The sequence below is a fragment of the Phascolarctos cinereus genome, unplaced genomic scaffold (assembly GCF_003287225.1).
Source record: "Phascolarctos cinereus isolate Bilbo 61053 unplaced genomic scaffold, phaCin_HiC Scaffold_1;HRSCAF=81, whole genome shotgun sequence".
Taxonomy (NCBI): domain Eukaryota; kingdom Metazoa; phylum Chordata; class Mammalia; order Diprotodontia; family Phascolarctidae; genus Phascolarctos; species Phascolarctos cinereus.
In genome coordinates this window covers 5,599,805-5,743,018 of record NW_027555514.1, presented here as the reverse complement: position 1 = coordinate 5,743,018, position 143,214 = coordinate 5,599,805, and the positions used below count along the sequence as shown (strand labels likewise).

The following is a 143,214-nucleotide window of genomic DNA, read 5'->3' as shown; positions in this document are numbered from 1 at the left end:
GCCAAGGCAGGCATCTGCTCTGGACGTGGTGCTCAGAATATTATATTCCATTGGTAAAAATGTTAATAGACACCACACAAATAAAAACCAGCCTATTCCAATCAAGTCGATCTGTCTGGCCTCAGAGATGCTCACCCTCGAAGCCCCCTCCCCGCCTCTTGCCAGAAGGTATGAGACAATAAAAGCCAGCTTCCAGCCATTCATTGGGGGCCGAGGGGCTTCCCAAGGGAGCTTGGGAAATTCCTGCTATTGGGCCAGTTCATTCAGCTTCTTATCTGGAGCCTTCTGGAGATGATGCTGGCCATTGTCCCCTTGTCACCCTCCTGCTCAGCAAAAATCCCCTTCCTGATGTCAGTGTCCCCATCATTGGACCTCTTCTTGAACCCTTTCAGCTAGAATTGTCAGAAAATTCATTCCAGAGCAGGAGTTCTTTTCTTTTTAAAAACGTTTTGATAAGAAATATTTCAATATATTTCAATGGAATTGGCTTCCTTTGTGATCTCACCTATTTTCTTTTATACCATTCCAAACATGATTCTGAGAAGGGGGCCAATGGCTTCACCAGAGGGGTCCATGGCATGTCAAAAAGGCAATGACCCCATGTCCTAAACCAAACCACAATTGGCCTTACCTTGAGCACTCAAAGGAGAGTTACTAGGGTGGTGCAGGTTTTAACATTCATGCCATATGAGGGTTACTGGGAGGATCTAAGCATGTTCAGAAGGCAATGGTAGATATATATAAAGACCATCGTGGGTGGTCTCATGTCCAAACTAACCCTCCTTCATTTCGGAGGGTAATGAACAATAGTTACCAAAAGGTGGATTTAGGTTTCTTGTAAAGCAGAACTTCCAGGCAGGGAGAGCTATCCAAAGGGCAATGATCTGCCTGTAGGGATGATTAGCCCTCCCCATCACTGGAGGTCTCCAAGCAGAGGCTGGGTGACCGTGGTCCAGAGATTCTCAGGCAGAGATGGATTGGATTCCATGGCCACTGAAACACCTTTCACCTCAGCCTCAGTGAAGTCCTATAGCTCACACCCATTGATTCTGGTTAGGTAAACCTACTTCCTCCTTCAAAATGGCGGGGTATTCAGACAGCTGAAGAAGGACAGAGCAGCCACCTGGTTTGAGCCATGCAGACTGGACCCAGGACAGGGCAACTAAGCTTCACCTCAAGGTGCTGAGCTTAGTTTAAAGGAAAATGTTCTCTTCAACCACAGGCTTTCGGTCATTTTTTATCAGACAGCTCACAGACACCAACATTGGCATCTGAATTGTATCCATTATCATGGTTTTATGAAGCTTCTTGTAATGTGTTTCAAATCGGATTTAGCTTCTACTTGACTTGTTGGTCCTACTGAACCCACTGAATCAGATTTTATTTAACTTTCCCTCTTTATCAAGAAAGCAGTTCCATGCCGGCTCCCAAGAGAGCTCTGCCCTCCTTTGGGACCTTTCTGGCTGGGCCATGCAGGGTTTCACTCAGATCTGAACTGCTCCTCCTAATGCTGCCAAAGAGCCCAGAAGAGCAATGCATGAGTAGTCCTCAGGCAAGAGGAAAATAGCAGCATGGCTCCCTCACCCTGGGCCAGGCTTTACTGTGCTGGTCTTCACTCAAGAGCCACCATCTCAACTCTTCCAGTGAAGAAGGGTTCTCTTCTGTTGGCTTTGGAAGGGCTCGGCTCTCTAAAATGGAGTGTTAACTTCATGGACAATAAAAGAGAGAGCTGGCTTGCTGTCTCAGTTTATTATAGAGCAGGCTTGCCATCAGCAATAATGTAGCATGGCATCCCTTCCATTTCCTTCCATAGAAAAGCAAACTATGGATAGAATAGAGGTAGACTTTGTGGTTGGCATGAAACAACTACGGGCCAGAGAGAAACCAGCACAAGGGAATCTCCTCCATGCACAGAGGGTGGGAGATGTCGTTCTTCTCTGGGGTCTTTCTCCTTTCTAGAAAGATGCCTAGGCCACGTCCATGGACAGAAAACAGAAAAAGGAAGGCAAAGCACAGGCTCAGAGTTTAAAGATTTCTCTCTTCCCCTGCCTTCCCCTTCTCTTCCAAAAGTATCTTATCAGTTTTCTCTGGGACTGCACCTGAAAGGTGGCGAGAACATCTCCATTCAGAAGAAATAGAACAGACAAACCAAACACAGAATTGTAGCCACGTTAGGAGCCTCTGGAGTACTAGGTCACTGCGTGTTGCTGGTCTTCATCTTTTTGGAAAGCAAAACAAGGGACATCAGAAAATGGGCAGCATCAATGGGGTTTTATTTAGTTTTTGTTTTTGTTTCTCAACTCCTTGCACCCCTGGCTACATTGAACCCACTGCTAAGACTCCCTGGGCAGACCTGAGCCTTGGCAATATTATACTGAAAGCTGTGTGGAGTATGGATTAAAGGCTGGAGGGAGGGGGGAGAATAATCAGGACGAGATTACAATAGTCCTGGTAAGAAATGATGTGAGCCTGAACCAGGTCAGAGGGCAGCCATGGGCACGAAGAAAAAAGAAAAAAGAGCAGCGATGTGGAGTCAACAAAACCTGGCACTGATTGGATGGGGGAGTGAGGGATTTATAGAGCACCTACTGTGTGCCAGGCACTATGCTAAGTGCTTTACAAATAAGATCCTCACGATAATCCTATGAGGTAGGTGAAATTGTTTGTCACTCTTTTTCCAGTTGTGTCCAACTCTTTGTGACCCCATTTGGGGTTTTCCTCGCAAATATACTAGTTTGTCATTTCCTTCTCCAATTCATTTTACAGATGAGGAAACTGAGATAAGTAGGGTGAAGTGGCTTGCCCAGAGTCACATAGGTGGTAAGTGTTTGAGGCCAAAATTGAACTAAGGTCCTCCTAACTCCTCGCACGGAGCCACTGATCTGTAAAACCTTGGTTTCATGGTTTTAGACCTGAGTTACCGAGTTTCAGCTTTTGTTTAACAAAAGAACTATCTCTTCTAGGGACCCAGCCTTGGGTTTGGGTGACCAAAGGTGGGAATTTTTTAGTTTTGAGACACAATCTGGAAGGAGAAAAAGAAGCAGAGGGAAGCAACCGTTTCTAGCAATCTTAACACTTTCCTGTAACCTATGAAAGACGTTGTCACAGAAAGACAAGAACACAATGGAGAGTCCAGTGGATACAGTGTGGAAGGACAGAGAGCTGAGCATGCCACTGATTACCTTCTAAGGCCAACCATGTGACCCGATTTTACATCATTGGGGCAGCATGTGACCAGAACGAAACCTTGAAGAATGGGAGGGGCAGGGATTGTGTCCAGTTTCCTTTACCATTAATCTTAATAAAAGGGAATTTCCATGACATTTCCTTAATCACTAAGATGGAAATAAGGGAATTACTAGACAGGAAAGCCCATCCCAACCCAAATCCCGCCACCCAGCAGATTTCCTCTTTTAGAAATCACTCTTGTCAGATGACGGTGTAAGAACCAAGCTAGGCAATATCACTTCCAGGAGACATGGGGGGGCATGAAAATAGGGGGCCAGGCTTGTGATGTCATCAGCTCTGTGAGGAAATCCCCTCCCCCAACGGAAGAGAGAGCCAACACCTTTGCTCCAACCTACAGTCCTCGAGGGATGCTAGAGTTATCAAGTTAAGTGACTGGCTCAGGGTCACAAAGCAAGGGTCCATCAAAGCCGGACTCGAGGACCTGAGCCCAGGTCGGGTTGTGCTCTCTGTTCACTAGGCAAGACTGCCTCAAATGTCATCTAGAAGACATCGTACGTTATCAAAAGAGGAAAAAATGGCCTGTAGTGTACCAAGCTGGCCTTTAGTTTTATGAGGCTCTGGCAACCTATCTGTAATCCTGGTATAGGATTGTAAAGAGAGGAAGGAGAAGAGAAAGGAGGGGAAGAGGGGAAAAGGAAGAGGGTGGTGTGCACCCTATGTGTAAAAGCCCTAGTTCTAGTGCCAGATTAGAAGATCCCTGGGAAATGTTTAATAGTTTTTTTTAAAATACAGTGCAATATAGATAATATTAATTTGTGGTTTTCTAAGTTTATGTGCTGTCCAGAGGGATCTCTCTTTGATGTTGACACTCCTGGTGAACTCCCCAGAAAGGAAACAGGGTAACATAAGGAGGTAATTTTGTTCTTTTTAGGCAACTGGGGTTAAGTAACTTACCCAGGGTCACACAGCTAGTAAGTGTCAAGTATTTGGTCTGAGGTCGGATTTGAACTCAGGTCCTCCTGACATCAGGGCCAGTACTCTATCCACTGTTCCAACTACCTGCCCCAAAGGAGGCAATCTTTGTCTTGGAAAAGTATAGAATCCAAGTGGAGAGACAGAATAAACTGAAACAGGAGCATTAAACCAAGGTCACGGCTAGCATCCAACGTAGTTCAGCTGAAGATTGGTGTTTTGGTTCAATAGTTTTAGTAAATCTATGCCAAGATTTTACCAGTTCTAATAATTTATTAAAGGCTTAAAACAAAATAAAACAAGACCTTGGGTTTGAATGATTGCCAGACTTGGACCTAGGATAGGGCAGCCAGGGCTGTGCCCCAGGTGCTGGCATTCTGGGGGCAGGCTTGCCTCCCTAGTGGAAGGGAGTCTGGTTCCTCTGCAGTCCCCGTCAGATGCTGTCTCCATGTGCAGGGTGCTAAGCAGCTGCTTCTGAGAGAATCGTGATAACATGTAAGGACATTGCCTTAGAGAGACAAGAACATGTGTGGACATTCTCTAACTGGCTCTAGTGGGAATCACTTGCTGGGAATCATCACTTTCTATTGGCTGTCTAAGCAGAATCACTCCACATCTTCCTCTGCACTTTGGGAGTGCTACAGTGTCCACTGAGAGACCCAGCTTTGCATGGAAGAGCCAGGGGGCCATCCCTCTAAGGCCATATGGCACCCAAGACATGGTCCCTCCTCGGTCTATTCCAGCCTAGATGTAAGGAGTAGAGGCTCTTCCTTTGGGAGGTTTAAAGGCAGGGAGTAAGAGCCACAGGAGTCTAGGAATCTGAGGCTAAGCTGGGCTCCATAGCCAGTGAATACACCCAGGAGCAAGAAGTATGGAGCTGCCTTAGGGAGTGACCACTGGGCCCCAGCCTGGCAAAACGATTCATCTGGCAGCAGTTATGATCTTTGTATGTAAAGCCGGCAGGATTAACTCTACATGGCAACTGTGCCGAGCTCCCAACACTCGTGGTGGGGCAGGTTTGAGAGGAAGTGTTTGTATTTGTTCTTGCCATATCTTTGGAAAAAGGAATGAAGTAACGCAGCTTGGTGGGGATTCAGAAAGACACGAGTTCAAATCCAGCCCCAGACACTAGCTGTGGGACCCCAGGCAAGTCACTGGACCTGCTTGCCCCAGCCTCCTCAGCTATGAAATGTGGATAATAACAATGGCACCCACTTCCCAGGGTTGTGGTGAGGATCACCTTCTTTGAGAAGCACTCAGCACAGTGCCTGGCACGTGGTAGGTGCTTAACAAATGTTTGTTCCCTAAATATCCCTGTATAAAGACCACCCAGTGTGGAGTGAATGGGGCGCTGCTCACAAGGTCACAAATGGGGGATGCAGCAGGGGGACTCGTGCCAACAGCAGAGAAGAGGCACTCCACACACCCCTCAGGGGACCCCCACACTCTGTGGGGACACAAAGGGCACCCGGCCGTAAGACTGGGGCCAGAGTTTCCCTCACACACTGATGCCATCCCACTGGACCCTCACATCCTCCAAGGCAGATCATTTTGAGGTCTGAAATGACTCACCCAAATGTGGGATTAGAAGCCGGATCATCCTGACCCCATTACACGCCCGCCTTTGGCAGGGTGTTTGCTGTATGGACACACATGTATATTGGGGGGTGGGGGTTAAAAGGTTCCCCATCGCTTCGACTGATCCCAGTGGCAATCCCCTGGCTCCTCATTCAATTGTGATCGACTGTCCAAACGCTCCCCAAAGCACCGAGTGACAGAGTCCTGGTCCCCAAGGCTCCCCAGACTGACATCACACACGGCGCAGCCTCTTGGAAACCTGGGTCAAAGGGCTGGGTCTGAGAGGACAGCACGTCCTGCTCCGGTTACACAGGGTGTGGCTTCTGGACTTAGTCAAGCCATCTTGACAAAGGCAGACGGATCCTGTCCCTTCCTGACTGCCCAGCAGGGCTCAGCAGAAAGCAGTGGCAAAGGAAGGAGGCCTGAGGCTTTGAAAGCCACCCAAGCAGCCCCACCCAGCCAGGCCAGCTCCGGCAGAGCTCAGGCAGGGCTCGGCCCGCCTCCCCAATGCACAGGCCCCTGGAGAGGGGGCCGTCTGAGGAGAGGGGAGCGAGGGGCTTGCGGGGAGCAGCGCTCTGACCTTCAGCTGCTGCCGGGTCACAGGCAGAGGAAGGGAGGCCTCTCATTAGTTGGCTAATTATGCTGGGCCACGTTTAGCATCTGGGCTGGAAGAAGAGCAAGGCTTCGATCCCAGGAGCCCTGAGTATAACTGTGGAGCAGAAAGAAATATTCATGGATGCCCTCCTTTACAGACAGACTCCGGCTGGCAAGATTTCTGTTTGGGCAGGAGCAGAGGATTCAGCACACTTCAGAGAGTTCCACATGAGCTGAGCCACGACAGACTGTCAGAAGAAGTGCTTGGGGTCTTCAGACTGAGGCCCCCTGGCACCAAGCTGCCCGGGAGGGTGTGATGCCTGCCTTCGCATCCCCAGACACTGTTTATTACCACTGACCTTCTCCTTCCCGCTCCCCTTGCCCTGGGGGAGGAAAATAGCCCCAGCAGAGTGGGGGCCCATCAATGCTCCCCAGGACTCAGTTTCCTTATCTGGAAAATGAGAGGAGGGGGCTAGACAGCTTCAGAGGGCCTCTCTAGTATTGAAGTAGGAGTTTTTAATTTGGGGTCCACTGACCTCCAAGGGGGTCCATGAATAGTTTTTAGGACAGTCTGTGAATTTGGATAAAAATTACATTATTATCTCAAAATAAAGTTGGGCTTTTCAATCCTTTGTATTTTATTCTATGCATTTAAAACCATTCTTCCAAGAAGGCTTGTCCCACAGTCTCCCCAGCCTCTTTGGTGCCAAAGGGCTCCAAATACCTCTTGAGAGAGGGTCCAATGATCCCTTGCTCTGGCTGAGGACCACCATTACTTTAGTTCTGGATTCCTGAAAAATAAGCCTTGAAGGACAGGAAAGCAGCAGAGAAAAATACTGAATGGAGGCGGTGAATCAGAGACAGCAGAGGCCTCTGCCTTCAGAGGTCTGCCTTCTCCAGACAGATGGGGCCAGGAAGCAGCAGGCATGACTGAAAAGCGACCCAACAGCACCAGCAAATTCACTAACCGAGCCACTAAAAGGATGTGCCCTGAGGGCAGGCGGTCTTTGTTCTGTTGTGTGTATCTCTGTTTCTCTGGCAGCCTAATGCCCAAGCATAGGAGGTGCTTAATAGGTGCGCTGAGGGACACCCGCAGAGGTGAAGAATCATGTATTAAGTGCCTACTGTAAGCCAAGGACTGGGCTTCGTGGTTGCTCAGTCATTTTTTGGTCATGTTCAACTCTTCATGGCCCAACTTGGGGTTTTTTTGGCAAAGATATTGGAGGGGTTTGCCATTTTCTTCTCCAGCCCATTTTATAGATGAGGAAATTCAGGCAAACAGGGTGAAGTGACTTGCCCAGGGCCTGAGGCCAGATTTGAACTCACTGGTGAAGATGAGTCTTCCTGACTCCAGGCCTGGTGCTCTATGTGCTAAATATGGCACCACCTGCCTGCCCCCGGGGCTGGGCATACACATAAAAACAACTAGTTAGTCCCTACTCTCAATGACTCACACTTTGATTAGAGGAAACACATAAAAGAAAGTTTTCTTTCCATCTGCAGGGCAGGTTGAAGAGCCAGCGAATTCTAAGGTTATGTTGGGGGGCATTTAGCAAGGCCCAGAGCCCTTTAAGTTACTTAGGCCCTGGAGATGACAGTCTGGAGGACTTCAGGGCCGAGCGTCAGGGGAGATGGTAAGACCTGGAGGAACTTGGAAAGCACTGGCAGGGCTGAGGGGGAGGTCTGGAGGTCCTTTCTCTGCCTCATCCAAAGGAATGGAGTTGGTGAACACATATCACTCAAATCCCGTGAGCCGTTAATTAGCCCAAACAAGGCAGGGAGGTACCTGGCAGCAGTGGTGGGGAGGGGCTCTTCCTGCCTGGCCATTCCTGGGGGTGCTGGAGCCAGAGGAGGGAGGGCTGGGGTAGGGGGGAAGCAAGATGGATCAGAGACCCCAGGTGGTTTTTCCATGACATGACATGGACATGAGCAGGCTTCAATGTTTTACAAATAAGGAAATGCCCAAAAGGGTTTAAAGAATGTCATCAAGAGAGAAAACTAATGGGGAAGATCCACCAGCCTCCTCTTGCCATCAAGAGAGCATGAGGCTACTGAGTCTGTATCTCAAAGATATTTTCAAAAGGTGAAAAGGACCCATGTGTACAAAAATATTTATAGCAGCTCTTTTTCTGGTGGCAAAGAATTGGAAATTGAGGGGATGCCCATCATTTGAGGAATGGCTGAGCAAAGTGTGGTACATGAATGTAATGGAATTCTATTGTGCTCTAAGAAATGATGAGCAGGATGTTCTCAGAAAAACCTGGAAAGAATTATGTGAACCGATGCAAAGTGAAGTGAGCAGAACCAGAACCGTATACACACAGCAACAGCAATACCATATGATGATCAACTTGGAATGCCTTAGCTCTTCTCAGCAATACAACAATCCAAGATAATTTCAAAGAACTTATGGTGAAAAATGTTATACACCTCCAGAGAAAGAACTGATAGAGTCTGAATGTAGATCAAAACATACTATTTTTTTGGTTTTTTTTTCTTTTGGTCTGTTTCTTCTTTCACAACATGACTAATATGGAAATACGTCTTACATGATTGCACATATATAACCTATATCAAATTGCTTACCCTATTAGGGAGAAAGGAGTGATGAAGAGAGGGAGGGAGAAAATTTGGAATTCAAAATTTAAAAAAATAAAGGTTTAAAAAATTGTCTTTACATGTAATTGGGGAAAAATAAAACACTATTTTTAAAAAAGAGAATGTGAGGAAGGCCCCAAGAATGAAGGGTGTTCCCCTATGGTGTATTTGTGCACAATAGTTGCAGACAAGAGTCTCAGACTGTCCCAGAGACATTTATTTCATTTAGAAAACCAAAGACCTTGATCTGCATTACTAGTGGAAGACCCACATTGATAAGAGATCAGATACATTTGAATACAACTCTGGATACAGTTAACCTGAAGACTGGTTATAGTTTAAAACGACCTGACAGGATATGAAAATTTCATGAAAGTATGTGTATAAAGTTTTTTTGTATAAAAGATACACATGCTAAATACAACATGAAAAGGGCACTTAGATCAAACAATAAGTAGGAGCCAAAAAGAAAGTCAGAGAGGCATATGGGCCATGGGGCTGGGTTCTTGAGTCCTTTGGGAAGGGCTCTAGTCAGCATTGCATGTTCTAGTTACAGAATGCTCTCAAGGAGGACAGAACCCAACTCTCCATCTCCTGCTGGCATTCTGGTACATGGTTGTGCTCTGTGCATGGCAATCACAGCCCACAGGGAGACATAGCCAAGTGTGAGTAGCAGACAGTACCACCCACTGTCTAGGAAACAAGACTTTCACCAAATTTCAGCCAATGAATCTGCAAGGTTAACTTCTGGGTGCCTTCATAACCACGGGGCCATGAACTCGAGGTTTTTCTCCCTACTTCCTGAGAATGTGTGAGTGGGTCACTTGATAGGTCATTAACACCACTTTTTAAAATAAGGGGCAATGCTCTGCTTGCTTACTTCTTTAGTGGGGTCTCACAAGAGATTCCTATGTTTGATCACTCCTTTCCTTTTCTATCATGGGTGACTTAATTTCTGAATGATGCCTTGAATTGCACATTTGGGTTGGTCAATAGATCAGAATTTCACCCACCCCAGAGCTCCAGAATGAAAGGTGGAAGCTGATTCCAATTCATTTGCAATTTAATTCAGGTGTTGATAGAGTGCCCGCTGTATGAAAGTACCCACAAATGCATTGAGTAGAAATTTGTTCCAAAAACCATTTATTAAGCATCTGCTGTGTGCAAGAGACTCAGCTAGATGCTGAGGAAGACAAGGAAGGGACAGTGATTTCTCTACCTCTGGGGAAAGATAAAATGCACTGCCTCTACTCAAATACCACTCTTCTCACGAATGAGGGACTTGCACTCTCATGCCCATAAATGGCTTCAGTACAATATGTGCATGCACATGCACACACACACACGTAATAGATTTGTGACTCTGACCTTTTCCTTTATATTCCATTATATTCCACAGACCAAAGGGATAGTGGGATGAATATTTTACTCAGACTATTTCAAAAGTTCCACCCATGTACAGAATTTGGAAGCAGTAAACTCTAAAGAGACTGCAAATTCCAATCAGGAAAGCCCAGATTTTCCTCAGGGCACTTGGTTCTGTCTGTGATGTGGGAGAGAGACAACCTTCAAAGAAACTGTGTACAATGATGCAACCAGAATTTGGCGTGCAGGTAAGCTTGTGGGTATGAGCCTAGGCTAACCCTCAAACCTTTAAGGTCCAGCAGCCCCGGATGCAGCTTTTTGTTTTGAACCTGTTGTACCCCTAGACTAGCCACATTGAGGGAGAAAGATCTAATTACAATCCAACCCAGCCCCAGATTCCCTGCTGGCTCACCTCTTCTCCTCCGGTGTGATCCAAATCTTAGATGATACCCATCAATGCCTCTTGCAAGCTACACTTAGACAAGTCATATGGCTATCATATCTTACACTGGCAGTGTACACCTTATGTTTTCCCCCACACAAAGATGACATCCTCAAACCCCCATTGCTTTTTTTCTAAAAGGCTATGGAGTCAATAATAGTGTCAACTTTTATGAAACTACAACCTATTATGGATTACAGTCAGATTGCTTAAATCAAGTCAAAATCATAAACTCTAAAATTGGATGTCTCTTTTCTATCATTCTGTGCATTTCACAAATGCAGTATCCATCACTTTTGAAATGCTTCTCAAAACTTTTTTTCTCATGGCTTAGAAATGGCATTTCCTTCCATGGTGGCTTTGGGCATCTGGCCCAGTCTTTCTGCTTTCCTTTCTAAGGCTCTGGATGATAAGGCTATTAGTTACCTCAGCAGGAGGCGGCAAGCATTAATTATCATTGAACGAACCAATAGGTTATTCTCAATATATCTCCTAGACTCATTGGCTGGCAGGGCTGCTGCTCATTTTGGCCTTCAAATTTGGTATTCCAAAGACTCCAAGTTGCCTCACAGGGAACATGTAATTAGAAATTTCAGAAGAGACAGTCACACCATTCTGTTCTCCATTGAGAAAAGAAGAGTGTGGTTTCCAGGAGTATGCTGAGGGCCAATTGAAGGATTTCTACAAATATCCATTAAGTGGCTCATTGGTATAAGGCTCAGAACTACAACTCTGACTCCTTTTCTGCCTTCCTGGGACTCAGTCTTACAAGGAAAACAATTGGAGAATGTAGGTTTTGCAATTTAAAAAAGGCACAACATTCTATGGAAATTCAGGAGCAGGAGAGATTACTCTATTTGAAGGGATTGGGAAATTTTAATAGAGAAAATAGCTTCTGAAGTGGGCTTTAAAGCTTGGGTAGGAACTAGGCAGGTGCCTCTCTAGGTGGAGAGAACAGCATGGGGAGAGGGGCAGGAAAGTGCTGGACATGTTGAGGGAACATGGTGAGCAGTCCAATTCAACTGGCCTGTAAGGTATGTGAAGGTAATGAGTAGGAGAGAAGATGGGAAGGTAGGTTGTGACCACTTCTTAGTCTTTGAATGGCAAGCAAGGAGTTTGGGCTTTATTTGGTAGGTGCCAGGGAACCATTTGATAATTTTAGGATGAGGCTATTGGGGGGTGGGTGGGGATGAAGAAGTGGCCTGAGATGACCTGTGCTTTATGCCTTAAGACCTTAGCACATCCAAGATCCCACAGATATAGATACAACCTCTGATGGCGTCAGTCTCAACTTGTTCCTTTTTCTCTCTATGTGGCAAACATAGAGAGAACTCCAGGTCCCACCCACATGCTGGAGGCTTCCTCTGGCTTTGTTAACATGCCATGGGTCCCTTGCCTCCCATGGGCTGCCCATTGGCCATTGCTTATCATGGCTGGCCTAAGTCCTTTTATGATCATGCATTTCCTCAGTGGTGGTTTTTGGCAGACATTATTGAGGGTGTCCTGTAACTTATGTATGACCATCACCATCTCTCTGAGGGGCAGTGTTCAGGGCCTGGCTTTGAGGCCAACCTCTGACACCTACTGGCTGTATGCACCAAGCAAAGCACTTAACCTCCCAACACTCTGGGCAATAGTTTAAGACTAGAAGCTGCAGAGAAGGGGCTGCTGTGCATGAAGAGAGAGATTCCTCACCTAGCAGTTCTCTGTACCAGTGAAATAAATGACTGGTCTAGCCCCTATCCCTATGCTATACATCTTTCCATTGTCCCAAGGTTCACCTGCAATTTTAATTCTTTAGAGAATGTTGAGTCCCATGATTCACAGACAGGTGTGTGTGTGAGTGAGTGTGAGAGAGAGAGAGAGAGAGAGAGAGAGAGAGAGAGAGAGAGGGAGGGAGGGAGAGGGAGGGGAGAGAGAGAGAGAGAGAGAGAGAGAGGAGGGAGGGAGGGAGGGAGGGAGAGAGAGAGAGAGAGAGAGAGAGAGAGAGAGAGAGAGAGAGAGAGAGAGCGCACAGCTTAGATTTATTGAAAATTTTTCCCAGCAATTTCCCAAATGCAATCCCACTCAATCTATTTTTGTTCAATTCCAGCCCCACCTCCTTGTGAATCTGAAGCATGGGTCCAAGATAGATACAGTGTCAGCATTGATAGGCCAGAACAATGAACTGTTCCGTGCAACCATAATACACACTCTCAAACTAGTCTGTCTGGGTTTGGAGGAGATGTGGATATCACTAAAGAGGCTTCAGAAATAAAACTAAGAGCCCCCTTCCACAAAAAAAAAGAAAAGAAATAACAGATTAGCCATTAACCAATGTGTTTTTTCTAAGGAAATAACAAACTACTAGCATTAAAAATGAAAAAAGATAAATTCACAATCAATGAAGAAATAAAAGCAATTATTAAGAGCAACTTTACGCAATTACACACCAATAAATGAACAACCTAATGACAACCTGAATGAAGTGGATGGATATTTACAAAGATTATAAATTGCCCAGATCAACAGAAAACTTAAGTCATCTTGAATTAGAAAAAGAAGCTGAATACGACACAAATGAATCCCCCCCAAAAAAAGGAGCAAATCTATTTACAAGCAAATTCTACCAAATATTTAAAAAACACTTAATTCTAATACTACATCAAGTTTAGTAAAAAATAGGTAAATAAGGGGTCCTACCAAATTCCTTTCCTGACTCAAATATGGCCTTGGTAACTAAACCTAGGGAGAACAAAACAAAACAAGAAAGCTATATCCATTGTAGTAGAAATGCTAGCTATGGCAATGACAAGGAAAAAAATTGAAGGAATAAGTATAGGCAAAGAGAAAGCAAAACTATTACTTTTTGCAGATGATATGACCGTTTACTAAGAGAACCCTAGGGAATCCACTAAAAAACTTACTGACACTATTAACAACTCTGACAAAGTTGTAGGAGAGCAATTAAACCCGAATCAGTCATCTGCATTTCTGTAGATTACTAATAAAACCCAGCAGGAAGAGATAAAAAGAGACATCCCATTTAAAAGAACTACAGACAGTATTAAATCTTTGGTAGTTTACCTGCCAGTACAGGCAGTAAGACAGACAGTACAGGACCTGTATGAACACAACTACACAACATTCTTTACACAAATAAAGACAGATCTAAATGACTGAAGACATATTAATTGCTCATAGACATGTAAAACTAAAGTTACAATAAAAGTTACAATACTGCCTAAACTAATTTCTTTATTCGATGTCATAACAGACTTCCAAAAGATTACTTTGTAGATCCAGGGAAAACAACAATAAAATTCATCCATAGGAACAAAAGCTTAAGAATATCAAAGGAATTAATGAAAGAAATGGAAAGGAAGGGTGCTATATACTATATGCTCTACTGCAAAGCTATAATTATCAAAACAATCTGGCACTAGATCAGAAATAGATAAGTTAATGAATGGAAAAGGTTAGGTACATTATATATAGAAGCAAATGAGCAAACATTAACAGTATTTGATAAACGCAAAGATCCTAGCTATTGTATCAAGAACACATTATTCAACAAAAGCTGCTGGGAAAACTAGAAAACAGTCTGATGGAAATTCTGTAGAGGCCAACATCTACACCACATACCAAGGTAAGATCCAAATGGGTACATACGATATCATAAGTAAATTAGAGAGGCATGGGAGAAATTACCCATCATATCTATGTATGGGGGAAAAAATTCATGGCCAACAAGAAATAGAGAGGTTCACAGCATTACATAAAATTAAAAAGGTTTCACATAAAGAAAACAAATGCAACTAAATTAGAAAGAAAAGCAGGAAACCAGGAAATCTTTACAGTAAGTATCTCTGATAAAGGATTAATTACTAAAATACATAAGGAACTCAATCAAATGTATAAGATAAAGATCTATTCCCCAATTGATAAATGGTCAAAGGATATGACTGAGCAGTTTTCAGAGGAAGAAAGCCAAATTATCAGTAGCTATATGAAAAAAAAAATGCTGTAAATCACTAATAGAGAAATAGAAATTAAAACAACTCTGAGGTACCACCTCATACCCAACAGATTGACAAAGTTGATTTTGTGTTTGTTTTTTTTTTTAAAAAGGAAAATCACAAATGCTAGAGGGGCTGTGGAAAAACATGTACACTAATTTACTATTGGTAGAGCTGTGAATTGGTCCACCAGTTCTGGAATGCATTTTTGGAAAACTATACCACAAAAGCTACTAACCTGTGCATAACCATTAGACCCAGTGATACCATCACTGGATCTATATCCCAAAGAGAGAGCTGTTTTAAGCAATTGGGGTGAAATTACTTTCCCAGGGTCACATAGATAGTAAGTATCTGAGGTCAAATTTGAACTCGGGTCTTCCTGATTCCAAGCCTGGCACTCTATCCACTGCCCCACCTAGCTGCTCCTATTTTATGGAGAACTCACATAGGACAAATGTTTATATGGTGGTCAGAAAAAAAGTGACACTTTCAGGGTCGCTCTTAACTTTGGAATTTACTGTGTGACATGGGAGACACTGACACAGGATTACCCAGCATGGCATGCCCGCATCAGAGAAGGTGCTGTGCTCTATGAGCAAAGCAGAATTAAAGTAGCTTAAAAGTAACACCAGATGCACAAACTAATAGAATCCACCCCAAATGGGCACATGGACCATTTGTGCCCAACCTGTGCTAGAACATTCCTAGCTCATATTGATCTGATTAGCCACAGTCAGACACACTGTAACTTGACTCTAACATAGAGATGTCATTTTGGTCCCCTTCAAGAACCAAGGACAGCAACCATACCCTAACATCCCAAAGAGATCAGAGAAAGAGAAAAAGGACCAATGCATATATATATATATATATCACTCTTTTTGTGGTGGCAAAGAATTAGAAGCTGAGGAGGAGGTGCGTATGGAGGAGGGGAATGGCTGATTATGTTATGGCATATGAAGATGATGGCATACTATTATGCTGTAAGGGCAGCTAAGTGGCACTGTAGATTAGAGTGCCTGGAATGGAGGGAGGAAGACCTCAGTTCAAATTCAGCTGCAGAAGCTATCTGGACAAGTCACCTAACCCTGTTTGCCTCCGTTTCCTTATTTGTAGAAATGAGCTGGATATGGAAGTAGTAAACCACTCCAATATCTTTGCCAAAGAAAGTCTCAAATGGGATCACAAAGAGTCAGACATGACAGAAATGGCTGAACAAGAACATTACGCTGTAAGAAATGCTAAAGAGGATGGTTTAGAGAAACCTAGAAAGACTTGTATGAACTGAAGCAAAGTGAAGTGAGCAGAACCAGAACACTTTATACAATAGCAACAACAATATTGTAAAGATAATCAACTTTGAAAGACTTGGGAACTCTTCTCAACACAATGGCCTACCACAATGCCAAAGGACTCATGATAAAACATGCTTTCCACCTCTAGAAAAGAGAGCGATTCAAAGTATAGATTGAAGCATATTTTCTTCCCTTTTTTTGTACATAAGCTAATTCGGGGATTTGTTTTGCAATAACTGTCCAAATTTGTGACAAGTTTTATCTTTTTTTGCCTTTTCTTGCTGGGTCAGGGAGCAGGGAAAAGAGAGGGAGATAATTCAGAACTGAAATTAAAAAAGAAGGAAAAAATAACAATAGGCAGTTGGTCTTAGAAGTGAATTTTAGAATGTTGGTGTAATGTGGCTAAAATAAAGAAACTTTGCTGATATCTCCCTGAGATGCCTATTTTATTTTTATCTACCTATATGTCCACTGGAACATTTAGCATTTCCAGAAGGCTTGTGTAGCTTAGTGATTTGTCTGGTGTGATCAAATGAAGATATACGTTTCATAACTACAGGCTCAATAGCAGCTAATAAAAAAAAAAAACAACACCTTGGTAAAAAAAAAAAGGCTCTGAAATGTTGGAGAACTTGAAAAACTTAGCATAATGTTATCCATGCACAGAACACATGGCAAGACCATCTACAGGGAATCTAACTCCCATCCAGTCCCTGAGCTCTGCTCTGTGGTTCCCATTTGGCAATATTATGTTGAGCTAGACTGGAGATAGGGAGACCAGTTAGGGTCCCATATGTAGTAACCCAGGCCTTATACTAGGTTGGTGGCAGTAGAAATGAAGAGGAGAAGATTGGGGAGCCGTAACTTGATAACTGATTGTCTATGAGGGGTAGAAGAGGAGGAGGAGATAGCACAGAAATTCCCAGAGTGGGTGACAAGCAGGATGGTTGGATCATTGACAGAAAGAGGGAAGTCAGAGGGGTTCACTGGATGAAGGCAACTTATTTGGTTTTAGACATGTTGAGTTAGACATACCAATGGGACGCCCAAGGGAACAGAAGCCCAGAAGCAAACCTCTCTGTTATTGACGTTTCATTACACTGGTGATCTTATCCAGGAATGTGGTAGGAGCATTCCATAGACTCTTCATTGCCAGCTCTCAGTCTTTCCTTACTCCAATTCATTTTCCAATCAGCTGCCAAAGAGATCTTCCTAAAGTACATGACCAGGTCACTGCTCTTCTCAACAAACTGCAGCAGCTTCCTATTGACTACAGGATCAATATTATTTCATTTCCTCTGACTTTTAAACTTCTATTTTTGTAAGTTTTATTATGTACTTGTTAGTACAGGTATGTAATTTATAAATAAATAAGTAATTGTATTAATGGGGGTTCATTATCATGATGATTTGGAGGTCACTACATCAAACCTCTCCCTCAAAGCAGGCAGTGTTGGGGCTCCAGGAGATGCTGGACTGACTGAAACATTGTATATTCCTATCACCCTGAGAAGAGCTCAGAGAAGCTAGACCACAGAATTTCAGAACTACCGAATGAAAGAGACCTCTGTGGCTATCTTACCTAACACTCACAAACAGGAATGCCTTCCATGACACAGGCTGCAGGTGGTTAGCTATTCAGTATTTGCCTCAAGACCTCTGATATCACCAAAGGCAGTCTTTTTGGCCTGAGGCCCATCTAACATCTGTTAACTGAAAACTGTCTTAGTCATATGGTGCCTTGAATTCTAGCCAACAGCATTTAACAACTTGTGGAAGTGCATGAGTGACAGGGACAGAGAAATCAGCATTGGCTAAGCACCTACTATATGCCAGGCACTGGGCTAAGAGCTTTACAAATATTACATCATTTGAGCCTGACCACAATGTCCATTTTACAGTTGAGGAAACTGATTTTCCCAGGGTCACTCAAGGAGGAAGTGTCTAAAGCCAACTCTGAACTCCGGTGTTACACCCTGGGGCTCAGCAACCAAGTCTAGAGTGTTAGAGGACCTGACGAACCGAGGTTAGCTCGGCTGTGTCTGCAATCCAGTAATGCACTACTAGATAGAATCTAGCAAGTGCTGCCTGATCCCTGCTGGCACAGAGTGTATGGATGTTTCCTGCCAATCACACACACACACACACACCCTACCCACCACCATCACAGGCACAACTCAATGGTCAACACTCCTACGGCCAATGATTTCCAGACTCAAGACTCTCAGCTCTCATTCCACACGCCTGAAATATATCCTCATCACAATCTCTGCCTCACCTTTCAGAGGGCTGTACACATACCTTCCAACCACCCCAGTGCCACACAGGACAGCCCTGAAAAGGAAGAAGTGGGGAGAAAAGCAGCTTGGCCTTACTCTGTTTTTCTTTCTCAAGCTGGAAAGTCCCAAGCCCTGGCCCTCAGGCTCCTTGCAAGGGCTCCAGTCTTTACACAGCATTCCCAGACTTGTGTGGGAAACACCAGCAGTCCGCCTAACAACCGCCATGATAGAATGGTGCTATGGTGCTACCATTTATCAGCTGCCCCTTGAGTGTCTGGTGAGGGGGCTGGCCAGTGTTAGGAACCTCAGTGGTCAGAAACCACTCACCAAACCCAGGCTGCTGAGCTCAGGCAGCTTCAATGGAATGTGTTGCCCAAGAGTTACAAGTGTTCAGAGGTGAGTCTGCCCTGCTGTACTGGACAACTGTGATTACTATCATTTTTCCTAAGTACCTTTAACAAATGTTTTCTGACTTGGAAAAAAGGCTATGCTTACAAAGTGCTTCCAAGTCCTCGTTTTGGTTAGTTTTACCTTTTCCATCTCTGAACCGGGACTAATAACACTTATTACTAACTTCCTGAGACTTTGTATGTAAATATTAATATTATTACAATTAGGTAATAGTACGTTATAAACATCAGGCCTGGTGAGGTAATTGTAAAAATGTCTTATCATAAGGCAAACTTTTCTCTGACTCAACAAGATAGGGAATCCCCAGAAGCCTGACACAGTCTGAAAGGCCCCAAGATCTTCGGGACTTGGTTTAAATGTGATGCTCCAATACCTGAAGGGACCAGTCATTTTATCCAGGCAGAGATTTCCTTTGCCAGTGCTAAATTCAGGCCCTAGCATCTCCAGCTATAGTCCTGCTGGGCCTGAGCCTGTCTGAGCCGAACCAGGCTGGTCCCCGGGCCACGTCCCAGGCCACGCTGTCTCCCTGAAAAGGCAGAGACAGTCAGGATCTGGGCCAGGAGAAGAATGAAGGCGTTTGGGATCACATCCAAGGCAGAGTCTCCTATCAATCCCAGTGTCGGGGTGGAGTGGGGGGGCATATGATTTCAGTACTGAGCTTCACTCATATAGAAACTAGAAATCAAAAATGAAACAGAAAGCAGCTGGGAGTCATCCCTCTATACGAAAGGGAGAAGGGGACTCGAATTGAACGTAGGGAAAATCGCTCCTCAGCTGGCTCTGGGCACCCCAAGTGATTCAGAGGGAAGGAGGGGAAAGGCCTATTGGTTACGTTGTTGCTGTACTCCCTTTGAGTTTCAAATGTACTCGAATTTTCACTTTCCTGATTAAATGACAATCCCACTGAACTTCTGTACTAGCTAAGGGTAGCATATGACAAACTGGGGCCCCAAGAAAGTAAGCTCCCTGAGGGGGACTGAGCCTGGCTTTGGTTTTGTACCCCCCCACCCCACTTCAAGCACAATTCCGGGTCCACTGAAGGCAGCTGATAAGTCACCATGGACCAGGGTTGGTTAGTGCCCTGGACCCTCGAAGGGCACATGTTCAGCTCCCACAGGCATCTGAGTCCACTTCTCCCCAGCCCGACTGTAGGAGTTTTCCTTTGGGGCTGTATTTATTTGTTCTTCCAAGCCTCAGAGGTAGGAGCTCAGTAACTGGAAGTGAGACAATCAACCTGTGTTTCAGGGATGCTGTGGGGTTCAACTAAGGGGTGGGGTTTAAAAAATGCTACAATAAAGACAACCGTATCAACAGGGAACCAAGAAGGCCTGTTTTGCTATCCAGCCCTGCATCCTTAGACATAAGAGTATAAGCAACAAGCATAACAGAGCCTGCACATGAAGCTAAGACGACTGTGGCAGAAATGTGAGAACAGCATCTCTACCAAGAGTAAAGATAACACCCACATCTGGGACTGGGCATGGAATGTCAATAAACAAGCCCATCTGAGACCCTAAAGCTCACCAGTCAACACCATTGGCAGGGCCCAGGAAGCGAGGCCACACACAACTGACTGTGACGCTGAGCCAGGATAAAGGAGGAGGTAGTCTGTGAAAAGAGCTCACATCTGGTGGTGAGAAAAGTAGCTGCCTGCTGAGGGGCATTCAAGACCCCCCCATCCCAGCCTCCAGGAAGTGGTGAGGAGTCAAAATGAAAGCAAGCAAATCTATCACAGGAGAGGAGAGGAGGGGAGGGGAGGAAGAAGGAAGAGAGAGAAGAAGGAAGGAAGGAAGGAAGGAAGGAAGGAAGGAAGGAAGGAAGGAAGGAAGGAAGGAAGGAAGGAAGGAAGGAAGGAAGGAAGGAAAGAAGGAAAGAAAGAAGGAAGGAAGGAATCTTTTCACTAATTATGTCCCCAGACATTCAAATATTCTTGGGCTGTTTCAATGCTAAGAAACAAATGGATTGCTTTAAAGCACACAATGGCCACAGTTTTGGATTTTGCCCAACTTCTCTTTGCTCAGGGAAAACATCTTCGTCAACTCCATCTCACCTCCTTGTGAGATATTTTCTCTGGGTTTCTTTCACTTTTGCTGTTCTGCTCCAGGGCAGCTGAATGGGGGCAATCTGAGAAAGGTTGGAAAGGGAGGCTGAGCCCAGACTGGGGGAATTTTGAGCCCTGGGCTACAAAGATTCTTGTTTCACAAAACCTCATGGGACCGTGAGTTAGAGTTGGAAGCGACATTGGAAACAACGTTGTTATTCAGTCCCGTTCGACTCTTTGTGACCTCATTTGGGGTTTTCTTGGCAAATACACTGAAGAGGTTTACCATGTCCCTCTCCAGCTCATTTGACAGATGAGGAAACAGAGACAAACAGAGTGAAGTGACTTGTCCAGGGTCACCCAGCTAGTAAGTGTCTGAGGTCAGAATTGAACTTGGGTTCTCCTGACTCCAGGCCCAGCGTTGGAGATGCCTGATCCTATGCCCTCATTTTGATTCCTTAGGAGCACATCTTTCAGTGTCACATGGCAGCTGATTGTGAACAGAATGTCAGCTCTGTGAAGGCAGGGACTGTTTTATTGTTGTCTTTGTAACTCCAAAGTCTGACTGTAAACTTCAGTCAAGGTGATTGACTTGTAAGTAGCTTCTACGTTTCCCTTTCAGGAACACTATAGAAATTAAGTGTAAGACCTGCAGTCCTGATAAATATAACAAAATGATGCCCTGGGCATCCTTTCATCAGGTGAGAATGCCAATTTGATTACAGAATCAAAGGCATGACAAGGCCATGGATATTTCTATTGATCCACCAGTCAAACATGTGAACCAGGTACTAGTGGAATGAAAGACGGCGATTCATTTCATTGCTAAAGAGAAGCTGGCATGGCACCATGGGGAACAGGTGAAACATCGATCCGATTCAAAAGTGTGCATTCCAACAGTAGATCAGATTGGCAGCAAGTTCCTGAGAGGTCATTGCTCCAGAAGGAGAAAGTCTCTGTTGGATTCTCCTATCCCATTGGCCATAGGATGACCATGTGAACTTAAAAAGGTCAGAAGATGAGGATTTCCCACAAGCAGTGGTAGCTGTAGCCTCAGAAAAGCAGCACCTGATGCCACTTCACCTGAGGAGAGGAGGACAAAGGTGAAAAACACACTTGAAAGAAGCAACTTCATGACTCTCCAAGGCTACCAGTCCTTGGAGACCAGCAGAGAGCTACAGATATCTACCCAAGGAAAACTTTATGAGGACTCCCAATGACTAGCACCTGGGAATTACTGCCTTTTTACCAGATGTGGTATTTGATTTTAGCCCATTCTCTCCAAGATCAAGTGTGTTGAGGGGATTCTTTCTACCAACTGTTGTTATACCATCTCAGGAAATACCTTTTTATACATCGTATGGCTATTGATAACGAGGGTGACACACTGTCACTCACACATGAGGGTGATAATAAAGGAGACATACACTGGGGGCTCATGGGACATAGAATTGGAAATTAGTCCCAGTTCCTCAGAGTTACTCCTAACACCCTCAGTGGAGGACCATCCTGCCTACCTCTGGGGACTCAGACCATTAGCGTGGAATTAGAGTGAGAATTGGAAAGTAGTCCAGAAGGAGTGATACATAAAAGCAAGGGTTTAAATTCCACAGTCCTTTTGACCCAGTGATATCACTGAGTTTAAACCCAAAGACATTGAAGAAAGAGGAAAATGACCCATATGTATAAAAATATCGATAGCTATTCTTTGGTTAATGGCCAAGAAGTGGAGACTAATGGAGTGCCTATCAATTGGGGAATAATTAAACAAATTATGGTATATTTATATAATGGAATACAATTTTTCTGTCAGAAATCACAAAAGGGATGGTTGAGAGAAGCCTAGAAGATTCACTCATATGAACTGATGCAAAGCAGTGAGCAGAACCAGGAGAGCAACCTAATAATAACAATATGAAGAAAGACTTGAGAACTTGGTATAATGTAATGACCAACTACCATTCTGATGACAAATGACACCTGGATGGACCCACCTCCTGACTCAAGAAGAAATATTTTTACTTGACTATTCATGTTTGTTACAAAAGTTTTGTTTTTCTTCTCTTCCCTGAAATGAGAGGGAGAGAAAATAAATGATTGTTAATTGAAAAACATAAGATTAAAAAAAACCCCATAGTTATAGAACATGATTGCAAAGACCTACAACTACTTGAAACAGGGGAATTTTCTTCTTTAATTCATTTCTCTGCCTTATACTTTACATGCTGCTATAACTTTCATTTAGGAAACTGCAGTTCCATTAAACGTACTAAATTACCTCCTGACAATTATTCCCAAGACTCTAAAGTCCGAGGTCTGTTTAGCTATGTAAACTATGGCAGCGGCAATGTTGCTTGTAACCTCCCTAAGTAAAGGGGAGGGAAAACCATTTTTAGGCAATCCAGTTTTAATGAATTTTGCTATAAAATCCTCATCAATTTGCTGAACTGCAATCTACCCCGATTCCCTCTGGGAGAAAGGTCACCAAGGGGAAGTGTGGGGAAGTAGAACCCCAAGCCGTAGAGGAAAGGGTGTGTCCCCTTTTGCTCAGCAGACCTCTGACTAAGGAGAGAGTAGCCCTATCCTGCCTAGCAGTCTGGTCAGGGACAAATGTGAGGGGGGAGGGAGAGGAACTACAAGATGTAAAGGCTAGTGAATCAAATCAAGCTGACCAGGAGTTTCGAATACAGTAGATCCACTCCAGTCCTAACAGCATCTTCATCCCAGATTCCAGGTGTGAGTAAACCAGGAAAACACACCATGAGCTCAGAGGCTGAGAAAAAGTAGGACCAAAGCAACAGATTCCCCCCATTTCGTGATGCGACAGAAGCCACAGGTAGTTGAAGAGAGAGTGATAATAACAAGCATTTATTAGTTATTTAAAATTTGCAAAGTGCTTTACAAATATTAAATCTCCTTGTATTCTCACAACTACCCTGGGAGATAGTTGCTATTATCATCCCCATTTGTACAATGAGGAAACTGGGGCAAACAGAGGTTAATTGCCTTGCTGAGGGTCACATAACTAACAAGTAACTGAGGCTGGTTCGAACTCAGGTCTTCCTAACTCCCAGCTGATGCTATGTCCATTGGGCCATCGATCTGCCTCTCAGGAAGGAAGTTTATTTCAATACCCTTGTGATGGCAGTGAAAGGGTTAGGGGAGTCTTGGAAGAAGAGTCAGAACAGAAGAAGGAGGGATAGAAAGAGAATGGAAAGAAAGCCACTGCCAGCCATAACTCATCTCTTCCTATTTCGGAACTTTTCCATGGTTTTTCCAACTTTGGGGATAATCTCTTCTGTTCCATTCTTTAGCCTAGATCTAGTCTCTTTTATTTTGTTATGAAATATAAACTCTAAAAGGCAAATCATAGAATTAGCTTGCCCCACAACCACACTGAGTGTCAATTAAGTAGAGATGCTCTGAAACTCTCACCTTCATCTTGGTTGAGATCTCTCCATTAAAAAGGAAAGTGCTTACAGAGATCCTTTGTATTCCGTACCAGCTAGAAATGGTAAATTAGTACGAACCAAATGAAGTCAAAACTGATATAGAGAGCAAGAAAATAAAAAGATGATGTAAGACCGGGATGGTAAAAGGTTAAATAACCAGCTTCCTTGAGTGAGGCACCAGGAATCCACCTGTCATTGTTGGATAAGACCCAGTGAGTCATTCCAAACTATTCTGGAATTTTAGACATTCCACTGGAAGAGCACACAACTGTTCTGGTTATCCAGCCTCTTTCTGAGGGCTGCCTTACACAGTCAAGCACTGTACTTGTATCCTGCCAGCCCTTTTCCCCATGTAGGCTGTGAGTCCCTCCAACTGCAGGCTTCCCCGTAGGACTCCGCACAGGGCTCAGCCCAACTCCATCTCTCTATTCATGGAAGGCACTCGAGGACAGCATAAAGAGGGAGCACAGCTCAGGTATCAACCCACACAAGCCTTTACATCCTTCCCCCAGCCTCCGTCCTTCCCAAAATCACTTGGTATTTACTTACTTGTGTGAGCACTATATTACTCTGGTGGAATGGAGGCTCTTTGAGGGCAAGAAGAGTTTCATTTACTTCTTTTTCTAGCTGCATCACTAGAACCCAGCCCAGTGCCTTGTAGAGGGCAGGCACTTAAAAAAAAATTTATAGGATTGGAACAGTGACAGTGACATTTTTTTAAAGCTGTATTGATGATTGACTTTGATTTCCAGATGCTTTGAATCTAAGCCAAGACCAGCAGAAAGATTTGCCCTCTTCCCAAGTATGTTTCATCAGCCAGAAACTTACAGGAGGCCTCCCCATCCATTCCCAAGTGTACCCTGCAGACGCCTCCTGGGGCACAATGAGTGAGAACCCACCTGAGATGTCTCCTTGGGATGGTTTTCATGGCAATCGTTATCCAGATTGACACTGATCCTCACCCACAAGGAGGTGACTATTGCAGGTCACACACAACACACAGAGACTTGGCCTTCAGGGAGTTTTGTCCCAAAGAAGAAAATAAACAGAGAGGACACTGTGCACCTAAGTGAAATGTTCAGGAAAGCCTGGAGGCAGCCATAGGTGCCTTTCTCCCTTCAGGTGCTGACGCATTCGTGGGTTACCAAAAGACAACCCCTTGCTCTGTGGTCACTGCCAGATAGGACCCTGCATCTTTGTGAAACCTCATCATCTCCACATGGTCAGGGCCAGCCCTAGAGAAAATGCAAGTGGAGCACTTCCCCACAAGGGGCCTACCACCCCCAAGAGGGCAGGCTGAATGAGGGGCTGGACTTACAATGTTTGGCCGTGCATTGTACCTGTGACCCATGCCAAATCTTCTCTTGTCCTGGATCTCAGTTTCTCATCTGCTGACTGAGGGTGTTGGACCAGAGCCGCGATGTCAGACTCAAACAGAAACAGCATATCAGGGTCCTTGTGGGCTGCATATTGTACTAAAATCTGGTTCTGACCACTCTTGTGAATGTTTCCAGGGCAATGTGGTTGGGGCACCATGTTTGGCATCTGCAGCAGCTTCCTCTAAGTTCCTTTCTAGACCCCAAGATGCATTTACCCACAAAGTTCCCAAACTTACAACTAAATAGTAGTGTCTGGCATTGCTATCGCTAGTAATTCTCTGTAACCCACCCCAGGCCTACAGACCCAAACCCCAGAAGAGGTCACATAGACCAGGCAGAGGTCTGAGTGTTGGTGACAGGTTATAAGGTGGTTTAACTCACACTCTCATCTTAACTCCTACCACCTCCCACCTACCCATTTTTGTTCTCCTCTGGATTTTTGTCCCCCATAAATTGCACCTCCTTTAGTCTGCCCTCAATGGCAGATTCCGGCTGCTTGGCCAGCATGGGAGTCATGTCAGGAAAGCTTCACTGAGTCAGCTCCAAACTTTATCTAGGCCAGGGTCTGTCTCCCAGAGTGGCACCATATGGCAAAATTTCAGGTATGACGGAGAACAGCTACGCAAACCTTGAGATCACTCCTTGTTACAGAAAACACCCTCGGTGGTGTCATGGGAGTCATCACTGCCAGCCCCATCCTTGGCACAGCCCTCCTTATCTGCTCTGGACGCAAGGATAGGCTCCTCCCTTCTTCCTCCAACAGCTTGGAAGACGGATAGTTGACTGCTCAGGCTTGGACGGAAGGGGCATCACTCCTTTGAAGCCCCCAGAGGCCTCTGCAGAGCACGTTCATTAGTGACCTCACCGCCACCAGATGGGGAAAGTGCCAGACTCAGAGAGGGGACTGGGAGGGGTCATGTCCAAGGCAGGAAGACCGGACTCCAACTCGGCACGTCTTCCTATGACACTGAGCTGTGAAGTAAATTCACTTACAAACATGCTCTTTGGTACAGGAGGAAGGTCAAGAGCTGAATTATGGTGAGACTAGAAAAGGAGGGGAGATAGCTTGGCAGGACCCGGGCTGTGCAGTGAAATCCGGAACGGGATTTTAGAGAATAACAATCATCACTGACAAAAGTCATTCCAAACATCGGCGGACGTTTTTCCTTCTCACAAGACTGGGAGGGACACACTAAAGGTATTATTTTACAAATGAGGAAATCAAGACTCAATAACTAAGTGACACACGGGGGTAAGGGGGTGTCGAGCAGGTGTCTGGGTCCGGGGTCCAATTTAATCCCGGGTCCAGCACTCTATCCACCTGGTCATGCAGGCTGCCTCCAAGAACCTTCCACCACAATTACTGAACCCCCCCCCAACAAGTACAATCACCACACACACTCCAATATCTACCTAAAATGCTCAAGAGGAGTGGGGGAGGAGGGGTACTTCTCCCCTCACGCTGCTCTAACCTCACAGAAATACAAGTTGGGAGGTAACCTCCCATCTCCGCCTGTTTCCAGGTTTTACCCCTCTGGTTCACAAAAGGGGTGGGGGAGGTGAGCTTTTTCTCACACCTTCTATTACCCTCTTGGTAAGAAGAAATGACCACCTGAAACACACCGCATTTGGGGTTCCTCCATCATCCCCCCTCAACACACACACACGGATTATGTCATAGGAACTTTGGTGGGGAGCCCCGGGCCTCCACCCCGTTTCTACAGCAAAGAAAACTTGGGACACCTCCAGGGCAGTAGGGGTGAGGCCCCTCTCGGCGGCTGGTTATTGGCCCCACGCCCTCCAGCCTGCTGTCTGGAAAGTGATCAGTAACTCGTGAGAATTCCGGCTGCGGGCAGCGCCGAGCGCCCAGGCGAGGATGGCCCTGCCCTTCACTTTCCATTATCATCCGTTTTCAGCCTCTGCTGCATCCGGTGCAGACAATTCCTAGGCCAGAGGAAAAGAAGCCTCGGAATCCCCTCCTCTGAAAACAGTGCTCAGAACTGCGGCCTCCCACGCAGATTCTTACAGGCTCCTGCAGAGATGCCTCTCACATTCTGATTCTCTAACCAAAAACCTCATAGACAAACTAATACACTTCAATTCCATTCAATGACCATTGAAGAATCCCCTCTGTAAGAAGGAGAAAGCAAGGAGGCACATTTTTTTCCCATTAGCAAGACCTACTCCAGACCAGTAACTGTTCTGAGGGCCATCCGTTCCCTAAATTCCTAAAAAATACTTCGCCAAGGGGCACGACACCTACCTGGTAAAGAAACCACCCCCAGCTGCTTCGCTTTCATTCAGAACTGCCCTGGTCTTCCAAGACAGAGCTGGTACCTTCAGGCCCTACCACACCATCACCCTAAGTTTACACACATATATACGTATATAGTCACCTGTGTAGTCATATCTATATATGGAGGTGGGCATATTTGCTTTTTTAAACACTATAAAGTGGGGAAAGAGCTGCCTCCTGCACACTCACAATGATCATTGACAAAGCCCCTCCCCCCCAGGTTCCTAAGAGTTAGACCACTGCTCTCAAAGATTTCCCTTAGGTGGGAAGTACTTTGGATTGAAAGGGATACTTGTAGCAAAACATTCAAAGCAGCCCTCTTTGGTAGCAAGAAAAACACCTGGAAACAAAATCTCCACTAACTTGAGAATGGCTGAAAAAGAAACTGGGACCATCACGAAAGAGGAGCCTGGCAGAAGCCACGTGGGGGAAGACTTGAAGACTGTGAACCAAGGAGGACAGTGAGAACCACTGAGGACCTTCAGGGTCAGGAGAAGCAGATCTCACCTCGAAGCCTCAGGATGGCGGGAGGGAAGAAAGCCCACGCGGCCAGATCTGTCCAGTCCTGGTTTGCTTGGCTTCATCGTCCTTCTTTGTTAGGAGGAATGGTTGGGGGGGACATGGGAAATAAAAGTGGATTTTCGTCTTAGGATCCAGCAAGAAAGTGCCACAAACAGCCTTTTGGGACGAATCCTGATTGGCCAGCAGCGCTGCAGACATGACGCAGCTGTTGGCGATCAGCACAGTAATATATTAAGATTTAGGCAAGGCAGGCTTTGTGCAAACACTTGACAAATTCCATCCTCACGCAGCCTGTGGCTGTTTTCAGGCTGGGCATCATTTCTCTTCCTTCAACCCTACCCCCCCCAAAAAAGGCGAGCCACATTTGTTTCGGTGATGGTGCCTTGTAAAACTTAACACACCCCATCAATGTATTCATTGTACCCGTAGTGCCAGAGCTCCCCAGGACACCCTGTCCTCACTGCCTCGCCTTCCTGCAAAGTTGTCTAGGGTTGGGTCCCATCCGGTCCTGGCTGCCTCCTCCACGAAGCCTTACTTGATCCTCCCTCAGGAGAGATCTCCCCTCTTCGGGCCCAGAGAGCTACTCTGTTTGTATCTCACGGCACTTCACATAATCGTTGTGAGTGGATTATATTTCCCATAATTGCCTCATCTCTCCTATTAGATTCAAACTTCTTGAAGACAGGCTTTTGTCTCAATGAGTGTCTTTCACACAATGGTCACTCATAAATAATGACTTAAGTGAATAAACGAGTGACCGAATGAAGCAGACCTACCTGACCCCAGCAGAAGTGGTACAGAAGGCGCCTCTTTGGTAAAGGCAGGTGTGAGTACTTACGCCAGCCAAGCCCATGGTCCTGTCTGTAACTTTTTTTTTCAGATTACCTTTTCGAGGGTTGCTGCGGCCTGATCCATCACCCTACCATTCAATTAGGAATGAACCTTTTCCCACCTAGACTGGCTGATCCTCAGACTGACAACAGACCCTCGGACCCTCATCCCACCTGCAGCCCCTGGCATGGCCCCCAAGTTCTGCTCCCACAAGAAAGGTTTTCTTTAGTGCTGAGGAGGAGCTGGAAAGAAAGATGGACAGGCAGCTGGGGCTGAACTTGATCAAGTAAGCAATGGGGAGCCACGGTGGGCTAGTCAGGATGTATGGGAGTGCAGTCATAAGAGCAGTGTTTGTGCTTGTCTGGAAGTGGTACAGGAAAGACTGAAGAGCTTTAAAGACTGAAGCAGACAATCTATAAGTCAAAGGAACTTGAGTATAATAATTTAACTTTTTGTTTGTATTGCTGTTGGGGGGGTGGCCAAGGGGGAAGGGGCAGTACAGACGTGTGATTGATCAGCAGAGGGAACTGATGGTATAGAAACTTCTCCCACAATACAAGAAAAGGAAGGGGAAGGGGGAAAGAGCAACAATAAGACATTAATACTATACTGAGAAGGACACAAACATAGTCCAAAGGAGACACAGACAAACAGGGCATCCATCTTATATTTAATATGTAGCTTCTAAAAACTATAAAACAGAAGTGACAGAAACAATTCTCTTATATTTGCTCTTTGAATGTTCATGTTAACCTTGATCAATACTGGTTAGGTTCCCAATACAAAAGAGAATTTAATTTAAAAAAAGAGAGAAGGGCCAAAAATGAGGCCTCCCTCCCTCCAACTTTGTGGAAATTCACCCGAAGCCTTCAGAAGGTGCCTCAGGGCATGGGAAGCAGCAGTAACTTGCCCCGGGCCATACGCTTTGTTCATGTCGGAGGCTCCCCCCTTACCCCACACTGACTCCAAGCACAGGAAGAAAGCTCCCAGACAGTTAAAACTTCAGATCTCACACAGCAGGGTTTTGTTTTGGTTTTTTTACTTTATACCAAAGGATGCCTACCACACTTGAACTTTATCCACTTGCCCTGGAGCATTGAAAACATGGGAACAAGGGTCTGGACTAATCGGGCCACGGGGATAGGAAACGAACAGGTGAATCTGAGAGGTGCTGAAGGAAGAGATGACAGGATGTGGTGACCCTAAACTTAGAGGATTTTTTAAAAGGGTAAAACCACCCATGCTGACTACAAGGTTTCCATCACGGAGGAGAAATAAACGAAAGATACCCATGGGAAAAAAAAATAGAACATTTGAAAGGGGCCTTAAGTTTCTTCATCCACTGAGCTGACAGAATGAAGGCAAGAATGCCTTAGTGAAGAGAGATTTCCCCTAACTCGGCGTGGAATCACCTGACTTTTTCCTCGGGCCTCTCTATGCCACTCTGAGCTTGGCTCTCTCTTCCCACCTCCACCCTCCTTCCTCTTTTCCTTCTAGCTCTCCCCCCATTTCCTTTTTCCCCTTTATTTACCACGATACAGTATTTTCTCACCCTACTTTCTTTGGCCTGTCCAGGCTCCATCTGTGTCCAGTTAGCTTCCTTTCTCCTCTACGGTTTACCCTGGGTCAGGTGTCTCACACGGCAAAGCATCAGTACTTCACATTTCAAAACAGGCTGCTTCCTAGGGCTGGTCTCACAAGAAATTACTGCCCATAACTCTCCAGGAGAACTTAACCCATTGATGACTGGCTCTGGAATGCTTCAATTTTCCTGGAGAGATTCTCCTAGAGATGTCAGGAGTGGGTGCATCCCTTGAAAAAGTTACTGCTCTAAAAAAGTGCAAGAGTTTCTTTCTTTTCCCCCTTTCTAAATGGGTTATTTAAAATCCTAGATCAGGGAAGGTGGATATAGGAAACAAAGCTGTAGCAAATCGTTTTTTACAAGCATGTTATCAGCCCTGATTTATTACTTCAGAATATGTATATTTAAAAAGTCACACACATTTGTCTGCATCCTTCTCCTTCAACCAATTCTTCGTGGAATGTTAAAATTAAGAATATTTTCTAACTGGACTCACAGGGGAAATTTTCCCCATTTCTTCAAGGAAATTGAATTTGTTAAAGGCGAATTCACTTTCATGAACAAGGAAAACTCGCCAGTCCAGACTCTCAGCCAGTAAGAACTGATATCTAAAAAGTTTGAACTTTGTTTTATTTTGAATGAAATGTTCTTAGAATGATTGGGAAAGCATGTTTTCTCTGCCGGTCCTGGAGTATAATGCCAATTCCCAATCCTCAAGTATTGAGACTAATAGGATTGTAGGAGCCTCCATGACCAAGCGCCCTGGAAGGCTTCCCAGAAGAGATGCCCCCTAGGCCGAGAATTGAAGAAAGCTAGGGATTCCAAGAAGGATGAATGAGGAAGGATGGCCTAGGCTGGATCAGAGGCAGGAAAGGATGCTGAGATCAGGAAACAGCAAGAGCACAGTCCAGCTGCAGACCATGTGAAAGGGAGGGACGCTGGAGCCAGACTGCAGAAGCCTCTAAATGCTGGAGGGAGGCCATATGGGAAAGGACTTCATACTCGGGGTGCTTAGTGATTCCAAGGGTTTGGGGACAACTTTGAGGACAGATAGTTGCTCATTCCATGGTTGGTTTTCCTCCTTTAAACATAGCTTTCCTCTGGGTTGTTGTGAATTGCATGCTTACAAGAGGGAAGCCAATCTCAGTAGCCCACAGACCACCTTGTCTGTTTTATAAGATTTCCTAGATTAGACTGAAAGCCAGGAGAGTCCATAATCCCCCTGTTGTGGCCAGGCAGCACATGATCAACACCATTTCTCACACACCAGTTGTTGGTGAATGACGCAGACTCTCTACGGCTCTTCCCATCACTCTTTGGCTTGTCTACAGGTCATTCTATGCCTTTTTTCATCCAGAGAATTCTCTGTTAAGATGTTCCTTTGTGATAGGGACAACTGAAGAGCCAACTTCTCACCAAAGAGGGAGAGAACTGGCCAAAGAATACCTCTCCCTTGGCTGAGGAGAAAAAGCCTGGCATCTGGGAGCAGGCCATGGGAGCCAGGAGGAGCCCGGGTGGATGCTGCATCTCCCACACTTGGGAGCATGGACAAGTCCTTTCACTTGAATTTGTTACCTTGTCTACAAAAGGAGGACAGCACTTCACTCCAGTATGATCCCCCACCTCAGGGCTACTAGGATGTTCTAATAAGCAAATGTCTGTGAAGGCCTGGCAGACCTTCAAGCCCTTCAGGTAAAGATGAGCCAGGATTATCAGACCCTAGTCCACCCTTCAGGATGGCAAGTTTCTGTTGGAAAAACCAGCACCATACTAGCGAGTGCATCCACTTCACTTACGGAAAAAACAAGAGATGAAGAAGAGAGGGTGGGAAGGAAGACAGTCATTCATATCAAGTACCTACTATATGCCAGGCTCTGGGCTAAGCCAGAACAAGGAGCTGGAAACTAAAAGGAGAAGAAAACAGTCACATCAGAGCTAGAGATGAAAAGTGGGGTGGGGGAGGAGAGGGGAGGTCCAGTGGTGTGGCTTGGGAATTACCCCCCAAGAACACAGTGGTCTCTGAGAGCAGGCTGGGTGGGCTTAAAGTTCACCAGGGTCCAGGGCCCCAAGAGTGGGAGAGCAGAACAGAGGATATCTGCGAAGTACAGAGAAAGGTGGTTAGTTTGCTTTAGTGATATCTGTTATTTTAAAATAAGCATTACATGAAAAGTGTTCTTACGAAAAATATATTGTTATAATACAGTTAGAATTATACTGAAAGCGTAGATGGGAGAGAGATTTAGAAGAAGCCCAGCAGGGATAGTCTTTGCCAAGTTGTCGGCCCAAGGGGCCTGTCTTCCAATACTTTTTCCTCCCACCTTTACAAGTTTTATGTCAATAATCCCCCCTCTCCTACTCCCCAAGTAGAGATGCTCTCCTGCTCCTTTTGAGGGGCTGACACTGACAATTCTACAGTTTCCCATCTAGTCTGGAAGCCCTGGTTCTATTTGCCCAGCCTTGCCAGGCACAGCAGACTGGCTCATTACATCTCTCAAGTCAAAGTGCCTTTTTGTGGAAACTGAAATGTTAACACATTGTTCTTAGCAGACCCTTACATATTGCTCCTGGTTTCTGATAGCTCCCATCAGGGAGTGATCCAACCAATCCAGAATTTTGTCAGGGATGAACTGACTGAATATTGACATTTCCCTCCTATTATGGAAGTTTAGTATTCCAAAAAGTAATTTCTTTGTGCTTCCAGCATTTCCAAATTCCTCAAGTACTTTTACTACCCTGAAAGGTTAAAACATGAATGTGGGAAGTTAACTTTTCTTCATTCTAATGTGATTTGGTGGTGACTGGAAATACTGGGTTAATGAAATAACTATCAGAATAGTGGGAAAAAATTCCTTGGAGGAAAAAAAAAAGCCATCTTATCAAGAACAAGGAGTAATTTTTCCCCCTCAAGTTCTTCCAATTTTGTTTCAAGAAATGTTCTATGAACCCATACGAAAATGATTAAGCTAGAACAGGAGAAAAGAAAACAAGTTTTGTAGCTGAACAGTTAATTTTTCAGGAACTCAGCCTTCAAGATGATTTTCCAAGAAGTAACATTAACAGTAGCGACTCTAGCCACTATTTAAAATGATGTAGCAGTGGGGTAGGAGCCAGGTAGTGCTGACAGAAGAATTCACCACATCTTGCCTCCAGAATCTCCCTAGTCAGCCCAGACTGGGTGCAGGGATTTGTGGGTTACCAGGAGGGCATGAGAGGTCTTTGCAACACAACAGAACCTATTGCAGCTTTGCCTTAAGAGGCCCCAGGGAGGTGAGCAAGAAAGATTAAACATATCCCAGTCATTCCAAAGTTCTGCGTGGAGGTGGAAAAAGCAGTACCCTGCCCCCTGCTATGCTCAAACAGAAAGGTCATTTCAATGCTCATTTAGAGAACTTGGGCACTGTTACTTAGAGGCAAGTCATAGGTGGGTCTGCTGCCTTCAATAAAATGCTGGTAATAAAGCCACACAATCAAAGGAGGCAAGACACTTCAGTACAATGTATCTTTTTCTAAAAAGTAGGTTTTTCTTCTAAGGGGACAAGCTGCTGCAAAAAGGGGTGGGGGAAAGAGGTAGAAGGAAGAGCAAGAATTACATGATGATAAAATTACATTAGGTGAGATAAGGTGAAGACAAATTTGTTCACCTGGAAACAAATCCGGTCAGATTACACAGCAGCTAAGCAGCTTTACAGAAAGCATTTCAAAGGGTGTTGCAGGTTGAACATCTAAATATTCAACTGTTTTATTAATGACACGTGGATGACAGCTTCCCATTATGATCTAATAAGTATTAGCCCTAGCACTGAAGGCAAAGTCTGTTCTTTCCCAGAGAGCCCCAATACCCCCACATGTCTATGGCTGCCCCTGGCCTAAGCCACAGTAACATTTTTCCTGTAACACACAGTATACCCTGGATGACAATGTTTCTGTTTCCTAACAGCCTACTTCTGAGGGCCTCTTAGACAAGAGGCAGAAGTGGCCTGGAAGACTAACACTCCTTCCCCAGTGACTTAGGTTGGGTTTATTGATATGAAAGTCAGCCACACGTCTATAAATACACACCACTAAGTGACTGTGTCACTAACACAGGTACAAAGAACATACAAAAATACCCACTGGAAGCTGCTGCAATTTTAACTCTTGTTTATTTAAACCAGGGTTCCATAAAATCAGCTGTTTCACTATAAAACAAAACAAAAACCACCCTGCTAAAGTGCATTTTTGGTCGCCTTCAGAACAAACAGTGGCTGGTTGTACAAATCAAGTTTCTTTACACACAGAATTAACAGTGATGTTTTCTAAACACATGGCAGTTAGAAGTCAATGCTGGTTGGTAGAAAAGGATGACTTTTTTTGGTAAAAAAAAAACACATTTTCACATTGAAGTTAAGGGGTTTTTCCCTTTTCTAGTTTCCTAGAGCACCAGCAGTTTTTATATAAAAGCTACAGCTTTCTTCAGATGCTTGTACTCAAATGTTTGATCGGCAGATGTACTGTACCAATAAGAACTAGGCTTGACCCTTTCCTCCGTCCTACCCACCTAACACTGTTTGTTCACTTTGTAAACAAGAACCTAAGCCCGAGGGCTGCCCATTAAGCTTAGGTGCCTCCCACAATACTGAAAAGGTAGACAAACCCCACACAGCCGATTCTGTCGGCACAATCATCTTTCCCCCGTGGGCTGAGGGCCGGACAGGGCCAGTACATCTTTCTTTTGTTCCCCCTAACCCAGATGGTTTTCTGCACAAGCCCAGTCTGCAGGCATGTATTACAGACAGACGTCTTTCGGAAAAGGGGGTCAAGCAGATCGCTCCCGGGCCTGCGAGTGACATTAAGTGCTCCCGACAGCAAGTCCACCTCTTAAAGACAAAGGAGCGTCCTAGCCGCCCCTTGGGGAGGAGGATGCATAGCTCTTTCTAAGAAACGAGAATACTACCCACCAAAACATGCTCCTCGTCAGGATAACTAATCCATGCGCCTGAAGAGATCCCATCTCACACCGGAATCGGACCGGCTTCAGCAGTAGCCTAAGTAACACAGCCGCGGATTCGGCTCAAATCCTGGCACTCCCCCCGGACCAAAGCTGGCAAAACACAGCCCTTCCCCCACCCGATCCCCTTGGGCCCTGCGGCAGGACCCCGTGAATAAATACGAGTTTGCGGGCCCCTCTTCACGCTTCCATTCCAGGGCGTTTAAGCCATACGGCGGGCGGGAGGACAGACAGACACCGTCCATAGCTTTATTTCCCTAGGGACTCGAGGTCAAACGCCTACAGCTGCCGTCTGTCTGCTGGTCAGTTCCTAGCCCGCGGGCGGGCGGCGGCGCGCCCCCCGGGGGTCCCCGGCCCCCCTCCGCGGCTCGGCGGCGGTCACGCGGCGCCCCCACGCGCGCGCGCGCGGCCTCATCTCTTCTTCTTCTGCTGGCGCAGCATCTTCCTGCGCTTGAGAATCATCTCGTGCAGCTTCTCGAGGCCCTCGCGCAGGCCGTCGCCGATGATGGCACAGGTGGGTTGCAGGTGCCAAGGCGTGGACGCGGCTAGCTCGCCCACGGCCAGCAGCCGCGCGATCTCGGCCAACGGCAGCGAGTCGCGCAGGTCTTGCTTGTTGGCCACGAGCAGCACGGGCACGCCCTGGTTCTCGGCCAGCCGCGTGATGCGGTGCAGCTCCGTCTTGGCCTCGTCCATGCGCTCTACGTCCACCGAGTCCACGACGAACACGATGCCGTCCGTGCAGCGCGTGTACGACTTCCAGAGCGGCCGCAGCTTCTCCTGGCCGCCCACGTCCCAGAAGTGGAAGGTCACGGTCTTGGCGTTGCCCAGTGTAACGCGCACCTTCTCCGTGTTGAAGCCCTTAGTGGGCACCGTGTTCACGAACTCGTCGAACTGCAGCCGGTACAGCACCGTGGTCTTGCCGGCGCAGTCCAGGCCCAGGATCACGATGTGGAAGCACTGGAAGGGGGGCAGGCCGGCCAGCAGGCCGGGGCCGGGCTCCGACAGCCCATTGCCCATGACCGAGGCAGGCTGGGGGCCGCCCCACCGCCGCCGCCCCCCCCCCGCCGCTGCCGCTGCGTCCGCCTCGTCCGCCTGCTGCCGCGCCGAGCTGGGGGGCCAAGGACACACGCAGTCAGAGGGACGCCCCGGGCACGCCCCGCCCCCCGCTCACCTGCCGGCCCAGGCCTCACGTGGCAGCGCCCCCCGCCGGCGGCTCAGCCGCGGTTCCACCGACCGAAGCGAGAGACCAGCTCAGCCCTACGTGCGCCCGCCTCGGCTCCCGAGGCCGATCTGAGCAGTCAGTGCCGGGAAGCCGGGCTCGGCAACTGCGCCACGCCCTCGCCCGCGCCCATTGGCCGCCGGGCGCTCCGAGGCCCCGCCTCCGCCGCGTCCCATTGGCCGCACCGCCCCCCTCCGCAAACCCCACCCCCTCCCGCGGCCCGCTGGGCTGGCACCACCTGTGGCCCACCAGTCGGAGAAGAACACGGGCGCGCGCACGAACACCGGGGCCCCGCCCCTGACGCCGCGCACGCGCATAGGCGGAAGCCGATACCTCCCTCCCTCGGGACAGGTGCGCCCCCTCCGCCCCGCCCGGCTGTGCCCTGCCCCGCCAACCTCCCTCACCACCCCAACCACCCCCACCGCCCCCCGCCCCCCGCCCCGACCTTCTCCCCACCTCTCCCGAACCCGCCAGACTCACCTGCGCCCCGCCCCGGGCCCACTGTGCTCAGGGCCGTCGAGATGTCCGGGGCCGGCGCGAGGGCCGAGCGCCTCCCCCAGCCCCTGCCCCGCGGCCCGAACCCCGCACCCTGCCGGAGAGCTCCTGGGCAGCGGCGGCCCGAAGGGCGAGTCTGGAAGGTAGGTGAGCTCCGGCGCCTCAGGCCAGTCCGCCGGTAAGCACTAACGGGACTGCCGTGAGCCCCGCCCCCTTCGTGGCGTCAGCCCCAGCGCGGCTCCTGATTGGATACGTCTAAAGCCGTCGCTTAGCGACGTCCAAACAAGGTCGAGGTTCGAATCTGCCTCGCGTCGCCGACCCCGCCCCTGACTGAGTCTCCGCCCCTCATCCCGCCCCAGCCTCGCGGCCCCGCCTCCGACCGGGCACCGCCTCCCTTACACCTCTCCCTCTCCTCCTCTCCCTCCCTCCCTCCCTCCTCTCTCTCTTCCCTCTCTCTCTCTCTCTCTCTCGTTCTCTCTCTCTCTCTCTCTCTCTTCTCTCTCTCTCTCTCTTCTCTCTCTCTCTCCTCTCGTCTCTCCCTCCCTCCTCTCCTCCTTTCCCTCACTCTCTCTCTCACTCTCTCTCGGCCTCCCACCCCGCGTTCCTCCCAACGAGCAGCCCCTCCCCCGACTCCCGGCCAGATCGTACGCCCCACTTCCTCATGAAACCCCGCCCCCTTACCGGCACCGACCGGATGGGGCCACGGAGCCTGTCTCCTAGCAACGGCCAAACAAGGGAGGGTCTGGAACGCGCCTCGTTCAGAGGCCCGCCCCTCCGGCCCCGCCCCTCTAAGTCCTGGCCCCGCCTCTGCCCAGTACTGGCCTTGGGGCTGCCAGGGAGCGAAGTGGTCTGAGCTCCCCCGGGCTTCGAAGAGCGCCCGGGCCAGCCCATCCCCCCTCGTACAGAGTGGGAGATGGAGGCACAGACTGCACATCGGGCCCCCGAGGCGCGGGGCTCCCCCAGGCAGAAGTGGGATCTGTCCTGGGAGGTCTTGGAAGGCGTCTTTTGGGGGTTCCCTGGGGCGGAGGACCCCATAACGGGGGACGACCCTGGGCCAGTCACCTGGCCTCCCCGGGCCTTCAGCTCTTCGTCTTTGAAGACAAAACAGAGTTGCCAGTCAAGTCCTCCAAGGTTTTGTGCAGCTGTGGGCGTCTGGCGATCTGATCCAACGGCCTCATCTGTCAAAAGAAGAGCCTGAGGTTCTGAGAGGGGAAGAGTCGAAGGCTGGGCGCCCTCTCCACCCAGAGAGATCCAAGGCTGCTTTCAAACACCCAGCAAACCCGCACAACCGGACTTGAAGGCTCCAAGCGCCGGGGCGGGGGGGGGGGGGGGGGGGTCTCAGCCTTCGTCCCGAGGCCCTCCCCGAGGTAGCCCCACCCTATGGGTCCCTCTGGCCTCTCTCCCAGCCCCTCTTCATTGCTTGGCCTCCCCCCCCCCGCCCCCATCTATCCAATCTATCCGGTCTGTCCCTTGCTTCGTCCATGCTTGTTTCTGTATTTGCACACTCCCGCGGGCACGGATTTGCCTCTTTCTTTCCTCTTCTTCTCCCCCAGCTCAGTCAGCCCCGCAGCAGGCACTTAGTAGGAGCTTAAGGAAGGTTAATTGACCCACTGCACTCCTCCGGACTTCCCCGAGCCCCAGGAGCCTCTTTGTTGGGCCAGATGTCTTCAGCTCCGAGCCCCTGGGGCCCTCGGTGCTGAACACCTTCCCCCTTCTTCCCCTCTGCTAGTCAGACTCCTTTTGTGGGTGGTATTAGAGTCCAGGATCCTTGAGAGCCAGCAGCACCTTTGGTATAGTGACACCTAGAAGTTCCTCAGGATTTCTTGACCAACTGCCTGACTGACCTGGGACCCTGGCCCAGCTCTGGGATGTTTGGATGGCCATGCCCCAGGCGCCCCTCCCTGGTGAGACCACACAGTCTCCAAATGCTGGCAGCTCTGCAGAGCAGGACCTATTGACCGGGTCAACCTTCCCTCCCAAGACCTGCTCGCTGGCTCCCATCCCAAAGCTGGCTGGCAGAAGCCAGAGATGGCCTCTCTCGGAGAAGCTGGCCATGTCAGACTGATTGAGCTGGAAGGAGGGACAAACTCGGAGTCCTGTGAGACTGAGTTCTAAGGAGCCCGAGGCTTAAGCTTGCTCCCAGTAAAGGTGCAGGAAGTGCCAAGCTGAGCTCAGCTTAATCCCAGAATTTCAAGGGACTGGACAGTGAGGGAAACATCCTTCTAGGCTTTACAGCTCTGAAGGCAGTGGCAGGTTCAGCAGCACATCTGGGCCTCTCAGTGCCTGTAAATTCCATCTGAATCAAATCAACAGACACCAAGTATCTTGAGAGTGTCCAGCACTGTGCTAGCTACCCTCAGGGAGCTTATATTCTGGAGGAGTGGAATGCATATACTTTTGCTGGTAAATTAAACCTATATGTCTAACAGTTGTGTGGCCTAGAGACTGAAGATGAAGTTACTGACCCTCTTTTGGAGTCCCGCCTTCCTGTAGGTGACAGCACTTCCCTCCCCTCCTTCTTCTTCCTCCCTGGTCCATTCTTGGGGAATCACCTTTCTGGTCATGCCCTAATCTCAGCCCCTCATAGGAGTATTTTCCTTTCAAACCCACCCTGGGAAGACTGAGGCACCACTTCCCACTTTAGGTCCTGCTCTGCCAAGCCTCTTGCTTTGTTTGCGCAGAGGAAATCTAGATCCACATTTGTCTTTTCTGCTTTAGGAAGTTACAAAAATATAAATCCATAATTCTTAGATTCAGCTCAAGCCCCCAGACATGATTCCACTGGCAAGCATCTGCTGCACTTGTAAGCTCTGTTTGTCTGTCTCTGTCTCTCTTTCCATCTCTGCCTTTCTGTCTTCCTCTCTTTCATTCTCTGACATCTGTGTGTTTTGCATCCTATTGCCTCTTCCCGACTACATGTGAGTAATGAAATGCATGCAGTAGCAACGCCGTGTAATATCTACATTATCTCAAAGAAACCAGGTTCTTTTGCAGTTGTAAAACAGGAACTCTTAAGGAAGATTGGGAAGACACTCATCTGCCTCCTGAGAGAGGGAGAGTGCAGCAAAGGACAGCCAAGTGAGGAATCGCCAAGCCTGTTCTGAGCAGTACAAACAGAACTGGCCATCTCCTGCATCCAAGGAGGTCACAGCCTCTTGCACGTGGCACCCCCTGACCATGTTCCTCATTCCCTGTTAGGAAGTGTCTAGGTTATCAGTCACAGGGTCCCACTGTTTCCCCAAGGGATTGAGAAGAGGAACGATAGGGTATTCCCTTATCAGTGGGCACTGGTCTCTAACATCCTCTTACAAATACAAAATCACTATAGGGTAAGGCTAGAGCACTTTTCCAGGTGGAAAAACAACAATCAGGGAAGGCTCCTTAGAGTTGGTGGCCTTCAGCCGAGCTATGAAGGGACCTAGGGAGTTCATTAGGCAGAGTTGCCCAGGGAGAGTAAGGGCAGCCTAGACAAAGGCAGTGCAAGATACAAGGTTTCATGAGAAGACACCATGTTGGGTAACAGGAAGTCAGTCGGGAAGCGTGGACTAGAAGCAGACTGTGGGCACTCTAAAAGCTAAAGTGAATTGTTTGTATTTCATCCGAGAGGTGTTAAGGAGCCAGTGAGATTTCTGGAGCACAGGGAGTGAAGTAGTCAGCAACGCACTTTAGAAAAATCACTTTGGTAGCAGAGGGAAGACAAATCGAAGAAGACATACTGAAAGCAGTGAAACCCCTTTGGAGGATTTTGCAGTAGTGCAGATGAGAGGGAGAAAAAAAAGGGTGAGGAAGGGCCTGAACTCAGATGATTGTGGTATAAATAGGAGATGTGTAGAAGAGATGCTACGAAAGAAGAATGACGGGACATGGCAAATGATTGGAGAGGGAAGAACTGAGGGTGAGGAGAGGACAAGCACTAGAACTTAGCACAGGCAGTTTTCCCGTCCTCATCTCATAAAGCAGTCATAGAATGAGTCAACAGTGGAACCAGGATCTGAACCTCGGCCTGCTGACTCTCAAAAATAACAATCCATGTCTCTTGTGCAGTTAGAACTGGGATGAGAATATTGTTCAGTAGATCTGTGATCTCCCAACTTTACCTTGCACTTCCACAGCGGCCCTATCCAATATGGACACCAGTCCAAACCCTTTTGTTGTTCACATTCTCCCTCCTCTCTCTCTCTCTCTCTCTCTCTCTCTCTCTCTCTCTCTCTCTCTCTCTCTCTCTCTCTCTCACACACACACACACACACACACACACACACACACACACACACACACATTCTGTCTCTGTCTCTCCCCCAACACTGTTATCACCAATAGTAACATACTTCAGCATACGGACACATCCCAACTATCAACAACTGGAATTCTACAGAGTTTGGGAGGCTGCTTGATCTGTTGCCGTGGAGCCTAACCTAGAGAATAAGAGTGTTAACGAAATGGGGGATTTGGGTGTTCTTCCTAGGACTGCATCTTTGCTGAAATGCAATCCAGACTCCTTTTCTCCTGATCCCCTTCCATGGGCATGAGAGACTTAGCCAAGGCACATAGGCTGATGAACTGACAATGGCTGGCCCATCCGCTTCTGACCACAGATCTTGGTGAAAACTCAAACCACTGAGTCTTTTCTCTTTGACTCACCTTTGTGAATGATTGAAGCCCCCTGGGACACGCTCAAAGGCTCCTGAGAACTCCTATTGGAATGAAACCATCATGATTGTGCTCACTCACTAGTAAGTAGACAGATTATGGGATGGGATCTGAGGGCCCAGGCAAAAAAAGAAACTTTCAAATATGCTTAGTACAGTGGAAATGGTGCTGAGTCTGGAAGAAGAGGAGGATTGTCCCTCTGGCTTTGTGGGGTGTTTTCTCTGGAGCTCTGGGCAATCACTTCATGTCTCTAGGTCTTAGATATATGAAAAGGTTTGACAAAATAACTACTTCAGTCCTTTCCATTTCTGAAACCTACGAGAAACCAATCATACATGAACAGGATCATTCAATCTCCTCAGGTCTCGAGGGAGTGCCTAGTTTCCTTCAGTGATTAGCTCTGGTGTTACCGCTTAGGAGAACACTGTCCTGATCATTATATCAATTAACAAGCGTTTATTAAGCCCCTACTATATGACAGGTGCCACACTACATGGTGAAGATACAAAGACAAAAACCAAACAAAACAGGACTTGCCTTCTACTACAAAGGCCTTACATTCTATCAGGTGAAAGAATGTCCACCTATGAGCAAATGGAAAATGGAGCCAAGTAAATGCAGATGAATTTGGGGTGGGCTGGGGCGATCTGAGCTCAGGATTCCAAGAAGAAGAGGTGAGAAGGGAGGGCATTCATTGTAGGCCAAGGGGAGAGCTTCTGCCAGGGAGAGGAGGTAGGAAATGGATGAGGATCACCCTGTCTAACAGAATGGGCCACATGAGAGAGGAAAGCATGGAAACAGAACGAATCTGGGAAGAGAGATGGGAGTCAGATTGTGAAGGACTTTATTTTTTTTAAAGTGTTAGTGATGCCTTAAGACCATTAGGAAGGGCAAAGGAGGTGGAGCCTCTTGATGTATTTAAGTAAACTGAGGCTTGAGGAAATGGCATTTTGTCCCCAGGCACTCAACAAGAATAGATTTCGCCTGTCTCTACAATGTACTCTCTCTGATCCTTTAGAGGATGCAAAGATGAGGAAGAGAGGACCACCGGTTTATCCAGCTGTGGTCAGGCTCAGGATGTGGACAGAGACGAGGCAGAGACCAGTTTGGAGGACATTTTCAAGGTGCAGGGGAGAGCAATGAAGGCCTAAACTCTGGCCGGGGCTGTGTGGGAGGATTAGTAGAGTAGTTGGTGAACTGAACCCTCATGCCTACCTAATGGGGCTCATAAAGCTGATGACTATTACAGGAAATTCCTGGGTAGCTATAAACATAGAAATTCTATTAAAAGTACTCCTCTATAAAAAGAGAGTTTCTAAAAATAAGACCTAATTATTTATGAAAAGAGCAGGCTAACAGGTAGCTTTCCTGGGCCTGACAGCAGGCAGGCAGACCCCCTAATTTCAGCAGAGAATGAGAGAAGGAAGGGGAAGGGGAGGAGAGGAGAGCTGGTTTCTCCTTTGTCACTAGAAGATGATGGCTGACCCCAGAAGAGGTGAGGAGTCACGCCGTGCCATCCCTCTACTCAGCAGACAGATCAAAGCCCCAAGACTCAACAAGCTCACTCTTGGGCTCACCCACAGAGGAGCTGACTCCTATTCAAGGGGATGGACAAAAAAATGAGTCAAAGTGATTCCTGAAGAGAAAGGTGCCTCAGAGGCCATCCGAGGCTTCTGCAGTCAAGTTCATTCAGAGCAAAGTTCAATGGAGAGGGCCTTCCCTTCCTTCCTCCCTGGGACAAGGGATGAGTCAGCTTTGAATCAAGAGATTACATTGTCACTCAACTTCTGTGCCTGTTTCTCATCTATAAAATAAGAGGGTTGGTCTAACCTTTCCAGCTTTAAAAGCTATGAGGCTGCCAGGTGGGATTGGTGTGCGGCGTGCTGGTGTTTGGAAGGCCTGAGTTCAAATCGAACTTGTACCATCTATGTGATCCTGACCAAGTCACATCCCCTCTATCTGCTTCAGTTTCCTCATCTGTAAGACAGGGATAATAATGGCACTAGTAGCACCTACCTCCCAGGGTTGTTGTGAGGATGAGATAATAATTGTGAAGCACTTTATAAGTGTTCAAGTGCTATCTGAATGTGGGCTATCATTATTATCCATCACTGTTCAAGACTGAAAGTTGTTTCTCAAGCCCACTGGCCTATTTTGTTGAGGCCCACTTCACTGATTGGAGGTATGTGTGTGTGTGTGTGTGTGTGTGTGTGTGTGTGTGTGTGTGTGTGTGAAGGAAGGGGAAGTTTTCTCTCCTATTTCTAAGTAGCAAGAAGGTCACTGGATGTCAGTTAATTGCAATATTTTCAAAAATAGCTAAGAAGGAAAGCTCCTAACAATAGAATTAAGATTTATCCTTCTGAACTAAACACACAGTTTATAAACTTAAGTAAATTTATAGCTGATGAAGCAATAATAACTTCCCTTTCTTAGAACTGAAAGGTAGTAGACTTCTGAAGACCAGAATTCTAAAGATTGATCACCATTCACCATTTTGGGTTCTAAACTCTAATTTTAAATGTTTAGAAAAAGAGACGATGCTGATTTCTTTTGTTTCTATTTGATGTATACTTTACAACCTGTCCACATCGTTGGAGGGATGATTATTGATGGGATCAGAGACCATGTACAGCATTTGAATTTGAATGTGCTTAAGGAACCCAAAGCTTCCAAATGCTTTGGTTCTGGCTTGTTTGTTTGGGTTTGGTGTTCTTGAAGAAAAGAGATCCCAAACATTAGAGTAAATCATTTGTCAGAGACATTTGGCTCCTGGGGATGCGATGGCTGGTGTTCTCAGGGGAGCTGATATTTGCAGCAAACCCTCTGCAGTTGGTGGAGTTTCAAAGTCTTGCCCAGTTTAGGATGACAAGCAAGGCATAAGCATCTCCTAACAGGCTGGAAATTGGGCTACAATTGCTGGATTTCAGTTTCCACTCAACAGACTGAAGGATTCACTTTGGGACAAGACCTAGAGCCCAGACAGCCTGTCCTTTCTTCTGCCAAATAACACAATCCAAGAATGGTCTCCACACCACCTTGTGATGGTATTAGTAAGGAGCCCTTCATGGTGGCTGATGAGACTAGGAGGCAAAAAGCCCCTCTTGCTGATGGGGTGCTGGGGTGCTTGTACTTGGACCCTACTTCCAAGATCATATTTCTCCCTGGCCTCAAGGCACCATCCCTGACAGTTTCCCCCCAGCCCAAGGACCCTGTCTCTGGCAATAACTCATGAGTGGGCCCAGTGAGGCAAACCATGTCTCCCTGTTAGAACTACCTCTAGAATTCCCCAGGACTATCTTGTACCAGCAGAACTATCACATACTGATGCCCACAGTTACGTATACAATCCAGACATTGACTCCTGAAGCTATCTTGTCACAGACATAACAGACCAAAAATACACCCCTTAGAAACCCCCTCTCCCAGGTTTCCAGCAGTGGATGACATAGTTGGATGTTATCACCTAATCAGCATACTTGGCACACAGCCTACTACTTTTCCTATATAGGCATTAGCATCATTCCTGTTAGGTTCAAGTTTCCTAAGGAGCTCTGCCCACCACAGTGGGTTCCTTGAGAATCTTTGTTGCATAGTGTAACACTAAACCTTTGCCACCTTGACTCAAAGAGTGCTTGAGTCTGTGAATTCATTCCAGACAACCCCATCCTATACTCCTGCCTTTGAGGGGTCTCAGCCTCTCATACTGCAACATTTTCACTGGAGACACAGAGAAGTCCCAGTTCTGGGTACTGTGCAATCAATTGTCTGAGGGAAACCAGTCTGAAGGTACTGACTCCTGAACAAGCCAAGTCCATGAGGGGGAGAAGCGCTGGTGTCCCCCCAGAAAGCCTGGTCCACAGTGTTCCTTTCTGCACAGAAATACTGAACACACAGCTTGGTAACTGCTGAAAGCTTATTAACTAACAAGTCTGTCTAACGTCTGTTATGTGTCCAGGGATTTTGTTGTTGGGTCATTGCAGTCCTGTCCAGCTCCTGTTGTCCCCATCTGGGGTTTTCTTGGCAAAGATACTGGAGAGATTGGCCATTTGCCTTCTCCAGTTGATTTTACAGGCAAACAGGGTTTAGTGACTTGCCCAGGGTCACAGGGCTGGTAAGTGGCTGAGGCTGGATAGAAGTCTTCGTGACTCCAGGCCTGGTATTCTTCCCGCTGTGGTGCCACCTGGTGCCCATCTAGTGGATTGCAGCCGTGTGTTTTTAACTTTTTTGACATCTCAACCTTTTATAAATCCTTTCACCTAAACTATCTTATCTGAGATTTAACATATTATACATACAGAAGGAGTTATGAGTGATCTAATCAGTTGCACATTAGACTAAAATGTTGATGGATTCCTTTCCCCATGTAAGCCAGGCTGCCCAGACCTGCACAGGGATTTGGAAGGTGACAATGAGCCAGGCTCTCCCCATTCAGAAGGGAACAGGCCCATACCAACAGACAAGGCAAGCCTGTCCTTCCCAGATTTTCCCTCAACTAGCAGCTTTCAAAATGTTTGTGATCAATTAACTGCCAATAACTTTTTTCAGCATCCTACAATCAAAATCCCTGTTGGGGCTAGAACTGGAGACATAGGAGCAAAGAAATCAGATATGAACCAGTGAATGGATGTGCATCTACTGAGGGCTTACTGCATGCATGAGGCCAAGAGGTTAAAGCTGGGAAGGACCTTAGAGTCATTATGCTTGTGGGCACATAGGAGTTAAGTGTCAGGGGAATGTGAACCCAGGATTTCCTGACTCCAATATGCTACACACTAGACCAGGTACTTAATGCTTTCAGAGTTTTTCTAAGCAACAACAGCCATCAACAAATGTGCTTTGGAAGAAGAATTTCAAGTCTGAGGAGAGGGAAACATTCAGTTTAACTTGAAAATTAAGTGAATAATGTTAACTCCTTGTGATCACTACCTCTGTGGATAAGTATAAATGTTTTCAATGAGATATTCTATGCTGGAGAAATGTTCATGAAAATCAATTAAATAAGGAAAACAATAATGAAACCTGGGGGAAGTTGAAAGTCCCAATGACTTGGATGTAAAAAACACTCTTTATGTCTATAGCCAAACTGAACACATTCACCAGCTGGCATGAGAAAGATGAACTATAGCTCCCAAGGCTGCTATGTTAGAGGATGTAGGTAATGAGATGCTGATATTTCTCAAGATGGGTTCATTCTCTCTCATTAGAGAGGGTTCCTGAGGAACGTGAGGCAGATGTATTCGGATCTTCATTTATATCATATGGACCTAAGTAGCACTCAAACACCAAGGCCAGGGCAGGTCCAGTAATGATACTGTCATCTTACAATAGTGGGTCAAGGATTTTGGAGACAAATTTATTTGACAGAGTTTATATTGGGGGTAGCTAGTGGATAGTGTGCCCGGCCTGGAGTCAGGAAGGCCTGAATTCAAATCTGGCTTAAGACACTTCCTAGTTGTATGACCCTGGGCAAGTCACTTAATCCTGTTTGCCTCAGTTTCCTCATCTGTAAAATGAGCTGGAGAAGGAAATGGCAAACCACTCTAGAACCTTGGCCAAGAAAACCCCAAATTGAGTCTCGAAGAGTTGGATACAACCACACAACAACAATATTGTATTTACTGAAGCATGGCCTCTATGGGTGTTTGTGACCTGGATCTAAACTTCAGAATTATTTTAAAGGGTACTATATCATGAGATCTGTATAGGGCCTGACATTCCTTGACTTTGAGTCACTTTAAAATGAAGCAGGGCTGGCTAATATTAACATTATCCAGCTAGCTACATTGTAATTGATTTATGATTTGTTTAGATTTGTTTGGTATTACTATAATACCAGCATTTCTTTAGCTAGAATAACTGACATTTATATATTAAATTTATGCTCCTAATAGCATAGCATCTAAATTCATAAAGAAAAATGAACTGAATTGGCAAAAAAAAAAAACAAACCATGGTTTGTAATACAATAATTGTGGGAGATATTAATGTTTTTCTCTCAGAACTAGACAAATCTAATAGAAATAAAAACAAAAGGATTATTGAATTGTTGTAGAATTGAAGAAACAATCAGAAAATGAAGAATTAAAAGATTTATGGAAGCTTCTGATAAAACCACTTGAAAATCTACATATTTTTCAGCATCGATGACACTTCTATGGAAATAGACTATGTTAGGATACAGAGAAATGGCAAGCAAATGTAAAAAGATACATGTAACAGAAATATCACTTAAAGCAGTAGTTATAAAATATAAATAAAAGTAAGGTCGCTAATTTGTACATAAGGATCCTGTGGGCTGCATATTGATTTAATTTTGAAATGTAATGTTATTTATATCTTATTGTATTTTTATTTATTTTGTTAAATAATTCCCAATTAGATTTTCATCTCATATAAGCTGTAGTTGGGAGTGCTGTTTGCCATATGTGGTTCACTCACCACATGTTTGACACATCTAATTTACAGAATATAAAACACGTGTAAAAATGTTATCAATTCAGGGAGTGAAACCAAATGGTAAACCTAAATGGACACTTAATCATGAAATCCTAAATTATAAATAGATCGAAGGACAAATCATAAATACAAGTCAAATGATAATTATTGTGATAAGATAACATAACAAAATTTCTGGAATGTAGGTAAAGCAGTACTCGGGAAAAAATCACATCTTTCAAAATATATGTTAAGAAAATAGGGAAAGAATATTAGTAAATTGAATATACATTTAAGAATTAGAAGCCAATAAATTTAAACCATCTTAACAAAAGGATAGTCTTGAAAATTAGAAGAAAAATAGTCAAAATAGAAAATAAAAAAATATATAAAAGAGATAGAGAAAATTAAATGGTTCTTTGAAAAGACTAACAAAAGTGATAAACCTTTAGCTAACCTTATTAAAAGGAAGAGTGGCGGCAGCTAGGTGGCACAGTGGATAGAGCGCTGGCCCTGAAGTCAGGAGTACCTGAGTTCAAATCCAGCCACAGACCAAACACTTGACACTTACTAGCTGTGTGACCCTGGGCAAGTCACTTAACCTCAACTTCCTTTAGAAAAAAAAAGAGTGAAGAAAATTAGTTTGACAAAATTAAAAAGATAAAATGACAAAAAAGAAGAAATTAAAAGGACTATTAGAACCACTTATACAATCATATGACAGCAAAAGGGGAATACAAAGCAAGAGAGCATTACCTTTAAAGCAATAAAATGTTCAAACAGAAGAAGAAATCTTTTAAAAATTCAGTCTCAGACAAGAAATAGAACTCTCTGAAAAGGAACTAAGAAAGAATTCTGGGTACTGACGGATTTATATGAGAATTCTATCAAATGTTTAAGGAAAAATGTTACTTCTGTTAGTTTGAGTATTTTATATTTTTGAAGGTAATGCTCTACTGCTTCTGTATTCTCCTTTTGTTGTCATACAACTGTATAATAGGTTCTAATAGAAATTTTATGTAACAAATACCTGTATTGGCTGCTAGGTGGCGCCATAGTGGATAGAGTGTCAGCCCTGGAATCAGGAAGACTCATGTTCCTGAGTTCAAATTTGACCTCAATGGGGCAGCTAGGTGGCGCAGTGAATAGAGCACCGGCCCTGAAGTCAGGAGGACCTGAGTTCAAATCTGGCCTCAGACCAAACACTTGACACTTACTGGCTGTGTGACCCTGGGCAAGTCACTTAACCTCAGTTGCCTAAAAGAACAATCTGACCTCAGACCCTTACTAGCTGTGTGACCCTGGGCAAATCACTTCACCTTATTTGCCTCAGTTTCCTCATCTGTAAAATGAGCTGGAGAAGGAAATGGCAAACCACTCCAGCATCTTTTCCAAGAAAACCTCAAATGAGGTCATGAAGAATAGGGCATGACTGCAAAACCAGTCAACAGTAAAAATGCCGGATGCTGTGACACGTGCTAGGGATTCAAAGGCAAGCAAAAAGAAAGTCACTCCCTGCCCTCGAGGAACGTACCTTCCAATTGGGTAAGATGATACCCAAGAGCAAAGGAAAAGGGGACCCACGGGGAGGGACGAAGCAGAGCCGAGAGGGAAGGTTGACCAGCCTGAACTCTGACTCAGTGGGAACTCACCAATGGAAGAAGAAATCCCTCAGCATGACAGAAGGATGTTCCAGGGGAGACAGCAGGCTCAGGCACTGTGGCAAAGTCAGGAGAGCCAAAGGCAGAGTTGGGAGGCAATTTGCCACTGGTAATGACTTGGTATCAGGCGGAAAATACTGCTTGGTGCTGGCTAAAAAATGAGAGATGGAACTGAAGAGACAAAGAAGAATTAGAAATCAATGAAATAGGTTCAATTAACCTGAAAATACAAGTTACCTGGCCACGAATTCCCTGTTTGGGGAAGTCTGGCAGAGATTAGGCTTAGACCAACATCTTGTACCATATTCCATAAAAACTGGAAATTGATATGTGGCCTGAACACAAAATCTTCTGCCATAGAATACCAGGAGAAGCATGTATTAGACCTTTCACATCTATGGATAGGGGAGGAATTCTTAACCAAACAAGGACAGAAACAAAAGACAACATAAATCATTGTTATCACATGAAATTGAAGGGCTTTTTACACAAATAAAATTAATCCATCTAGAAGAAGAAAGTAATCATTTGGCCAGAACAAAAATCTTTGCATCAAATTTCTTAGATACTGATTTTCTGTTCGAGACATACAGACAGCTATCAGAAATATGTACTTCTACACATATCTACATGTACACATCCATGTATACACACATGTAAGCATATATATGTGTGTATGTATATGTATAAACTCATTCCCCAATAGACAAGTGGTCATAGAATATGACCAGTTATGAAAAGAAAAACTGCAGTGGATAGAGCACCGGCCCTGGAGTCAGGAGAACCTGCGTTCAAATCCAGCCTCAGACACATAACACTTACTAGCTGTGTAACCCTGGGCAAGTCACTTAACCCCATTGCCTAGCCCAAAAAAAAAAAAGAAAAACAGTGTAAAAAAGAAAAACTGCTAACTTTCCACACTCTAAAGAATGTTCCAAACTGCTAATAATAAGCAGAAGGAAAATCAAAACAACCCTGCAGTTTCACCTTTCACCCAGAAAATTGGCAAAGATGACAAAAGGAATAGTCCATGTTGGAGGGGTTGTGGAAAGACATAATGGTTGTTGATGGAGTTGCCCACTTGGGAAAACAATTTAGAATTATCCAAATGAAGTAACTAAAATATCTACACCCTTTGGCACAGATTCTACTGCTAGGCAGATACCCCAAAGAAGTTACTGAGGAAAAGAAAGGCTCCATATATGCACAAAGTTTTATAACAGTAAGTTTTGCAGGCACTCATTGAACCAGGGAATGGCTGAATGAACTGTTGTACCACACTGAAAGAAGCAATGACCATGAAGAAGGCATGGGAAAACTTATATGAACTGATGCAAAGGGAAGGAAATAGAGCCAGGGAAACAACAGACAGGGATGACTACAAAAGTTTGTATAGAAAGAACCACTCACAAAACAATAGTCATGGAATATCATAAAATGGTAAAGGCCAGGCTTGGCCTCGAAGAAGAAACATGAAAAGACAACACTCCCACATTCCTTTTATACAAGTGGGGGTTGTGGGATTAGAAGCTGCCTGTCAAGTCAGATTTTTTCCTTGTGCATTGATTGGTTTTGCCATTTTTTTTCTTCTATTTAAAAATAACCCTTATTTTTATAAAGGATTGCTCTCTGAGAGGGGAGAGAGATAAAGGGAGAAGTATAAGCAACATAAAAACAAAAAATATCAATCAAAATCTATTGAAAATATTATAGGACTTATAGAGGTAGTCATATCTTTTTCTGTTAATGTGAGCTAAATGAAAATAATTTTGTTCTGGTAATCATAATAAAGATGTCTTTGCTAATATATTAGCATTGAAACTGATTCCTCTAAATAATATGGACTTCGTAATGACTACTAAATTAAGAGAGAGAAAGTTGTTTTCACGGCTGATAAAATGCTACGACTACTGAATACTTTTGACTACATTAGAAGAAAAACACATTTAAAAACCATCTTTCCTCAGATGAAACATGCAAATATATCCTGGTCAATTACAATCCCAGAATGACAACTGAATAAGGAGCTGATGATAGTGGATCTCAGTCTCAGAAAAAGAAAGCACAAGATGCTTACTAAGAGGAAAAATAGCAGTGCCATTGATTCGCTTTCTCCTGCTTGCATTATGGGAGGAAATCACTAATCAGCATCTTCACTTCTGTATCAATGTGAAAGGGAGGAAAACTGCCTTCCTTTGTTGGGCAATGTGGCCTCTGGCTTTTAAAGCTGGCTGATTGGCTTCAAGATGAATGAATAGGATATGCTGCTCCGTAGAACTGATACCCATTTGAGAATGTTTGTGGTGGGAAGGTTTTTACTGTACAATGTCTCTGAATTTTAATGATTTGGGAAGCTGTTGTTCAACTCTTGCTACCTTGGAGGATGGAGGCCAAATATCCTTCAACTGTCTGGCATTCTAGAGTGGCCAAGCAATCTTTTATAGAACCAGATCTAGAGCTGGAAGCCACCTGGGAGGCCATTGTGTCCAGCCTTCATTTACAGAGGGAGAAACTGAGGCCCAGAGAGGCCAAGTAATCTAGAAAATGGCAGAGCAGGGATTTGAAACTGGGTGGTGATGGTGCCAATGGGAGATCAGATGGGGCCTTGGAGGTCTCTCTGGGAGCCAAATCCAGACCTGACAAGGAAGTAACAGGGTCTGTAGAGAGGATTCCAGGAAGGGCTAACATTTCGGGGGCATTCTCAGTCTGTTTTGCATTTGAAGGTTTTGAATCTTTAGAAAATAGAAAGTAAAATTTGTAGCTTTGCCATCCGGCATGTGCTTTCTGTGATAACTCGATAGGCTTGCTAAATGTGGTACAGGGTTGGCACCTGCCACTCGATGGCCCATGAGTAAAGTACTGCCAGGGGAATTGCAAATCTGGAAATCTTGAAAAAAATGGATCAATTTAAGCCCCTGGAGAGTCTCATCTTTGTACTTTTTCATTCTCCTTTTAAATAAAAACCTGTAAGTTCTGATTGTGCCTTGCCTCCCCACCCCCAATATACCACTGATAATCTAGCGGTTTTGGGTTGGCTAACTGGTACCTAAAATCCTCTGCCAAAGCTCACTTGTTGACTTGGTGCTGCTTTACCTCCTTCCTACATGCTTCTCTCACCCAAATACTGAGGTTTTTGCCTTGGAATTTTTTCTTGGTCACAATTGGCAAGCTCATCTGGCTTGGTTCTTGTACTCCCTAAATCCTCTTAAAGACCTCTTAAACATTCTCATGCTTTATTCCATAATTTTCCGTTGTTTGGGTATAGACCTCCTTTTGCATTTAGTGATTTTATGTTTTTTGTTGTTGTTGCTGTTTGGAACTATTTTAGGTCCATCATCCTCATGTCTTCCATCTTCTTTCCCATTTTATCAGTCTGCCCTTTTATATTTTTTGAAGATTTTTTTGTTGTTAACTGAACACTCTCTTCCCAAGAGTTAACACAGGCCAGAAAATGTGGAAGCTTTCCATCCTTGTTGGTTCCTTTTGATTTTTAAAAAAATCAACACAAAAATATTAAACTGTAAAGCATGCTGCATTGATCTTAGCTGGCTTTGTTCTCCTGGGACACATCAGTGAGCTGCTCTCTGTTTACCCTCTTTCCCACTGCAAGAAAGGTTCCTATCAGTGACATGACACACCTTTGTAGGAACAGAAGACTGTATTGTTCTCTTCGTGTTTTCTTATATTGACTCCTGTGTGAATGTTGGCTACACCTGCCTGGTGAAATGTAAGCTGCTTGTGGGCAGGTGCTGCCTTCTGTTAGCACATAGCCCACTGCCTTTCGTACAAGAGCATCATCAATGCCTGTTGAATGGAATAGAACACAGGAAAGAACTAGAATCAGAAATTGCTCATCCTGCCTCTCCATTTTCTAATGTTGACTTTCTCTTATTTACAAATCTCCTGCATGCAACTTCTGCCACCAGAGAATATGCTTAGAATCTCCTGGTTCCATCCCATCGATTTTTAACAAGTCTAGTGCTTAGGTTTCCCATTGTCTCCCCTTTTCTATGGTGTTGAGGTTTATTCGGTTGACTTGAATTCTAGCTTTCCTAGTGCGCTCAGGTATTTTAAACACATGTCCACTGTGTTCCTTGTTACAGCCACAGAAGCTATAATGAGGCTGTTAACAGTCTGTGTGGAACCACCCCCAGCCATTTCCCTGTCTTGTGTCTCTCACATTTTTGGTGTATTTTGGGTCCTCATCGAGCCCAAGACCATGCCACCATGGCAGATATGGCCAGTTTTGCTTCATCTCACTTGTCTGCTGAATTTCTTTCTCTAAACATCTGTTGAGAGTGGAGTTTCTGGTTGTGTTAATATAGAGTATATGCATGTATTTCAGTAGTGTATTTGGCTTTAAATAGTCTTCAGGGAGTTGTGATTAATCCAGTCTACAGCTTTCTTATGTCACAGAAGACTGGTGCGTGTGGTGTATTTGGCTAATGCAAGGTCCCAGGTGAAAGACACTGGAGGGCCCACTTCTGGGAGGGTTGTGATAACGTGTAAAGGAAGAACCTTGGAGAGGTTGGGGTGTGTGTAAACATCTATAACTGGTTCTCTTCCTCCACCAACCATGTGGTTAGGAAGGGGATTTTCAAATGGCTCCACACTGGGAATTGGAGGCCCTTCAGAAAAGCACCAGTGGCCAGAGCCTTGGACATTTTCTCTTCACCTGCATTTTTAGCAGTTCTATTCTTGGTATGACTCCTCAGCTTTGGTGAGCAATCACCGTAGAAGGGAAGACGTTTTGGTTCCTCCCACTGAGGCCAAAATATGGCCCTATGAAATGTCCTTGGCCTCCGCCTTTGTTCTTATCCATTTGAGGTGAATGGATTGGAGACTCCAACCTTTCAAGTTTTGAAAGGTCAGAAGCAAGGAATGACCCTTGGAAGCCAGCCCATGGTTGCTAAGAACTCATCTGGTCATGGTGTATCTCTAGGTGAACTTGGTGAGTCTAGTGCCACAAGCCTACTCTGCCCAGAAATTAAGGTGGTGTAGGGACATGAGTGTTGGGCAGAATGTTTGCACTTGTAAAAGCTATTGGATGCCAAGAATTAAACTGGAATTGGGGGCTACTTACTGACACCTAACAGAGGCTACAAGGTAGCCCACTGGAGAAAGAGGGCTGGGCGTGGAGTCAGACCTGAGATCAGATCCAATCTCAGACACTAATGAGCTGTGTGACCCTAGGCAAATCACTTTACCTGTCTGCCTCAGTTTGCTCAACTGAAAAGTAGGGATCATCACAGCATCTACTTTTCAGGCTTGCTATGAGGATAAAGTGAGATAGTAATTGTAAACCACTTAGCCTGCAGTAGTCCCATCTGCCCGCCATTTTCTGCTGCTGTATACTTGCCCTATCCTTGCTCCAGATAACCGTGATCCAGGCCCAGAAAGCAAGAGAAGCTTTGATCCAAAGGTCAAGGTTAGGCTCTGGCAAACTTCCGACATTCTGTGTCATCTCCAGGTCTCCTCCCTTTCCTTGTCTGATATAACTTGAGTAAGACAACCTGACAAGTTGTTAGTGACTGTATTTGCTCTGTTAGGAACATGCATATCTATATTAAGAGGACTGCCAGGAAGGACAATGTTTCATCCAAAGGAATGAATCTGGAATGGTGGAATTTCTGGTGTGGTGGTACTTGGAAGAAGAGAGATTTTCTAGCCGACTTTCTTTTTAGCACCCTCCAAATCATATTCCATATAGTTCATATACTAGATACTATATATACAGGGCCGCTAGGGGGTGCCATAGTGCACAGAGTGCCGGGCCTGGAGTCAGGAAGACTCATCTTCCTGAGTTCAAATCACGCCTCAGACATTTACTAGATCTAGGACCCAACAAGACACAAAATCTCTGCTTCAGTTTCCTCATTTGTAAAATGGAGATGAGTAACAGCACCTGCCTCACAGGGTCATAAGGACCAAATTAGGTAATTTATTATTATCATACTCTTGTATACATGTAGATTTCTAGATCAAAAAGAATTAGCCAACAACATTAATGAGTTATTAAGGCTGATGAACTAAGGACAAATTAAAGACATAATGGATTTAATATTCATGTTTATTCGTGTATTTAAATATTTAAACATTTAATAGCACAATGAACTGAGGACAAGTGGATCTGATTGTCACTATTACAAGGCACTCATAGCAACTGTTTCTTTTAATATTCAAAGGCTTATTAAAGATTTTATCTTATGTTACTAAATATATTTCCAAGTTCATAAAAGCAAAATCCTTTTTTTTGTTTTTTACTAAATAGTCATGATTTTAAAAAGGCTAAAAAAAATGAAGTTTGTTTTAAAAGAAAAGCCAGGAAAATTAGACTAATAATTAGAAAATGATATTCTTGTTAGAAAATGTTTGGATAATTACATAGAAATTTATTTTCAACAAAGAAGGAAAATACCCTAAGCCATCTTAACAAAGTCAATCTTCCTCATTCCGTATTCTTCCAAGCATTGTTCCATTCAATCAATGCTGATGATGCACTTACTATGAGAGGAATTTTTCTAGGCAATCTCTATTGGGGAAAAAATGTCACCCGGACAAGACATCCCCCTGCTTCCTCATGGGCACAGGCAGGGCTTTGCAGCCAGCCACCACCGAGGCCCACAATTTCCCAGGCGATTAAGTCCATCAGACACAAAGAACATTCTCCGTTTCTACACAGTGTTGGCAGGAAAGATTTCTGATGCAATCACTGGGGTATAGTGGCAAGGTCCTGGTCCGGGTCTCAGGAGGCACAGCTCGAACCCCAGCTCTGCCTCTGAACCCCTGGGCCTCCCTCTCCTCACCTGTACCAGGAGAAGCTTTGACTCCCCAGCCTCCAAAGTCCCTTCATGAGCCCACAATTCCATAGCTCGTCCATCCTCATGACCCAAGGATCCAACAATGTCCCTATTAAAGTCTGGCTGGTGTCCTTCCCACCCTCAGTGGAAGAAGTCCTGGCTTATGAATGGAATACCACAAATACAATGACTCACTCGGTGCCCGAGGTGGCAGGCCTTGTCTCTGGCCAGGATTTCTCCTCCCACAAACGTGCTGTTTTTACCATTTGCTCGCATCCCATCCCAGGAACCAGCCCGTGAACGTGGGAGGCTCGTATCCCTGTTTGACGATGACAATGGGAGTTCCCCGGTCTCTCCCAGAAGGATCCGTCTCAAGGTAAGCCTTGGCTATGAAGAGAGTAGCCAGCAGCATCAAGGTCGGTCCATTGTGACTTAACTGGACAACAAGCATATCCCCAAAGAGGAATGCTGCCATCTGGCATGGCCAGTGTGTGATCCCAAGGGAGTGACACCTAGGGTCTTTCCTCCCTTGGAGGACCCCAGGGTCGCAGAATGGAAGCAGTGCATAGCATGCTTTTGGTGGGGACATTGCTGTCTCACGGTTTTCTGAGACCTTGAAAGAACCCCCAGTTTTCAGCTCTGGAGCATACACACACAATGCCAGCCTTTCAGCCAATAAACACTTATTAAGTCCCCTACTCTGCTCTAGGCACCAGGCTGAGAGCATTTCTCAGACAAGAGAAAAGTGTGAGGTTCAAGAATGACACAGCTGTCACCTATTCACAGGCCTCCAGGCTGGCCAGAGCCTTAAGAAACCCCTGTGTCCAGCCCCCAATCTGGCAGGCAAGGAAATCTAAGACATGTTTGGAGGAATGGGGGAAGGGGTGGTGTGTTCAGTCTGAAGCAGAGATTTGGGGATGAGAATTGCGGCTGTGATCACTGACTTCAGGAATCTGAATGATCGACAGGTGGAAGAGGGAGGATGCGGTGTGACCCATGAGGCCATGCCAGGGACAAGGAGGAAGGGGCTGCCCACCCCCCAGGCCGTGAGCTTACCAGACTTCATGGACTCAGATCGCTCCACTTCATTTGCGTCTTTGCCGATCCAAAGAAATATCTAAGTGGACACAAAGTAAAGTCACGTCACGCTCTCTCACTGTGGGGAAGAACCTTTGAAATCAGGATCTTCTGTCTCTGCGCCATGGTGTGGGCTGGCCAGCCTGGAGGCTGAGGCCCCAGATTCTGAGAGAAGGCTGTGAAATCCCCACTGCCCAGATGGCTAACTTAGCCCAATGGAGCCTAAGGGCATCTTGAGCCTTGCAGAAAAGCCTGAAACTTTTGCTGTGTCAGGAGTGGGAGAAGCTTCCAAGTGTCTGACCACACATAAGACCTAGCCTAAAGGGGTGTTGGGAGGTCTGTTAGCCTTACGTCTACAGCATCAGCCTTGACTCTAAATTGGGATAATGACATCCTTCAGGGGAAAGCATGTGCTGCAATCTTTTACTTTTTTTTGGGGGGGGGAGTCTCCTCAGTGACTAGACTGGGTGTCACTGCTTCATAAAGTGGACATGAGAGTGTACTCAGTCCTAAAGGACAATTCTTGGCAGTGGCTGGGGCCTTGAGACCAGATCCCAAGACAGCCAGGACCTGAGGCACAGTAGGGTCACAGCTGGTCCCCTCTGCATCTGGTCACCCTGCACACAGCAGGGGCTTAATAAACGCTTGTTGATGGCTCATACTTTGTATCCAAGGCCAGTGTTTCTAAGCTCTGCAGTGCCCTGGCATGCTTTTTTCCCCCTTTTTCTTCTTTCTTCCCAGTCATGTAATTTCATCAGGATAGCGGCGGGGAGGACTTCCATCACTGCTGCACGTTGGCACATCCTCCCCAACTGATGATCTCAGTGGGGTGCTTGGGGCACAGAAAGAGACTTGTCCAGGGTCATACAACTAGTGTGTTTCAGAAATGGGACTTGAACCCAGGTCTTCTGGCTCCCAAGACCAGCTCTACCCATTACCCTGTGCCCCCTCTTCTTCTGCCCTCTGCTGCTGGTCTACTGGAAGAGTCAGCAGGCTTTCACCCTTTGCATACAAGCTTAAGGCTTTAAGTACCACTTACAAATTTAATTTCCTGGCTCATCCAGGGGGTGAGTGTTCCCTACCACCATCCTATCAGGACCCCCAGGCTGAGGCAGCCCACGGGTATGGGCAAACCACCAGGATCTTTAAACCAAAGCCTGAGTGTCCAAATGAGGGAGACCTGTGGGAGGGTGGGGGAGCAAAGCCAGATGAACCAATCAGGGCAGTAATGCTCGAGGTGCCTGGGGAGTGCTTCCCCTATCTTTGGGCTCCCAACCCATCCTGTCCTGAGCAGAAAAGGCTATGGATGACGAGGGTGGTGATGGGCAGCCCCAGTTACTGCCTCTGCTTACAAGCAGGCAACACGTCATTGAATATCAGAGGCTGCTGCCCACAGGGTCCACCATGGGCTATGGGAGCACTGAAGAAAAACAAGGTATAGAGGTAGCCCCCAAGGGCACATGGGGGGACAATTGTCTGGACACCGAGGGGAGCCACAGCTGTTCTGCCCCCTCATTCAGCCACTTTCTTTACAGGGATGCCCGAGCATCACTGGTGGGGCAGACGCATGTTTGGTGCCACGTCCAGCTCTGCCCATTATGAGACAGGTTTTTCTCAACACTGTCTTTGCAGGTGTGAGCGGGGTTCCCAGGGCAAGGGCAAGGTCATTGACAGAGCCACGCCTTTACCTGTTCCCAAGCATCCAGCAGCATGACATCGTCCTCTGCTAAGTCTTCCTGAGTGAATTCTCCTGGAACCTCTTCAATCTGAAACACACGGGCAACTTTTTCTGTAATTCTTCATTCCCCCCCCCACCCCGATTAAACAAATAATATTGAGTAAGCATATCCCAGGTGATGGGAACTAAGGACACAAAGGAAGTCAGGCTTACCCTTAGGAGGCTTATTATTATTATTATTATTATTATTATTATTATTATTATTATTATTATTATTACTGCTGCTGTTACTGTTATCATTAATATTAGTAACAGCAACATCTTGAGAGCACTTTAAGTTTTCAAAGTCATCTCCCCATGATGGCTCCAAGGGGGAGTGGGGAGTCCATACATTGTCACCCCCATTTTGTACAGGAGTCTAATTCCAACACGAGCTTGTCAGGCTTCCTCAAGAGCAAGGGATGCACCAGGGTGCATCCAACTGATTCTTCCCTTCACTGAAATGACCATAGTAAGAAAGTCTACTGAACAGAACATCAAGAAAAGCCCGACTGCTTTGAGAAATGTCACATGAAGAACAGACACCTTCAAACTGAAGGCATCCCTGTGCACTTGAATTTGCAGAATGAAGAGTTGCTTCATTCTAGAGAAAACACAATGTGAAGGGTGTTGGCTGCTCAGCCTCTGGGCCAGCTCCCAGGGCCAGCCGGTGCCTGGACACAGCTCTCAGCTGCACATCATAGACTACACCCAGGCTTCAAATGGAGCGGCAGCACCAGTATTATGGTTTCACTGATCGGTGGGCCCAGGAAAGGTGAGCCGCTATAGAACCAGCCACCCCAGAGCTTTGGCCAGCATGGACCTGCGCTGACCCTGCAATACCACGTGGGTCAGGGAGCCCAGAGCCTGGGGCATACTCACAAGAAACCGGCCGGTTTTGTTGGAGCAGCCGAAGAGCCGCGGAGGGTGGTCTTCCAGCTGGGTTTCGAGCAGTGGTGAGGTCTGGTACACTTTCTTCCCTCCCAGAGCAGCCCAGAATTCCTCTGTGAGACAGATGAGACCAGGCTTGAAGGGATCCCTGCAACACCGGGGAGCCATCGCTTCCTCTCCCCACGCTCTCTGTTGCCCCTGCCTTTAACAGCTTTGAATGGGTAAACTCAACAGAGCCCCGGCCCCTAATTTCTCCTGAGCTGTGCCCCCTCCCAGCCCAGGAGCTACCAGCATGTGTCTGGTGCTGGGGCACACACCTGGCTCTTGGCCTTCTGGGATCTTCGTGGCCTGGCACTTCAGGACGCTCCTCAGGTACTCAGCTCCCTTCTCCTCCTCCTCACTGGCTCCTTTCCCAATCCAGGTATAGCCATTATTCCGGGGCAGTTTCAGGACAAAAACATCATTGGAATTCAGTGAATTTGAATCCACATCAACCTGGGATCAGAAGGAGATGGGAGCTCAGTGACTGGGGTCGTATTCCCCCTCTATAGCCAGAAGCTGGCAAGGCACGAGCTCCCTGAGCCCAGCCACCTCACCTCTAAAATGGGCATGACAATACCTGTCCAGCCTGCTGCCCGGGATGACTGAGAGTTCCACTAAGATCATGACATGTTGGACACCGCTGAGTCTGTTGGTGCTGGTATCATGATTACTGTCATCCTCTTCTCTGCCACTGGCTGAGCCCTGATAACGGGGCCCCAGGGCTTCCATGATGCCCTTCATCTGCATCCCCTGGGCTTGAGGCACCCGCCTCCTGTTACACTCCACTGGGCCTAGAGAGGCCAAGCATGTGCCCATCTTTCTCCCTCTCCCAACCCTGACATCCTCAGCTCCCAAGACTGCCAGCTGCCCCCCACCCCAGTCTTTCTGCTTTCCCACCAAGTCCCTCCACTTCTACTCACAGGCCATAACAATCCTAACTCACTACCTCTGCTCATGATGCCCAGGGCTTTCCATTCCTAATGGGGCCCTCACCTCCTCCTCCTCCTCCCATTAACTAAGCAGGAAGTGAGAACATGGCATCCTGCTCCTTTGCTCCTCCCCTCTCCTCTTCCTAGGATCATTTCAAGTCCACACATTCAGGACTGTCCCTTGGATTGGGCCATCTCCAGGGCTCCTCTCCGCTCAAACCGGCCCATGAGTCTGGGATTTTGTCCACGGGGCCCAGCAGCTTGCCTCAGATACGTCAGGCTGTCAACAACTGTTTCTGCATTTGGCTGTTGACACCTCAGGGGTACCTGAACAGAAGGGATGGGGTAGCCTCTGTGGAGATGGGAGAGCTCTGACAGAAGAGCCAGGAAGGGGAAGCTGATAATCAATCAACTGATAAGCATTTCTTATGGGCCTGCTAGCTTCCAGGAACCATGTGGGGGGTATGGGCAGAAAGACAAAACATGGCTGCATCCTGACTGCTGGGAGCTGATATTCTTCTGTGTGAATACATGTTTACAAATAAGCAAGCACAAGACTAATGAGAAATGAAAACACAATGAGTGTGTGTGTGTGTGTGTGTGTGTGTGTGTGTGTGTGTGAGAGAGAGAGAGAGAGAGAGAGAGAGAGAGAGAGAGAGAGAGAGAGAGAGGTGAGAGAGAGAGAGAGGTGAGAGAGGAGACAGAGACAGACAGAGAGACAGAGAGGAGAGAGACAGAGAGAGAGAGAGAGACGGAAACAGAGAGATGAGGAGAGAGGTGGAGGGAGAACTCGTGAGCAAGCTGAGGGAAGCCAGAGTTTGGAGAAGCTGAGTGATGTTGAGTGAGTCTATGCAGGTGGGAGATGGAATGTCACAGGGCATTAGGGAAGAGCAAAAAGGCCAGTCTGCCAGGGAGCTGGGTTTTCATCTTAAGGCAATGGAAAGCCTCCAAAGAGATAAAGATGCCTGTTTGTCCTTAGCTTCAGAAGTCACTACCAAGGGCCCATTTCTGTTCCTCCGGGAGGTTCACAGACACACCAGGGCAAATCCAAGGAAGCTCTGCCCAGCCTCAGGCCTCCGCCCTTCCCTATCAGGAGCAGGTCACCTTTTACAAAATGAATCAAGGCTCAGAACAAGGGCTTCACTCTGGAATCCTCCCACAAGGTAGGCTCCCCACATCCAGATGGAATTCTTCCTGCCTGGAAGACACTTAGGGTGGGGATGAAGGTGGTACTTCCCATTTAACTAGCCACCAGAGTCTCTGGGAATGGGGCTGCCAGAGAATGGAGAAGATGACATTGCTGGGTAGAGGACGGGCTTGGGTGAGGCACTTTGGACTGTAAGGATTTTGGGAGACTGGGCAGGATCAGCACCCGGACCTAGTGAGGCAGACTCAGTCCAACTACAGGGAGAGGGGGCACCTGCCCCAAACACAAAGGGCATTTCAAAACCCTTAACCTCCATCTGCCCAGTGGTTTTCTCAACAACCATGTGGGGTAAATGAGGCATTTTATCAACCAAGAACCTGGGCCCCAGGAGGGGCGGGGGTGGGAGGGGCAGTGAAGTGCTTTGTCCAGTGCCCCCCAGGAGTACCAGGACTGGCATCCCAGTTTCCTGATGCATCACCCCCCCTTCAGCCTCATGACTCCATGATCATGGCATGACGTCCCTTCTTTGAGGCCCAAGTCAGACTACAGGCCCGAGCCACCTCACCAGGGTGATTTTCCAGTGGCTAACCCTTGTAATAACAAAATGATGATGACAATAGCATTGATAATAGCACTAGCTACCGTTTCCACAATACTTTAAGGCCAGTGAAACACTTGCCATTCATTTTCTCATCTGACCTCACACAACAATCCTAGGTCATAGGTGCTACTATCATCACCCCCATTTCATAGATGAGGAAACAGGCTCAGAGATGTGGAGGAACTTTACTCAGCTATCAAGGATCAGAAGCCAGATTTCAGGGCTGATGTTTCTGAGCAGTCAGAGCCCATGGGGCCATTGCTCAGATGAGTTACATTGCATACCTCCACAATCCTGGTGACGGAGCCGAGGTTTCTGCGGATTTGAAAGAGGCGTATAGGGGCAGGAGATTCCTGTCCTCCCTTTTTGGACGTCCCATTCTTGTAAATAATGAGGGGTTTGTCTTTGAACAGACTCAGCAGGTGTGCAGGCTCCTTACCTTGGGAGACTCTGACCTGGGGAAAGAGAACTAGGCAGAAGCTGCTTTGAGGAATGAAACCTGTCCAAAGTCAGAATGGGCAGCATTGGAGGTAGTGGGCTCCCCATGACTGCAGGTCTTACCACAGACTGGACTGGATGATCATTTGTTGGGGATGTTATAGACACAATTCATAATGGGGAGAGGAAGGGGAAGAGTGGGGCCAGATGACCTCAGTTCATTTCTGTCTCTCTGCCTGATTCCATGAAACCATGAAAACCCCTTAAGGCACAGAGGGCCACAGGGAAGCCCTGGATTTAGTGCCTATTGTACCAAGCCCCTACATGCCTAGTTCCATTGACTGAGCTGAATCTGTACTTCAAGACTTTGTAGACACTCTCCTCCTTCAGATCTGAGCCCCCACCCATCTCATCCTTCTTCTTCAAACTGCCCAACATTAACACCCAGCAAGAAGACTGAGAGACGGGCTTTGAAGGGGATTAGGAGGAGCTCAAAGGAACATGATCAGAGCCCCAGTGAACACCAGGTGTCTGCCAGGGATGCAGCCTGGGAACAGCAGCAGCAAATCCAGTCATGCAGGAGGGAGTCCTGCATCTGCTAGCTTCCAAGTTTAACACATTAGTCTTAATGTCAAACAGTGCTGCACTCAACAAGCTCTTCTTAAGCTCCTGCCCTGGGCTTGGAGCTGGGAATACAAGGAGGAAAGTCAGGGTCCCTGCCCACTAGGCATCTTCAGTCTATTGGGAAGTGGATGCCATGTGGTCACAGATAAGCAAATGTGCCATGGTGATAAACCAGATGTGAGATTTCCTGGCTCTGGGACACACAGAGCAAGGAAACTCCCTGCTCTACTGCCAGTCAACAACCACTGGGAAACTGATCATCTTGCAGTGGAAGGGGCATTGAGTGACTTGTCCAGGGCCACTCCTTCAGGTGTGCTGGAGGACAAAGCCCGCTCCCCCAGCCCTTCCTGGCTGGAGGCCATCTCTCTATGCCCTGGACCACGCTGTCCCTCCAACCCAAACTGAGCATAGGGTAATTTTAGAGAGGAGGCTCAGGAAATCAGGGTGGGCTCTGACAGGAGGCGCCCTGTGAGCTGAGACTCAAAGACAGGCCCCTCAGCTGCTCCTACGCTGATGAAGGATGGTGAGAGGGGTCAGGGCCCCAGCCATGCCAGCACTGATTCCTTTACCAGCTAATTGCCAACTAATGGATTGCCTTCATGGAAGACTGGCTTTATATATACTACATTGCAGACTGGGGTGCCATCTAGTGGCTCCAATGAAGATCACACTTAAGATGTGTTTGACCCCACTCCATCCATAGCTCCACCAACAAACATTTCTTGAAAGGGACAAGGTCTGGATTTAGAAACGCCACCAAGAAGCATTCTGGAGCTCAGTTTATGGCTCTTCTTGACACGGGCAATCATGTTCCTATGCCCAGCACTTGGCCTTCAGTGCCGACCAGTAGCTTGGCCCAGAGACTGAATTGACATCACCTTCTTGAGAGCAGGGATGGGGTCATTTTTGTCTCTAACCCCAGTGCCCTGGAAAGCACTTGGCCCATAGAAATCCAGGCCTTGATAAGTGTTTGTTGAGTGACCGATGTTAAAAAAAAATACATGTAAGAATTGGCTGATAGGATAATCAACATTTTGAGTGATAGATGTCACTATTGCTGGGTTGTGGCCAGAGTTCAAAACAGCTCAATTTCTCCTTAAGTTCAAATGGACACATTTAAACATATTTGCTGCAAACACGGGCATCCCAACGCCTCTGCCTTTTGAAGGCCGGCCCTTTCTAAAATGCCCACTTACTGACTTTATTCTAAGAAAGAACTTAAAAATACTAAACTACTTTCAGACTGTCAGGAAGTAACTGCAGAGCCAAGCACCAGGACCGAACAGGCTGGGGCAGAAGGTGGGGGAGGTTCTTTCTGCTGATGGCTCTCAAGGCCAGCTGAGCCCACAGAAACCTGTTACTGAAGGCCCAGGTTCCTTACCTCATTTATATCATGAACCACCCAGGGTCACCAGCCTGGGGAACCTTGTGGATGCCTTCTCCAGGTCATGTTTTCGAATTCTTAACATAAAATACGCAGTGTTTCAAAGAAAAGCAATAATACTGAAATTTAGTTGTCAAACAACAAAAAAAAAGTCATCCAGAGCCCAGGCCAAGAATCTAATTTAAGCCTCATGTGACTCAGTAGTCAATGTTGTGTATACAACAAGTGGTCATTGGTGCGTATCACAAGACTGACACGGTGAAAACAATGCTGCAAGGAAAATCTCAAGACAGAGAGAGGCCATGAGAATAAATCCTGGTTGTTTCCTGGGGGCTTAACTCTCCTCTGCTGGGTAAGGGGGAAGGAAGGAAAGAAGGAGGAAAGGGAGGGAGGGAGGGAGGAAAGAAGTAAGGGAGGGAGGGAAGAGGGAGGCAGAAATGGAGAGAGGAAGGAAGGGAGGGAGGAAGGAAGGGAGGAAGGGAGGGAGAGAGGAAGGGAGGGAGGGAGGGAGAAAGGGAGGGAGAGAGGAAGGAAGGAAGGAAGGAAGGAAGGAAGGAAGGAAGGAAGGAAGGAAGGAAGGAAGGAAGGAAGAGAGGAAGGAAGGAAGAGAGGAAGGAAGAGAGGAAGGAAGGAAGGAAGGAAGGAAGGAAGGAAGGAAGGAAGGAAGGAAGGAAGGAAGGAAGGAAGGAAGAGAGGAAGGAAGGAAAGAAGGAAAGAAGGAAGGAAGGAAGGAAGGAAGGAAGGAAAGGAGGGAGAGAGGAAAGGAGGGAGGAAAGAAGAAAGGAAGGGAAGGAGAAATGGAGAGAGGAAGGAAGGGAGGGAGGGAAGGAAGGGAAGAGGGAGGGAAGAAAGAGAGAGGGAGGAAAAAAGGGAGAGAGAAAGGGAGGGAGAGAGGAAAGAAGGAAGGAAGGGAGGGAGAAATGGAGGGAGGGAGGAGGGAAGGAAGGGAGAAATGGAGGAAGGAAAGAAGGGAAGGAGAGAGGAAAGAAGAAAGGGAGGGAGGGAGAGATTGCTCAGGTACAAGATAGAGACAATGTTGCTCCAAGAGGTTTATTTCTCCTTTTCCAGAATATGAGGAGATAAATACAGAGGAAACCAGGAAAGGTTGTGTTTCATTCAGAAAGAGTTTTTAAAGTTATAGGGAAACGATTCCTGTACCTGTGGGCAGCACTGGGAGGCAAGAAGCCCCATCCATGCTGACCAGGGCCGGGGGCTGCCACTGACCTGCACAGGTGTCCCTCCCAAGGAGCGGTCCAGCTGAACAGTCAGGAAAGCAGAGTTGGTCAGCTCATCTCTGGTGGCATGAGCTCCCTGCCTGCAGAGAGAGAAAGCAGAGATTTCCAAGCCATGTTCCGGGTGTTTTCCTGTTGGGTTCTAGGTTTTCTGCTGCAGCTGTTCCCAGCCAGAGCCTGAGTTGTGGTGGGAGGCAGAGAAGTGAACCACGAACCCACAGGAGTGACACAGCTCCTAGAGGAGGTACTAGAACCCTTCTGAGCCTCAGTTTCCCAGTCTGTAAAATAAGGACAATATTAACATCTTTTGTGTAAAGAGCTATGCAGATGTTGAATCAGTGTGTCCATGCTGGTCAATGTCATGACTGGTTAGCTCACCTTTTCAAAGGCAGCCTGTTTTCTGCCATTGTCTTTATTAGGGACAGGGCACAGGGTTGAATCTGTGACTTCACTGACCTAGGGAACTCCCAGAGGAGGAGAGTCCCTCTACAATGTAAGTTGCCACCTCCTCTGTACTCATAGTTCTACAGAGCTGCCTTGAGCACTGACATGTGAAGGGACCCGCCCAGGGTCACACAGCCAGCATGGGTCAACAGGGGACATTGGGGGCAAACTTACAAAACCAAGCTCATGGCTTTGAATGGCAGATCATTTGGGACCGTCTGCATTTGTGCACTGTGACCCTGCCTCATGCAAGAGGACGACTGTACAGAGAGGAATGTTTCTCTTAACTTACTGAGGACATTCTAAAGATCATGAACTTTGTGGTCTCAGGGTGACACACTCCCTGAATCTCCATTAATGGACACGACGCCCCCCTTCCTTCATCCACAAGAAGTGAAAGTTCCTATGCTGCCTGGGGCCTCCCAAGAGGAGGAAGCCCCCACATCCCCAAGCAGCCCTCTCCACTCGGGGACAGCTTCCTTTCACCAGGAGGAAGCTTCCTCTCCTGCCAAATCTAAGCTTCTTGGCACCTCCTACCCATCATTGCAAAGCCCGCTCTCTAGGGTCAAGCAGAACAGGCTCAATAGATTTACTTTCAGTATTTGATGACAACCTGTACTTCACGGTGCACCCGTTTACTCCTCTGCATGGAGATTATGCCAAGAAATTTAACTTGAGGGCCACAAGAAAATCCTAAGTTTACAAAACTCTCTTCTTTCCTCCTCTGCATCACAAAGCCTGTTGGAGTACTGAGAAAACTGATCATTTTTAATTCAACAGATGAGCAAACATCTTATAAGCACCTACATGTGCCAAGCACTGTGCTAAGTTAATAAGCACCTACCAAGTGCCAGGTGCTGTGCTAAGCGCTAGGGATACAAAGAGGCACCAGACAGTCCCTGCCTTCAAGGAGCTCCCAGTCTATCGGAGGAGACAGCAATCCAACTACAGGATGTACAAACTAGCTATAAGTGGGATAAACGGGAGGTAACCAATAGATGAAAGGCAGGAGAATAAAGAGTTTTTAAGGCCACTCAAAACATCTATGTGATTTTCTTCTTTTAAGCTCTTTCAAAGGCCTAAAATCCTGTAATTCTCTCTCTCTCTCTCACACACACACACACACACACACACACGCGCACACACACACGACACTTCTATTTTCTGTCTTGAGCTGAGATTTTGTTGTTTTAGGGATATTCCAAAATAGGAACCCCTTCCATAGATGCCTATTGGCAATTCATTTGTAACTTACTGTCTTTGAGAGTTTGCTGGGACTCTGTGAGATTTAAGTGACTTGCCCAGGGTCACACAGCTAGTATGTGTCAGAGGCAGGATTTGAACCTGGCTCCTTTCCCCATCTGCCGCAATGGCCTCTTCCGACAGTAAGTCAAAAATGGAAAAGACTCTAGTCTAACCTTAGAAACTGCACCACATGGTTGCGTCCCCACACCGGACATCATTACATTCCAGTCTTTTTCAGAAGAACTTGGGGGGAGAAAATGTGACCAGCTCCTCCAGCTCTGGCTCTAGGTGTCTTTGCTGCCTGCCCCAGAAAAGAGTGAAGAGGAAGGAAGAAAAGACAGAGGAAACCGGCTGGGAGCCCTGCCTTTAGTGCAGTCCTGACATTTCCTGAAGCACACCTAACAGCTCAGGAGAGGGAAGGTGCAGTTCTAACCACAGACCCCTGGAAAATTCCCCTGGCCGATGAGCTGAGGCCAGATCTGGGAGCAGGCTCCGATGCGGGTCCTGGGGCTGTGACTCCAGGAGGAAGCCAGTTCACGTCTGCCCTGCTTTATTTGGGTGGCCTGGCTACATCGCCTCTCCCGTGGCTGGGGCCTAGTTTCCTCCTCTCTGAAAGGCAGTACTGGATTCAAGGACCTCTTAGGTCTCTCCCTTGCAGGGACACATCTTTGTTCCCATGATAAGTGGAGAGCCTTCAGTCAGTTGGAGGTAGGTGATGCTGCCCGCGTAGGCTACGCGCCACAATCTGGTCCCCTCTCTTCCTCTCAAAGGCTTACCTGATGTCCAGCTTAGCATGAGTTCCCTGATCATAACAGCAGGGGATTCTCCAGTCTCTTTCAGGACCCCCATCCCCACCTTGGAGTTGGCCACGCAGCATCCCGGGGCATGGAGTCTGTGCCAGGTAACTTAAAGACCTGAAGCCACCAATGGTGGAATGGAAGCAGGGCGCCAGGAAGGCTCCTTGGGGGCCTGCGTATAGCGACTTTGTCACCCAACCCCCCAAATGCCGCCGTGAGGAGTGAGAAGCAGGAAGAGCAAGGTGTGTCTATGCATGGCGGTGGGGACTCAGGTGGGACTGGCTCCAAAAGCACCCCAAACCTACAGGGTTCGGGCCTTGGTCCTTTATAGCCCAGGGCCATCAGTGAGCAGGAATTCTCTCTGAGGCTGCCGGGCCTGGAGTTAGGAAGACCCGCATTCAAATTCAGATTCAGACACCAACTAGCTGTGTGACCTTGGACAAGTCACATAACTTCTGGTCTCCCCAACTGTAAAATGGGGGAAATAATGGCACCTACCTCATGGGTTTGATGTGAAGATAAATGAGTTAGTGTTTATGAAGTGATTAGCATACAGTGGGCCTTAATAAATGCTCATGTCCTTCCTTCCTCTCCCTACCAGCTTCTCTAAAAACAAGATAGGGTGGACTCCTGGCTCACCTTCAGAGGAGGTGCTGGGTCCGAGCCTTCTTTACTCTGGTGTAGACCCAGCTGAGTCACCATCAGCATCACTGAGTGTCCAATTTAGAAGGGGGTCAGTGGCCATCCAGGACAAGCTAAGCCTGAACGGACTGCCCAGGGTAACACACAACAAGGAGCCTGCGTAAGAATCGCTAATGGGAATCCCCAAGAAAACTGACCGCAAGGATTATAATGATGGCTCCTATCTACGTAGCTTCTTAAAGCCCACCAAGTGCACCACGTACCTTCTTACATCTCTGAAATAACAACAAACCCAGACTTCTAGACCACGAAATGCTGAAGGAGTCAAACAAGATTTCAGACGTTCTTTTCACTGTTGGAATAATAGCAGCTGCCAGTTATTCAGCACCTTGTAAATACTACTTCATTTGATCCTTACAACAACCTGGGAGGTAGGTGCTATGATTATTCCAATTTTACAAGTGAGGAAACTGAGGTAGAGGTGATATGACTTGCCCAGGACCATGCAGCTAGTGAGTGTCTGAGTCAGGATTCAAACTCAAGTCTTCCTGACTCCAGACCCAGCACTCTATCTGCCGCACCACCAGCTGCCTCACAAATCACACTGGTATCCTGGAGGTGGAGGCTTCTGGCTTAGGCAGCATGATGAAACCCCATGTGGAAGATGGAGCCCCTCAGGCTTGGACCAAGGGGATGATGGAAACTTACCAGGTGTAGATGATCTGTCCTCTGGGGTAGGTGTACAGTATAATGTAGCAGTCACCCCCATAGAACTCTCCGTAAGTTTTGGGGTCCACTGGGACTCTGCCATTGCTTTCCACTCGCCAGATCTGGGGTTGAGGAAGAGGAGGAAAAATACGGACTTTGAAAATCCAGTAATGTGTGTGTGAGCCCCCTTTGATGAATCCTACTGTGACTGAGGAGCTTTCCATGAGTTTCCCTGCTGACCAACCCCCAAACAAGTCCCTCCTCCTCCAAACAGAGCCAAGAGACCAATCATAAGATGTGCTGGCATCATGAGGAAGAATTCCATTGGGAAAGAAAACAAAACCCCTGGTCCAGGTTGACCACTTGCTCCTAAATCCGCATGCATTATTTAGGTTCTGGCCACAAATCTGGGACTCCCCCTTCTCTATCTTGCCCATGAGAGCATCACCACAGCCCCAGCCAGGTGTCTTCTTGAAGTCTACCTGTATACCTCTCTACAGCATGCTCTTCAGTTGGACAGAAGGAAGCCTGTGACTAGCCTGACCTGAGTGCTTTTCAGGGAGCCCACACTTTCTTTCCAGATCCCCAAGGACCCATCCATATACTGATGCACCATTTGATCCATCACCTTTTCTAGAATTGGCCTGGGATGGACAAGAGAAAGGGCCCCATCAACCAATCCAGTGGCCCCATCAAAACTGGAAACCAGGTTAGTGTGAGGGGACCCAGTCTGGATGAAGCTACCAAGTGGGCTCTTGGTGACCACTGCTTCCTTTCCAAATGCCCCCAAACCAGTCCTTTACAGTGAGCACTTGGCTGGGATTAGAAGTCCATCACACCAGCATACAGCCTGAAGAATCAGCTTACTGACCTTCCATTGGTCAGTGGCCAAGTCAAAGCCTTGAGGCCCCCTCCCCCAGTCCAAGGTCAGCATTCTTGCCTCCATCCCCCCATAGATCTTCACCTCCACAGAACCACAGCCATCGTCCACCATGTTGTGCTGGGCCGCCATCTGGGGACACTCATGTAACTTTTGGGCATCAAATGGAATCTGCTGGACCCTGGCCACTCTCTCAGTGACGTACACCTTTCCAAAGCCTTCACTTTCATCATTTCCTCTCCAGTCATTAAAGAATTGCTTGAAGATTGGTGTTTCACCTCCCTCTGGGAGAACTTGAATCTGAAACATAAGAATAAGCAAAATATAAAGAAGGAAGATAAAACTGTCACCACCATGGAGAGACAGAGAGGAGTTTCTGGGTGAGTAACAAGAGTGGCAAAGCCATAGGTGCTTAATGGTGGGACTGGGCTGAATCAAGCTGAGTAAACTGGGTTAAAAATCTACGATCCCTAACTGTTGTTTATGAAAAACTGAGGGCCAATTATTAGGAAGGCAACACCGTCCAGCCTCAGCTCCTCAGGCAACACCCTAATGCTGACCCTGATGTCACTCGTGTCAACACTTCTGGGTGAGGAGTCAGTATTTGACTCTAGAGGGTGGAGGGGCCATAGAAAGCAAGCAGGGAAGTGACATGTTCAGACGTAACTCTGTGGGCTCCCTCCCTCCACCGATGCAGATCACGAGCTCTCCTAGCCGTGGGGAAATGTCATAAGGGAGAAATCCATCCCCCAAGAGCCAACCCGGTGACAAGGACCTTCAGACCAATCTAGGATGGTGCTTGGGTGAAAGATGTATGCTTTCATGCCAAGTCCATCAAAACAGAATTCAGTTCCACAAACATTAAGCATGTACTGAATATAATATACTGTACTAAGACTTCAGGATAAAAGACAAAAAAGTCTTTGCCCTCAGGGAATTTATAATCTGTCAGGAGAAATATATATATATATATATATATATATATATATATATATATATATATATATAATAACACACACACACACACACACACATAGAATATAGCAGACTATTCCAAGTGTCTGTGGTACATGCTTGGAGGGGGGTGGTGGGCAATGTAGAGAGCTAAGAGTCTGGGGGCCTGGGGAAGGCTTCCAGAATGGGGCACACCTGAAGTGAATTGTGGAGGAAGAGGAAGAGTTGAAAGGGCAGATAATGAAGTAATAATAGCTAGCATTCATGTAACGTCTGCTCTGTGCATACACTATGCTAAGTGACGAGAATAGAAGGTACAAAATCAACCCCTGCCCTCCAGGAGCTCTCAGTCTAAGGTGGAAAAGACAACAGGTAAACAATTACGAGAATGTACAGAGGAGGGAGTGAGCTGGCAGGGATTGGGGTACGGCCTGAAGGCCAGAATGGCAGGGTTAGGGCAGGAACAGAGAAAGGAGAGTGAGGGCAATATGGCCAGGAGGGATGTTTGCTAGATCATGAAGGGCCTTGAATGCCAAATGAAGGAGTTTGGAGGTGATAGGGAGCCATGGAAATGTTTGGAGCTTGGGTCAGACCTATGCCTTAAGGACATTATTTATGCAATTCTGTGCAAGGCTTGATCCAATAAGGGAGAGATCAGTGTCTGTGAAGGCAGTGACGAGGCCATTAAAAATAGCCTAGAGCTGAATAGATGTGACCACAAATCAGTATTAGAGAAAAGGCCCTGGGCCACTGTCCCCCAGAGGAGGAGACAGGGAGTCCTGGGAGCATCCGCTTCATGACGTTGGACAGTTGGGGCCATCCGAAAGATGGGGGTGGGACCAGAGTGTCCACACTTGTGCAGAACCATATGATGGGCAGAGCCTGGCTCTCTGCACTTGACAAGCCCTCTCCTGGCTGTGGGGGTGGGAGAGTGCTCACACACATACTCACACACACTCTCTCTCTCTCTCTCTCTCTCTCTCTCTCTCTCTCTCTCACACTCACACACACACACACACGTCCTCAGAGAAGAAGGAAGTGGCCTCATCAAAGGGGCTATTGGTTAATCCAAGGGACAGATCCATCTCTGGATGACATTCAGGGAAGGAGGCGTCCCAGCTGCCATGACATGGGCTTTTGGTCTCTTCAGGTCACCCTGGTGTCAGCTTCTCCCTTCCAGGACACACGATCCTCTCTCTGAAAGGGGAAGCTGTTCCCAAGCCCTTCAGCTGCTCCTCCCTTCTCCCTCCTCCAATGATCATGTTCTATCGATAGAATGTAAGCTCCATGAGGGCAGGACTTTGGCTTCACATCCCCAGACCAAGGACTGCAGCTCCTGGAGATTAGCAAGCCCTTCACAAATACTTTCTGGGTTGGGCTGGGTTGGAGTAAAACACCCCAGATCCAATGAGAAGGAACAGGGTCACCATCTACCATGGTTCCAGTCTGGAAGGACCCCCGGTCCCCTCATTCTGGAGCTTTTCAGGGGGAGCTAGAGTGCTTCCCTCTGGCTGGTGTTTGCTTCTGTTCTTTTTGCACCTACTTGGGTACTGGAGGGATAATTCATTTGCTGCAGGAACTCTTCCGCTGTCTTCATGGCTGCCTTCCTCTCCTCGGTATTAGCATCTTTGCCTAAAATATAAAGGACACAAACAATGGGCCAAGACTCAGGAGGCCGCTCACTCGGCCAAATGATCAGAAAATGAAAAGATTCCAGGTTGGTGCTCTACTAAAATGCTCTGTGTGCATCATTTACTAATTCAAGGTCCAGAAATGAAGGCAAATGGATATTAATGAAGATCAGGTTAAATTTTGGCTTTTTAAGGATTCTTTTTGTATTTCACCTTCCCCTTTGCTTCATCTGAGAAATCAGGGGATTTAAAGTCTCAGTGGCTGAATCTGATCCAATCCAATAAACATGTGTTAGACAGCTTCTACATTTGAAGCACAGTGTTAAACAGTGGGGATGAATGGAAGAAGAGGAGAGAGAGAGGGATGGAGGGAGGGGAGGGGAGAAGAAAGAAAGAAAGAAAGGAAAGAAAGAAAGAAGAAAGAAAGAAAGAAAGAAAGAAAAGAAAGAAAGAAAGAAAGAAAGAAAGAAAGAAAGAAAGAAAGAAAGAAGAAGGAAAGAGAGAGAAGAAAGAAAGAAAGAAGAGAAAGAAGAAGAAAGAAAGAAAGAAAGAAAGAAAGAAAGAAAGAAAGAAGAAGGGAGAGAGAAAGAAAGAAGAAAGAAAGAAAGAAAGAAAGAAAGAAAGAAAGAAAGAGAGAAAGAAAGAAAGAAAGAAAGAAAGAAAGAAAGAAGAAAGAAAGAAAGAAAGAAAGAAAATAAGAAAGAAAGAAAGAAAGAAAGAAGAAAGAAAGAAAGAAAAAGAAGAAAGAAAGAAAGATAGAAAGAAAGAGAGAAAGAGAAAGGAAGGAAGAAATAGAGGGAAGGAAGGAGGGGAGAGAGGAGAAGAAAGAGAGAGAGAGAGAGAGAGAGAGAGAGAGAGAGAGAGAAGTGAGAAGTTTGGATACCATGGGCTCTGTGGTGCCTTCCATTTTTAGAGCTCAGGGTCCCTGCAGGGGAGGGGACATGATGTGATATCTAGCTGTTAAACAGACTTTACATTCATCACATCTGATCCTCGCCACGATCTTGTGATATAGGTAGCTCCTATGAGGACACTAATGGGGCCAAAGGGGTGGCGACTTGCCTGGAGTCACACAGCTGGTGTCTGCAGCAGGATTCAAACTCAGGTCTTCTGAACTCCAAGTTCAGATTTGCATCACTTCCCCACCCAAATGGATGAGCACAGGTATAACAATGTGAGGAAGAGAGAGGACTGACAGCTAAGGGGATCAGGAGGGGCTTCCCATAGGAGAAGACCAATGGGCTTGCTTTGAAAAAAGCTGGAGGGTTTAAAAGGAAGAGGTGAGAAGGGAGGGCTTTCCAGGCATGGGGCACAGCCCAGGCAAAGGCCCAGAGGAGGGAAAGGCAATGTCGCATAGAACAATGAGGGCAGCTTGCCTTGTGGGAGGCTCACTGAGTCTGAAGGGGAGGAATTCACAACAAGCCGGGAAAGGCAGACAGGAGTCAGATTGTGAAGGATGCTGACGGTCACACTGAGAAGCGAGTTCTCTGTCTTGGAGGCAGGAGGGAGCCACCGAAAATTTCTGCGCAGGACAGTGACTGATGGTCAGATGTGCATTTGGGCTGGGGCTGGGTCCCTGGGGTACACTGAGAGCCTTTAATCAAAGGGAACACTTGTCTGCCTTCCAGAGAGCTTCGAGGCCAACCGGACACCTACCTTTCCGGCCAACCGGACACCTACCTTTCCACACAAAAATCTGCTTCCCGGCCTCATTGTCCAGGATGAAACATTCCTCTGACAGCAGCATTTTCTGGGAGAATGGGTTTTCTTCTGAGACTAACGACACGCTCATGGCCCCAGAGGCATCGGAAACCTAAGCCAAGAAAAGGGCCCTGGGTGAGTCCCTGATCCGGCTACAGAACTGCTACTTAACTCCCACACGGAGGCAGGCGTGTGCCTGAAGCCTGAAGATCAGGAGTTGTGTCTGGGGGCTCCTCAGACCCAAGCCTGCATTTTAGAGATGAGGGAGACCCAGAGAGCTAAGGGACATGCCCAGGGTCACACAGCCAAGAAGTCCGAGGTAGGATCGGAACCCAGGTCTTCCTGACTCCTGGTCCAGAGCTCTATGCACTACAGTAGGCTGCCTTTTCCACCTGGGAGAGAAGGCATGTTTTCTATTTTATGATTATTAACTAATTACAGATTTAGAGAAAACAGCTCCTGGAAACAGGGAACCTTGAGCTGCAAAAATCTTCCCTCCCAGGAACCTGAGAGTCAGGGTGTATTTGTAGCTTTATGCCCATTTTATAGATGCACTGGTGAGGCCTCTTCCCATCTCCCCCCACCCCCAGTGAGGAGGTACCAAGTATCCATCACTTCCTATGCTTTCCTGCCCTTGGTGCCCCTTCCTATGGGTTTTTACAGAAATAAGATCAGATCCCAGGAGAACAAACCTGCCAAGTGAGGCAGTCCATGCACCCATGTCCAAGTGGTCTTGTCTCCTAGCCTAGGAGCTGGGGAGCCAAGGAGGGGACGGGAGGGCAGCAGCATGAGAGCAGGGAGCCAGAACCCCAGCACTCACACACACCCTTTGGGGGTGCTCCTCCTCTGCAGGCTGCATGTACTAAGGTAGACATCTAGAGTTTCCTTGTCAGGCACAGTTGGAAAAATGGGAAGAAGTGTTCCGTTACGATGGTCAGGGTTACATGTTTTTTTAAAGGTCCTAATGCATTATTCTTTAAATTTGCTATCTTTGAGGCTCCTTCTCCTGAGGGGTCAATAAGCCAGGGGCAGAGGGGTTAGGTCTGGGGCTGCTGTCCTAGAACCAGACACAGCATGGGGGGCTCAGAGTCCTGCCAGCAGGCCAGCCCCTCGACCATGACGAAGTCTTCATATGCAGGGCTTAGCCAAGTGCGCAGCACAGTTAATGCAGAACCGCTCAATCCTAAAACTCTCTTTTATCAGATCTTTATGGCTGAAAAATGCCTGGTTTTTATTTCTTTTGACAAGCATCAGAAACTGAAAGCAAAAGGAGAGCTCACATGAGATCCCCTGGAAACGGACCTTGGCCATCCAGTTTAGACTTCTGTAGGCTTTGGATGGGGGAAATCAGATGTTGCACTACTGCTTGTTTCCAAAAGAGGGAGCCCTGGGACTAGTATTAGAAGTTCCCTCTTTGTTTCTTCTCTACTGGATACGGTTTAGGGGGGGCGGTGGCGGCATGTTTCATCAAATGAAACTTCTCAGTCTGGAATAGGAGGAGGGAGGAGCCCACTCCAGCTTCACAAGGGGAAGCCCCTTTGTCCGAGATCGGGAAGGACAGATTCTCACTCCTCCCTCATCCATTCCCTGTTCACTTGGTCCTCCGCGGTAAAGCACTTTGCAAAAGTAAAGTGCTATGGAAATGCTAGTGGTGACTAGGATGATGATGATGACAATGCCAAGAGGCGGCTGGGCCTGGGCCAGTTCCAAGGAGGAGCTGGTTTCCTGCGGGCACATCCTGCTACCCTTGGTTTAAGGTCACCCTCCGGCACTGGAGGGCCCTGAACAGGCCCGGAGACGAAGGACCCCCCAGTCCCCACGCTCACCATGTACAGCCTGGCCATTCTCCTGTTGGTGAAGTCCGCTGCAGTGTCGTCATCTTCAGTTCCCATCCTCAGCTCCGGCTTCTCTCCTAAAACCTTTGAGGAGGGGAACACGAGAAAGCGAGGCTGGGCCTGGGGATAAAGACGTGCCTTGCCCAGGGGTGTGACTCCCTAGCCATCCCCAGGGACCCAGCTTGTTTTCAACCAGGCAGTTGCAGGTTTAACCTGTGCCTTCTTGGGCCACATGGATTGGGGAATCACCGTTCTAGAGCTCAAGAGTGGGAGGAGGGAGAGTCTAAAAGAACAGAAACCGTGCCCTTAAGGCCTATAGGATGGGACTGCCTTGATCTGAATTCTGGGCCCCAGGCCCCAGGACACAGGCCAGACTCATAGATCAGATATCTGAGACTACAAAAGCAGCCAAGCCCAGACGAGGTCAGAGGAAAGAAGTCTGGAAGGGGAGAGGAGCCCAGGGTGAAACACTGTTACTCACTAGCCAGAGTGATGTACTGTGCACGTCATGAATGTGTATATACATGTGCACAGATGGAGATAAACACACACACACCTATTCTCATAGATGTTTGGTCTGGATCCAGGGTAGGGAACTCCTCTCGCACAAAGCCCCTCCACCAATGCAGATGCTGACTTCCCAGTAACTAATCATGTGTCTGCCATAAATGTGACAATTTACATAACCTAACACTACATACACGTAATGTTAATTGACCTATAAATCCAGGAAGCTGTAAGGAGCAGATGACCCCCTGACGTGCAGTGGCTTTGTCTTCTTTCCTTCCCTTTCATTCACTTGTGCATTGGAACACTCATCTTTGCCCATGGACACAAGGGGCAGCAGGATAGTGTATGGGCCCTGGAGCTTTGTTCACTCCCTGCCTGGGTCATCCCTGAGCACATCAGCACAGCTCTCCTCACCTGGGAAGGGAATGGAGGGGGCCAAGGTCCCTTCTGGCTCTAAATCCTCAATGATACAATGTCAGAGACATAATAAAAGCGTAATCCCCAAGAAGAGTTGGGGCAGAAGTGTGGTCACAAAGTTGCCCCCTCCAACATTGGCAGAGGCCCTGAACCAATCTCGCAGGAAAGGCAAAGAGCCTGTGGGGTGGCCGATGGGGCCAGCCACACATCCCCAGTAGAGACGGCTGCCCCCAGAGGTGGGGCACACCCAGGCTGAAGGGGGATTCTGCCCAAGGACAGACAGAGGGGGTTCTGGCTGCAGCCAGGTCCAGGGTTGGTTTTCTTGGGATGTTCCCCTCCGAGCCCCAGGAGAGGCCCCTGCACATTCTTCCCAATCCGCTCCCATGCTGCCTTCCCAGCCCGGCTCGCCTCCTTCATATAGCCACAGCTCCTGATGGTGTCCGTCGGCTCCAGCCTAACATCGAGGGACAATACACCTCATTTGCCCTTTTTCCCTGTAGAATTTTGTGTGTATAAAGAAGCAGAGCCGAAGGCTAAAAATGGCACCCTGTCCCAGGAGAATGTAAACTCGTAGAGGGCAGGGCCCATGGGGTTTGTGTGTCCATCTCCCCAGACAGCACAAGGCCACTCACCTAACAGCTGATTCTCAAAGCTTGTTTTTGCCAGCTATAACAAACTGAGTGGATCATGGGGCCCAAGCCTATGAAAAGGCCCTGGTGGATCAGACCTCCTAAGCCTTATGACGGTAACAACCAAGACAAGCCACCTCAGCTGCAGCAGGAGAGGCAGCATCCAGGAGGAGGGAGGGCCAAGGCCTTCTCTGCCCTCCACCCCCCGTTGCACCTCAGCCGAGGATGGTGGCCCACCTCTGAGGGAGGTCACGGATGAGCCAGAGAGAAGGAGGCTGGATGTCAAGGTAGGAAGTCAGTCCTGCAGCCAGTCAGACCTCTAAAAACTCAGACCTCTCCTGCATGAAGGGCTGCCCTGCTATGGAGGACGAGGCTCGCAGGATGGGCACAAGCCTGGCACAGCCTCATCCTTTTCCTTCCAGGGCTGAGCCATGGACACAGCCTAGGCTGCCAAGGCCGGTCCCAGGGTCCCAGAATTGTAGCTGGAGCAGACCTTTGTCCAAGGTCACACAGGCGTGCTGCATCTCAGCTGAATTAGCCCCCCTACTCCAAAGTGTCACACTCACTCCTGGGCCACACGCATCCCTTCCCTCACTGGCACTAGGGGCCAGCGTCTAGGTTTTCTTACACACCATGGGGACCAGGAGAGCATGTGGACAGCACGTGTCACTGCATTCTGGCTCCATTGATGTGGAAGACACAGCATTTAGTGCTCGCTTGGTCTTAGATTCAGATTGCTTACAATAGTCCAATCTGCCCCTCCACCAGCCCCTTGGAACTCCCAGCCTAGCGTGATGGCAGATACAGGCAAATGGAAGAGATACTGGGTGCTGAGGCAGGGCATGTGACCAGGGCAAGGGCTTTGCTACCTAAGCTGTCACAAATATTTGATCATAGGGAAGGCCCACAAAAGCGGGATGACAAAGAGTTCTCAGGAAAGACAAAGGCTGTTCAGGGAGCCCCACCCAGTCTGGGTCTCAGGCTCCCACTCTGCCTCAGCTGCCCATGGCTCCTAATGAGAGCCAGAAGGATCCCAAGGACAACCCCCTCCTTTTACCCAGGAGGAAGCTGAGGCCCTGAGGCCGAGCCAGTCCACATTCCTCCAGGACTATTATTCTTCCTTTCCTCACTTGGATGTTTTCCTGTTGCTTGCTGGCAGGGGCCAGCCCAATCTGGAGTTGCCCATCAATGCTCTGTCCTGACACCCAGGGCCATTTCTAGAATGTCTTATGGTCTTCCTGAGCCTCACACAGCCCTGCTGTACAAGGACTGTCACCGCCATTTTGTAGGTGGGGAAAAGACTGTGCCAAAGTCAGTCACACAGCTATCTTGGGGGAGGACCAGGCTCTCCAACATTGCCAGTGCTTTTCCTCGGTAGCGCCCCTGTGGGCTCTTCCCAGAACCGCTATTTGGGGCATGGGCCCAAACACCCACTCTTCATTCTCCAGTCAGCCACCAGATGCTTGCATGGGAACCTCCTTCTCTCCCCCCCCAATGCCTTTCCCACTAGAATCTCTTTTTGCCTGTCATTGCATTAATGGGGCTTAGCACAGTGCCTGCCACACAGTTTACAATGTCTGTTGTGATTGCTTCATGTGTGACCAATCTGTCACCTAGACTGTAGACCTCCTCCCCACAGAAAGCCCTCCACTATCTGTCCCCACTATCCCTTTCTGGACCATGGTCACCCTTTCTCATGCCTGTTAGGGCTTGGTGAAAGCCAAATAAAATCACTTTCTAGAAAATAAACCCATGAAGTAATTAATGTCCAGGGAGGTTGGTGAATGGAGGTATGTAGGTAAGGAGAGCAGTGTTCACCTTAAAGGAAGAACTTGTTGGCTAGGCTGGGTCAAGGCAGGTTCTTTGGGGGAGAGGAGGAATTGTGAACAGGCCCAACCCCCTTGGGATGGAGTCCTGTAAGTGGCACAGTCTGCTCTCTAAACTCCCTGGTCACCAGGGTTGTGGCCCAGGGATGCCCCAAAGTCCCAAGAGCCCACACTGCTCTGTCAGAGAAGACAGGCCACATCAAGTCATTTAGGCCAAGTGGACCAGGGTGCAGGGCAGAGCTACTCAACATAGCCAGAGGTTCAGCTTGGGAACCAGGATGGCATATTCCAGGGCCCTGGGCTGAGCCAGTGGAGACAGAAGCACTTTGAAAGAGGCAGGCGTGGGCCTGGCAGAGGTTTACACTTTCTGAGCATTGGAGCTTTCCTAATTTGGGATAGGTTCACTGGGGGAGGAAGGGTCAAGGACCAGCAGGGAATCTTGTTTCCATAAAGGTTGGACAGACAGGCTGAAACTCCCTCCAGGCACTGAATTTGACTCCAGAAACAGTCCCAGGCTGATGACCTGGATGTGGTCCGATGTGACCACGATGGCTCCCTAGCTAGCCAGGCTTCACCTGGCTTGTCTGGGGAGGTGAAGTCCCTCACCTCTCCCTCAGTCACCACCACAGCAGGGGCCCCGCCCTCCACAGCAGCAGCCTCCAGCTGGTTCCCCTCGGAATGTGGGCCAAAGGCTGTTACCTCAGGGCACTCTTCCTGAGGGTGATAAAAGACCTTATCAGGAAAGGCACCACTCTCTGGTAGAACTGGGGCATGCCAGCAAGGCATACCCACTTACCTCCAGATCCAGGCAGCCTGTAATTTGGTGGGAGATGTCAGCTCAAATACCTCTTATCTCCAGGATGTGATGGGGTGGGGGTGCCTGGGCAGAACGCCTCAGAACTGGCCTGAATCTCATTCCTTTGGTACCCAATAAAGCTTGGGCATGGTCCAAGGCTGAGTCAAGTTGGGCAAGGGGGAAATAGGAGGTAGACCAGAAGCCACATGAGGGTTTACCTCTGTGTGTCCAGTGTTAGCACACATTGCAGGAGCTTTAAACAACATTTACTAAAAGGATGAATAAACAGATGAATGGATGAATGGATGGACGGATGAAGGGATGGATGGAGGGATGGATGGGGAAGACATTTGGCTAAGAAAGGAGGCTGGAGAAATACCTCCTTACTGCTGCCCCTTGGGATCTCTTGCCTTCAAGGCTCTGCCCAAATGCTGCTTCCTGCAGGAGGCCTTCCCAGATTCACACCTTGGAATTTCCAGATTCTCTTCACCTTAGGGGGAAACTCATTCCTGAAATTAATTTGGATCAATGCAACTGGAGCCCTGTTGTGGCCCCACCCACCCAAGCCCTCCAGGGCCTAAGCTCCTCGTGGCCTGAGACTCCATTGTCTGTGTAGACATCCTGCCTCACACTGTGCCTGGCACATAGTAGGTGTTTAATAAAAGTTTTTTAATGGGATGTAGTCTGTCTCTCTGAACAAGGAAAACCTGAATGAAAATTGAGCTTGTCCCTAAGGTCCTACTTTATTAATAAAAAAAAAAAAGCTTGATATATTGTCATGACATGGCAGACGCTACCCAGAAAAGACCCCGATTCCCTTTTCTGGGCTGTATGATCACTCCTACTGGCTAGTATGTTACCATCTTTACTCCTCACAAAAATGCTGACAGGAAGGTGGTATTGTTCCCCCATTTTGCAGATGAAGAACCGAGCTGGAGAGCAGTTAAGAAACTAGTCCAGGGTCACACAGCTAGATGTCCTCGTGACCTCAAGCCCAAAGCTCTACCCACTGCACCAGCTAGCTGCCTACATGGCCGGCTCACTTCAACACATCCACTAAACACTTCACAAAGTTTCTACAGCTAGGAAACTCCAGAGAATGATTTCAGGGCTGGGTCCCTTTGGGAAGACTTTTATCTCTAGGACCTGGTACTCACCCCAAGACCCAAGATTAAGGGCTGAGGGCGAATCGTCTTGGCTTTGGACAGCCACAGAAGCAGGAATATAGGGCTACTCTGGGGTCAGAAATAGGGCTCACACATACAGTGCTCCGGAGGGAGGGAGGGATGTAGGGGGCACACAAACATGAGTACACCCTCAGGAAGCTTATAGCCTAGTTCTCAGAAGCAGCCAGAAGCAGCAGAGTGGGGGGACAGTGGGCTAGGCCTCATACAGAGCATGACTAGTGTGTGGCTGTCCCTTACCCCTGGACTTGTGGATAACACCAGGCCTGGAGCCAGCCTCAGACACTTACTAGCAGTGTGACCCTGGACAAGTCCCTTAACCTCTTTTTGCCTCAGTTTCCTCAACTGTAAAATGGGATAATAATAGCCCCTCCTTATGCTGTTGCAAGGATCACATGAAAACACAATTGTGAGACATTAGCATAGTGCCGAGCTCATAGTAAGTGCTAGTGAAATGTTGGCTAATATTATCTTTGTGGCATGAAGCTGAGCTGTCCATCAATGCTCTCCATGCCTGGCCTTGGTTCACTCAGCCTCCTCAAGCTGTTCCCTGCAGGGCAAATGTTCCCACAAAATTCCGGTTCCTTTGGGTCAACACCCAGGCGTTCCTCTGTCTGAACGGGTCAAATTCCTCTCATAAATGGCGGATGAAGCAGGCTGCGGCCGGCCAATTGAGAGCTTATCTAACATGCTTTAGCACCTCCAGCTGCCATGTGGGCTTGGGCTCAGCCTCCATGATAAGCTCATCTCTCCCTAGGAGACAGCCCTCCTCTTTGGATGGTCAGCATGATAGAGTGGATACAGCCTGGCTTTGGAGTCAAGAGGACCTGAGTTCAGGTCCAGCCTTGTGTGACTTTGGACAAGTCACTTACCTCATCTGCAAATGAGAGGGGTGAGCTAGAGGACTCTGGGGCTCCTTCTGGCAGACAGAGGCCTCTCCTGCCCAGGCTGGCTGAGCCCAGAGTGACCGATGGGGCATGAAGGACAGCCTAGCAATTCAGTTCAACAAAGCATGAAGAGCCTAGTTTGAGAAGCCATTGGGTCAGGGGATGATGATACAAAGACAAAAGAAAACAGCCCTTCCCTCAAAAGCTTCTCCCTGACTGGGGGGAGCTGGTGGGGGGATCCACATGGACACAGCTACATGTATGCAGGCACTTCAATGCATCTCTGGTCGCCTCCTCCAAGGATGAAGCCCGTAAATGGACGCTCGGCCACATCACATCTAGTCTGTGTGCCCGATATCTTGGGGACCTCCCAGAGCCACCTGCTGCAGGACCAGCTCACCCTCTGCTCTGAACACACATTTCCTGTGTGCCGTGGCTCATTCCAGTTCTTCATTGGTCATGCCACTGCCACCTGCTGACCCCACCAAGTCCCCCCTCCCCATCTGCCTCTGCACAATGCTTATTTTCAGGGCTGCAGTGCCCCCATGTCGCAGGGGATTCCACATCACCCATCAGTTGGTGGTGAAGTACAAAAATGGATGGATGCCTCTGAGGCATAGTGAAAGAGGAGGTTCACATGGGGAGGGGATGCACTGGGCAGTTTAAGGACCCTGTCCACTCTCAGATTCCACTCCCATCCTCTAGTTTCCTCAAGGGCATTCCTTCACACTAGGTAAGTACACACACATATGTGGTAGGAGGGTACCCCACAGGACACCCAGCCCTGCTTTGGATATCATTGACTCTCCTCTTTCCCTCACAATCAAAATGGGTCTACTGAAATGCCCACATCCTCAGCTTCACCCGACATCACAGATGCCCAGAGCTTTGTGGAAGGAGGAGGAGAACGATATCTCCTGGTGAAATAAAAGAAAAAAACAAACCCGAGGCTGATGATACACTTGTGACTTCCTTTCAAAAGGTGGAGGAAGTGATAAAGTAGCTCTTCTGGCCCTGTCTGACCACCATGGGGATGTGGTTAGTAAAGAAGAAGTTACAGGGACGTGGGACCAACAAGCAAGTGGAAGAACCAGGATCTGACCCAGATGAACCCCAGATGCAACTTCCTTCCCTTCATAACTCTGACCTCCAGATTAACAAAGTCCCTCAGAAAATGACTAAGAAATGTGGCATCTGTGCTCACCACAATCAAACTTCCTGCCTTCTCAATGAGGTGGTGAGAAGAGGGAGGGAAAGAATTTGGAACTCAAAAACTAAAAAGTGAATGTTAATTGTTTTCACATGTGATTGGGGGGGAATAAAATATTAAATAAAAAAGCAAAAATAAAAGAAATGGTGACATCAAGAGGCCTGGTTTCACTCTGTTATCTTCCATGCTCTCCTCTCCTTTCTAACACTGGCATAAACTGAAAAAAGGAAGTTCCCAACCTGGGGTTTGATCAGAACTTGAGTTGCCTCCACTGGGCAGCAAAGCAGAACAGGGGAAGGGTACTGGAGTCAGGGCTGAGGGTCCCCACTCTCAGGAGCTATGAAGCCTTGAACCTCTCTAGGTCCCAGGAGTTTCATCATGGAAACAAGGCCACCTCCCCTGCCTATCCCAGATCCAAATGAAAAACTGAGGCTGAGCTGCTTGGTCATCTTCAGAGGGTTACATCCATGAGAAGGGTGAACAGGTATCGTTAGCATCTTTCCCATCAGGGACACGGAAATGAAAGCTCATCCTCACCAAGGCTGTAATTTTTCAATGATTCTCTGGTGAAACAAGGAGGGACCCCACCTTGAGGGTGTCAATGGTCTCTGGGAAATAAGGTCAGAAAATTAAAATCTCAATAGGGCACCAGAGACTGGAGCTTGCCTCTGGTGGTTGAGCCCCACCCACACTGCATTTTCCTTTGATTACAAGATCACTTGGAAGGAACAGATAAAGAGCTCCCTCTCTTGACATCTAGTCTCTGCCTGAGGACCCCAGTGAGGGGGCAGTAGTTTGAATTCTGCCCACCATGGTCAAACTAGCAGGCTCCTGCCCCCCTCAAAGACAGCTATTGTGTACCCCGAGGCTTCTCTTATCTCCGTCCCTTCAAAGGGTTCCACTGGACCGGAGTGGAGTGCCCTCCTCCAAAAGCCTTCTGGCTGAACACTGCCTTTCCTATATGCAATGCCCAAACTGAAACCAAGATGACAGGCGTCATCTGAAGGTACTCTCCAGACAGCCAGAACTGGCTTGGAAGGAACTACTTTAATGCAAGCATAGATTTAGAGCTGCAGGCCATCCTCTCCTTTTACATCTAGGGAAACTGAGGTCCAGAGAGGGAGGTCACAGAGGTGGTGAGTGACAGAAACAGCATTTGAACTCAAGGCCTATTAACTCCAAAATCTCCCTGCTGGAGGGAGCCTGGGAACAGCCCTGTCTGGCTCGCTGGGGGTAACCCATCTAGCCTGGTCCACGGGTGGGTCTGGCTAGTTTAGGCTCACTTTCATCAGGGGATGTATGAGGACAAACAAAGCATTTAGAGACCAGTCCTGGGTTGGTGCTCAGTTGGGGGCATCCCAGGAAACAGCCACGTGAGGCCACTGGGGTGGGGGTGGCATTGTGGTGGGGGGCATTGATGCGGCTTCCTTTGAATCCTTAGAGACCACAGACCCCTCATCCGGTTCCCCAGGAGACTCTAAACATCTAATCAGAGTTAATGACTATGGGCAAGACGTAGAGATAAGTCTGGCTTCTTTAGTTAAGATCAAATTGCTTCCACGTGGACATTACTGCTGTGCTTTGCCTGTTGATTAAACCAAGAAAGAGTCCTTTTGTCTGAAGACAGGAACTAGACTTAGAGAAGGTTCAGGCTACCTGACTTTGGGGGCCAAAGTCCTGCATCTGCGGTCAGTGGAAAGACAGGACAGCCTGTGGAAAGCCAGGACGGCCCATGGAAAGCCAAGATGACCCGTGGAAAGCCAGGATGGCTCATGGAAAGCCAGGATGGCCTGTGGAAAGCCAGCAATCTTGCCTGTTCTAATTTTGGCAAAGACCACCCACCCACAGCCAGGAGAGAGGCAGCCTCCTCCCAATCCCTCCTTCTTACCAGTGACAGATTCACAATAATTCACACCCCTGTGGTACCTGGGGCTTACCAGAGCCCTTTCCTCTCTGTGAAGCCGGCAGCACAGCTATTATCATGCCTATTTTACAGTTGAAGAACTAAACCACTCAGGTGATAGGGCTAGTAAGTGCTGCAGCTGGGAACAGAACCTCCAGGTCCAGGGTTCCTTCCATGACACAACGCCATCGCCCAGATACAAAAGTCCCAAGTGATGGTAATAATAAGGGGCAGCTGCCACAGCTGAACTTCTTTGTGGATAATCAATGAAATGCCTGGACCCTGGGGGGGGGTGGTCAGCATTCACCCCAGCCCCCAGCTTGGAACAAGGCTGATGTTTGCCAAAAGGCCGGTGACTAGGAGTCAGATGTGGGCTCCACTGGCTGGGGGGCATCCGCAGAGCCAGGGTGAGGTCAATGAGCCAAGCATCTCCCAGTCCAAAGGTCCTCAGAAGGCCTCCAGTCTAACCTCAGAAACCTTTTCACAAGAGTCCCAACAGCCTTTGCGTGGAGGCCTCCACTGAGGGGAAAACTCACTTGCTACCTCCACAGCCTCCCACCCACCTTGGACAGCTCTCACCCTTAGGTTTTCCTGACGTCAAGCTGAAACCTGCCTCTCTGCCGAGGGGCTTCCACCCATCATTCCTAGCTCAGCCCTCTGTGGCCAAACAAAGCAAGTTGAGACCGCCTTCCATGTAAGTCTCAGAAATATTTACAGACACCTAGATCTTCTCTGCCCCAAAATTCCTCCTCCAGGGGATGACGGCAGACCACGGTGGACTTCCAAAGGTTTCCAAAGGTCTTTGCAGATGTCCTTTCACCAAGGAGGAGGAATTCTGGGAGAGATGGAGGTGGACTGGGAGAGAAGAGCAGGAGGCCTCCATGGAGGAGGTGTCCACAGAAAGCTTTGCCAACTTGCAAATGTCCTCAAAATGTCAGCGACTAGGATGCTAGCTATTCACTCAACCAAGTCTGAATGTGGCCACTCTCACCACCTTTGCAACATCTGTCATCTTACGTCACAGCGACATGTCCACATTCAGGGGAACTGGTGGACAGTGGAGTCATGGTGGGTGTGAAGAGACAACAGGACATGACGCAGAGTGACCAATGGGCAGGAGGTGAGGAAAGGCAGACCCGGAAGTGGAGGGGGCTTGGTGCCAGGAAAGGTGATCTAGACCCACTCAGTCACTCACTAGCTGGATGACCCTGGCCAAGTCATGTTACCTGCCTCAGTGTCTTGATCTGTAAAGCAAGGATAATAATAGCACTGCAGCTAGCCACCAGGGCTGTTGCGAGGATCAAATAAGATAATGCATGTAAAGGGCTTTCCAAAATTAAAGTGCTTTAAAAATCTGAGCTGTTGTGATTCTCCTTATATTATTATTATTATTAACTATCATACCAGTGGAGGGAGGTCCCACAACTCTGAGAGCAGACATCTACTAAAGAAAATGCTCACGATGTGCTAATGGTCCTTCCCTAATTAGACCCCAGGCCCCTTGAAAGAAGAAACGTTGTTGACCACCCTCTCTGTGTCCCTGGGGGCCTCTTGTGCACTGTGTAATAAACCGATGTTCATGGGGAGGGAAGGAGAGGCAGATGGAGGAGGGGGAAAGGAGAGGGGGCAGGAGAAGGAGAGTATTTCAGACTCCAGGAGGAAAGGCTCCCCTCACCCCGCTTCCTCCAGCTGTCTTACAATACACACCCACAGCCCAGGACCACACCAGGCCAAGATCTGCTCCCCACTGACCCCGGGCTGTTGGCTCAGCCATAGGCTTTGGCCTTGGTCAGTCCACCCAGTGACCTCAGGATCAAGTCCTTCCAGTTTGGAAAAGTACAGCCCGGCTTTCCTCATGACTGTGTTTGGCCATCTATCCAACTGCTTCCTCTTTCTTGTTTCCAACAGAGTACTTTCAAAAAATACTTTTTTTGGTAAAGTTTCTAAAATTATTTCTTTTTGCAGAGAAACCCCAAAGAGAAATAGCCCAAGTATGCACCCCCATGAGGAGGCTCCGAGCCCCTCACTGGTGCCAGAGAGTGGATTCTAAGTCCTCGGGGATGGCGACAAGTTTCATTCCCCTTCACTTTCCTTACTTGCTTTTTGCATAATGAAAGGATCCACAGACCCATGGAACATGTTTCTAAATAATTCATATGCCACCTTTCAAAGGCAAAGACAATGTTTACAGTAAAGAGGGAGAAGCATTGGGCAAACAGGAAGGTCATAGAGAGAAACCAGGTAGAGAGGCCAAGACTGAGTGACAGGTGGCTTGGAGATGTGTCCAAGATGAAGAAGATGCCCGTGACAAGGTTAGGCAACAGCCCAGAACCTCAGCCTGGGCTAGAGGGGCCAGTGGCGGACCCTCCTCCATCTTCCTCCCTCTCTCGCATGGTCCAAGGACCATCACTAGCCTTAGCAGAGGGGTAGTATGACAGGCGAAGTGCAACATTGTGGGATAGGGATCAAGTGAGGGGTCCCAGATTCCATTGCCAGACTGAGCCAGAAGAGAATTATTATTATCATCATTAAATATCATAATAGCTAGCATAAATCTAGCACTTAGAGGTTTACAAAGCACTTTGGATGAGTTATCTCATTTGATTCCTCACAAGAACTCACTGAAGTACATGCTGTTGTTATCTTCATTTTAAATATGAGGAAACTGAGTCAGACAGGGTCACACAGATAGTGTCTGAGGGAAGATTTGAACTCACATCTTCCTGACTGAGCAGCGCAGGGTCAGGCTTATGCATCACCTGTATGAGAGATCAAAGGATCCTCTTGGGATTTAAACACTGGAACTCTAGCCAACCTGGTTGACCCCCTGTGGAAATTATCAACACCCTTCCTAGACTGGGGTGCCCAGAACTGGACACGACCCTCGAAACAGGCAGCGGGACCACCACCCTTCCTGGTCCTGGCCTCTCTGCTTCTCTAAATGAGACCTAACAATAATGACCACGATGATAAAGATCATTAAAATGACGATTATTAGCATTTAGGTAGCACCTTAAGGTTGGCACAATGCTTTACAAACATTATTTCCTTGGCTCCTCCCAATAACCTTGGGAGGGAGGGGCTATTATATTATCCCCATTTTACTGATGAGGAAACTGAGGCAGACAAGTTACTTGCCCAGGGTCCTACTGCTAGTCAGTTATCTCGGGCTGGGCTTTGACCTGGTCTTTCCTTTGTGGGCTCAAATGGTGCTTCCGTTCACTAAAGCCCCTGATCCACCCTCTGCTCCTACTCCTCTTCCTAGCTTTTACTGGTGAAGCAGACTTTTTTTTTAACTGCAGCTTACTTTGTGGTTATTGCTATTAAACAGTTTATTCCATTTGTTCTCTTTTTTGAGTTTATGTTGAGATCTTTGTGATTCTGCGCATTGCTCAAGGAGTCCGTTATCTGTATATCTGTCTGTCTGTCTATTTACATATCTATCTATCTATCTCCCTACCGATCTCTCCATCTATCCCACCCATCCAGCACAAGATGGATAAAAAAAAGGTTAAAAAACCCAGAGCCAAGGACAGATCCCTGGGGCTCCCCTCTGGAGACCTCCTTCCAAGACACCATCAGTCAGTCAGTCAGTAAACACTTGGGACCAAGTTCTCCCTGGCTCTGCCCTTCAGCCAGGCCAAGGCTACCCAATGACATCATTATGCCATTCCCAGAAGAAAGACCTTGGGCTTTGCTAACATCTGGGTAAGTGACATCGGTGTCCCCGACCTACCAGCCCCATCACAAGAGGAAGACGACTCCCTGGGTCTTTGTGATCACTGCTTCACGTTCATTAATCACCCCTTTAGTGACACTCTAAATAAATGTTTTTGGGGTGGCTAGGTGGTGCAGTGGATAGAGCACTGGCCCTGAAGTCAGGAGGACCTGAGTTCAAATCTGGCCTCAGACCAAACACTTGACACTTACTTGCTGTGTGACCCTGGGCAAGTCACTGAACCCCAATTGCCTAAAACAACAACAACATAAATGTTTTCCCAGGAACAAAATAAAACTCAGCAGTCTTTCTCTTGAATATTCTAGGTCATAAAAACTGCCTTGCTAATGTTCCATTGGTCATTTACACCTTCCGAATTAATCAATAGAAGCTGGACAAAGACACAGGACAGATGTACAGTGGCGGGAGGGGAACCCCAAATCTGGGGAGCAGCTGGCAGCAGGACATAGGGAAGTAAGCAGAGGTGAGCCTGGAAAGGGAGGCTGGGGCAGATCGTGTGGGGGCTGAAGTGGCCAGGGGAGACCCAGACGGTGGGAGTCAAGGCAGAGTTGGGAGCAGGTCAGTGACGTGCCCTAGCGAGAGCCTCCTCCTCTCACAGTTGGGCAAGGGTAGGCTCACAGATGTGGCCTGATGGAGCAGGGATGAAGGGTAGGTTGCTGAACTCAGAGTTGAGGATGCTCACAGACCCTGTGATCCAAACCTCTTATTTCATGAGGACATTGAGGCCTAGCGAAGGGCCCTCCAGGACCCCCAGCAGGTACAGCAGAGGTGGGATGGGAGGCCGCAGCTCCGCGCCTCTGCTTGGCCGGTCAGTCTGGAGGGAGAGGAGAGCCTCTGACCACCCAGGGGTCTTTCCTCCCCAAAGGCGCGGAGCCTCCACACCCTGTGTGTCATTGCGCCCTCCCGTCGGCCTACCTGGAGGATCTCAGGGGGCTCGCTTCCGTCTTCCACAATGATCAGTTGGGATCGTCCCTTCCTCTCCGTGTCCCGAATGTCCGTGGCGACTTGGTTGGCCTTCAGACGCTCATATTTGTTACAGGCTGAGCCACACCACTGGTAAATTTCCTAAGATACCAAGACGGAGACTTTAGCTGTGGTCCAAGGACTCAGATGGAGCCTGTGCCTAGACCTGCCCTGAGGCTTAGTTTAGACTTTCTTAGACCTGTGGTTTGGGTGCATGACCTGCTCCCTCCAATTTTCAAAAGTTGACCTACTGTGGTAGATTGACTGCATCACTCCTTGAGACCATCCAGTCCAACCCCCTCCTTCAGCAGATAAGGAAATGGAGGCTCAGACTGGGGAAGGGACTTGTCCAAGGCTGCAGAGAAGCAGCAAAGCCAGGCTTCACACTGGGAGTTCTCAGACAGACAACCTAGAAAGTCTTCCATGATGGTGTCAGCACCCTGGACACAAACCCTATGACTCTCTGTGACTCTGGGGCTTCAAGCCTGAGGGGCCCCTGTTCATTAAGGCCAATGTCACCTTTTCTTGCTACCTCCCCAAGTTCTCACCAGTGCCCAGGATCACTCAGAGGGGGTATTCAACAAATCCTGAAGCAATCCTGGCTTTGGAAATAAAGAGGTCAAGATAAGACCCAAAACAAGATCAGACCTCTGACACATTAACATTTTATACAGTTTTAGAGCAGAGATCTTGGGGTCCAACTGTCTCACTTTCCAGCTAATTAGCCCAGAGAGGTTTGGGGATTTGCCTAAGATCGCACAGCTCATTCTCATAGAGTTGTCCCGCAGGAGTGTCGAATTCAAGGAAGGGCCACTCAACAGCACAGAATGTTTTCTGCGGGTGCATGTCTCCTTGGAACACCACATCCTAGCATTATTGTATTTTATTTGTTTTGTTAAACATTTCCCAACAGGCCCATAGGTTGCATGTTTGACACCTCTCTTGTCCAGTAAGAAGAGACAGGTCCTGAGAGCTGAGGATGGAGAATGGAGGGGACTGTCTTTTTCATGAATCCAAATCCTTAGAACTGAGCTCCTAAGGAAAAGAGCTTTGCCCTGCCCCCCTTCGCCTGTGCAGCATCAGCAGAGAAGGGCCTCTCTCTGAAGGAAATGAGAAGGTCACGGTCAGATCACAAGGGTGCAGAGAAGGACTCCGAGGACACAAAGGGGGCCAGCATCTTGATCTCAGAGTGTGTGTGTGCCTGCACACAAATCATGAAATGAATGCCTTCACTTGTCAGAAAGCAAAGGCAAATAGAGCCAGGCCGAGATGTCTGAACACCTTCTGTCTAATTCTGTACCATGGAGAGCCCCACAGCTGAGCTGACCCAACTCTGCCCCACTCTCACCATCATCCCCAAGGGGGCCAGACCCTTCATGGAATGAGCTGCTTTTGGAGAGTTCTTTAAAATAGTATCTCTTGGAGACCACATGGCCAAGCTGTCAGATAAAGCATCCCCTGAGCCAAATATATATCCATATGTTGATCTGAATGTTCTCTCTTAATCAGTTTTGGTGAGGGGAGGGCCCTGGGAGAGAGAAATAGCACCCTACTCATTTCAAACTGTTGACATTTTAAAGGAGGTCCTGCCCCACCCCCACCCCCAACTCTACCCAGTTTAAAGAACAGGCCTTAATAACTAATTATAACCTTACCCTTGGCATTCTGGGGGGCTAAACACACAAAAAACAAATAACCAAGAATTCTGCAGCAGGGCTGGCAGCGAGCCCTCCAGCCCACTCTGGTTTTTCAGAAAAGTACAAAAATGACTCACTGATGCACCTTACTTCTTTGGGTAACCTCCATCACGGGCAGGGCTGCCCACCTACTCCTGAGGTGTCAGCCCACAGGCCCCCAAGTTGTTTGTGGAGCCCTAAGAAATCTTGCACGAGGACTGCCCTGAAGGCAGCTCAGGTCCCTCAGTGCTCCGAGGCTTCAAGTCAGGGACACCTCCACGTCTCCCCAGACCTCCCTTCACTGGGGAGTTGTCAGCTCCCTGAGAAACTAAGGTTTGGCAAGTGTGAAAAAGTGGAGAGCTCGCATATTTGGAGACTGTGGTTCTGCTTAAATCTATCAGATTTAACGATAAGGAGGTAATTCTCTCCCCTGTGCCTATGGTATGCGTACATGGTCAAGATGAGAGGAAAACCTCCTAAATAGAGGTGCCCCTACCCCACCCCCTAGGATTTACAGGAAGATGCAGGACAGCCATCTTTAGAGAAGGCAGAGGGGGTGTGCTCATTGGAGAGAGGTGCTCACCAAGCCACCCAAGGAAGGTTGGGGTTCTCAGGGTCTTCTCAGATGCAGATTCTCCTCCGTGAGCTGGCCTGCCCTCCCTCCCTCCCAAGCTTCACTGGCCAACCTGGTGAGTGTGTCATCCATGTCTTTAATTGACTATGAGATAATCATGATAAAGGGCAGAGGGCCAGCCTGGATCACATCCCATGTGCAGTGAGTGTGAACACACTCAGTGTGAATACAGCCAGCAGGGTTAATGATAATATACCAAAAAAAAAAAAACCACCCACTTGGGCTTTGGTTTCCTTTGTCATTCATTCATTCAGCACCTACCAAGCACCAGACAGAGCCTTTCTTAGGTATGAGGCCCAGAGACAATGATGAAATGGGTCCTGCCCTCAAAAGGCTCACTATCTATTGGGGGCAGAAGAAAGAGATACCATATGCACACGGAAAAGTCAAAACGAAATATAGAATGGGTCAATTCAAAGAAATTTCTGAGGAGAGAGCAGTAATAACTGGAGGAGGGAGAGGAGGAATCAAAAAAGGGGCAGTGCCTGAGCTGAGCCTTGGAGAGAGCCGGGTTCTACCTATACCCATCATTCCCTGTGTGTTTTGTGTGTGTCTGTGTGTTCTGAGCTGTCTTGGGCTGCTCCTGCCTAACAAAGCCCTACAGTTCAGGACCATAAGCGTGTGCAGACCTATTACTAAACAGGCCACCCAGACACTTACTCAATTCACCGAGGTTTTGAGTAAGATCATTGCCCAAGTCAGCGTCCGCACAAAGTCACTCTGTGTTCCACGGCATGAAGGTGGGGGTTTTTTAAAGTTGCAACGACAATGACGCCCTGTCTTTCCTATAAATTATCAGCCCTTCAGGCAGGCAGCAGTGTGGGAGGGCAGGCCCGAGAAGGCCACATGGAGCACGCAGAGGGCTTTCCCTGCAATGGCACCGATCTACCATCCAGACTAGGAGTCTGAGATCAGTGTCAGGGAGAGGAACATCTCAAGGGTTTCCCCTTCTGCAGACCCCTGGGAGCCTACCCAACATGGAAGTTTAAAGCAAACACGAGTATCGTGACCAGTGATAATAGCATCATGATTCAAAGGGCCAGCACCAAACTTTGTCCTCCTGGCTAAAACGCCGAGGAGCCTGCGGCGCATCAGAAAGGGCGCCATCTTGGAGTCAGGAAGCCATGAGTTCAAATCTCCCCTCAGACATTTCCCAGCTGGGTGACCCTGGACAAGCTGCTTCCCCAGCCTCAGTTTCCTCATCCATAAAACGGGGGCACCTGCCTCCCAAGGTTGTTCTGAGGATAAAGTGAGATGATACTTGTAAAGTGTTTGCGAACTTGAAAGTTCTAGCTTTAAGTAAACCTCAGTTCAATCCAAGAAGCATTTCTTAATCACCCTCAGTGTGCCCCTCACTGTGTCGGATCTTGGGGACACGTAGACAGAAGCAGGCTTCCTCCTCCCTCAAGCAGCTTACATCCCATCAGGAGTCGGGAGGCAATCTGCACAGCCTCATGGTTGGGCCCCTGTGAGAAGGGAGCGATGCCGGGGGCCAGCGTTGCCAGCAGGTACACATGAGGCATGCCCCAAGGACTTTCAAAAGGAGAAGACTGAGAAGGGGAGTGAGAAAGGGTAAAAAATCAGGGCAGGCTTCACATAGGAGGTGGCCTGGGGCTGACTTGGGGGAAAGGGAGGCATTCTAAGGCCTGAAACGGCCCTACTCCAGGGCCATTGACTGTCTCCACTGGTCCCAAGGCTGCTGCCCCAACCAACCACTCAGGCCAAGGGGCTTGCCCAGGAGATTGGAGACCGTGAACACAAATGCACACTCATGTGGTTATGTGTGTAGTCATGTGTGCACACACATCTGTAGAACAACACACAGATATTCTGAGGAATACATACATTCCTATATGTTTACATGAATATACACATAGATATCCAGAGAAAAAGTGTGGGGGGGGAGAAATGACAAATCAAAATTCCCCGTTAGTGGTGACTCGTTTAGTCCATCGGGAAACATGAATGAAAAGCCAGCGAGCCCCAAAGCCCTCCCCCTGCCCGGGGGCCGGGGGAATGGAACTGTAGCATTTGACTTCAGGTTTGTGTTTGGGTTTTACTTTTAAACTATGTGGTCGCAGTGACTCAGTCTAATGCCCCAGCGTCCATGCCAGCCGTGGGGTATAGAACAGGAAGCAGAAATGCCTGGCCATGTGTGGCCAGAGGAGCAGCCGGGCCCGCAGCAGTGCCTGTGTGAGGCTGACTCAGTCTGGCCCAAAGCCTTCCTACGCTCCTCTCTGCCTTTGAATCAAAGGCCACAACTCCCTTCCTCGCATGCGGGCAGCTTGTTTTTCCCAAGTTTTCCTTCTCAATGCACTTGTTTGCCCTTTGACCTACATTTTCACGGGGCCCATTGACTTTCAGAGTGTGACCCAAGCAGGACAGAAAAATCCCTCGTGTTCCCCTCCTCCTCCACCCCCCACCACATGCTGTAACACAAGGGACTGGATCTCACCTAAATGTCTTTGTCCCCCAGGAGCCAAGCCCCTACTCTGTACTAAGTGGGAATTTAATAAAGATTTGAGGGAGAACTGTGGAAAGTAGGCTAGCCTTATATCAGTCAGCAAGGTTGGGTAAAGCGCCTACTGTGTGGGGGCCTGTGCTGGTGCTGGAGGACACAGTTACATGTACACAGGGTGTGTGTGTGTGTGTGCACGCACGTGTATGCATATGTGCCTGCGTGTGTAAAGGGATTAAACACTAAATAGTAAAAACGAGGTTCCTTGGTTACGTGTTAGCTGTTTGGGGAGCGAGGGCCCCAGGAAAAGGAAGGGAACCAGGAAAGGCTTCATACAGAACATGGTCCTCAACTGGTATCTTATTGAAGTTAGGAACAGAACTGTTAACGTCTATATTTTGGTTCCTGGAAGATACAAATGACTCAGCTGGGAGAGATTGAGCATTTTTACGATGCTTACGCCATTCCAGGCACTGTACAAACATCATTATCTCATCTGTTCCCCACAACTCTGGGAGGCAGATGCTATTAATAGCCCCATTTTATAGATGGGTAAACTGAGGCAGACAGTGGTGATGTTACTTGCCCAACATCACACAGATAACAAGCATATGGGTCTTCCTGACTCCAGACCTAGTGCTCCGTCCACCATGCCTCCCAGTTGCCTGGGACAGTGAGATCCTGCCATCCACATGGGGGAATCCGTCCCTCCCTTCTGTTTGAGGTCAGTGAGAGCCACTAAGTTAGTGGCTCTTTTTTCTGTCAAAGTGGCTGAGAGCCCCAAAGCCTCCCTCCTTAGTGCTCATCACTATTTGCCGTCTGCCAAGGGCTGGGGAGGAGAGAGAAATGGCAACTAGAAACTCTTGACCTCCTGAAACTCATTGGGACCATCAGTTTTGCCTGTTCTTGGAGCCCCTGGGAGCTATGGAATCCCTCCCCCAATCCCAACCACATCTAGAGGTTCGGGGAAGGTGAGTGGATGGGGCCATTCCAGCCCCAGACCCTGCAGGCCCTGCGGCCAGCCTCGGGGTTTCCCCGAGCAGCCTGGAGCCCAGGCCTGACAGATCTCACACTTACTCACCCCCACCTTGCTCAGACCTTCACTTCTCACCTCCTCATTTGCTTCCTCACCTCTTTTCTCCCCTCTCCAGTTACCTTCCACACTGATGCCAAAGTGACGTTCCTATAGGACAGGTCTGATTGTGTCACTGCCCAGCTCAAGAAGACCCCCTGGCTCCCTATTGCATTTAAGCTGACTTCAAGCTACTTTTCCTGATTGATCACATGACACTCTCCTTATGGCTGAACTAGCTTGCCTGCTGTCCCATTTATGATACCCACATCCCATCTCCGGATGTTGGCACAGGCTCTCACCAGGCCTGGAAAGTACCGTTTTTCTCACCTCCGCCTTACAGAATTCTTACTTCCCTTCAAAGCTCAGGCTGCAGTACAATCAGCTCCGGAAAGTTCATCCCTCCCTGGCCCTCCCCAGTTGCAATGCTCATCTCTCAGAAATAACTTTGTCTCTTTGGCATTTAATTTTCTAACCGTGTGTTGTTACTCCACCTGTCCGCCCTCCCCCACCAAGAATATAAGCTGTTTGAGGTCAGAGACCGTTTTTGTTGTTGTTGTTGTTGTTGTCTTCTTATCTCTGATCCCTTAGATAGTGCCTGGTACATAATATGTGTAAATTGAAATATTATTACTAGAGTTAACAGTTACTATGCGGTTCTTGGATATGAGTAGCCTCATGATCTTGTGAAGTAAGTCTTTACAAACAGGAGCTCAGGTCTTAACACACTCATTTCATCAATGAGAAGCCTCAGGCTCAGAGAGGAAAAACCATATGCTTCCATTACCTGGTTAGTAAGGGTCCAAGCCAGGATTCACATACAGGTCTTCTGAGTCCACATATGCTGCCCTTCCCTGTCTACTGTGCCTCATGGACAGTTTTCTGTATTGGTCAGCAGACCTAAAATGGCTGATGGGTTTAATGGTCTGTCCATTTCTGTACTTTGGCCAACAATTAATGTTGGTCTGCTTCTTAACACTGGCTGGACCTTGTTCTGAGCTCTTCTGAGCAGTAAAAGGGCTAAAAACATGAGAAATCCTCTACATCCTCAGTGGGATTTGATTAGCTCTGCAGAAAATTAGCATCTCTATCACAGAAGGGAGACCACTGGTCTTAGCCAGTTCAAAAATCATGTTAATTTTGAAAATCAGCAGGCCATAATGATAGAACTGACTGGGAGTCAGGCAAGACCGGGGTCTGAATTCTGGTGTCAACATTCACAGAAGTTCTAGATCTTGAATGTCAATGAATTTAGTAGAGTTCCCTCCTAGATCAGCCTATGCTCTGTGAGAATAGAGTGTGGTACAATGGAACAAATGCCGGATGTGTCATCAGGAGAAGTCCTGGGTTCAAATCCCAGCTCTGACACTAAGAGCTATACATCAAGAGACCTCTGAGCACTGGGGCCTGTAGGAAGCACTGGCAGCTGCTGATAAAGGCACCCCATCTCCTCCCACACAGACTCACAGCATTTGTCCAGTTAATATTTAGTGAGTGAGTGAATGAATGAATAAATGGTGCTGATTGGAAAGCAAACAAATGATCTTGGCCAAATATTGACCCTAGGACCAAGCCAAAAACCGAATGTTGCCTCCCAGCCTTCAGAGGTGTGTGTGTGTGTGTGTGTGTGTGTGTGTGTGTGTGTGTGTGTGTGTGTGTGTGTGTATTCAGGGGGGAGAGGGTGGCGAGGTGGCGCTTCTACCCCAGCCCAATGGGTGATGAGGTGCCGCCCTGTCTTTTCAAGATGGGAACTGGCCCTACTGGCCTGGTGGCAGTGAGGTCCTTTCCCCCTGGCCAGGAAAGCTGATGGCAAGAGATTGTCGGATAGCATTGAGCTTTGATGAGATACAGAGATCACACTGCCATCCAGTCCTATCAGGCAGCTGGTCTCAGATCTTTCACATACTGAGGAGGAATCAAAGGGGCTGAGATAATGGAGACAACACAGAAATCCTTGATACTCCATTTTCTGTGTGTTTGGGGGCCTCATTTTTTAAGATCTCTGAACTTTGTGTGCAAAGGATGTAAAAATATATCTCATCTTACAAAGAACAGTTATACGAGATCCTCAAATGATGGAAGGGGGCCTTTGGTTTTCCAGCTTGATTCGGGGAAAGGTCAAGAATCTCTGAGGGTCTTCAGGGGCTTACAGTGAAATTATCTGGGGTAGAATTGCCTCCATTCCCCATCCTTGGGTCACACCCATCATCCCATTAAATAAGAGGCAACGATTTTGGTTAAAGTCATCTTCTGACTCATCTTACCCAGCCAGTACCCAACTAATAATCCTTTCTACAACACCTCCAACAACTGAACATTCAGCCCCGAGTTGAGTATCTCCAGTGACAGGCCACTCACCACTTGTGGGCTCTAGACAATTCTAATTATTAAGTTTGTCTGACACTATCACCTTGGTCATGTTTACTTTAATGGCTTATTTTGTAGATGTGACCCCTGTTAACCTCTCTAGGCTGTCAGCTTAGGGCACCGACTGGACTAGATCTCCAAGTGCCTTTCCAGCTTTCAAATTCTATGACTTTAAGATTGGGCAATTAATTATTCCAGAGAATTTCAACCATGGGCCAAAGTAATTCACTGGAGGCTAAAAAGCCATTTGTGCCAATTAATTACCCCATAAGCAACCCGTGAAGCCACGAAACCCACTGAGACACCAAAGGGCTGAGGCTGCTGTCTATAATATAACATCAATAACAATGATAATAATAAAGAGTGCACATTAATACGTTTAAGACTTTCAGAGAGCTTTCTGGGTACTTTTCCTTTGTCAGGGGCAATGACAAGATTATTATCTCTGGGAATGACTGAATCTTATTCTCATTGGATTTGGCTTAAGGAGGGAATAACATATACTCTCAACTGCGTATGGAAATCTATCTTACCCTACAGGAAAATACAGGGGGAAGGGGACAAGAGAGCAGGGAGATGATAGAGGGGAGGACAGATTGGGGAAGGGGGTGATCAAAAGCAACACCTCCGAGAAGGGACGGGGTCAAAAGAGAGAATAGAATAAATGGGGGGGGGGGTAGGATAGGATGAAGGGAAATATACTTAGTTTTCCACAACATGACTACTATGGAAGTGTTTTACATGACTACACATGCATAACCTGTATCAAGTTGCTTGCCTTCTCAATGAGGGTGGATGGGGAGGAAAGGAGAAAATTTGGAACCCAATGTTTTAAAAACAAAAATTTTTTAAAAAAAGTGTTTTCATATGTAACTGGGAAATAAGATATACAGTAAATTGAGTATACAAATCTATCCTATCCTACAGGAAAATTGAAGGAGAAGGGGATAAGAGAAGGGAGGGAGAGACAGAAGGGAGGGAAGATTAGGAGAAGGGGTTTTCATAATGCATGCCATCTTGGGGTGGGGGAGGGGCAAGATGGGAGAAAACTTGGAACTCAAAATCTTGTGGAAGTGAATGCTGAAAACTAAAAATAAATAATTTTTTAAAAATAAATAAATTTTTAAAAATATTACCATCTCCCATTTTATAGATGAAAAACTGAGGCTTACACACTCTAAACATCACTAAAGGAGTTTAAGTCAAAGTTCAGATTCAAACTCACATCTCCGGCTCCAAGTATTACATTCCTTCTCCTTCCCTAATATGGCAGTTTCCCTGCCCCCCTTTTTTTTTTACTCCAGATAATTATGATTGGATGATCTCTCTCAACACTATTATCTCAATCACTGAATGCTCCTGGAGTGCCTTAGGCACCATGCCCCTCTCTGCCAACAGCCAATGCAATCCCCATGACAACCAGAGTTAGGCTGTGGGGACAGCTGTAGAGGACAGAAGAGATCTCAGAGGTTATCTGGCCTCATTCCACACATAAGGAATGTGATTTGCCCAAGGTAATGGAGCACACCCAACGCACAGCTAGTAATTATACCCAGAGGCTCAGATTCCAAATCTAGCATTCTTAGATATAAATGAGGGAATCCCTGAACCTGATGCTCTATATCTAGGCAAATGGCACCTCCAGGGAGCCCTCAGAGCTTGGGCAACTACTTGTGCTCAAGGTCTGTTTTCACCCAAACTCAGGAAAAGAAAAGACAGAAAGTGGAAACCATTAGTCCTGGCTTTCAAGACTTACTTCAATGAATAAAGTAGAAGAAGACATTTCAATAAAGAAATTATTTGGGAATGTTACTTAATTATGACCATCTGGCAGGAGCAACCAAAAAAAATTTAAACCATTCATTGAGAACCTTTGAGGCGACAATTGGCATTCTTCGCTAATTCTCCCATTCTTCTTCACCTAAGCCATATTTACATCCCCTCACAGAAGCCTTGGCACAATGTCAGGCTGTAGGGGACCTGATCAGTGCCACATTAATGGAATAATTCCACCCCTAGCTGATTTTTTTTTCCTTTTCTCTTTCAGGGTCTGGTGATTTTGTGGGTGGGGGCTCTCCCAGTCCTCTCCCCACCCCATGCAGATCACATAATCCTTTACCAGTTAGGAAGCTTTCTTTGTTGCTGAGCCCAAAGATCATCACTCTATGACCAATGTAAGGATGGCCCTTCAAACTCAGCAGATCTGGCCCTCAGGGGATAGATGTGCAGTATATTTTTTCAGTCCCCCATAGTGACAAACTTACCGGTCCAAGATCAATAATGAAGCAGTCTCCCTTGTTGAAGCTGGCCCAGCTGAAGGGGACCTCTGTTGCGCGGACCATCCGGCGGCCCTTTATATGCAACAGTCTCTCAGCAGTCAGATCATTCGTGATGACGTGATTGAATCCAGATGCCACGCCTCCAACCTAAGCAGAAAAGGAGAGGTGCCATGAGACTTCTCCTTACCAACATGGCGGCACAAAGAACACTAAGAGCTCATGGAAGAAACACATGTCATTAAGACTAGGGTGTGAGAAATAAAGACACTCATCACCCATGGCCTTTGACCCAAGATCTCACTGAAGGTTCTATACCACAAGGAAGACCAAGCCCAAAAGTAAGGTCCCCAGAGTGACAAACCGTGCATTGCAATCCCCAGTATGGTGGCAAAGAACTGGAAACAAAAGGGGGGCTTTAACAAATGAGCGACTGTTGAACAAATTAGGGTACATGAATACAAATGGACTTCGTGAACTGTAAGTAATGACAACAATGAGAAATTCCAAAAATCCTGGGAAGACTTGTATGCCCTGATGCCTAGGGAAGAAAGCAGAACCAGGAGAATGATATGCATAATGACTTCAATAATGTAAACAGAACAGTCCAAAAAGGCTGCTGAACATTTATTAATTGACCCAAGAGAACAGATGATGATGACATCTTCATTCTTTTGGCAGAGGAGTCAAGAACCGGGGACAGGAAATGTCTACATTCACAGTCTCTCCTTCCACTCCTCAACACATTGCATTCTGGCTCCTGGTGTTACAAATGATCTCTTAATTGCCAACTCTCTCAACACCATTTCTCAATCCTCACTCAACTCTGTTGCATGGACACCACACAGCAATTAGGGGGCACAGTGGATGGAGTGCTGGTCTAAAAGCCAGGAAGCCCTGATGTGTGAGCTTGGGCAAGTCACTAAACCTCATTCAGTCTCAGTTTACTTACCTATAAAAGTGGAGATAACATCTACCTCACAGGCAGGTGACTGGGGGGATAAAAGGGAAGTAATAGATGCAAAGCACTTTGCAAACCACTATATAAATTCTAGTTTTTATCATCATTGACTATCTTCTTCCTCAAGTCACTCTCCCCTTTGAACCTGAGTTCAAATCCAACCTCAGACACTTACTAGCTATGTGACTCTGGGCAAGTCACTTACCTTGTCTGTCTCACTTTCCTCATCTGTAAAATGTGGATAGGAATAGTACCTGACCTTCCTTGGATAAGCGTGAAGAGCAAAAGACGGAGTACTTGTGAAGCCCTTAGTGCTATGTCTGGCACCCAGAACATGCTCAATAAATGTTTGTTTCCTTCCTTCCTTCCTTCCTTCCTTCCTTCCTTCCTTCCTCCCTTCCTTCCTTCCTTCCTTCCTTCCTTCCTCCCTCCCTCCCTTCCTTCCTTCCTCCCTTCCTTCCTCCCTCCCTCCTTCCTTCCTTTCTCCCTTCCTCCCTCCCTTCCTTCCTTCCTTCCTCCCTTCCTTCCTTCCTTCCTTCCTTCCTTCCTTCCTTCCTTCCTTCCTTCCTTCCTTCCTTCCTCCCTTCCTCCCTCCCTCCCTTCCTTCCTCCCTCCCTCCTTCCTTCCTTTCTCCCTTCCTCCCTCCCTTCCTCCCTTCCTCCCGTCCTTTTTTTTCTGGTTTTTCAAGGCCCTGCCCTCTCATGGTTCTCCTCCCATCTGACTACTCCCCCTGAGACTATTCTAATTGCCTCAGTGATTGATTCAGCTCGACAGTTTTATCTCTATTACATGGCAAGGTCCAGTGAGGGTAGGGCAGTCTATTGGGAAATGACTGTTATAAAAGAATAATACTAACTAGCATTTCTGCAGTCCTTCCAGTTTTGCAAAGCACTGTACATGTAATTTCATGTGTAAAAATAAAAAGCTGTAGATGTTTTTAGAAGACTGATCACCCAACTGGATAAAACAAGAGGTCTTAGGGCACCCAATAAAAGAACGGCAACAGCATTAGGGAGTGTGAAGAATACAACTGTGACTGAGATGAAACTCCTTGGCAAACCAATCCCTTGCTTGGCTCTGAAATTGAAATTGTTTCTCCTCATTTCTTCTCTTTAAAAGGATTCAGTGTTTACAGAAAGACCACAAAGAGCCAAGAGGCTGGCAGCAATCCTTTGGCAAATGCAGTTCACCTGGTAGCCTGAGCCAGGCCACGGGCAATCAAATGTGGGAGCTGGACTGGATCTCAGTCATCCACCCAGGTGAGGTCTAAGGTCCCAGGAAGGGAGCAGATGCACACGTCACCCTGAAGGCAGGGTGGGGAAGCACGCACCAGCAATGAAAGGGCAGCAGGGAAATGCCTTCTCTCCCCAGCCTTCTTTTCAAGCATCTTTTCTCTCATGAGGAAAAAGGAAGAGGGCATTTTATTTATTCCCTTGCCCCACTGGGGATGACCAGGTAGAAGGGTGCATGCTGCCTGCGTGTTTAAATCCTCACATTTGGAGGATTTTGCCCAGCTCATTTTGCTCCACCAGAAGACACTCAGCTTATTACCACCCATCACCTTGGCTAACCTCTCCCTACAGCAACTGGCTAGGTTCCTAAGACTAGGCTGATTCTCAGTCACAGAAGAGATTCTGCTCAGACAGTTGGGAGAATCTGCCAAGTATTCAGTATCAGTTTAGTAATTCTGGGGCTCCTGGGCATGCTAAGGCTTTGTGTTTTAAATTCAGAGCTCACCTGGTAGGGCAGGGAGAAAGACAGCAAATGGTTTTCTAGTCTTAGATATTTTCAATGCTCCCTTATCTCCACATGTGCATTTCCTATCAAGTACAGCTGTGGTTTCAGATACCGCTCAGGGTCTGGTAATTCCTGATTTGAGCTCTTGCCAGAGCTTTTATCTGTAGAGTTTTGCCTTCTCGGGGAGTTTCACACTGGTGACTAAGGCATGGACCTCAGCAAGGAGTAATGCTAGACTCTCTTCATGCCTGCCTTTCAATCAGATGCCGAGCAGGCCAGGACAATCTGCTCTTGCCAACAACTTGCAGGATCCCATGCGACTCAGACTTAGTGGGCGCATTTGGTCCATGTGACAGGAGCAGGACTTCACTTACTGACACAGTGAGGTGCCTAAGGAAGAGAATTGGCCCTGACCTTCTGAGGCTCCTTCCTTCTCTACATCAAGAAGCCAAGACCCCAACACACTGTTCAAGCCCTTCTCTATTTAGGAAGGATGGGAAGGAAGGCAAAATGAAGGCCACTGATGCTTCATAATGGCAAATAAGCCAGGAGATGATGACCTTGACCGCTGTCACATGCACAGTAGCCGAAAGGACTACAAAGGGATGGCATGGGGCCTGGCTCCCAGGGCAATCAGAAGGCCTTCTGGGAGGCCTGGCTCCCACTGTGGCTGCTTAAGATTGAGAAAACCTTGAGCTAACTGGGTGTCAGAATCAAATTTTCCGACTCTTCTAATCTTTTGGGAATAAAAGGAGACACTAGATGGAAGAGCCAAGACTGAGCCTCTCACTTCGCATCACAGGGCCTTCCTTGGGGCTGGAGGGTTTCAACAACCCCATGAAATGTGAAATGTCACTTACACCTTTGAAAGGCGCTGACAAGTGTCTGCACATCACTGCTGGGAACCAACCTCCCTTCCGGACTCCAGCCTCTCTTCCAAGGTCAGACTGGGAATCAGGCCACACCTGGGGGGTTGATGGCTCACCTTGTATTTCAGCCCTCCTTTGAAATAGCTGACAAAGTCAGTAGTCTCATAACCTTGCAGTTCCCGACTCTGCACTGGCTTTCCTCCGAGGTAGTCATCCATCTGCATGGTAAAGATGGCAGCGGCTCCACTCTCGTCTTGAGTGCATTCCTTCCCTAAAACAAGAGGCAATGATGCTGCATTAATCTGATGAGATCCAGACTGGAGGCCATTAATGTATGGACTCAGGATTTCTGCTGGCCAAGGAAGCCAGTGCATGGAAATATACCCAACAGCCAGGCTTGGGTCCTTTTACAGAGGGCTTCTAATCAGACTCAAGAAAATATTAACACTAGAGGAGAGCTTCGAGATCTTTTGGACAGCTTGTGAAATGGGAAAGTACTGCAGTGTGCCCCCGTAATGCTGATGATTAGCAGGTTTGTTCGAAGATGGGGAGGATCAGGACAAGGGCTAAGTTATTTTTTTCCACCATGTTTAAGGTATTGCTCTCCTACATTTGGGTGAGTGCTTGAAAAGACAAGCTACAGTTCAAATCCCAGCCCTGGGATCCCGAGAAGATCACTAAATGCCCCCTCCCAAGCTGCTCCAGGCCTCCATGCCCTCATCTGTAAAGACAGACACCTAATCATATGGTCTCTGAGGGCCCTGCTAACTCTAGCTGTGTGATTTCATGATCTTCTCTAGTCCTTGTCTGCATAAAGAGGGGGTTGTACCAGATGACCTCTGAGGGCCATTTAGGACTGCAAAGGTATGATCCACTGGTCAGGGTGGGTGGGTGGGGGTATGGCCATTAACATGTAGGGTCTCCCAGTAGCCCTTGTAGCCAAGAGAACACCTAGCATTCTCATAATAAATCACCTCATACTTGGGGGATCTGGATGGAGTTGGAACGGTCCTCAGAGATTATCATGTCTATCCTCCCATTTTACAGATAAAGCAACTGAGAGCCATAGTTATTAAATGTCAGGACATTTACAGGATCTGTAAGGCATGTCTTTATTCTCCAAGATAACCTTTGTTCCCAAGACAACATTATTTCTCTACGTATGTAAAAGCAAAAGACAAACTAGCCCACATTTCTTTAAAAATATTCACTTGTTCAGCCTTTTTATTCTCACCAGCCGAACAGGCCTCATTGAGGGTGAGTTAGGACCCTGGGTTCATCACCTGTGGAAGGTGGTGTTCCTGCCATGTCTCAATCCAACACCGCTATCCCTCACACGCTGCCATTTTACAGATGAGAAAACTGAGGCTCAGACATCAAGAGACTTGCCTAAGATCACATGGGTGGTAAATGGCAGAGCCAGAATTTGAACCCAGGTTCCCTTTCTCTAATGTTCTGTTTTGCCAAGAATCCACCATTAACTTTCCACTCCTCTCATCCCTCCCCACTTCAAATCTTTTATTAAAATCTCTTTCCTTAAAAAAAAAAAACCAAACCCCTTAATTTCTACAGCACAAAATAAAAACCAAAAGTGGCTGAAAACCTAAAGGACGACACAGACTATTCTGACCCTAATGCCCTGTTCTGCACATCCAGGGCGCTCTCGCTGATCAGCGACAGGTCAGCCTCTGAGGGGCGTCCGAGCCCACTGCGCCGCCCACCAGCCAAGAGCCCCCATGCTTTCTGCCACTCCCAGACACTCAGACCCTGGGCTGCTGCTGCGTGAGGGGCCAGGTCAGTCTGCCCTTGCCCCCCATCATCACTGCTGGGTCCTGGCCCTCCCAAAGCTTCTCTTTCTGGTCTTTGTGCTATCCTATTACAGATTCCAGCAAGCAGAAAACACTGGATTGGGGGTCAGGGAAACAGGGAATTCATTCTGGCTGCTTATGCTAGCTGTGCCCTCCTGGGAAGGTTGCTTAACCTCTCTGATCCTCAGTTTCTTCATCTGTAAAATGAGCCTGTTTATAGCACCTTTCCCATAGGATTGGTGCAAGCCTCAAAAGAGACAACCAATCAACCTATCAGCACTTATTAAGTGTTTGCTGGGTACACTGGGCACTGTGCTAAGTACCGGGGACACAGAGAAAAAGTAAAGGCAGCCCCTGCCTTCAAGAGCTTTACATCCCAGGGGCAAATAGCCACTGTTAAAAGTGGAAGAGATCCACAGAGCAGGTGGAAGATTATCAGCAGCTGAGGACAAGACATCAGGGTCGGGGGAGACCTGGAAGGAGCTCCTTCCTTCAGGAGGTGGGATGTAAGCTGAAGCTCCAGGGAAGCCAGGGAAGCCCAGAGGAAGAGGGCAGCAGGGAGGGCATCCGGAGGTGGGGACAGCCGACAGGAGAGCAGCCCTGCAGCGGGAGCTTCCAGCTTCAGCAAAGTCTGGCCAGTATGGTCCACAACAGCGGGGGATAGGGAAGCCCAAAGGAAGGTCCCCAGGAGTGGGGTGTATTTATCCAGAGAGGATTCCTGAAGAGATGTGCCCAGGGAATGCCAGGAATAAGAGTGCCCTGCCATCGGACAGGGTGAGCTCCAGATCTATGCACTGGGGCTCCGTCCAAACCCCACAAACTTGTCCTAAGCTCTTGTCCGGCACCACCCCAGGGCTGGGATGCAGAGACAGCCATGGGCCAGGGCTTCCCCTCAGGGAGTGGCTGTTCTTTCCTGGGAATACCCAGCAGCCCAGAGAGGAGGAAGCACAGCTCCCATCCTAGAACACAAGTCTTGGCTTCCATCTGGTACAATGGACTCTGCAAGATCCAGTCCATAACTCTCTGGCTCCTTTCTCCCCACCCAGATTTCCTCTGGCAATCATAAATATTTGTTGTTGTTGTTCAGCTTGTCCCATTCTTCATGACCCCATTTGAGGTTTTCTTGGCAAGCATACTGGAAGATCTGCCATTTCCTTCTCCAGCTCATTTTACAGATGAGGAAACTGAGGCAAACAGGGTGAAATGGCTTGTCCAGGGTCACACAGCTAGTGTGTGAGGCCAGATTTGAACTCAAGTCTTCCTGACTCCAGGCCCAGCGCTCTAACTACAGCACCATCTATGTATTAAATGCCTATTACGGGTTCCACAGAGGTGGATGAAGGAGTCTTGCCTCCTTTTTGAATTCTCAGGGTAACAATGAATAGTGGATAATAATAAGTTATAACAACTCAAATTTATATCAAATTTTAAGGTTTACAAAATGCTTTACAAACTTCCCATTTTATCCTCACAAGTCTGGGAAGGCCGTGCTGTTGTTGTGTTCACTTTACTGAAGAAGAAACTGAGACTAAGTGACCTTCCCAGAGCAAGCCAGCTATGGAATGTCTGAGGCTGTATTTGAACTCGGGTCCAGCAGGCTATCCCCAAGCCTTCTGGGTGCAGGAGCTTTAGAGGAGATGACCTCCACCTCAGAATTTGTGATGGAGAATAAAGATGGGCACAGGCAGGGACTCATGGAGCAAAGCAGAAGAGCCTCCCCACCCCCAAACTGGTTGGGTTTTTCTCTTTCTTTCCAAGTAAACAGGAAAGTTTCCCTTTCCTCAGGGTCCCACACCTCACACTTTTCTGTTCCATTCTGGGGAGGCTATGGCAGCACGACCCAGAGGCCTAAAGTCAAACCACGGACAAAAATATGAAGCCAACAGAAGGGATGGGGTGAGGGGGCAGGGACCAAGGGGAAAGGGAAAACACAAAATCATCCCAAACAGGAAGCAGGGTTAGGACAAAGACTGGACTGAGGCTCGGATTGTTATGCAGATAAGGAGAGCGCTCCAGAACCCAGACGACTGAGTCTGAGAATTAGAATCTTAATGGTTGTTTAGCGCCCACATAAGCTGGATTCAATGGAACCCAGCTTCCCTGACTGAAGGGCTTCCCCTCCCCCATAGCAATCCCAGAGTCTTGCAGATTCCCTTCCCAGTGATGGGAAGCTCACCCCCTCCAGAAGAAGCGCACTCACTTTTGCATACCACTTCTAATTATTAGGAAGTTCTCGTTTACCCCGCAATAGGTTGTGCTGAAGCACGCCTCCCTGTAAATTCGGACAATGGAGCCAAGGCACGATTCATCTCCAATACTCAGGGTTAAGTCCAGTACCCACCATCATAGCCAGAGGGACTGGCTACTTCTCTTTGCCCAGAGCCATCTCCAGTTGCTAGTGGCTTCTTGGGCGCTTGTGGCCCAATGTATTTACATCACATTGTACAAAACAAGCAAGCCCCAAAGCTCATGAGCAATTATAGGCGAATACACCCAGATCAGACCTTGGCATAGCAGCCGAGACTTTGCAAAGCCCCTTAATTAATTAAGCGTAGAGACTTAGGTACTGATCAGAAAATTATCCCAGCTTTACAGATGAGAAAACTGTAGCCCAGGGAAGTTAAGGGAGTTGCCTATAGTCATGCTGTAGGTGGGAGAGGTGGAATTCCAACCCAGGTCTCCTGGGCTCCAAATCTAGAACAGACTTCAACACACTACCCGGCATCTCTGAAAAGCCTCATTTGAGTAATTAAAATGGAAAGTAGGTTCTAAGAATGTGGCTTGCCATGGAAATCATTAGAAGAAAGACTCTCCCTCTCCCCTCCTCCTTCTCATCACAAAACTAACCTCCTCTGGCCAGATGGAGTTTTTGCTCTTGGTATGGCCAGCAAAGAATCAGTTTGTGCCCGATCTGAGCCCGCCTCGGGAGGAGGGCATGGAATTCGGGCACAGGAGGCCAAAGATGCTGCCGCTGGCTCCTGGCAGCTCCGGTGAGGGAGCTCAGGTGACTTTCTGAGCCCTCAGTTTTCTCAGCTGGAAGATAAACAAGCACACCTTCTAAAGAACTCGAGTTGGGGAAAACGTACTGCTCTGCCTGCGCTGGCCAGCTCCTGGAGGCTGAACACAGTAACCCAAGGAAAGACACACAGTCCCAAGGAGAAAACCTGTAACAACAGCCAGCCCTCCTCTCTGCAGCAGGTCTGGCTACGAGGGTTCAGGCCAGCTTTGGGGCAGGGCTCCTTTGTAGGCTATGTCCCTCCCTCTTGTCCCAATTACTTCTCTTCCTTTAACCTGCTGGTCCACTTCCCGGGTCAGTTAGAAATAAAAACTTTGCTCTTAGGGACAAGGAAATGTTTTTGGGTGCATCCCCAGCAAGGGTCCCAATTCAGGCCCCCATTTAGTTCCTCATAGGTAAAATGAAGGGGCTGGATGCCTGCCACCTAGCTCTATCATCCCATGAAGGGCAATACGAGGAAGATGAAGGACTGCGGACAGACGCCCTGGTCTCCAGCTTCTTTATGACTTCAGAATGAATATCGTCTAGCCCTCTGGTGACAGGTTTTGGTGACCGCCCAAACAGGCATCGGACAAATATTGGAGCCCTTCCCCCCGCCCCCCTGCACTTAGCAGATGAAGACATGGAGGCTCCCAGAGAAAGGGATCGTCCCAAGGTCACACAGCCACCATGCTATAAAGCCTCAGCACCATCAAGTCAGTGCAATTCAATGACCTTTCCTCAAACTATTGCCGGTGCCAGACGGGGGAGGATGCAGACTCAGGGGATTAAAATAGGCGAATCTCTAAGGAAACACGGGATGAATTAAAGCCTGAGGAGGATCAGGGAAAGCTTTGCATGAGGAGGTGGCCCCCGAGCAGAGCCTCGAAAAAAGCCAAGAGGGGAAGCAGTGCGGGTCAAGGAAATGGTGCTGCCTTTACTCCGGGACCCGAACATCAGCAGTTCTCCTACTTCGGTTTCTGCGACCCTTCTGAGACTCAGTTTCCTCCTTGGTAGTAGGACGGGGTTGAGTTCTAAATTCCCTTCTAAACGAACGATCCTCCGATCTTGGGCCGAACCCTCGCCCACTGTGAGCCTCAGTTTCCTCATCTAAAAACGAGGTCCCTTCCAGCCCTCCATCTTCTCGGAGCTCCGGAGGATCCAGGGTACTCTGCCTCATCCCGCACCTTTGCTCGGAGGCGCGGCTGACTCTCACTTCCAGGACCTGAACCCCAGCCCCTTCCCGGAGACTTGAGGGGACGCTTAGGACAGTCACGGAGCCGGCGCTCTCAGCCGCTGGCACACACGCCCTCCCCTGACCGCTGCCAGAGTTGGCAAAGCGAAACTCGGTGGGAAGAGGACGCCCAGGTCTCAGTGACGGCTAGCTGCCCACCGCAGCCACTGCCCAGGCACTCGGGGAGGCCCCACCCCCACTCCCCCACTCCCTCACTTCCCCACTCCCATCCCTACCGAGCCAGAAGTGCAGGCGGTAGGTGAAGTCGTTGCGGTGACCCTGGCGAGTGCAGAGCACAAGATAGGCGTCCCCCACGTAGAAGCTGCCGTATTGTTCGGTGGGCACCGGCACCAGATCCATGTTCTCGACGCGCCACACTTGCAGACCTGGCTGGAGGCCAGCCCCGGCGAATTCTTTGTGGTACAGCGGTTGTGGGGCCATGATTGGAGGGTGGGGGACCGCGGGGACAGAGTGGGAGAGCGGCGATAGGGATAGGTGCAGCTGAGAGCCACAGGGAGAGCACCCAGAGAGCAGACGGCGGGGGTGGGGCGGAGGTGCTCCCGCACTGGGGAATGGGACAGGACGAAACTGACTGGGGCGCAGAAAGCGAGCCACAGTCTGAGGACCTACTGCCGCGCCCAGGTTTATAGGACGCCGGGGGCCTAGGGGCGGGGCTGCCCCGCTTCTTCACCTTCACCCCGCCCGAAGGGGTGGGGCCACACCACTGACCCCCGCCCCTTCCCGGAGAGATTGCCGCCCCCTCACCCAAGGGGTGCCTCCTGTCCCACCGCCCTGCGGGCAGGGTGTGTGTGTGTGTGTGTGTGTGTGTGTGTGTGTGTGTGTGTGTGTGTGTGTGTGTGTGTGTGTGTGTGTGTGTGTCTGTGTCTGTGTGTGTCTGTGTCTGTGTGTGTCTGTGTCTGTGTGTGTGTCTGACTGAATCTAAGAAGCGAAAGGCTGTGATAACTGGCTGCTGCCCCGACCTCTGGCCTCCTATGAGGGGCTCTTGGGGCGGACGGACACACACACACACACACACACACACACACACACACACACACACACACACACACACACACCCTGGGAGCTTGTCTCCGGAGAAGGTCCCGCCCTGGGCTCCAGGTGTGTGCTGAGATCGAAAACAGGAACCAGGCCTAGGTAGCAGAGCAGCTCTGACAGTTTCCCTTTTCTGTACCAGCTCCCTTTCTCCCTTAAGGTCCCGTCCTCTGACTAAGGCCCTAATCTGACTTCGAGGGATGAAGGAGGCTGGAGTGGTCACACCTGACACTGACCCCTTGGCCTGGCTAGTGGTGGCTGCCCCTCTCTGAGTCCCTGAAACCCCAGCACCCAGCCGCGGTGCCAGGCACACAGTGGATACCGTGTAGAAGCTTTATGGATGCTTGTTGAATGACTGACTGACTGATGCCTAGCATAAGCCTTCCTACGAGGCCTTGCCTCTGTCAGAGGTTTAGGGTCCATCGCTGTGGAAAGTTACTGGAGTGGGGGAAGGTGGAATAAAAGGTCTGGGGCAAGAGGGGGCTGCAGAAAAGGGGATCTCGGAGAGAAGGAGCTTCCAACTGAATGAAGTCTTTGGTTTGACTGGGGCTAAAGCCTCAGTTACCTAGTTAACACACAAATGGCCGAGGGTTGCCCCAACCATCGAAGGTGATAACCTTGCTTAGCTAACCCTAGAGCCCTCTAGTTAGCTGGAGAACTGGAAAGCACTGCAGTATCAGGAGACTTCAGATGAACCCTCCATCTGGCTCTTTCTAGCCAGGTGACACTGGGAAAGTCTTCTAGAGCCTCAACTTCCTCCTCCATAGAAGAGGGCTAATAACCCAGGCCATATTTCCTTCCTAGGTATTGAGAGTCTTCTTTTGAGATGTTCAAAGTCTGACATGACCATTGTCATTAGTGAAAGCATCTCTCACACACTGCCCCAGGGGTCCAATTTCCTGGAAAGAGTGGAAAAACCTGGAAGGTTCTCTCCTGGGGCCAAAGCCTCTCAGCCATCCCCAGAGTTCTGGAGGGGCAGGAGCAGAAGGGCCCCTTCCTTGGCTTCTCCAAGGAGCCCCAGCAGAGGATTTCTCCTGGGGCTCCTCTCTGGGGAGGGAGGGTTGTTTATGTGGCTGACTTCACACTGGGTACAAAGCCCTACCTGGCTTTGCAACAAAGCTGCCCCTGGTGTTCCTGTTTCCTCTGTCCTGGCTGGCAGAGACCTTGCCTTGCCTATGCCCAGAAAGGCCACAGCAAAAAGTTCAGAGCCCAGCAGAGTGGACAGGATCTGATTTCAAATCTTCTGAGTTTCCTTCTTCTTCACTAATGCCAGGAAGGTCATGAGCCAGCCACTCATTCTGGCTGTACAATTGGGTTCAGAATAAATGCCTTTTGGAAGAATCTGACAAAAAAAAAATAATAAAAACCTATTCTTTTCAAATCACTGGTTTTTCCAAGATATACTTATAAAAGCACAGATGCTTTAGGGCAGGAATTCTCTCTTGTGTCATAGACCTCCTTAGCTACTGTATGGTGAAACATAAGAACTCTTCAGAATAATACTTTTAAATGTATCCAGTGAAATACAGGAGATTACCAGGCTAGGCAGCATAGCAGATAGAGCACAGGCCCTGGAATCAGGAAGACTCATCTTCATGAGTTCAAATCTGGCCACACTATCTGTGTGACTCTGGGCAAGTCACTTAACCCCAATTGCCTCACCAAAAAAAAAAAGAAAAAGAAATACAGTTAGCAGTGTGTGTGTGTCTGTCTGTCTGTGTCTGTATGAAGAACCAGTGGTTCAGGACAGGACCTGGTCTTCTGGACAGTGACCCACCAGAAAGCATGACTTTGGTGGCCTCTGGCCTAGGACCAGTGTCTGGGGTCTGGTTCTCCTGCCTTGCTTTCCTCACTTAATAAAAACGGCAATCAGAGGATTAGAGGCAAGAGGGCCCTTAAAGGTCATTCAGCCCAATCCCTTCATTTCACTGAGGTAGAGACCAAGGCCCAGGGCAGTAAATGAAGTGACTTGTACAGGTTCATACACCTAGAAAGGGGCCCAGGAGGAGTGAAACCCAGCTCCTCTGACTCCAAACCCAACATTCTGTTGAATGTTTAGTTTAGCAGAAAGAGCACGGGACTTGTAATCAGGTGAGACCCCAGTCTGCATTTCTACCTCTGGCCCTTCCTTGTTTTAACTCTGGGCAGGCCAGGTAATCAATCACTCTGACCCGCTGTCTCCTCATCTATAAAGTGGTGATCCTAGGTCTTTCACCGCGGGCCTCACAGAGTAACTGTGAGGAAAGTGTTTTGGAATCCTTGAAACAGTGAAGCTCTGGGGCCCCTGCTGGTGTTTGGTCTCAGTGACCTTAGAATTCTTGGTTGGATTCAGCTGCTATTTCTGAATAAATTCCGCTTGCAAACAAGAGAGTTGGAGTATAGGCGCAGCCAATGAAAGAAATGTCATCACAGAAGGAAGGTGGGCTGGTTATATGGCGAGAGCAAAGGTTGACCCTTGCAGCCAGGGAGTTCAGCCCTGGGGATGCCAAGACCCACTGGGGCAAACTTCCAGGGCAAGAGTCACACAGAAGATAGGCTGGTGTGGAGGGGCAAATGCTTCCATTCCAGGACCACAGACCCTTGGGGGAATGCGTTTCTTTCCCAGTGGCAGCCCCTCTTTACTAAGTCACAAGAATTTCCCTCATCCTAGGAAGAGGTTAAAGATAAGAGGTAACAGGTGACAGGACAAACCTCAAATTGACAGCTGTCCCATGGGGGATGAGCTGACCCCGGACAGCAGGTCCCATCCCTGAGTACTAAGAGAGACAGATCCGAGCTGTGCCTTCAAAAGCCCACTACGGTAATAGGTAAAATCTTTAAAACAGTTTTTAATCCCAGAAATAAACCAGCGAATAACGCAGAGACTCACTGAGATGATTTTGGACTAGAGAAGGGAAGCTGAGTGTTTCTGGCAGTCCTCCTTCCTCAATGCATCTTATTCGCTGCCTGTGCCAGGATTCAGTAAATGGGAGTCCAATGCTGAGCTCCTGGCTAAGCAGTGCAGACCTTAATGTTGTCTGGGATAGTGGAAAGAGCAATGGTAATGGCAGAGAGGACTGAGTTCTAATCCAGCCTCTGAGCTGTGTGTCCATGGGCAAGTCAATTAAACTCTTGGAGCCCTGGTTTTCTCATCTGTAAAATGGGGATGATAATGGTACCTAACTCACAGGCTGTTGCTGGGCTCAAATGAGTCCCTTATACTGTATATTGCACATTTAGGTGGCATATATAGAGATGCACACATACATAATGTATACATAGGGAGCCTCTAGACTTGTAACCCATGCATGCAGTGACCAGTGGGTCCCCAGAGTGAAGCTGGCTCCATCTCCCCTCTCTGAGTCCTAGGAGTACTGCTGAGGAGGCAGTAGGATTCCTCCAGAGCTATCCACCTGAGTCCCCACTCCAGTGTGTCCTCCATAATATCCATCACCAGTGTGGTTTGTTACCCTCCCGCTATAATGTAATCGGGTTATAATGTAGGGGGCGCCATAGTGCACAGAGCACCAGACCTGGAGTCAGCATCTTTCTGAGTTCAAATCCAGCCTGAGACACTTGCTAGCTGTGTGACCCTGGGCAAGTCAATTCACCATTTGCCTCAGTTCCTCATCTAAAAATTGAGCTGGAGAAAGAATGGTAATCACTTCAGTGGTTTTTCTGCCAAGAAAATCCAAAGTGATGTCATGGAAAGTTGGAGACAACTTGACACATGATGCAATCTATTGCTATGCCCTTGCTATCACTAACGATAATAAAAAAAAATAATAATGGCTAATATTTGAACAGCTCCTACTATGTGCCAAGCACTGTGCTAAGTACTTTACAGTTTGGTCCTGACAACAGCCTTTGGAGGTAGATGCTATTATGGTCCCCATTTGACAGATGAGAAAACTGAGGCAAACAGAGGTAAACTGACTTGCCCAAAGTTACGCAGCTAGTACCTTTCTGAGGCCAGATGTGAACTCATATCTTCCTGATTCTAGGCCCAGAACTCAAGAAATTGGTATCAGTTTTGCTTTTACAAAGGCGGTAATTACTGAAACGTTATAGTCAGATTCAAAGTAAAATGTCCCTTGAACCGGGGCACATGCTTGCTTCTACACCTCAGGTCCAGGGGAGAGTAGGCTCGAATTTAAATATTAGCTACAAAATTTATTCCATTACCAAGGTCCCTTCCAGGGGCAACACAGTCAATGGACCAGCTGCTTGCTTGCAGGGCAAGGGATCTCAGCTTCCAGGTTGATCTACTGCTTATCCTGGGTCAGAGGTCACTCCTCAGGTTGACTCCTTGGCCTTCTGATTTCCTGGGGCTGCTCTCCCAAAGCCCTGCACCGAAGGAGGAAAGACCCAAGGGGGAGGTGGCGCCATCTTGGACACTAGCTTGCTTGGAGGCCGCATGCTCAGGGGCTGTTGTGGTGGGGGGAGCGTGGCCTCTCCACCCACCAGTTGCCTGCTGCTCAGCCATCCTCACAACTTTTGATCAGGAGAAAGAAAGAGAGGTCTGGCCATTGCTCATTCTGTGGCATCTCAGAAGCCAAATAAAAGGCTTTTTTTCTTTTTTTTTTCTTCACAAAAACAGGAATCCAACAGGAAACCTTCACACCGTACCCATGCAGCCTCTGAAGCAGCGGCCCAGCACCACTGACGATCTTCATGGAGCCTTCTGCTGCATCTTCCTAAGGACGAAAAGTGCCAATAGAAATATGTGATGGTGCTGGGTTTCCAGCTGGGCACAGACAGAACTTCCCCGGAGCTGGACAAGGGGACCCTTGACTAGAGGATGCTTTCATTCTTCACCTCCTGCCTCTTACTTATGTGTGCCCAGATCAAGGAGAAGGGGCCTTCCTTCTGTTCCTTAAGAACTAACTCCTCTGATACTGTCATCGTGACTTACATGATTCTTTAAATCCATCTCTAACACCAGGCGGCCATTGGTTACCCTACGTGAGATTGCTGTGGGGTATGGCAGCTGCTGCTTTAAATAACCACATTAGCCTTGGCTCATAAAGGGAAGTGTTTTCTAGCTCACTGCACAGCCCATCACCCACTCTTTTCTCAGCCTCTTGTAATCTGCCCTCTGACTACAGCACTCACTGAAACTCCTCTTAACTGCTGGAACCTATGGGCTTTTTGTGATCCTCCTCAACCTTGCCCCTCGGCAGCCCCCTATCCCATGTACTTCAGCCTCCCTGGCTTCTGTGACCTGCTCCTTCTTAATGTGCTACTGCCTGCCCACCTTGCCTCAGCCTCTTCTGCTCTGTCACCCTCCTTTTCCCCACTGCTGACTCTCTCCACCTTTTCTCACAGTCAGCTCATCAGTCTTATGGGGTTCCATCATCATCTCTCTGATTATCATCTCCTAGATTCATAATAAGAACCCCACATCCCCCCTTCTAATTCTCTTCCCCCTGCCTATGCTCTGTGGAGGTACAGAGGAAGGAATGAGATGCCAGAGTTAGGAAGCATACCGGTTAGTTTGAGTTGTATGCAGTACTTCCGGAAAGGCTGGCCAGAGCCAACCCACAAGGTCTTTAAATGCCAGGGTAAGGAGTTTGTAGAGAAAAGCTGGCCAGCCTTTCATCAGAGCAACAGAGATCCTCTCTCTTTTGTCTGTTTTCACCTTTCATGGAGGAAAGGAAAGCCTTGGTTAGGTCAGGGAAGTATTTCATGTTGACTAGGAAACCTGGGTTACTGATTGACCTTTATTACCAACTGGTTTAATTGTGCACGTAAAAATACCAAGTTTAATGGCATGAAATCCTGCCAACCCCTGAATTCACATTAGAGAGAATTTCACAGAGCTAGTGAGATGAGCGACTACCATGTTTTTTATTCTTTTTGATTTCTCCTCCATCTGGGTTAAAAGCTTATCTTTTTTTTGTTTTTATAAATCAAAGATAAAGATAGAATTAAGGAAACATTTAGATGGATATCAAGTTTTAGAGAAAGAAAAACCAAGGAGAATCTTGTTTCCTTTTAGCAAGAATCCCTTATGATCATCTTCTGTTTGTCTTCTTTCATGTGAATAGCTTTTTATTGCAGCATCATTGATAATGAAGATGAACTTGTGTAAATAAATTGGCAAATGAAAGTTCAGAAGGTGAACATGTGGCCCTTCTGTATCCGGGCTCTGGGCAGCAGTAAAGGACCTCAGGAAGGATCTCCTTCTAATCAGTTTGTCCTAGGGAGGTGGGTCAAAGAGTGTCCTGGTAAGAAAAAGAACTAGGTTTCTGTTTACAGGTGAATTCTATCAAGTGCTTGGAGGGGGCAATTAGTAGCCATGGAATAAAAAGTATAATAAAAATTCAGAAAGAAAGCATACTACCAAAATCTTTATATGATACAAATATTATCCTACTACCCCAGGAAAGCACAAAGCAAAAGAACCATAGACCAAGTTCACTGATGAATAGCAATTTTTTTTTAGGCAATTGGGGTTAAGTGACTTGCCCAGGGACACACAGCTAGTAAGTGTCAAGCCTTTGGTCTGAGGCTGGATTTGAACTCAGGTCTTCCTGACTTTAGGGCTGGTGTGCTATCCACTATGCCACCTAGCTGCCCCTGAATAACAATTTTTTAAAAAACCTTAGCGAAGGGATTATGGAAATATATCTAAAATAATTCACTATGACAAAGTTGGATTTAGAAGGAGGGATAAAAGGACAATTCAATATTAGGAAAACACTCAGCATAATCAATCATATGAGCAACAAAACAACTCCATGATTATAACAACAGGAGAAGCCAGAGATGAAATACTGTACTCTTTTCTGTTTAAAAATCCTAAAGAAAAGTCATCCTTCTATAATAGGCTCAAAGGTAGGTCTCTACAATGAAGAGTTAGAATTATTTGCAGTGGAGAAATACTTGAAATTTTCTCAATCAGTGCCAGAGTAAAGAAAGGGTGCTCCCTCCCCTCAGTATTATTTCACATGGTTCTAGTTCTGTTAGTAATAGCAATAAAACAGAGATAGAAATTAAAGGTAAAAGCATCTGCAGTCAGGAGACAAAATTACCCCTATTTTCAATCAATTGTAGTTTGCTTAGCAAATCCCACATGATCAGTGAAGAAACTGGCCAAGAGGCTGAAACAACTTCACTAAAACAGTGGAATACAATAGATATTCCAAACCATGCCCCCTGCACTCTGGCCATCCTCCTTCCACCGCCTACCTCCATAAGTCAATAACGGATAAGTGCTCTAAATATATTAGGGCATATCATCTGAAAAAAAAAGGAAATGGAAGGGAGAGGAGGTGTCTTTCAAATCTCTCTATTCCAGTCAAACTGGCCTGTGACCCCTTCCTTGAACACAAAGTTCCTTCTCCTGCTTTCCAGTCTTTGTATAGCTAGTCACTGGGTCTAGAATATGCTCTCTCCTTCCTTCTAACTTACAGAATTCTTAACTTCCTTAAAAGCACATTTCAGGTTCTTCCTCCTGTATAAGGTCTTTGTGCTCCCCCTCTTCTCACTTAATAGCATCATCTCCCTCCCTCTTGAAGTCAATTTCTATCACTTTATATATAAAAATTTCATTTATTTACCCACATAACTGGTGTTTTCCTCCCACTCATCTTTAGAAGGCAAACTCATTAAGGGCAAAGATTGCTTCATTTTTGTCCAGTACCTTACAAATAGTATTTTTAAAACACATATGTATTAAATTGGAGCTGAATTCATAATCAAAACACAAAGGACATTATGAAAGACAAACTAGATTGTGGCCATTATATAAAGTTACAAAGCTTCAGTATAACTAATATCAACGCAGCTAGAATTAGAAGAGAAATTACTGACAAAGGAAATGTCTTTTCATCAGATATCACTAGGAAACATCCAATATCCAAGACACATGGAAAGGCAACACAAATACATGAGACCCACAGGCAGTACCCTGTGAAGAAGTGGTCAGTGTTTGCCAGGTATCAGCATTTGCATAGAAAAGAATGTTCCAAATCACCAATAATAATAAAAAAAATGCAAATTAAATAATTCTAAGATTTTACTTCACACCCATTAATCTGACAGAGTGAGAAGATAGAAATGTAGTCAATGTTGGGAGGATTATGGGAAATCCAGACCTTTAGTAAACTGTTAATGAAGCAATGGATTGTTCCAGCCATTCTGGAAAATATTTCAAAATTATGTGAGAAAAGTCACCGAGCTATTCATGCACAACCACAGATGGGCAGAGACAGAAAAGTTCCATGTAGACCCAAATCTCCACAGCAGGACCTTTTAGGTAGCAAAAAGCTAACCACAAAGTGGATGCCCATCAATGGGAGAAGAGAACACACTTTGCTGTTGAGATACAAATGGAATGCTGGGGGTTTTGTACCAGATAGAAGGGTGATAGAAAAAGGTGACTAAAGGAATTCAGAAAACTGGGGAAGACTTGTCGGAGCTGATGCCAAGCCGCAGGAAGACCGTGAAAAGTGATGAAAATCACGTATGTGAAAGCAGGGCTAGAAAGTGGCTCAAAGGAAATGAGCTGAGGACTCGGGGGACCTGGGAGAGGTGAGGGGGCAGGGAGGTTGCACTGGCTGCCGTTTACTGCTCCTCTCATTTTGTCTTCAGTACAAGGACAGAATTTAGTGGAGCGTGGGGTATCAGGAAATATGTGACTCTAATGGGAAACAAAAAGCAGTAGTAACACTGTTTTTAATAAAGAAAATTGATTTCTGTGCTTTATCTTCCTCATTCTCCCTCTCTCCCTCTTGCTCTGTCTCCCTCTTCCTCCCTCTTTCTCTGTCTCTATGTCTCTTTTCCTCTCTCTCTGCCTTTTACTCAGTCTCCTTCTCTTTCTCCTCCTCCTTTTTTGGCTCTCTTCTATCTGTCTCCATCTCTTTCCCTTTCTCTATATCTATCTCTCTTCCTCTCTCTGAATCCTTCTTCTTCTTCTTCTTCTTCTTCTTCTCTTCTTCTTCTTCTTCTTCTTCTTCTTCTTCTTCTTCTTCTTCTTCTTCTTCTTCTTCTTCTTCTTCCCCCCTCTTCTCTGTCTCTATCTCTTTCCTTTTTCCTAGGTCTGTCTCTCTTCCTCTTTCTGTCACAGATGAGGCAAAGGGATCTCAAAGGTCCTGTCCAACGACAAAGTTCTGATTCCAATTCTCACCCTTGAGTTGACTTTGGCCATGAGTGCTGGCCTTCCTTATGTAATGAGGAGGTGACTCAGCAAGGTGATTCTGCAGGCTCTGTGGGACTCCAGATCCCCTTACAAATCTGAATCTCTGTTATCAAATATTAAGAACTTATCCACACAGGTATCACTAGATACAGCACACACACACACACACACACACACACACACACACACACACACACACACACATTACCATATGCAATCAAAGAATTATCCAGAGAAAATTACAAACAGGTTTTAGCAGTTTTCCTTGTACCAAAAACATTTTTTGTGAACCTGCTTGAGTGTCAAGGTGCCAAGGAAGGTCTGCTGTATGCTAGGCATTGTGCCAAGCATTGAGGGTACAAGACATGGACAAAGCAGTCCCCGGCCCTCAAGGAGCACCAGTCAGTTCTACTGAAGAGAAGCTCTGTGTAGCCAGATCTGTGTGCCCCAGATTATGTGGGGAGGGAGAGCCCACCAGCATCCTTGCTGTGACCGAGAGAACCCTGGCTCCGGAGTCTCTGACCCAATGGATGAGGACAGTCTGGCAGAAGGGGAGGGATCAAGTTTGGCCTGGAGGTCGGTGGAGAAAGGGTTCTATTGGCAAGAAGCCTCCTAGGGGGATGGCATGAGAAAGGCAATGAATGGAGGGGTACTCTAGAAAGGTAAAATGATTCAAGAAGCTGCTGCCTTACATGCCCAACCCGTTCTTTAGCTCCATAGTAGATTCCAAACCTTATGGGAAAGTAGGCTAGAAAATGGATATACATGTTAAAAAACACTTAAAATTATTTATGGAGCAGCTAGGATAGAGGCACAGGGGATAGAGTGCTGGGCCTGGAGTCAGGAAGACCCGAGTTCAAATCCAACCTCAGCCATTTCTTAGCTATGTGACCCTGGGCAAGTCACTTAGCCTCAACTTCCTCATCTGTAAAATGATGGGTAATGATAGCAACTACCTCATAGGGTTGTGAGGATCAAATGAAATTAGATAGACAGATAGATAGATAGATAGATAGATAGATAGATAGATAGATAGATATAGAGTTTTACAAACTTTAAAGTGCCCCATAAATATTATTAAAAATAATTACTTGCAATGGGGGGTGGGAGGGGCTCTTGCAATCCCACACATGGAAGAGGTGGGGGCGCCTGCTTCCGACAGGTGGGAGGACAGGTAATTCCTGATTTGAGGCAGTAAAGATGGGCTGTAGATGGTAGCCCTACAATGAGAAGGCGCGCTTCATTGGCACATAGCTAGAAAGATCTCAGCAGGCTCCCTAGTCTCTAACTGCCCCTTTCCTGCGTGGCTGTGTTCTAAAGGGAGGCAGGGCCATGGAGGCAGAGGCCACAGCCCCCCCCCCCCCCCCCCCCCGTCCAAGGCTGGCATGAGGCCCACAAACATGGGCCTCAGTTCTTGGCCCGTCCACATTTCTTCTGTCTGGCTTCTAGGTGAAGGAGGCTGGATACGAGGCTTCAACCTTAGTGAGGAGATCAGGCCACTGAAAGTTCAGGAGCAGCGTCTGTGCCAGGACCGACTGAAGGGAGACAGGAAGGAGGGAGCTGCCCAGCCCAGGACAGCAGAGGCAGAGATGCAGGCTCAGCCAGCCCTATCCTCCATGCCACATCTTGAAGTGAACTCGGAGTGACCGATGCTGTGCAGCACTGTGTTCAGGCTGAGCCACCCTCTCCTGGGATGGAAGTACTGTAGGAGAGAGTGCATCCCTGGGTGCTGGGAGGGAAGGCAGTAACTTCTGTTCTCAGTGGAGCTTTGCAGCAAATAGCCCTTTGCAAGAAGCTAATTAGTGGTAATTGGTTAAATGGAACTGGAGTTCTAATCACTGTATTAACAGTGGGAGAGAACACACCAGGAGAGCGGCTTGGAGATACCCCTGGATCCCCCCTCTGGAAGGGAGGGGCAGCCGGCCTCCCTCTGGGACCAGAACAGAGCATCTCTATGTACTGCATACAAAACTTGTCATTAAAACCCCTGCCAAATGATAGCCCAGAAATGCCCGAGATTCCATCTGAAGACTCCCATTCAAAGTTGCTGTCCTTGCTGAAATCTCTTTAAGTACTTTAGAACATCTGACAGTAATTTTCCTGACAGAGTTCTTTAGGCAATTATGCAAAGTTAGAAAGCAGTTCCATCCACCCCAAGGCCTAGGCCAATGCCAAGCACAGCTTCTCTTGAATCTGACTTGGGGTGACAAGATTTGGGAGCTGGTCGGGGCCTCCAGGGGCTCTTACTTGGGGTCTGTGAACTTGGTGGGCTTTTACAGACATTTGATCATCGTCTTTCAATACAACCAGTTTCCTTGGTGATCCTGTACATTTTATCTCATGCATATAAACTCCACTCTAAGGAGTCTTGGCTTCCCCAGGCCACCAAAAGGAACATGAGAAAAAGGTTAAGAACTCTGTCCAGGCATGAATCAACTCTCTGGTTTTCCCTTTGAGAGAATGAAGGCCCACAGAGAGAAAGTGACTTATTCAAGGCCACCCAGATAACAAAGGGCAGAGAAGGATTCAAACACAGCACATCTGACTCTCAGCCCTGCCCTCCTTAGCTCCCATCTTAGGTGGCAGTCTACCTCTTTTTTTCTTCCACTTAATAGCATTTTTTTCCCAATTACACATAAAGATAGTTTTCAACTTTCACTTTTATAAGATTTTGAGTTCCACATTTTTTCTCCCTCCTTCCCCTCCCCTCTCCCCAAGACGGCAAGCAATCTGATATAGGTTATATGTGCACAATCATGTTAAACATATTTCTACATTAGTCATGTTGTGAAAGAAGAATCAGAACAATGGGGAAAACCACGAGAAAGAAAGAAAAAAAGAGTGAAAATAGTCTGCTTCGATCTGCATTTAGACTCCTTGGCTCTTTCTTTGCATGTGGAGAGCATTTTCCACCATGTCTTTCTGAATTGTCTTAGATCCTTGCATTGCTGAGAAGAGCTAAGTCTATCAAAGCTAGTTATCACACAACGTGGCTGTTACTATGTACATGGGTCTCCTGGTTCTGCTCATTTCATTCAGCATCAGTTCATTCAAGTCTTTCCAGGTTTTTCTGAAGTCTGTCTGCTCATCATTTCTTATGGTAAAAATAGTATTCCATCACAATCATATACCACAACTTGTTCAGCCATTCCCCAATTGATGGGCATCCCCTCAATTTACAATTCTTGGCCACCACAAAAAGAGCTGCTGTAGATATTTTTGTACATGTGGGTCCTTTTCCCTTTTTTATGATCTCTTTGGGATACAGACCTAGCAGTGGTATTGCTGAGTCAAAGGGTATGCACATTTTTAGAGCTCTTTGGGCATAGTTTCAAATGGCTCTCCAGAATGGTTGGATCAGTCCACAACTCCACCAATAATACATCAGTGTTCCACATCTTCTCCAACATTTATCATTTTCCTTTTCTGTCATATTAGTCAATCTGATAGGTACCTCAAAGTTGTTTTAATTTGCATCTCTCTAATCATTAGTGATTTAGAGTAGTTTTTTCTTATGTCTGTCTTATCTCTTGACAAAGTATAATATTAGAGCTGAAGTCCCTTGTTGAGGGAAAACACTTTTAGTAAGGCCACAAGCATTTGTTAAGCATGTATGTACTCTATGCCAGGTACTGTGCTAAGCCCCAGGGATTCAATTACAAGCAAAAAGAAAGAAAAAGACAGTCCCTGTCCTCAAGAAGCTTATATTCGAATTGTCTATTGCCAATATTCTAGCCCTGAAAGGACTTTATGGAAAAAAATAAACTGCCAGGTGGACCCTGGGAATCCCAAAGTGAGCACTGGGGCAGGTGTGTTACAGTGCCCAGAATGCCTGGGGAGCGGCTGCCATCTTGACAATTTCGGCTTATCTCAATGGGCACTCTTCTCTAGAAGTCAGTGGGACACTTGGCCATTTTACTGCTGACTCTTCTAGGACACAGCTTTTCTTCAAAGCAGGGGCAGCTCACATGAACTCAGGGCTACCAAAGCTGTTGTCCTTGACACCTTCTCAGAGTGTGGAGGTGAAGCATCGTCCTGGCATGCTTTCTCCAGGTTTCAGGCTCCGGCTCATCTTTCTAAGCTGGAAGGTCTTTCAGGATGGTCCTCAGATCAGACCAGGCTTTGTTTCACAGGACCAGCTTGGCTGGGTAAGGCCATGCTCCCCACTAGGAGGCTGGGCCTGAGGCATGAATTCTTGAGCCAGGACTCTTCAGAGAGATGCTATTCCAGCTCTTTGCAGCTATTTGGGGATAAGGGGAGGTGGAAGGGTGTTTAGAAGAAACCTGCCAACAGCAAGCTTTTTTGTTTGTTTATTTAGAAAAAAAAGTTAAAAGTGACAAGCTGCTATCGTGGGTGCATTTTGACACAGACTGCTCCAGTGGTTAGAGTCAGAGGACCGGGGTTTGCTGCTTCATACCTGTGTGACCTTGGACAAATCACCTCCAGGGCTCTGTTTCCTCATTGTAAAAAGAGGGGTTTGGACGGCTGGCTTCCAGGGCCGCTTCTAAGTCTATGCCTGACGTCCTATGACTTCACACAAGGGAGGAGGTTTAATTGTAGAAACAGGATGGGAGGCCAAGGAAGGGGGTGGGACCAGCAGGGAAGGGAACAGGACGATCAGGGCATCATCATGGGAATGTGCTTCAAAGTCAAGAAGTGCCAGGCGTGCACCCTAAAGGGTTTCTCCAAGGAGAAGACCCTGCCCTTGGCCATGGGGGTGAGTCTGAGCAGCCTCACAGAACAGAACGATCTTAACAGGCAGGAAACAATGTTTCCTGATGTGAATGATTTCAGAGGCAGCTCTCTGTTTGCATGGATTCCTCAGAACCAAGGTAAAGATCCGTCCCACATTAGGAGCAAGGATGGAGACGAAAGAAGATACTGCGGGCCTCTGCCGCCAGACCTATTGGAACACTCTGGAAAACAGGCAGCACATGCCAGCAAAGACCTGCCTGGGACTGTCATCACTTCTTAGTTGTTGACCAAACCAAGCAGTGGCAAAGATGGGAACCACCCACCGCCCTACCTGGGCTCCCCAGCAAGGGAAGGAGAGGCCCAAAGCAGCCCCACCTCTTAAGACGAGGTCATCTGAAAACCATTCCAGAAGAGGACCTCAGGAGACTGCCAGCAGCATTATTTGACAAGATGGCAGAGGTCGCCTGGCAGGATGGAGGGCGCATGGGCCAGATTCACAAGGCCTGGGTTTGAGCCTCAGCCAGAGCCATTTCACTCCTTCAGGCCTCATCTGTAAAATAAGAGAGGGGAGCACTTGGCTCAGATCACTTTTATGTCCCTTCCACCTCTACAAAGTTATAAATTGGGGTAGTTGTGGGGAAAGGGGGAATGGCCTTGCAAAAAGCTTGGCAGGAGACCCAGCTGGGCCAGGTCATGTTGAGAGCATTTATAGATAAAGGATGAGGACGATGAGCCTGAAATGGAATGATTCTGCTGGCTTTCATAGCATTTGGAGGTGGAAAATACAGGACTTTTCTAGTCTGACCTCCTCAGTTTCCAAAAAATAAAACGGAGACCCAGGGTCTAAGGCCCCACCCCTCCCCAGCTGCAGTGAGATGATTGCATCACAAATCTGAAAGTGCCATGCAAATGAGAGCCCTAGGAAGGACCTGTGGTATCTGCTGTTTGTTTCCAGAGCCCTGAGGGAGCTGAGAGGGGATACAACTGGGCAGGAGGTTCAGAGTGGAGGGCAGGGCTGGAAGGAAAAGGACCCCTGTGAGTGAGGGAGAAGAGAAGATTCCCTGCCATGGCCTCCTCTCACACTCTGAAATGCTGAGGGAGGGGCCCCCGTGAACCAGCTGGGGAGCCCCCTCTCTCCCTCTGTGTGTGCGTCTATGAAGGCTGAGGCACCATCTGGAATGTTAGGGGAGGTAAGGGACGATCTGGGTAGAAGACTGGGAGTCCCAAGGTCCCTCCTTAGAGAAAGACCCCTGGACCATGAAATAGCCTTACGGTTTCTGAGGTGAGGAAAGAAGATGCCAGACAAAGGTTGTGTTGTTCACTGTCCAGCCTCCCCTCAAAAAAAGACGGGGAACAAGGAGACAGGCAAGTATCTGCACACACAACAACTTCCTCATTTCTGGAAAATGGTGATGAGAGACATCCGCGCCCATATCAAAGGTATCACCAATGGAGAGACTCAGGATGGCTGCGAAGGATGCTGTCCGACAAGGTGGGGCAAGCAGGTGTCAGAGTCACCCAAGACACCTTGACTGAGGTGGACTAGGTCCAGCCATCACCCAGCCTTGCCACGCCGCAGGGTGTAAACAGCAAGCCAGAGAGCTTTGTGATGGACAGAAGAGGCATCCACTGCCCCGAGGGGTGTCCCAAACTCCTGAACAACTTCCGCTTGGGGTGAAGGGGATGCTGATTGCATCAAGACCTGGAATGCTAGGGGGTCTCCTTAATTAGGCTGAGCAGTTCAATTCCACAGTCATTAATTAAGCACCTGCTTCATGCCAGGCCCTGGCAACACAAAGATAAAAATAGCCCCTGCCCTCCAGGGGCTTATGCTTTACTCTAGAAAAACCAGCTAGAGGAAGAAGGCATGTTTCCCAGAATGTGCCGTGCAGTTGGACAGGCAGATCATTGAAAGCCTCCTCACCAATATTGTGCCTTATGTCACTTCCCTTCTGCCAGCCTCAGTCTCTTCATCTGTAAAATGGGAATAATGATAGACTCCTCTCCTATACACAAATTATATCTTGTACAATATAATACAATACAATATAATATAATACAATATAATATAATATAATACAATACAATATAATATAATATAATATAATATAATATAATATAATATAATATAATATAATGTAATATAATGTAATATAATTAATATAATATAATATAATATAATATAATATAATATAATATAATATAATATGATATGATATGATATGATATGATATGATATGATATGATATGATATAATATGATATAATATAATATAATATAATATAATATAATATAATATAATATAATATAATATAATATAATATAATATAATATAATATAATATAATATAATATAATATAATATAATATAATATAATATAATATAATATAATATAATATAATATAATATAATATAATATAATATAATATAATATATATATATAATATAATATAATATAATATAATATAATATGATATAATATAATATAATATGATATAATATAATTAATATAATTATATCTGTCCCCCCTGCTTCTCAGGGTGGTTGCAAAGATAAAATGAGGCAATATTTATAGAGTGCTTTGCAAACCTTAAAGTACTATGTAAATGTTCCTACTACTACCACCACCAGTACCACCACCACCACTACCACTATCCAGAACATCTTGGAATCTCAGAGACAATACCACCTTGACAACATTTCAACAAGTGCTCATCAGCCTCTTCTCGAAGACCTCCAGGGACAGAGAGCTCACTACATGCACTAGGCCACTTTTGGAAGACTCTGATATTGGGAAAGTTTCTCCTAACCTGAAGGCCAACCTTGCCTCTTTACCACTCCCATCCATTGCTCTCTGTTCTGCCAAGTGAAGCGAGGCTCCTCCCTCTTCTGTGGCCTAGACCTTCAGTTACCTGAAGCCAAGCATCCCATCACCCTGACTCTCCTGTTGTCTGGGTAAACAACCCCAGCTTTTTCAACAGACTCCTGCAGGATGTGTTTCCAGGCTTCTCACCACCACAGGCCATCCTGGTGTTCTGGGATGAAGCACTGAAGCTGGAGTTAGGAACACCCACCCCACCTCAGACACTCAAGAGTGGGGTGACCCTTAATTAGTCCTTTCAGCCTCAGCTTCCTGGTCTATAAAATGGGGGCACCACCCCCCAGGGTCAAATGTCAAGTTGTTCACAAATATTAAGGGGCCTTATCCAAGGTCCGCCCTATCCTCATGACCAGGACCGCTGGCCTCCGCCCATGCTGCCCTGCCAAAGTAGCTTCACTTACCCCGAGGAGGCATCCATGCAACAAGCCTCACACCCGCCTCAAGTGCAGCACAGGGGGCTTACTTCCTCCATGGGAAGCATGTGACAGACCAGTGAAGTTCCCATGGCTTGGGGGCTCATCAGTGTTCAAAGATGCTCCCTCTCTCTGTCTGTCTCTCTGTCTCTCTCTGTCTCTCTCTGTCTTTCTCTCCTCTCTCTCTGTCTCTCTCTGTCTTTCTCTCTCTCTCTGTCTCTCTCTTTCTCTCCTCTCTCTCTGTCTCTCTCTGTGTTTCTCTCCTCTCTCTGTCTCTCTCTATCCAATCTTTCTCTCTCTCTCTCTGTTTCTCTCTATCTCTGTCTCTGTGTCTCCATCTCTGTTTCTCTCTTTCTGTCTCTTTCTCTGCGTCTATCTCTCCCCCTCCCCCCTCCCCATAAATGGAGAAAATCTGAAAGGGGAAAGTTTCCTGTACCTCCTCCAAGTCAAAGTAATTGCAGGACACTTTTTATTTCTTCACTAGTTGGAAGCACTGTGAGGGTCCCCTCACACAAAGCTTTGACCTGGACCTGGAAGCAACCTCAGAGAAAACACAGGGGAATACCCCCATTTTACAGATGAGAAGACTAAGGCCCATTAAGGTGGTAAAACTTGACCACTGTCACCCATGTAACAAGGGACATAGTCAGGGTTCAACCCCAGGCATATTCCGATTCCACACCCAGGGCTTTTCCCACTGTACCAGGCTCTGTCATTTTCAGTTCTGGGGATAGCACCTTCATCCCTTGGAGTCTGACCACAGCCTCAAGTTTAGGCATTCTCTTGGCCAGTGAATAGGGAAGGGTCCCACCAGTGCTCCTGACCTCCTGTGGGAGAAGGAAGGTCCTTTCAGTGGGAAGATGGCTGGTGAGCAAATCCTGGAAAAGGAGGGGAGGAAAGCAGGCTGCCTGCCCTTGTTTAGAATGGGAACCAAGCCCACCCCCTCCACACAACACACACGCACACTCTCTCTCTCTCTCTCTCTCTCTCTCTCTCTCTCTCTCTCAGAAATGAGCTCATTTCATTGGACACTCTGTGAGCATGCAGAATACTTTTTCATATAAAAAGGATCTATGTGCAAAAGAGCCCTCCCCAGCCAGCCGGACAGCAGTGTCCAGAGGACTGGAGGACAGGCTTCTTATTCAAACCCTGGCTGTTTATGCCAGGGCCGTGCCAAGGAGAGCTCTGAGATTAAAAACATTATTTTTCAGCACAGATTTTTATACTGAATGTTCTCTCAAGTCTATTTGATTACCAGTGACTTAAAATTCGGTTTAAAAACTCCATTAAAAAGGTTAAGGCTCCAATCTCTCTTTAGAGGCAAATGGACCCCTGGCTGGCTTTGTTAAGGGAGTGGCTGCCCCTCCCAGGTGGTAGGAGTCTCCTCAGGGGATTAAAGACCCTTATGTCCCTTAGTCTAGAGGAATTAGAGAGAGAGAGAGAGAGAGAGAGAGAGAGAGAGAGAGAGAGAGAGAGAGAGAACAGAGAGCAGACAGAGAAAGGAGGGAGGGAGGAGAAAAGGAGAGAGATGAAGAGGGCAGGAAGGAGGGAGAGGAGAAGAGACAGAGAGCTTTAGTTTTCTCCCCCTAAAAACAACACTCCAGAAAGCCCATTAGTGATGACTCTAGGCCTGGGGTCTTGCCAACTGTTTTGAAAGCAGGACTCCCAGAACACTGGCTGCTAGTTATGAAAATGGACATGAGGCTACATACACATTCATACTCTCAGCCTTCCCAGCAGAACATACCTAAGGCAGGGAAACTGGAATTTTGCCTCAGGGCACTGACAATACTCAACTGTATAGAAACCACAGCTGAAGTGAACCAGAAGAATTAGTTCAGATAGAAACTTGGCCAGACAGAAGGGTGGGGTGAGCTTTTCCTCTGTCCCACCCTGTTCCTCCCCAACCTGTCCCTTTCCTTCCCAGCACTCAGTTGAGGCCAGCTTTGCACCGCTTACTCAGGACAGGTTTGGTGGTATTTGTCCTAGAAACAAAAAAGGCCATCGCAGCCAATTCCTAGCACTCCTGGGATGACAGTACCCCAAAGACCAGAGGGCTCCAGAAATCGGTCTTATAGCCATGCTCATGTGAGAAGGGCTGTTCTGTGGAAGAACTAGGAGCTTTGGGAGAGGCAGATTATGTTTAACAGAAGGAAACATTTCCTAGGAATTAGAGCTGGCCAAGAGTGAGATCACAGTATTGTAGTTCTGCAGCTTTGTACTACAGTAGTGGCCACCTATTTTACAGGCAAGGAAAGTGAGGTCTAAGGCATGCTAAGTGACAACTAACATCCTACAGGCAGAAATAAGTGGAGGCAAGACAGCCCAGGTTCCCTAAGCCCAAATGTGGTGCTCTAGCCACTGGGCTGCCCCCCACCCCCACCCCCCTCCCCCAAGTGTGTGGAGACACAAGGCTTTTCGGGAGGGGGATTGATTCCAGAAAAAAAAACCAAGAAAGTTCTCTGTTGCAAAATGTCATTGAACAAATATGCTTCGTAACAAAATACTGTTTAAATATAAACCAAGTCCAAGTTTATTTTTTTAAAGGGTAGGCTTGGACTTATTACATCCTAAATATGTTTGCCATTAAAACAAAGCCCAAAATAAACCCCTAAACCCCCGAGTTAGGAGGAAGAAGAGAAGAAGAGAGAATCTACCTCCTTATTTCCTTCCTGGGTAGCACTGTCCTCACAGTCCCCTGGATTCTGAGCATTAAAGTTCCAGTCTATACTTTCCCAGTTTTATTTCAGCGTCAGGGTCAGCATCCTAGAGACTGGCAGGGTGACAGTAATGGAGGATCTAATGGCTCATCATCCTTGGGTCGCTGGACCTAGTGCTAGCACTCTGGAGGAGAAAGTTGGTCTAGAAAGGTCTAGCATTGTTGAGGCAAATCAGATAAGATGACAGTTAAGAATCTCAAGAGTAGTCGTGAAAAAAGCAGGAAGGAAGGGGGCATAGCAGGAACAGATCTCAGACTACTACAAAACGGAAACTGTGGACCAATGTGGTGCTGCTTTAAAAATGAGAAGTCGAGGAGTAGAACAGATGAGGTCCACTATCTGTGGAAGCAAATGGATCTAGTAGCCTGAAATTTAAATAAGCTACTGAAGGAAGGACTCACTGTCATACAAAACCTGCTAGGAAAGTTGTAAAGAAACCTGGCAGAAAACAAGTCTATACCAACACCTCGCCTGATATATCAAGATGGTCACCAATTGGAACATGGCTTAGATATAAAAAGTCACATCATAAGCAAGTTAGAGGAGCAAGGAAGAAATTCCCTGTCAGATCTGTGGAGAAGAGAAGAGTTCAAACATGGGATAGAGGGGATCACAAAAGAGAAAGTGAACCGTTTTTATTAGATTACATTAAAAAAGGTTTTGTACAAACGAAACCAATGCAATTAAAATTGAAACGGAAGAACAGGTAAGTAGGAGTGAGGATCATGACTTCAAGTTTCTATGATAAATATCTCATTTCTGAGATATGTTAAAAAAAACTGATTCAAATTTATGAGTAAGAGCCATTACCCTACTAATGAATGGCCAAAGGATGTGAACAGTAGTTTTCAAAGGAAAAAAAAATCCAAGCTCTCCAGAGCCATATGAAAAATATTCTGAAACCACTAATAATTTGAGAAATCCAAATTAAAGCAACTCTGAAATTCTATCTCCTACCCATCAGATTGGCAAAGAAGGCCAACGAAAAATTGTCAAATGTTAGAGAGGCTGATGGAAAACAGGTCACTGCTGATGAAGCTGTGAATTAGTCCAGACTTTCTGGAAGTCATTTTGAGCAACGCCTCTCGAATCACTGAGCTGTGCTCACCTTTTGCTTAGTGATAGGGTCACCAGGCGAGTACCCCAACAAGATCAAAGAGACAGGAAAATGTACACCAATAGTTATATGTGCAAAACTATTTGTAACAGCTCTTTGTTTGTGGTGGCAAAGAACTGGAAACCAAGGGGTACGCATCAGCTGGGGAATGGCTGAACAAGTAATCTGATGGAACACTGGATTTTCAGATGCAGAGTGACAGAGCCAGAATCAGAAGAACCTTTCATACAATAACAACAGTGTTAAGAAAAAACACTTCAAAAGATGTAAGAACTCTGACTTGTCATGACCAGGTATGATTTCAGAGGATTGCTGATGAAATATTCTTCCCACCTCCTGAAAAAGGTGATAAACTTGGTGTAGAATGAGGCAAACATTTGTGGACCTGGCTGCATTTTTGTTATGAGTTTTCTTTTTCTTTTTTTCCCCCAAAGTTGGGATTGGAGTGAGAAAGTAAATAGGTATAGGGCTCTCTCCTCACCACCACCAAAAAATAATGGGAGAGAAAGAAAGCAGAAAGGTTAGAAGGAATCATAGAGAAGGAGGCTAGCTGTGAACATTATGTGTCAAGTGTACTGTATACAAGTCCTACGAAATAGAGACTCTCAGTTTCGTGGACCGGCTTCACCTGCTGTACAGTGTAGATGGACATGCTCGTTTCATTGATGTTTGCCAAGCTCAGATAAAAAAACATAAAGTCCAATAAGTATCCAGAAATAAAACAAAGATAATGAGTTGTCTGGAAGGTGTGTTCAAGCGTGAGATGCCTGTGGACCGTCCAATTCCAAATTTGGTGATATGGAACCGGAGCCGAAGAAAGAAGCAGGGGCTGGAGAAATCCATCTGGAATCATGTTTATAGGGAGACTCATGGAATCCACGGGAGCCTATGCAATCCTCAAGTGGATGAATGTAGAGACAAGAAACGGAGCCAGAGCTGAAGGGTACAACTACAGTTAGCTGGTACTTGGTGAAGGAAAATTCAGTAAAGGATCCCAAAAGGATCATAGATTCCTGGCCGTAGAGGTGGAAGGGACCTTAAAGGCCACCCAGTCCACTACTTTGTTTAACAGACGAGGGAACCAAGGCCCAGGGAGGTGGTGTGACTTTCCCCAAGGAACACATGTAGTAGGCACGGGGTGTGGTCATGCAGGTAGAAGAACGTAGACAGGTGTGGCGGGAAAACTTACACAAAAGGCATCCAAAAGGAGAAAGTGCCCAAGGCTGCAAGAGCGCTCGGGAAGCATGAGCCCTGAGAAAGGGCCACCAGATTGGGCACTTCAAAGAGCCCCCTGGAGACTCTGGAAAGATCAGTGGCTAGAAGCCAGATGATGGATGTATTGGAAGGGAGTGAGAGGAGAGGAAGTGACGGAAACAAGGGCAGATGCTTTCTCCAGGAGATACATACATCTATCGGGTGTCCCCAAAGTCTGAGTGGTGTTCCAAACATCTCTCTGTAGTTTTAGAATCTTAAAACTGCAATATGATTATTGGGACACCTTGTACCTACACAGAGAAGTCTGTCTGTATGACTGACACAAGTTGATTTGCCTTCCACTTTCCAGGAGCACACGGCACACAAAACCAGGTACCTACCTGTAGCAGGTGAAATGGTCTCTTAACAATCTGAGACAAATGACATGGTGAAAACACCAAGTGTCTTACTTGGAAAAGAATGTCTTTTGTGTTTTATACTGATTCTGCTTAGAATTATATTTGGTTAGTCATGCTTGTCTTCTATAAAGTAATCCCATAATTGTCCCCATTTAACCCTGGACAAAAGCCTTCTCCAGAGAAAAAACAAACAAGGCTTCCATTGGCTGCCCCCAGCATGGCATGGCATTTCCCTGGATGCCACTCGATTGTTGTAAGTTATGAACAAAGGGAACCTGACCGGTTACTGTTGCAGTGGCTGGCTGGAAGGAAATGTTGGCAGCCTTTTTTTTTTTTCCCAACAGACTAGATGACCTAAAGATGGTCACATGCATTTCTCTGATGGTGCTTGGAAGCATTTTACTGGTGTCTAACCACAAAGCCTCCCAATAGCTCTGAGTCATAAATTGTTTTTACTGCAGTGGAAACAAAGCTACTGAAAATATTGCACTGCTAACATTGTCTTCCAGAGCACGACTACCTGAGGATCCCTCCACGATGGGCCCCTGAGCAAAGCCCTGTGCTTCTGGGTACCCTTTGTTCAGTGTCTCTTCCAAACCTCAGCTTGGAAGCCCCAAGGAAGTTTCTCATTCACCAGCCCAAAACAGGGCACCCAAAGTTAACGCACAAGGAATTTAATTAAAACTGACTAGCCAGGTAATTTGCAAGGAAAATCTCTGTCCCTCTCCTCTCTCTGCTCCTTAAAGAGGCGCACAATTTTCCTTGGACCCCTCAGCTACCAGCAGAAAAGGGAATGGTATTGGAAGATCACATGCAGTCCTAATAACTTGCACAGCTGGGACTTGGTCCCAGTGGTAACATAATGTCCTGAGCAGTTCAGCGATGTCATCAGCAGGGATGGTTTCTCCTTGTGTTGCTGCCTGGTTATCCCCTCAATGGCAGCTGTTCTACAGGGTCTTTGACAACAGTGTCGAGAGCTCTTTATGGCCCTAGTGCTAGAACGCCTTCAGCTCTTCTAAGTCTCAGCCCCCTAGCTGCACCCAGCTAGCACAACAAAATGAATCAACTAACAAGTGTGCATTAAGCACTTAGGATGCACCAAGTGCTACAGGCTCTGCAGGGATAAGTAGATAGATTAAAACCATCCTCAAAGAACTTACATTCTAACAAGGAAGGCCATGAGAATTTTATGCAGAAATATATGGAAACAAGAAAATAAATAGAAAAGAGAACAAATACAAATAAATACAAGTTTGGGAGGGATGGCACTAATAGCTGACGGAACAGAATAAGCTTTGGATAGAAGGTGGTGTTTGTACTGAGTCTTGAAGGATTCTAAGAAGCAGAGGAAATGAGGGAACACGTTCCAGGCATGGGGTACAGCAGATGCAAAGGCACAGAAGGGGAAGACAGAGTGTCCTGGGGGAGGAGCAGAGAGAAATCCATTTTAGCTGAATCGGAAAGTATGGGGAGGGGAAGTATGTCCAAGAAGCCAAGAAGGATCTTAGCTCAAGTCCGTGTTCCACAGGACTTTGCATCTCTTTCCACAACACTTTGAACAGGCCTCCCTGCTGTGCAGGTTGGGGTAACAAAATTCCTTTCAACTCCCACATGCCCCTGGCAGCTAGCACTGAGCCATGCAGCTTCCTCGGTAGCTCCCTCTATTCAAGAAGCCTGAGGAAGCTGGTGATCCTCGTCTTGCAGAAAATTGCTGCTTTCCCAACAGTGACATTTTTCCCCTTGTGAATTAGGATCTTTATTTTAAAAGCCAAATGAATAAGTTCCCTAAGGTTAAAAATTGCACCAGACTCTACCTGAGATCCTAGGGGTTTAATAGAGGTTAGAGTTAGTGCATGTGGCTGGTTCTATCAGAAAAACTCATCCAAATGGAGGGAGTGACTGGAAATATGGAAAGCTACCACACGTAAAACTCTGGAAGGTGTGGATGAACTGACTGCTCGAGGCTCAGCCTCAGTTATGTGGCATCATCAAAGATGAAAAGAATTTGATAAATTACTGAATCCGCTGTCCTGCTTCAGTCAGATCCTTCTCCTCAGGCTCTTTTACATTCACAGAATTTTTAAACTGGAAGAGAGATTGCCAATAGTAGATTTTAGAAATGGGGAAAATGAGGCAGAGAGGTTCCAGGACATGCTTAAGGACCCCAACTCCCATTCTAGTCTATCCTCCCCTCCTCCGCCATCCTGAAGCTCCAATAGCCATACCAGAGCCTCATAACTCTTGATAATTCCAAATATAATTATTCTTCCTGATGAGTACATGTCAGCCATGTCTTATATTCTACCTAACAGCCAGACTGGCCTGTGTGCTGTTCCTTATGCATAACACTCCATCTCCAAGCTTTTCAACAGGCCACTCCCTCATGCCCTACTCAACTCTGCCTCAGTGAATCTCTAGCTTCCTTCAAAGCTCAGTTCAGGTGTTCCCTCCCGCTAAAAGTCTATACTGCTCCCTCACCTATTCCTGTTGCCAGGACCCCCTCTTCCAGCAGAAAGTCCTTAAATTGTATTAATTAAATAAAGGTGTTAAATTATTAATTACTTAGATTGTACTAGTTTGGTATTTAATTTTCTATTCATTCATTCCAGGAGCACTACAGCAAGTTTAGGCACCAGGAGCAACCTTGGGTTGCTATGGTAGTATCACTTTCCATCCTCACATGCTCAGTGGAAGTGATCTTTGTTAGGCTACTTTCCTTAGCCAGCAGCCTCACTCCCTCACTGCCCCTTTAGTGGCTGTTTCCTCTGAAGGGCCTTGGGAAACCTGTGAAAATGACCACCACTCACGTCCTCTTAGACTAAAAGCAGCTGGTTACTCCCAGCCCATTGACAATCAGATCTCACAGGCTTTCTGAAAATGTGGTCTCCCTCACAAAAGGGACAGAGAACAGTCCAGAGGAAGGTTCTATTTGGTTGCCGAGGCTTCTCTTGAGAAAGTGGAATACCCTTTCCTTCACCTGCTTCTCTCGGTTCTCGCTTCCCAATTCAACTCGACTGCACAAAATGTCTCTCGTCTCTGAAAATCCTCATGGAGTTGGTGCAGAAAATGTTGGGTAAGTCCTTTTATTACCCTCATATTCCTAGGCCCATCCAGACCACACTTTTTTTTTTATTATTAATTTATTTTGAATTATCAACAATCACTTCCATCAGCTTTTGAGTTTTACTTTTTTCTCCCCTTCCCTCCCCACCTCCCTCTCCAAGACAGTGCACAGTCTGATATAAGCTCTATATATACATTCTCATTAAACATATTTTCACATTAGTGTTGTTCTAAATAAGAATTAGAACAAATAGGAGGAATCACCAGAAAGAGGAAACAAAACACAACAGAAGGAAAAAAATAGCAAATAGTCTGCTTCGATCTGTGTTCAAACTCTGTAGTTTTCTTTGGATGTGGACAGCATTTTCCATCATGAGGTCTTTGGAGATCAGACCACCCTTCTAACCTAAGGTACCATTGTTATCTCTTTGCTTGTTCTGGGCTGTTGGCAAGGTCCCACCCAAGGGTCCAGACCCTTGGTGCTTTACTCCCTGTTCATGCCTTTGGGATGGCCTGCTCTGCTGGCCCACCTGTGATGAAGGGGCTACCATGTCCTTTCTCTTAAATCTGAATAATCTGAATGACATCTTTCTTAAATTTGGCAACAGCCTCGTGGGTGGGTGCTTTTGTTCTGGTGCTGTTTGCATTTTCAAATATTCAAATGCTTCCAACTATTCCCAGGAGTTCAGCACAATTTGGCATCTTTTTTTCTCACAGCCAAGCACATCCAGATATGCCACCAGCCTCTGAGTCTGTGCCCCACCTCAATGCTCTTTCTCCAATCTTTCATCATCTGCTTGTTCAGGTTTCACTCTGCCAGTGTTGGAGGCTGTCTCCAGATCCGAAAGGTGTTTATTTTATCCTTTCACAGGATAAGAAGTCAGATAAAATTGGCATATGCTCATTGGGGTGTCCCACCAACACCAAACCACCTTTGTACTTTCTGTAAACATTCTAGCCAGTTCCTTTCTGGTGGAGCCATTTTCTAACCTTTGTACCATTCCGGATGCTAAGCCCCTGAGACTTTGTTACAGTCTCCCTCTGTTCTTCCCTTCAGGGAATTGTCAATGTCATTAAAGCTTCAGTTACATTTCTAACCCAAATATCCAGGGGTGCCCTGCAAATGTTTAACGACCAGCTCTCCAGAAAGGGGGGTCATGACACACTTTTAAGTTTCATCTGCATTATTGACATCTTCTCCATTACATTATTAAGTCTGGACAATGAACAAAATAACTCAAGACCCAATGTGTAGCATTAGCCAATTTTCAAGTTGTAAATGCTCGCACTGAAAATTTAGTTATTGGCTCTGTGAAAGTTGGCTCCTGTACACCCCTACAAATCATAGTTCCTCCACATAGGGGTGTCCCTTCTTTCTGGAGAAAAAATCTCATTTTGGTCTGTGTTTTAGCTGTGTCATGGCACGCTCTATGGTAGCTGGCAGCCCATGAATACCTGTAGCTGTTGCTAGCATTTCAAATGACTTTTCTATACTAAATGAACTCTAATACATCTTCAGAAAATCAGTCAATAATCAGTGTGATTTTAACTCTACTAAGTTTTTTTCTCCTCTTCCTTCTCCTCTTCTTAAGAAGTTTCACAATTAGACTCTAAGTACTTCCTAAGCCCCCCCTCCCACACCCTATGAGGAATTTTTGAATGGCCTACATCTACAATTAACAGAAATTGACTACATTCATAATTTCTCTCCATGCCTCTTAAATTATATTTTACATTCCCTGATGCTTTCCACAATTTCTTTTAAAATAGCCTTAATATCATTATAACTTAGATCAGGTGGGATTCCCTAACTAAGAGTACTCTGTGTGGCTCTCTCTCCATTGCTGAGTATTACTGCTGAGACAAAGACTGCCAATACTCTGAGGGCAGCAGATCAAAATGTATTCAGGAAATACCTAACAACATCAATAAAAGCACTATATGTGGTGTTCTGAGTCCATTTGGTGGCATCATTTATATTCGAGTTGGACCCTGTTGCTCAAACCACCTTAGCTTCTGGATTAACCAGCTCTTGGAAAACCTGCTTTCCCCAGAGTGGAGAAGGTAGAGGGAGAAGGGGATAGGAAAGCATTGTGCCACTGGACTTCCAGCGTGGTCTGGGGAGTAGCAAACAATACTAGAGAAAGTTTTGCCCCATCTCTCCTGCCAGGCCTGTGTTGCATTTCCTGCACCACCTACAATGGCCTCCTTGGGTCCTGCCGCTGATGACTTTCTCCTCCTTTTTCCAGTCCAGTATCCAAGGCACTGAGAGTAATTTGCCCTAGGCCATGTACAACGGCACCACAGCCTAGAGGAAATCTTGGGGAAAAATCACCTGGCCCATAAGTAGCCCCCATCACCTCCAGCCTCACAGTGGTCAGGCCTCTGTGTGGGGTGAAAAAAAATGGCTTCCACCTATGTAGTGCATAGGTACATACCCTCCTCCCCACTGCCCCAACAAATGTAAACTTCTTGAGGGAAGGGCCTTCCTGGATCCCTAGTACTTAGCAAAGTGCCTGGCGTATAATAGGCACTTGTAAAAATGCTTGTTTAATTATTGAATTGAAATAAATCACACATTCCATTGATTTTTACTAGGAAACAAAGTGATATCTACATGAAAACACTTGGGCCCTTGTCTACATAATCTGCCAAGGCAGACAATGATTGGCAGGTCCTGCCCAGAGAAGCTTTGCATCTGGGGGATGATGGGAATAAAACCAAAGGATAAGCAATTTTAAAAGGGGAAACGAATTGAAAATGAAAGGTAGTCTTGGGGAAATGGCCCCAGGCACAGAGGGGGCTGCGTGTTCTAACCCACCAGCCTCTTAGGACTCACAGACGACCCAGGTGGTTTATGCACTATAGAAATTCCCTCCTCTCACACTGACCAGCGTGAAGGAGGACAAAGCAGGGCACGGCTATGGGGACTGAGTGGTAGACCTAGGGGCCTAGAATAGGAAAGCATTCTCAAGTTCAAGGCAAAGGGGTGGGGGAAAACAACACCCCCCACTAGGGTCCAGAGTCTTCACTGACTGGCCACCACTCCCCTTCGGGAGGTTTGCCCTGCGTGGGAAAACTCCACCTTGGACACTTCGTTAGCTTCTTATAGTGGCTGGGAGGATGTTCTCAGTGCCAGGATTTGGGGATGGCTTGAAAGGGAAGCTAGGCCAGAGCCTGAGCCTCACTATAGATGCCCATCCTGGGTGTGCAGACGTATTGGGTTTTTATCCACTTTAACATCGTGATCCAAGAGCTGGGTACATTTATACCTTAGTAAATGACTCCACTGAGACAGCTCAGGAATGGGGCTATGGGAGGAGCTTGAGGGGGACAGAGGCTGGGTCATCATCTGATTGGGAGAGCTCACTTGTGTGTGTACACACATAACACACACACACACACACAAACCTACACACAAACATAGACACACACTGTGACCCCCCAATAAAGTGGAGCTAAAAGGAGAAGCAGACAGCTCTCTGAGCTTGGCAGCGCCTTGGATTATCTCTGCTGCTGGGTAGCACAAAACGCAGGAAACACCTGAGAAAGGGGGGATTAGTGGATTTCTTTGGCGGTCGAAAAGCGCCCACCATCGTTCACAGGCTCTCATTTGTAACAGTGATAAAAGGGAAAAACAGTTATTTCAAAGGATAATGAAAACAATTAGGTAAAATCTTATCAATAATGTTCACAATGCAATTTATAATCCTTTGTCCAAAATGTTGAAAGTTGGAAAAAAGCTAGCCCAAAATACCAAGCTTTGAGCATAAGCATCTTTTTTTTTTCCCTCCTCACTGGATTTCCCAGGCTATTACTTATCACAGGAGAAGCAGCCCCTAAAGCTTTCACAATTTTGCTAAATTTCCAACCATTCTCACAACACCTTAGCATTGAGTGAATTGAACTTGAGAGAGGCCATGTTTTCTCATCTGAATTCTGTCACTAATCAGTTCTATAAAAGTTGTATAAGGGAGGGAAATTACAGAACTTCTCCATTCCTCACTTTCCTGTTCTGAGAAATAGGAATAAGAATCCACGTTCTAACAACTTGTGATGATCAGGTCAAATGATAAGCTCAAGAGAGTGGGGAGTCACTAAGTGTGCTCTCAACATAAGGCAGTTTTATTTTCTTCTCTTCACCTCCAGTTAATTATCAAATCTTGTTTCTTCTTCGCCACACTCCACTGCACCTCCATGGGGAGGGAGGGATGGAGGAGGATAATGGCTCTGTGAGGTGACTTGAGCCAAATATGAGCCCCCTTCTGCCCAAATGCCAAGGGTTGGGTCATGGGAGTCAATCTAGACTTTGCATTTTTAGGAGCCTCTAAAAAGGCTATGGTTGTCATATATACAGACAGCCTCTTGACATCCATAGAATTTTGGAATCT

General features: G+C 47.1%; 3 protein-coding genes and 2 long non-coding RNA genes across 12 annotated transcripts; 1 reads left to right on the top strand and 4 right to left on the bottom strand.

Moving 5' to 3' along the window:
• Nucleotides 1-34,950: 34,950 nt before the first annotated feature.
• Nucleotides 34,951-37,592, bottom strand: ARL4A (ARF like GTPase 4A). Its single transcript, XM_021000031.2, has 2 exons — nt 37,514-37,592; nt 34,951-36,922 (listed from the first exon to the last, which is right to left on the bottom strand). The coding sequence occupies exon 2, from the start codon at nt 36,829-36,831 to the stop codon at nt 36,226-36,228; it is 606 nt and encodes a 201-aa protein (XP_020855690.1). The 5' UTR covers nt 36,832-36,922; nt 37,514-37,592; the 3' UTR covers nt 34,951-36,225.
• A 3-nt stretch (nt 37,593-37,595) lies between these two features.
• LOC144456207 (uncharacterized) lies at nt 37,596-59,934 on the top strand. Its single transcript, XR_013485119.1, has 2 exons — nt 37,596-37,671; nt 59,784-59,934. It is a non-coding gene; the product is annotated as an uncharacterized LOC144456207 (long non-coding RNA).
• LOC110217586 (uncharacterized) lies at nt 38,094-42,235 on the bottom strand. The gene is made up of 2 exons (XM_021000030.2): nt 42,170-42,235; nt 38,094-38,706 (listed from the first exon to the last, which is right to left on the bottom strand). Exon 2 carries the CDS (start codon nt 38,561-38,563, stop codon nt 38,102-38,104), a length of 462 nt encoding a protein of 153 aa, XP_020855689.2. The 5' UTR covers nt 38,564-38,706; nt 42,170-42,235; the 3' UTR covers nt 38,094-38,101.
• Nucleotides 48,253-112,786, bottom strand: SCIN (scinderin). Of its 8 annotated transcripts, none has more exons than XM_078150639.1 (16): nt 112,381-112,785; nt 106,224-106,378; nt 102,529-102,690; nt 92,010-92,159; nt 77,985-78,113; nt 76,138-76,270; nt 74,370-74,458; nt 71,957-72,172; nt 70,993-71,114; nt 67,083-67,239; nt 63,763-63,933; nt 61,077-61,254; nt 60,751-60,872; nt 59,840-59,917; nt 58,131-58,191; nt 48,253-50,445 (listed from the first exon to the last, which is right to left on the bottom strand). In XM_078150639.1, the coding sequence occupies exons 1-16, from the start codon at nt 112,583-112,585 to the stop codon at nt 50,426-50,428; spliced, it is 2,148 nt and encodes a 715-aa protein (XP_078006765.1). In that variant the 5' UTR covers nt 112,586-112,785; the 3' UTR covers nt 48,253-50,425. The 8 variants fall into 8 exon arrangements, with proteins under 8 accessions (XP_078006765.1, XP_020855682.1, XP_020855683.1 ...); XM_021000023.2 differs by lacking the exon at nt 48,253-50,445 and adding an exon at nt 56,327-57,461; XM_021000024.2 differs by lacking the exon at nt 48,253-50,445 and adding an exon at nt 56,327-57,461 and having other exon boundaries at nt 77,985-78,077.
• A 3,219-nt stretch (nt 112,787-116,005) lies between these two features.
• LOC144456197 (uncharacterized) lies at nt 116,006-118,788 on the bottom strand. Its single transcript, XR_013485107.1, has 2 exons — nt 118,666-118,788; nt 116,006-117,873 (listed from the first exon to the last, which is right to left on the bottom strand). It is a non-coding gene; the product is annotated as an uncharacterized LOC144456197 (long non-coding RNA).
• Nucleotides 118,789-143,214: the final 24,426 nt, after the last annotated feature.

Coding starts and splice junctions, on each gene's coding strand:
- LOC110217586 (XM_021000030.2), bottom strand. CDS start 38,563: ATGGGGTCCTCCGCCCCAGGGAACCCCCAAAAGACGCCTTCCAAGACC.
- ARL4A (XM_021000031.2), bottom strand. CDS start 36,831: ATGGGCAATGGGCTGTCGGAGCCCGGCCCCGGCCTGCTGGCCGGCCTG.
- SCIN (XM_021000023.2), bottom strand. CDS start 112,585: ATGGCCCCACAACCGCTGTACCACAAAGAATTCGCCGGGGCTGGCCTC. Junction 67,240..70,992: donor GGACAGATCATCTACACCTG/GTAAGTTTCCAT, acceptor CTCTCTCTGCAG/GCAGGGAGCTCATGCCACCA. Junction 57,462..58,130: donor ATCTGAGTCCATGAAGTCTG/GTAAGCTCACGG, acceptor CTCTCTTCATAG/CCAAGGCTTACCTTGAGACG.